At 32.2% G+C, this 144,179-nt stretch overlaps 9 protein-coding genes, 1 long non-coding RNA gene, 1 other non-coding gene and 1 pseudogene across 17 annotated transcripts; 7 read left to right on the forward strand and 5 right to left on the reverse strand.

Moving 5' to 3' along the window:
* Positions 1 to 3,491: 3,491 nt before the first annotated feature.
* On the forward strand, positions 3,492 to 6,443 carry LOC123702975 (spindle pole body component 110-like). 2 transcript variants are annotated; one of them, XM_045650841.1, is made up of 4 exons: positions 3,492 to 3,617; positions 4,898 to 5,041; positions 5,457 to 5,666; positions 6,196 to 6,443. In XM_045650841.1, exons 1-4 carry the CDS (start codon positions 3,531 to 3,533, stop codon positions 6,439 to 6,441), a joined length of 687 nt encoding a protein of 228 aa, XP_045506797.1. In that variant the 5' UTR covers positions 3,492 to 3,530; the 3' UTR covers positions 6,442 to 6,443. The 2 variants fall into 2 exon arrangements, with proteins under 2 accessions (XP_045506797.1, XP_045506798.1); XM_045650842.1 differs by having other exon boundaries at positions 5,502 to 5,666.
* A 9,247-nt stretch (positions 6,444 to 15,690) lies between these two features.
* LOC123702811 (zinc finger protein 79-like) lies at positions 15,691 to 24,773 on the reverse strand. 2 transcript variants are annotated; one of them, XM_045650615.1, is made up of 12 exons: positions 24,559 to 24,773; positions 24,190 to 24,373; positions 23,765 to 23,962; positions 22,938 to 23,078; positions 22,303 to 22,376; positions 21,846 to 22,039; positions 21,013 to 21,108; positions 18,898 to 19,032; positions 18,149 to 18,259; positions 17,200 to 17,402; positions 16,720 to 16,811; positions 15,691 to 16,164 (listed from the first exon to the last, which is right to left on the reverse strand). In XM_045650615.1, exons 1-12 carry the CDS (start codon positions 24,676 to 24,678, stop codon positions 16,111 to 16,113), a joined length of 1,602 nt encoding a protein of 533 aa, XP_045506571.1. In that variant the 5' UTR covers positions 24,679 to 24,773; the 3' UTR covers positions 15,691 to 16,110. The 2 variants fall into 2 exon arrangements, with proteins under 2 accessions (XP_045506571.1, XP_045506570.1); XM_045650614.1 differs by lacking the exon at positions 18,898 to 19,032 and adding an exon at positions 19,594 to 19,728.
* Positions 24,774 to 26,469: 1,696 nt separating this feature from the next.
* On the forward strand, positions 26,470 to 45,213 carry LOC123702766 (phosphatidylinositide phosphatase SAC2). Of its 4 annotated transcripts, none has more exons than XM_045650552.1 (19): positions 26,470 to 26,623; positions 26,772 to 27,157; positions 27,310 to 27,594; positions 28,191 to 28,375; positions 29,484 to 29,595; positions 31,449 to 31,521; positions 32,170 to 32,362; positions 32,781 to 32,946; positions 33,186 to 33,341; positions 33,645 to 33,715; positions 35,575 to 35,817; positions 36,662 to 36,800; positions 37,445 to 37,575; positions 37,824 to 37,992; positions 38,337 to 38,499; positions 38,871 to 38,977; positions 39,409 to 39,532; positions 40,797 to 41,572; positions 41,883 to 45,213. In XM_045650552.1, exons 1-19 carry the CDS (start codon positions 26,527 to 26,529, stop codon positions 41,982 to 41,984), a joined length of 3,678 nt encoding a protein of 1,225 aa, XP_045506508.1. In that variant the 5' UTR covers positions 26,470 to 26,526; the 3' UTR covers positions 41,985 to 45,213. The 4 variants fall into 4 exon arrangements, with proteins under 4 accessions (XP_045506508.1, XP_045506510.1, XP_045506511.1 ...); XM_045650554.1 differs by having other exon boundaries at positions 36,662 to 36,785; XM_045650555.1 differs by lacking the exon at positions 35,575 to 35,817.
* Positions 27,665 to 27,755, reverse strand: LOC123702982 (annotated as a pseudogene).
* Positions 45,214 to 48,221: 3,008 nt separating the features above from the next.
* Positions 48,222 to 49,555, forward strand: LOC123702803. The gene is made up of 3 exons (XR_006752919.1): positions 48,222 to 48,281; positions 48,725 to 48,916; positions 49,374 to 49,555. It is a non-coding gene; the product is annotated as an uncharacterized LOC123702803 (long non-coding RNA).
* Positions 49,556 to 50,102: 547 nt separating this feature from the next.
* Positions 50,103 to 51,330, forward strand: LOC123702820 (zinc finger protein 567-like). The gene has a single exon (XM_045650624.1). It carries the CDS (start codon positions 50,246 to 50,248, stop codon positions 51,266 to 51,268), a length of 1,023 nt encoding a protein of 340 aa, XP_045506580.1. The 5' UTR covers positions 50,103 to 50,245; the 3' UTR covers positions 51,269 to 51,330.
* A 2,433-nt stretch (positions 51,331 to 53,763) lies between these two features.
* LOC123702604 (equilibrative nucleoside transporter 1) lies at positions 53,764 to 101,956 on the forward strand. Its single transcript, XM_045650363.1, has 10 exons — positions 53,764 to 53,879; positions 65,565 to 65,698; positions 82,432 to 82,542; positions 89,211 to 89,451; positions 90,124 to 90,269; positions 93,621 to 93,853; positions 95,661 to 95,859; positions 96,191 to 96,306; positions 100,329 to 100,531; positions 101,339 to 101,956. The coding sequence occupies exons 2-10, from the start codon at positions 65,617 to 65,619 to the stop codon at positions 101,472 to 101,474; spliced, it is 1,467 nt and encodes a 488-aa protein (XP_045506319.1). The 5' UTR covers positions 53,764 to 53,879; positions 65,565 to 65,616; the 3' UTR covers positions 101,475 to 101,956.
* Positions 101,957 to 108,198: 6,242 nt separating this feature from the next.
* On the reverse strand, positions 108,199 to 109,684 carry LOC123702771. The gene is made up of 3 exons (XM_045650562.1): positions 109,221 to 109,684; positions 108,888 to 109,076; positions 108,199 to 108,604 (listed from the first exon to the last, which is right to left on the reverse strand). Exons 1-3 carry the CDS (start codon positions 109,612 to 109,614, stop codon positions 108,315 to 108,317), a joined length of 873 nt encoding a protein of 290 aa, XP_045506518.1. The 5' UTR covers positions 109,615 to 109,684; the 3' UTR covers positions 108,199 to 108,314.
* Positions 109,685 to 112,301: 2,617 nt separating this feature from the next.
* LOC123702981 lies at positions 112,302 to 112,463 on the reverse strand. The gene has a single exon (XR_006752946.1). It is a non-coding gene; the product is annotated as a U1 spliceosomal RNA (small nuclear RNA).
* A 4,809-nt stretch (positions 112,464 to 117,272) lies between these two features.
* On the reverse strand, positions 117,273 to 118,664 carry LOC123702767. 2 transcript variants are annotated; one of them, XM_045650558.1, is made up of 3 exons: positions 118,391 to 118,664; positions 117,859 to 118,269; positions 117,273 to 117,652 (listed from the first exon to the last, which is right to left on the reverse strand). In XM_045650558.1, exons 1-3 carry the CDS (start codon positions 118,601 to 118,603, stop codon positions 117,518 to 117,520), a joined length of 759 nt encoding a protein of 252 aa, XP_045506514.1. In that variant the 5' UTR covers positions 118,604 to 118,664; the 3' UTR covers positions 117,273 to 117,517. The 2 variants fall into 2 exon arrangements, with proteins under 2 accessions (XP_045506514.1, XP_045506513.1); XM_045650557.1 differs by having other exon boundaries at positions 117,273 to 117,661.
* Positions 118,665 to 121,671: 3,007 nt separating this feature from the next.
* On the forward strand, positions 121,672 to 122,865 carry LOC123702753. Its single transcript, XM_045650538.1, has one exon. It carries the CDS (start codon positions 122,026 to 122,028, stop codon positions 122,779 to 122,781), a length of 756 nt encoding a protein of 251 aa, XP_045506494.1. The 5' UTR covers positions 121,672 to 122,025; the 3' UTR covers positions 122,782 to 122,865.
* Positions 122,866 to 123,640: 775 nt separating this feature from the next.
* LOC123702718 (leucine-rich repeat-containing protein 15-like) lies at positions 123,641 to 125,277 on the forward strand. Its single transcript, XM_045650502.1, has one exon. It carries the CDS (start codon positions 123,641 to 123,643, stop codon positions 124,901 to 124,903), a length of 1,263 nt encoding a protein of 420 aa, XP_045506458.1. The 3' UTR covers positions 124,904 to 125,277.
* Positions 125,278 to 144,179: the final 18,902 nt, after the last annotated feature.

The raw sequence follows: 144,179 nt of genomic DNA on the forward strand, positions 1-144,179 counted from the left end.
GGCCGGGTATTGTTGTCGGTTTACTGCGTGGTTATCTCTGGTGGCTGCCGGTGTTTAGCGAAGCTTCGTCTGATGAATAGGAATATTGCTATGACGTGTTATGTCTCCACAGGGACTTGACACTTTAACAACATGCAACCAATTTTGAGAAATTGTATCGGATTTATTTATTAGATAGCTATCTTAATGATGATTATGATTTTAATCTTAGTTGCAATTTAGATAATTTATGTCAGCTGCTAGCATAATAATGAAATGAATGTATTAGAAAATAGACTTTTAATATTTATTCATTTGGTAAAATAGGCTGTTCTAGAGCACCTGACAATAATTATTTTCACTTATTTTGTTATATTTAAATAACTAGATTTCCGCCCGCGGCTTCGCCCACGTTTGCAAAGGAAAACCCGCATAGTTCCCGTTCCCGTGGGATTTCCGGGATAAAAACTATCCTATGTGCTAATCCAAGTAACCCTCTATATGCGTGCTAAATTTCATTGTAATCGGTTTAGTAGTATTTACGTGAAAGAGTAACAAACATCCATACAAACTTTCGCATTTATAATATTAGTAGGATTATTAATCTCGTACTTCTTGCATTTCAAATTAGGTACCTACTACCAATTTCGCTTGGAATATATTATCTTAATAATTATTAAACTTTTTTTCTTGAAATTGGTTTATAAAATTAAATCATTAATTATTAACCATAAAAAGTTGCATTAAAAGTATTCGATTTCACGACTTTATCAACATCGAAATTTAGTAATCTGTATTTAAACGGAGTATCCGAACGTCGGTTGTTTGTCAAAATTACGCGGGAATCGTTAAGCCGCATAATTTTTGGCGCGGGTTGGCGCTCTAATTGGGTACCGCGGCGGCCAGATAAAGCTCGGTTTACACAGCGCTTTAATTAATAGAGATCGTCCGGCGACAGGGTTGCCAACGTTTATCGTTATTATAGTCATAAATATTAAAATTATTCGCATGAGTTTCTGTAGTCTGGTGGTAAATAAAGTTAAATTAGTATAAATTTTGGTGATAATATGGTACTTAGGTACTTAAAAAAAATATAAAAAAAGTATTTATTTTCTTACTGAATTCAAAATATAAATGCTGATGGATATGAACATTGAAAGCATAATAATTGTAAACGTTTAGTGACAAATCGCTTTATCTAATTAAAAAATAACGATAGGTAACTATGTCTAACGATAAAATAAAAAATTTAAACAAAATAATTCCGAACGCAGCCCGATGTGTCAAACGCGGCGCGCAAACTTTTGGCGGGAGCGACGCAATAAAAACCTTATAAAATTTCTAATGGGAAAACGTACGAAGAGTTTCCGTAGTGAATTATGAATGGTAACGAGCTCGCTCCCCTTTGTGTCGAACGAGAACCGAAGTTTGGACTTGTTTCTTTTGTATATTGTTGCGGTTCCGAGTTGCAATATACAATATCTACTGTTATACAAGCCAGTCGTTTATATAAAACGATAAATTTATCTGCGGATATCATGTTTCTATTTTTAAACGGAATGAATAAAAATTTTTAGTTATATTTTCAGTACGATGACTTCTTCTTTCTTACATTTTCTTATTCTTAAAATAATAATCTTATAACTTAGAGTTCATTCTTTTCAATAAGCGATTACTTTCATATCTGCAAATGCAAACAGAAAGCACGAAAAAGCCTGGCTTTCATTTTTAAACACTGTCCAGACCGTCAATTATAAAAGACAGAGGTAAAGGGATTTAAAAATGAGTCCCTCCTCAAAAATCCATTATACGCCGTTACGAATACGAAAAAAATGTTAGAACAAGGGACTCAAATCATTGACTATGATAATAATGGTTGTATCCTCCTCTTTTATCATATAAGTGAACGAGAGAACAATAGTAAAGTTTTATTCGATATAAGGGTGTAAGCGTGTGAAAATGTGCAGTTTTTCGAGACTTAAAGGTCCCTTTTTTCGTAGCCGCGGGCTGAGTGGGGCCGGGTATTAAAACTTGTATATCGGATTAGATGAAATTACTAAGTGCTGGATAGAGTTAAGAGGGTATTAAATCAGTTCGTATGTGTGCGGAGGCCAGATTAATTCGACTCGGATCTCTGCGAGAATAAAGAATTGTGAACATAAAACTGTGTCAATGTAAAGCAATTTACTTACAAGCGGATATAGACTGCAGTTGTAATTACATATTTTTTGATAAAGTGAAATTTATTATAACTAAGGTAAAAATCTTTAATTAAATGGTTCAATAATTCATTTAAGGAACATAATATTATAATTTAAATAATCTATCAGTTTTGACCAGAGGTTTTGAGAAACAAAGAAGGACGAAAGTGATGCTTTCTATACCTACATACCTACCTACTTACCTATTAAATTCTAAATACGCGCTGTAAAAAGCTTTTATAATCAAAAGTAGACAACAAGAAAGTTGTCTAGATTGTAGGACTGTAGGTAGTCTGTAATCATGAAAACTATATTATATAGGTAGGTAGGTATCTATCTAATACTTACCTACGTTTTACAAGCATGATAATTTACGTGAAACAGTATCCTCAACTAAGAGATTTTGATCAAATGTTAATTCGCTACACATAACACAAACGTCGCGTCTTATCACAATAAATTATTAAACAGTTGTGAGCGAGTAAACTGCGCCATTACGATAATACTTTACAAACCGCATCGCACGTCGCAGGCGCCATCTTGCGCAGTTGAATAAAACATTCCCGCCGCGTGTCTCTAATGCACTCATCAATTATTACAAGATCCCGCACGAAATTCAGCTATCATAACAGCTTTGGGATTTTAGATTTCAGATAATGGACGACGGATCGCTTTGAGATGACAGTTTTAAATTTGGTTTGAGGTTATGTTTGCAGTGTTCTTTTGAGGGAATTTATTTGTTTGATGGTTGCCTTATTATTATATAGGTATACATACAGTGTTTTTTTAGGTTAATTTATCTACACTTCATACTTAGGTTATCTTTTGCCAAAAGTGATCCTTTTTTTTCAATAAAGGGCACTTATTTTACTTTTATGATAGAATAATTTACCAAGCGCAATTTAATCCTTTAAAATCATGGAAAATAAGAAAGAAAAACATCCACAATCCGGATAGGTAATAGGCATAGTATGGCTTGTGTCCAAGTCTCCAAATCGTTGAAAAAAATCGTCGAAAATCGAAATAGTTACTTACTCTAGTTTTTTTTTTTTTTTCAGGACTTAAATTTCTATTACTTGCAGCATCGGCATTAGCTCGTTCCGATAGAATGGATTCCTATTAACGAAAACAAAGTAACAGTCTTCAAATGTCGGCTGTTGTATTCCAGTACCTATAACCCTAAGCTATTTAACCTATTTCTGAAAATGTTAAGTAGGTACGTATAGAACCTTTAATCACACCCAAACCTATTTCAATCATGAAAATTATATTTTACACAGACGCTAAACGTCAGTGTCACATAGAAATATGTTTGTATTATCAAGCAATTCTTTAAAATGGTAATAAATAATGAACGAAGTCATTTTAGCGGCTCTCTTTGGGGCGACAATCATTCTGCTACTTTTGGTGGTACGCTGGAAATGGAGAAGTAGCAAGGTGAGATAATTTTAGTATTATAAGCTAGTGTCTCTTCCTCATACGGAATAGGTACCTACTATGCCTTTCTTACGCTTAAAAGCTCTTGTTTTTCTTCCTTATACCTACTGTGGAAATGATGAAGTACCAAATTAAAGAGATCTTCGTTTAAGTATTTTACTTAATAGCAATGTATCATGAAGATTGAAGAATTTAATCACTACAGTATGAAACAAAGTCACTGTCGCTGAAATTTTCTACAAAGCGGGGGAATCTGCGGGAGGAAAGCGAGTAACTTGTATATTCTATAATATGCATCATATTTTTTATGACTCAGATGTAACTTGTAGGTGATGTAGGTACCTAATTATGAATAGATTGTAGAAAGTAAGAGCACAGAATATAATCTATATATATATTATATATAAATGAAACCCGTTTTCCTTGGTCACGGCATGACGCGTGAACGGGTGGACCGTTTTCTACAATTCTTTTTTCCTTGAAGTACGAGGATGGTTCTTATGTAGAAAAATCAGAAAACCACGGGCAAAGTCGGGGCGGACCGCTAGTATAATTATAATACTATACCAGATAGGTAGAGAAATATTGATAACGTTTAATTTAGAATTAAAAATTATGTACTTACATACATTCTTCAAAACACAATTCAACAAAGCCTACAAGTCACAGACGTTTGGTTATTGATTCCCACTTCAGATGCGAAAGGTCGTGAGAATCTCAAGTTTCCTAATGTTCTTGACATTGTTCATTGTCCCATTTAAGTGGAGTAGGTATTCAAGTGATAGTCTGTTAATGTTAGTTAGAATAAAAGCATTTCTTAGGTAATCTGTTAAGTATCAACCATATTAGCGTCAGCTACTATTAAATATTATGTGACGTATGTGATATAAAGTATATTTTTGTAAATTTAACATACTTACGGCTAAATGCGCTTTTACGAAAAAGCTCTTGAGAAGCAGGTGCAGACTTAAAACATATTCGCATTTTTTTTTATAAAAATCGATTAACTAGTAGGTAAGTAAAAATAGTTCAGAAAACAATAAATAACTTAGGTATAATAATTACATAATTACTTGACGTAGGTACAAATTCTGCACCGAAATAATTACCAACTAGTTAAGTAATTTAAAAAAAATACTGAAAAATATTTTTCTAAATCACCAATCAAATCAGTTATCATAATTTTATGATTCTCCAACTATATTTGGAACCTATCTAAGTACTTATTCTTTTCTGACGAGTCAAGTATCATAAATAGGTACTTATTTTCTGCTTTCTAGGATGAGCCAAACCTTCAACAAACTTCCTTGCAACTGGTACATCGCCTTTGTCCCCACAACAACGTGGTTCAAGGCATCGAGGTGGAGCAGAAGGACAGCCTTGATGAACATCTGGATGTGCTCACCAGGAAACTAGCTGACAAGGTAGGTATATAATGTGTATAAAATTGTATATAGGCTATAAACTGAGGTGCATGTTCTAGGTAATTAAAGTAGAGTTATTAGCTACTGGTGGCAACTTTTCAGTTCATATTTCATTGAAATTTTGACTGTATATTTCTATTAACAATAATATCAACAAATCATAAGATGTACTTATTAAAGAAAAATGGCTTGTTTATTTACATATTTTTATTAAAGTAATGGCTTTAATATCCTCGAAAATGAAATGTATTCGTATCCAATGAGGTTCACAATATTATATCTATTCAAGACGCTAAGCTAGAAAATATACGATACCTACTACCCCTAGTTCCTCATAATTTATTTTTCAAGGTTCTTTCAATGACAAAACCAAAAAATCAGCAATCAATAAAATGTAGTATCACCTATCAATCAGGAGGGTCGTCTCCGCCTATCTAAGTACAAAATACGTGAAACCCAGAACGAGATTGAGAACCTGCACGCGCTGGACCTCAACGTGCAACAGGAGTATCGTCAGATCATGGACATGCTGCGACAGGATCTGATGAACAACGAGAAGGAGTGCAAGAAGATACAAGAGCAGATCGAGTGGGTGTCAAGACGGCGCGCGGAGCTTAATAACGAGGTGATAGATTTGGTTGTAAAACGTAGTTCATTATGGGCGTGATGCTTTTATTAAGAATAATATAGTTTAATTACAGAAGGAAATATTTAAGAAAAGGGCTTGTGTGCCGAGCATACGTGCCAGAAGTGAAACTTCTTTGGCAAGATTCAAAGATACCTAAATCCTCGCCTTACTCCATGACGTGACGGTATTGTCATGATGCGACCTTGAAATTTTACTAAAGAAGTTTCACTTTAATTGGTGGGTTGGGGACTGTGGTGTTTGAAAATCACTCGAAAATTGCGAACTTAGCACTGATAAATAACGGATGTGATATTTCCAGCAATTAATAAATTGAGAGACCACCTTTGCTTACTAAAGTACCTACTAATTGAAATAACCAGGCAAAACCTAATTTTTATTTACGTAAGAGTGAACTCATACAAAATTCACTTTTTAGCAATTATTTATATCCAATAAAATTAAATTCTAAGATTCATACGTTTAAGTAAGTAGTCCTTTAATTTGTAAATTACCTATGTCTTTTCAGGTTCAACGAGGTCAGCTCCTCTATGGCGAGGCAGCAATGGAACTAGCCAGCAACCTATCAGAACTACAGCGCGGTCGGGGCACAGAGCATAGAATAACAGAGAAGCCCCATAGACAAGAATCGCCATCAACATTACGTCATAGAAAAGAACCGCAACTGCCCCGCGCAACACCTCTGTCATCTGTGGTCATAAAGTCTTCTCCACCAATATCAGACGAATCGTTACGCTGTGTCCATAGACATTAATGTTTTTTTTTGTGTACATTGTGATACTTTTTCGATTTTATTTATTCTGTATTAAATATTAGATACATTTATTAAGGTCTGGTTTTATTTAGTTCCTATCTTGAATTCTTGAGTTATGTTTAAGCAGATTCTATACCTTTTCGTTAACATTTCTGTGCTCAATTTTTCAATGTCAAGGCCTACCCTTGTTAGAAAGAGTTTTATGTTATAATATATCCTTAGCTCGCTGCTTTTGCTGGCATAGTATATATTACATAGTACTAATACATTACAAGTAAGATGAGCGGTAATCAAAACTTAAAAATAAAATTTTGGGCCTATAAATTTTGCCAATAAAAGCAATTAACGAGTTGACACAACAAAAGCACAATATCGTTAACCTGACATTAGTATCGTGGACGTATCACGTATCCAAAGGAGACAAAACCGCCGCCGTCCTGATCCGACCCCCTTTATATCTCGTTAATTCCGAGGGTTAAAATCCCCGAAAAAGTGAGCACTTGCCTTGTTTACAAGGTTTTAGATTTTAATTTAGATTGGGGTCGCCATACGTTTGCGCGCGAAATGACGTAAACGTCACATGAAATGGCGGGAGAAATGGTTCCTTTTTCGAAAGAGGTTAGGTTTTATAAATATCTCGAGGGGCAGTTTGGGTATATCCATTAAAATCGCATTCGTATGTGATCACCTAATACAATATCATCAAGTCCACGCCGGGGGTGCTTTGTGAATAATTTCGCGGCAATCTGCTCGCATTTGTTTAGAATTATTATTTCATAATTGATAACTTATTAGTTAAAAAAAAATTAAGTGATGGATGTTTAGTATAGCCATACATATACAATATACATAATATGAGCAACGGACGTCGTTGATTCATACATCTTAGCCACAGATCACAGAAACTAAAGGATCTTAACTATACATAGTCTTTCATATAGTCGTTGTAAGATTTAGCTAGTTTTTCCTACAAAATATAGAAATGTTCGGTGTTCCTATCATATTATGATAACTAGGTAGTAGGTAGGTATACAGGGCCGTCTTAGACTATGCCCTTGGGCACACAAGAATTGGGGGCCCTTTGAAAGTTTGGACCCAAATACGGCTAGGCCTATAATAATACGCAACGTGTGTTCGCAGTTCTACAGTACAACGTCTATGGATAAAACTGAAAAATTAAGATAAATTGTTTTTCTTCGTATTTTTCCAGGATAAAAAGTATATTGAATCGTAAACAATGGACTATTGTTAATTATTTAAAATAATAATTTAAAAAATATATTCATGAGTTTTCAATCTATAGTGGTTTAAAGTTAACTCAAAAATGGAGTATTTTCGTAAATTTTCTAAAAAATCTTAGAGAAAGTGTAAGAAATGTTATAGTATGCTATATATTCGTGATCTACTCAATAAGCTCTTTCATTTGAGGCACACGGCATGTTTTGGAAATTTTTTTTTTCTTTGTATTCCATATTTAATTACCGGGGTGGGGAGAGGGGGACCATAAATCTGGTTGGCAACATCTGTCTATAGGATATCTGGGATCTATACAATATATGTATATCAGAAGTCAGATTTAGGTCCGCTATTTTTGCAAACGAAACTCCAATGAGAGTCTGGTCTAAATAGCGGATTCTATTCTGTAGCGTTTCTGCCACTTGTCTACAGGCCCAGAGATTAAAGTTTTGTCACACGCCCTTGTATACTATTCTGTAAACTTAGACTTGTTATTAATTTTCATAATTCCGAAAATAATTCAAGTAAAAATATTCATGTAATAATATTACGTTAATAAGTAAATAAATAATTCGAGTAAATGTCTGATAAGTTAATTATAATGGTGTTCGAATCATTCGATTTATTCCTATACATACTTAGATGTTTTGATTCGAATAAATCTGAAAATGATCTGACGTTCGGGCAACGAACGGGCAACGAGAAAAGTGTATTATATTATTATTTTGAGATTTATGTGAGAAAAATTGTCTGTCATCTCCTCCAGGGGGGCCCCGAGACGATGGGGGGCCCTGGGCACTGGCCCCCTGTGCCCCTATGGTAAAGACGGTTATGTAGGTATATTTATAACTGCAGTTCTATATAATATCAGCAATAGTTCGATCTCAAATAACTTTCTCTATTGAGTCTTAAAGGATCTCTTAGAGATCTCTTATTTGAACTTTTAGCTAAAGAATCAGTCCCTAGTTTCTGATGTCTGATAAGACAAAGATTGCATTTAAGTATTTAAAACTTACCTATTAGACTGTTTTCACATCAGTTTTCAGGTTTCAAAATATGAAGTCTGAATGCCTTTGGTGTATACCTAAACATTTTCATATATGTACCTACATTCACATAATATAAAGCAACGTTCCGAAAGAATAATTCCATAAAACATGATTTTCAAATAATACCTATTTCCGCTAATTACGGTGCTCTACTTTTTTCAATTAAAGGCACTACCACAGTATTACCATATTTAATAATATTGTAATACTGTGGCACTACTATAAATAATGCTTAGTAATAACTAATAATATTGTATCTGGGTTCTTATAACATAATATTATCGTAGCATTATAGAGATAATGCCACGATAATATAAAAAGGTAGGTAACTACCTAAATTGATAGTGTGAATGAATGAATTATCAATGCGTTTCTTTCCAAAAAGGTTTTCTTACTTCATAAATCATAAGTCAAATATTTACCTAGGTATTGCATTAATTAGTTGATACTTCTTATAAGTACTAAGTTTTAATATAAATTTTGTAGTTTACACATTGTACCTAATACATTGGCCCATGCTTATACAGTCTTAGGGCGTATTCAGAAAGAAAGCTTGAAACTTATAAGCGCTTATCGGCGCTTGTCAACGCTAGTTCGTTCTACACAAAGGAAGCAGGTTGAAGCAGACCAAAACAAATTTTATATGGCGCCTGACAAGTGCCGATAGGCGCTTATATGCGCTTATAAGTTTCAAGCTTTCTTTCTGAATACGCCCTTAGGTACAATCTTCTCAATCGCGTACTAGATTGACGGACACAGAATATGTCAACAAAAAACTGCGGCCACATCTGTGCTCTTCAAACAAATCAATTCATTTGTTTGTTATGGTTAGCATTTGTTTTGCCCGAGGGTCTTGAGTTTATTTAATTGGAGCGCAAACAAAGATTTGTCAATTGGAGGGCTCTTCATACAACTATTTAAGTAGTTGTTTTTATGCTTCAATGAAAATTGAATAAAAAATGTTAACAGTGATGTAACCATTTTACATCGTTTCAACCGTTTACCTTAAATATTAATAATAACCTACCTACATATTAGGTGGCCCTTCTTGCAGAGCTTTCTGTGTCTTTTGTTTGGAAGTAAAAAAAAATTTTTTTCATCAGCCCATGAAGATTTAAAATGCTTCGTATATTAAGTAATGTAACAGTGTCATAAATTTGTAAAAGCTTCCATTTCCGTAGGTAATCATGCTCACGAAACATCGGAGTACCTACCTAAATAAGATAACTCCGCAAGTCTTTAATTGCATATACCTAAGCATAAATGAAATTTGTATTTGGATATAAAAATATTATATGTACATATTTAAAAAGTGTGAGGAATAGCCATAAATAAAGAAATGGAAATGTAAATCGTGGCCATCCACCGCGCTCGCGACCGCGCTCCGCCAAATGCTTCGCCCGTTTACGGCGCTTCTCAAATATTTGCGGACTTATGTCTAATTTACCTAATATTTTTAAATATAAATTAAAATAAATCCCTATGTATGTTATATTATTAGGTAACTGCATTTACATGATTTCAATGGAAAAATAAAGAGTAGATAGAACTCGCGCGCGTTATAAGTTTACAACTTTCCTTTTTAGTAACGTTAGAAACCTACTAAAAATAATTGCTAACCAATGCGTGGTAGATCCCGCTTAAATAACATTTAGGTATTCTTTAAAATTAAAAAAATCTTATTAAAATGAAATCTTCATTTAGTTACATCACTGTTAACTAAGGTTAACAGTGATGTACCTACCTACTTCATTGAGCGTCAATGTAGGTATCTTCCTACCTATATGATTAACTTAATTACCTAGGTAACTAGCCAGGTAGATAATATTCACACACATGAATGATCTTGAATGATCGTTATAGATGAGTTGAATATGCAGGTATATCAGTTAGGTACCTTCTAAAGATAAGGTACTCAACCTACAAGTTACAATAATTATATTATACCTAACATAACTAATTATGTTACTTACAAAAGAATTAGAGCCCACTAACGGTGCATTTAGATCAAACGAGCGAGTGCTCATTCTAACCCCTTACCCCACTATGTCAAATTATTTTAGTAGGTACTTATAAACAGGCGTCATTCTTTTGTTGTTCTTAGTGCGATCGAAAAGATTCTATGCAATGTTCTAATACTGAACAACACTGAATACGAGTTTTCGTTTACGCTAAAAGATCACGAAAGAATGCTCTAGCTCTAGTCTCGTTAGTCGTTTGGTACCGTAATGCAAATCTATTTTCATACTTATTACTTCATAGGTACCTAAATATAGCATAGAATATCCATCACATTGATTTAAAAATATAATCAGTCTCTTCTTGGCCATTTTAAATATAAATATGCAGATGTTTGAGAACACACGACTTTTCCCACTCGTAATAAGCGCATTAAGGGAGGAAAAAATTTAAAACTCGCCGCGTCCCGAAACTTTCGAGTTTTCTTTTTACATTAAGGACACGAGAAAAAATCGTCTACTTAGAAGGGTGGCGCGAGTTTTAATATTGTCATGGAAACACGAAACAATAAAAACGATTGTATGTGTTTAAAATAAATAAGATTACCTACAGTTCTTTTTTTTAGTGGTTTGAGTCTGGGAACAAAGACTTTGTTTTATAGCACTTAGGTACGGAAGGTAGATACCCTAGCTACCTAGCTACTTATCTTATGTCTAGACTAGTACCTACTAGGTACTTTAAAGTTTTAATGACAGGAACCTTAGCAAGTAATGAGTTAATTCATTGTATCGAGCGCAGTTGTTTCCAGATAACTTATACTGATAATGATAGCACAGACTAATAATAATATACACCCAAGATGTAATTTCACTTATTTCGATGACATTTTAGTTATTTTGAAATAAAAATTGCGAATGACACCTATTTTACAACGAAAAAAACGTCTTGCAATAAAAAAAATATGTCTGATGGATCTATCTAAAGGCAAAAGATTAAAAATTACGCGTTAAAAAATGACTTTAAATTAAGGATATTTTCCTGTGCAGATAAGATGCGCACTAATAAACGCAACCACTGCGGCCAGCCAGACAGCCCGGACTCTAACCGAAATAGCAAGAGAAACAGTATATCAAAAACCCAACTATACTAAAATGACTTTTTTTTAAACGTTGCTAGCTCCCGTACTACATCTCACATATTCCTTACCTTTAGCGGGTATCGAATCCACATTATTTTCTAAAAAAAAGACAATGCCTAACGAATTTAAGTAAAAGTAACATAAATAATAAAGGGAAGGGTTTTAAATAAAAGTCATATTTATCTCTTGCATATACCTAAGCATAAATGAAATTTGTATTTGGATATAAAAATATTATATGTACATATTTAAAAAGTGTGAGGAATAGCCATAAATAAAGAAATGGAAATGTAAATCGTGGCCATCCACCGCGCTCGCGACCGCGCTCCGCCAAATGCTTCGCCCGTTTACGGCGCTTCTCAAATATTTGCGGACTTATGTCTAATTTACCTAATATTTTTAAATATAAATTAAAATAAATCCCTATGTATGTTATATTATTAGGTAACTGCATTTACATGATTTCAATGGAAAAATAAAGAGTAGATAGAACTCGCGCGCGTTATAAGTTTACAACTTTCCTTTTTAGTAACGTTAGAAACCTACTAAAAATAATTGCTAACCAATGCGTGGTAGATCCCGCTTAAATAACATTTAGGTATTCTTTAAAATTAAAAAAATCTTATTAAAATGAAATCTTCATTTAGTTACATCACTGTTAACTAAGGTTAACAGTGATGTACCTACCTACTTCATTGAGCGTCAATGTAGGTATCTTCCTACCTATATGATTAACTTAATTACCTAGGTAACTAGCCAGGTAGATAATATTCACACACATGAATGATCTTGAATGATCGTTATAGATGAGTTGAATATGCAGGTATATCAGTTAGGTACCTTCTAAAGATAAGGTACTCAACCTACAAGTTACAATAATTATATTATACCTAACATAACTAATTATGTTACTTACAAAAGAATTAGAGCCCACTAACGGTGCATTTAGATCAAACGAGCGAGTGCTCATTCTAACCCCTTACCCCACTATGTCAAATTATTTTAGTAGGTACTTATAAACAGGCGTCATTCTTTTGTTGTTCTTAGTGCGATCGAAAAGATTCTATGCAATGTTCTAATACTGAACAACACTGAATACGAGTTTTCGTTTACGCTAAAAGATCACGAAAGAATGCTCTAGCTCTAGTCTCGTTAGTCGTTTGGTACCGTAATGCAAATCTATTTTCATACTTATTACTTCATAGGTACCTAAATATAGCATAGAATATCCATCACATTGATTTAAAAATATAATCAGTCTCTTCTTGGCCATTTTAAATATAAATATGCAGATGTTTGAGAACACACGACTTTTCCCACTCGTAATAAGCGCATTAAGGGAGGAAAAAATTTAAAACTCGCCGCGTCCCGAAACTTTCGAGTTTTCTTTTTACATTAAGGACACGAGAAAAAATCGTCTACTTAGAAGGGTGGCGCGAGTTTTAATATTGTCATGGAAACACGAAACAATAAAAACGATTGTATGTGTTTAAAATAAATAAGATTACCTACAGTTCTTTTTTTTAGTGGTTTGAGTCTGGGAACAAAGACTTTGTTTTATAGCACTTAGGTACGGAAGGTAGATACCCTAGCTACCTAGCTACTTATCTTATGTCTAGACTAGTACCTACTAGGTACTTTAAAGTTTTAATGACAGGAACCTTAGCAAGTAATGAGTTAATTCATTGTATCGAGCGCAGTTGTTTCCAGATAACTTATACTGATAATGATAGCACAGACTAATAATAATATACACCCAAGATGTAATTTCACTTATTTCGATGACATTTTAGTTATTTTGAAATAAAAATTGCGAATGACACCTATTTTACAACGAAAAAAACGTCTTGCAATAAAAAAAATATGTCTGATGGATCTATCTAAAGGCAAAAGATTAAAAATTACGCGTTAAAAAATGACTTTAAATTAAGGATATTTTCCTGTGCAGATAAGATGCGCACTAATAAACGCAACCACTGCGGCCAGCCAGACAGCCCGGACTCTAACCGAAATAGCAAGAGAAACAGTATATCAAAAACCCAACTATACTAAAATGACTTTTTTTTAAACGTTGCTAGCTCCCGTACTACATCTCACATATTCCTTACCTTTAGCGGGTATCGAATCCACATTATTTTCTAAAAAAAAGACAATGCCTAACGAATTTAAGTAAAAGTAACATAAATAATAAAGGGAAGGGTTTTAAATAAAAGTCATATTTATCTCTTGCATATACCTAAGCATAAATGAAATTTGTATTTGGATATAAAAATATTATATGTACATATTTAAAAAGTGTGAGGAATAGCCATAAATAAAGAAATGGAAATGTAAATCGTGGCCATCCACCGCGCTCGCGACCGCGCTCCGCCAAATGCTTCGCCCGTTTACGGCGCTTCTCAAATATTTGCGGACTTATGTCTAATTTACCTAATATTTTTAAATATAAATTAAAATAAATCCCTATGTATGTTATATTATTAGGTAACTGCATTTACATGATTTCAATGGAAAAATAAAGAGTAGATAGAACTCGCGCGCGTTATAAGTTTACAACTTTCCTTTTTAGTAACGTTAGAAACCTACTAAAAATAATTGCTAACCAATGCGTGGTAGATCCCGCTTAAATAACATTTAGGTATTCTTTAAAATTAAAAAAATCTTATTAAAATGAAATCTTCATTTAGTTACTTTACAAAATGACTTTTTTTTAAACGTTGCTAGCTCCCGTACTACATCTCACATATTCCTTACCTTTAGCGGGTATCGAATCCACATTATTTTCTAAAAAAAAGACAATGCCTAACGAATTTAAGTAAAAGTAACATAAATAATAAAGGGAAGGGTTTTAAATAAAAGTCATATTTATCTCTATGTACCGTATATTTAACAAAAACAACTACGTTTAACATACATGTCAACTATACACCAGTAATTGCTTACTTTCAAACATGTTTAAAATTGAACCTATTTATATTTCTTTACCAACAAATTATATTTCAAACTATAAATTACTTTCATACTAAATTTAATACAATTCGGTTCAGTAGTTTTCGAGTGTTTAATAGACAGATATTTAACTCTATACAACAATATTATGTATTTTAAGATTTCTACATTACAAAAATGTATAATTATACTTTATAATATTTACTACTAAAATTGATCTCAAGCATGTGCAAACTTGCATGAATCATGCTTATATGCTCCGTGTGTCTGTAACATTACGAATTTATAAAAATGCAAAAATTACATGTGCCATATGAATAAAAACTAAAAAATAGTGACATGTTACAATTAAAAATGACATTGATTTAGTACACATTAATCTATTCTCAATTTTAAATAGCGCCAATTTTTCAATCGTCAATTTAGGAGACAAAAAACTCTTTTACATAATGAATAGAAAGAGATGGCAATATCTCAATTTTATTTGGATATTGAAAAATTAACTCTTAACAATAAAATTAAACACCTATATACATACAATAAGGCAGAATTTGCATTATAAATATTTTGATACAAAGATGATCTAAAAATTACTTTTACATATAGGTATTGTTTAAGTAGCAAAAAAAGTTAAAACATTAGATTAAGATCATAGTTTGAACATTTATTTTATGATAACATTTTGTTTTGTGACACACGACTCAAACAAAACACAGTTGTAACATGAGATTTTTTTTATTTAGAGTAACCAAGAAGCTTATATTATCTAATACACTGGAGATTGCACTATGACCATTAACTTGTGGCAAGTTAGGTGTGAAAGGGATAAAAAAACATACAGGCGTCATTCAACGTCATATTTTCTTGTTACAAGTTAATGGTCATAGTGCAATCTCCAGTGTATTAGATATAAGCTTCTTGAGAGTAACTAATACAAATAAAAAGGAATCTTGAAAAAAGATGTAGTTGTATTAAATAAGTGATTTTCTTTGAAAAACTAACAACTACACTTTACTGTTTATTCGTTTATATGTTGTGAACTAAAATAAAAGATTCCCACTTTCTTTTTGTCATAACAACACATGTTCCAAAAACGTTAATAAGTGAAACTATTTCACAGGCAAATTTTATTTCGATCTATTAACATTTACTAGAAATCTATAAAAAGTGCATAATAACAATAATGTTTTTATTTAAAGTGCCATATAGACCTATTTAAAATGGAAGAAACGGTTTCGTACATTGATTTTATATCTACAATTGATTTGCAAACATTGTTATGTTACCATTTATTTTGTGTTCATTAAAAACTAATGATTATGATTATTTATATGAGCATCAGTGTTCCTTGCTATCATCGTCGTCCATTGCAAATTCAGAGTCTAAAACCACCTGTAAAAATAAATTTTACATATTGTAAGATGAGCAAAAATAATCAATAATATGTCTTAACAGTTGTGATATAAGGTCTAATTTTAATCTTATATATAAAAATGAATCACAAAATGTGTTGGTAAGCGCATAACTCGAGAACGGCTGAACCGATTTCGATAATTCTTTTTTTATTATATACCTTGAAGTACGAGGATGGTTTTTATGTAGAGAAAACGTAAATATGTACCACGGGCGAAGCCGGGGCGGACCGCTAGTTTATAATATAGTTGAGATAACATTTCGTAATATGTATTACTTAGTACTAATATAATTAAAAATTACAAATGTGAGAGTAACTCTCTTTGTCTGTGTCTGTTCTTCGTCTCCACCAGGAATCGAACCCAGGACTCCTCGGTTCTACGCTCACGCGTCAACGTCAGTGTACCAAGGAGGCGGATTAAGGACATAGTACAGGTTTAATCCCGGAAATTCCACGGCAACAGGATAATACGCGGATTTTCCTTTTACTACGCGGATGGAACCCTAGTATAATAATTATAATTTGATACATACCGCCTGCATATCGGCGACTGCTCGATCGGTTTCCTTCTGTTCACTGTCTTCATGATCTTCGACCACTTGCATGTGCGTTTCGTGCTCACCGTCTAAAATAAATACTTTTTAGTAACTTCTAAATATAAGAACGAAAATGGAAAGAAATTGGATAACTCTGAGATTGTGTTTTGAGAATTACATAATATTTAATTTAATAAGTATTATAAGGATATTTTAAAGACACCAATATAATGGTTACTATAAAATACATATTAATTATTTTTGCCGTGTGTCAATCACGTAATCGGGTAATATTTGACAAAATGTTACATGGTTGTAACTTATAGGCTACATCTTATTTGAAAATCATACTTTCAGGGGAAAATCAATACATTATGACTGGAGGAATACAAAATAAACAATAAAGAAACAATTTTGTAGTCCGCCCTCAATCATCAAGGCTAAAAGTTAATACATATAAAATAAGAAACACAATACCTTCAGAAGTATGTATCAACTGTAGCGTGCCGTCCACAATCTGCCCTGATATCACACCCGTCAGGTTATTCACGTTAATCTGTTGTCTAATCTTCTTGGCCTCTTGTTCTATTTGCTGTTGCAAGTAAAGTTCCTTGTGATGCACCTTATTGTGGTACTTGAGGTGGTGCGCTTTTGTGAATTTCTTGTTGCATGGACCGCAGCTGAAAATTTTGAATAAAAATGAATGTGATGGAGAAAAATGATGAGAGTGAATTTTTACGATGCGCGCGCACACCGACACCTAAATTTAACAGCATGAAGTTAGTTCTAGGTGGTATGAAAATTGATAACTATGTTCAAGTTGTATATTCTAGTATTTTTATACGCCATACGCCATAGTAGTATAACTTCTAACGCGTGTACATAAGTACACACACTTTTTTTTTAAGTAAAACTTCTGTAGGCGTGTTGAGAGTAAAATTTCATGGTCGCGTCATGGCAATACCGTTTCGTCATGGAGAAAGGCGACGATTTTGGTATTTTTAGATTTTTGTCTAAGAAGTTTCACTTCTGACGTGTGCTCGGTATACACTGTTTTTTCGATACGTTGAATGATAGAGTACAATTATTGTGGAATTGATTTTTATAGATTTGAAAAGGTATTTTAAAATGATTCATAAATATGTTGTAAAGGTTGTTAAAATTTTTTTAATAATAAATCTGTTTGTTGTTATGATATTTACCTTAAATCGCAATATTGGTTTTAATAATTTTACCTTAAATCGCAATATTGGTTTTAATAATCATGGTATGTATTCTTTTCAAATAAACATTTATATAAATAGTCTATATATTTTATTACAAGACTTTTTACAAGTATAAATTTAGCAGATGTAGGACTAACAAGAATAACCATGAATAAAAAAGCGTAGAAAATATAGTTTTTTTATAATAATAAACAACTTACGAATATTTCTTCTCGCCAGTATGTGTGAGCATATGGTTCGCTAGCACGTACGAATATGTAAACGCCTTGCCGCAGAGCGAACATTGATACGGCCGGATGCCCATGTGCAATCTGTTAGTGGAAATAATATTTTAACTAAATATAACAATATAGGTTAGTATGTTTTTATGTTATAATAGTTTAGATTTATAGTGGTGTACATTAATCCAATTATCATATCATATCAATCAATTATCATAATGCAATAAAGGCGAAAATTCGGATGCATATAAAAATGTTTGCTACTCGATCACTGAATGTATTTTAATGAGACTTGGCATAGATAAACATTATAGTGTCTAATTTTTACTAAAATACAAAGTGAGTGTAACCACTAGCACTAGTTAGTTTAAATAAGACAATAGGAAATTTAAAAACTGACCAATTTCTTCTCTTATTTACTTAAATCGACATAACAGAAAACAATAAACAATTTTTATTCATTTTTTATTTGCATGATTATAGTTCAAAGAAACTACGCTAGCATAAGCTAGCTTAAAGGAGAAACCAACGTGTATTATAAATACAACAAGAGTCAAACTTCCAACTATTACCTTGACTTGAGAGAGGTATATAATACTATACCGTTTGTCTTCTTAGGCAATAAACCATCAAATTGTTCTGCTCCATTTCCATGCTTAATGCGTATATCTAAACTTTAGACCTAAAAATTCACTTAAAAAGACCTAATTAAACTAGTTTTAACTCACCGTTCATGTTTCTGCCTACTGCCGCAATCTGCAAATCTTCTGTGACAGTGTTTGCAGGCGTACGGCTTCTGGCCCGTATGTTTCAACATGTGACGTTTCAACGATTCCTTGGCGACCGTGGAAAATCCGCACACACTAATATTGAGCATTTTTTGATATACTTGTCTTTATAAAAAGATTTTTTACCTTTCCGAAGGCCGTGTTTTGTACCGTACATCGTTGCAGGAATTGTATCTTTAGTGAGATTATCAAGTACAATTAGGGTGCATATTTGCATAGAGGCCAGCTAGTGCGAAGTAGTGACGCGATAACATGAAATCTAAGCCAAAACTAAGCTTAAATATTAAAAAACGATTGAAAATTTCACAATCTTGACACTTGCTCTGTATTTCCAGTTAAAATAGCAAATAATCTATGTCATAAAGTGTAACATAGGCTATCAGCATGCTCACTGCTTTCAACTTCCAATTGCATAGTCGTATTAATCGACATCCACTATAAAACCTTAAGAGGCTGACAACACCAAATTGAAGTTATTTGAGCAGTTTTTTTAAGAAAATCAATCACTGATAAATTTGCTCTTGTCAGCCCCTTAATACATTCATTTCATGTTATCGCGAACTAGCAACACCACCAAATGTTCCTGTACCAACACCAAAGAATGCAATTTTTATTTCGTTTTTATTCATCACTCGCCTCTCGTGCTTTTGCCGGCTGCCAAAGTCCCCAAAGCGTCGGTCGCACACCCGACACTTGTACGGGCGCACGCCCGTGTGCCGGAACATGTGCCGGCGGAGCTCCATGTTCATCACGCACGCGTACCCGCATATACTACGCAAAATTTTGTGTGCCAGTTTGAAAAAAAAATTTAGTGTGCAAGTTTGAAAAAAGAAGTTTTTTTTTTTTTCTTTTTTTGGTGGCACAGATGTTGTACGAATATACTACGCAAAATTTAGTATGCCAGTTTGAAAAAAGAAGCTTTTTTTTCTTTTTTGGTGGCACAGATTTGTTATACTACGCAAAATGGTGTGTGTGAGAAGATAGTTTTTTTTTGTAATTGTCTAGTGGCACAGGTTTGTTGTGTTACGTAAAAGAGGTGTGTAGTAGAGTGAGAATTTTTTTTTTCGGTATAGAGGCACAGATTTGTTGTATGTAGTAGGCAATAGAGGTGTGTGGGAGTGTGTGAATTTTTACGTTTTTGTATAGATTGATATGGCAGGCAAAAGACTTGTGTGTACAGATTATAGAAGAAAACATTTTTTATGGTACAGAAATTGTACAAAGTTTGTTTTTTATGTTGCAATATATAAAAGAGGTTTGTTGCAAATATTATAAAATGGTTGTGTTAGGTGTGAACAGATTATTGAAGATATTTTAATAATATTGTCTCAGAATTATTAGCTGTACATATTAATTAAAATTCGTGATAGTAAAATACTTTATAGTTTGTACAGAGAAATCACTGTATTTTTGAAAAGTATTTTGTATTTACTGTGTTATAAACAAATTTCTTTATTTTTCAGTGTAATATATAGGTTGCTGTAATCATTGGCATATAATGGACTTGGAAAAAACATAATTCTTAAGGGAATTTGTAGCTATACAAATAAGTTAAAATTATTGTAAAATTGCATTGTTGCATGATACTGTAATATTGTTAATATTATGTCTATAATTAATATCGAAATTTATTAATTTAATTAATTTAAATTATTAAAAAAAAATTATCGAAAATTATAAGGCGAAGAACGGGTGCGGGTGCGGGTGCGTGTTGAACATATATTTTTAGATATGTACGGTACAAAAACCTGCCTCTATGGGCGCAGGGGATAAACTTGAAAATGTATGATATCAAATTTTATCAAAAACTATTAAATTTTTCCAAATTTCTAATCAATCTAATCCACCCGCACCCATGCCTTCGGAACGGTTATTTATCTTAATAAATAACAAAAAAAAATAACAATTAAATAACTGATGCAAAAAAAAAATATTTTGACATTTTCACATTCAATAAATTTGACAGAAAATATCAATGAGACATTAATTAAGAAAGTAAGTATGAAACATTGAACAAAAAATTTCATAAAACATATAAAAAATAAAAATAAATACCTGCATACAAACGGTTTGATGCCCAAATGTCTTCTAATGTGGGCTTGAAGCGACGCATTGGACGTGAATGAAGCGCCACAAGTCTCACAGACATGTCTAAAATAAAATTACATATTTATTATATAAACATATTCATATACGTATTATATTTATATAGGACTAGGTTTCCGCCCGCGGCTTCGCCCGCGCAGTCAGAGAAAAACCCGCATAGTTCCCGTTCCCGTGGGATTTCAGAAACACACTTTTTTTTTTAATTTTTAATATATAACAAACATTAATTAAATAATAATATGGATTTTCATTTGGTTAACTTTTGTAAGAGAAGAAACGAGAAAAAGGATTTCCGGGGTTGCATCATTTTCCCGGGATAAAAAGTAGCCTATGTCCTTTCTCGGGTATCAAAATATCTCCATACCAAATTTCATGAAAATTGGTTCTGTAGTTTAGGCGTGATTGAGTAACAGACAGACAGACAGACAGAGTTATTTTCGCATTTATAATATTAGTATGGATTTACCCAAGTAGAGAGTTCATAAAAATGGTTCTAAACCACTTCTGAATATTATCTGTCTTTGAGTATGTATTATGTATTTTATCCAAAGAAAAAATGCCCGCGGCTTTGCCTAGAACCTAATAAATTATATAAAAAACTGCATCAAAATCCGTTGTGTAGTTTTAAAGCTTTAAGCGTATATTAGGGTTATAGGGACAGAGAAAGCAAATTTGTTTTATACTAGGTAGTGATTACTTACAACTAACTAAAAATCAATAATCCACAATGAAAGTAATATTTTTTCTCACCCACTACGGGTAAAAACATTTTTATAACTTACGTTTTAGCGTACACATATTTCTTCTTGGTCGGCGGCTTCTTCTTCTTCGGCTTAGGGTTCAGCACACTATCGGAGATCGGTTCCGAGAACGCGAGTATAGTTTCCTTGAGCAACATGTCTTCGTCCTCCACTTTGACCTTGACTTCCTTCGGCTGTTTGAGCTTCCTCGGTCTGCCACGCTTTTTCGGTTCTTCCTGTTGAATAAATTATTATTTAGATATTTCATTACGGATATGGTGATATTTTTAGAAAATTACATATTCATTTTCTCTTACCGATACTATACTATTTAACCACGGATTCGCCCACTTTGTCTAAAATCTAAAAAATTATATATGTACTACCTTCCTCGAGAATCATTCTATCTGCTAAAAAAAACCACATCAAAACCCATAGCGTGGTTTTAAAGATTAAGCATACAGGGTGATGAAAAGATATAAAACACAAAACCACTTACATTGATTATGTCCTGGTCTTCTACAGCCTCATCACCATCACCTTCAGGCTCAAAGTCGGGGTCAGAGTCCACTCCTGGTGAAATTTAATACATACTTTATTAGAATGACAACTGAAGAGAAATAATTCAATTTGTACTTACTATTTATTTTATACAACAGAACAATATAAATACATAGATTAATTATGATTTTTTATGAAACTTATATCAGAATATTCTTCAAATAGATGATAATCAATAAAGATAGAAAAAAAGATGCTTAAACTCATGCAATTTTTTAATCATTGTATTGCCACCAATCCTTGACAAATAATCAAAGATTAAATCAAATCCATTAATTTAAAGTAGGTCAAAACTGAGTATTAGGCTGGTTGCAGAGCTTGACCGACCATCAGTGCGTACGTCAGTCGTCCTTGTCATATGTATGGAAATTCATAAAACTGTTCATAGCTAGACCAACCATACGCACGCGTATTGTCATGCGCATTAGTGTCATAGTCATACAATTGATGATGCGTATCGTCAGGACCGACGGTACGCACTGACGGTCGGTCAAGCTCTGCAACCAGCCTAAAGGATATCTGCTATACATATGAACATACAAGAATGCAAAGGTGAAGCTGTTAATCACAAACCTTCCAATTCAAAAAGCCCTTCATCATTCTCATCATCAGGCTCCTGCTTCAGTTCCAGAGTACCAGATGCCAGGAGAGTTGTCAGCGCTTCTGGTTCTTTTGTTTCTTCTTTCGGCTTTTTACGTTGGTATGGCGATACATCTATGGAAATTTGTAAATTAGTAAAAGTGCAGTATGAGATATTATAGAAAGATAGTCTGTCAAAGAATAATGGGATATAATTATATAGATGTTTCAAATATTGTTTTTGCACATAGATGAAATTGAATTAGGTACATTATAATGTAGAATTAACTAGAAGGATATTTACTTATGTATTTTGGAAAGTGTTGTATATTACACTCATATGTCATATGAGCTAGGTATATAGCTTCACTATCACTAAATAGTATAAAACAAAGTCGCATTCTCTGGCCCTATGTCTCTTTGTATGCTTAAATCTTTAAAACTACGCAACGGATATTGATGCAGTTTTTTTAAGAGTGAAGTTATATATAGTTGAAGTTCAAGATCAAGAGGAAGGTTTTAGTATATAATTTATTAGGTTTTAGACAAAGCGGGCGCAGCCGCGGGCTGTAAGCTAGTGTATGATAAAATCATCCCCAGATATTTAAAAAGCAACTATTAATTTATTACAAGTCTCTATAAAGTGAACCTGATTATTCCCTCAGCCCCCGGAATCACAGACACAATAGAAAACCTATTGCGTCGTGGTCTCATTGGGATGCTCGGTGGTCAAGGGGTTATAAAGACCATAAAATTAGTATTAAAAATGTTGTTACACTGCTGAACATTTTGTAGATATATTTCAACCAAAAAAGTCATACCAATCTGGCCTTGTTGATTTGGATATTTCCTCGGCCGTCCCCTCTTCTTGGGCCCAGGTGCCTTGATGACCACAGCATTATCCTGGGTTTTGATGAGTCGTCTGGTCCATTGGGTCTGCGCGTCATGTTCCACTGGGAGCTCATATTGTAATAAGAGCCCATTCTCTTGTTTGATTGTTATAGTTTCAGTATCAGCGTCTGTGACAGTATAAACTTGCAATAAAATACTCGAAATAGAAATTACGTACGAACTAAATTAATGCGCCGGCTAACCCGTAAAATACGAAACTCAAACTCAAACATTCATTTATTCAATTAGACTACTATTTAGTAGCACTTTCGAATCGACTTTGTTATACGTTAACGATTTTGTTATACGTTATATACCTACCTACCTACTGAAATATATTGAATAATTTACATACGTGATGAACTATCTCCAACGTTACTGCTTGTTCCGGTAAGGGATGATGTCTTCAGAAATTCGTCTAAGCATTCTTTCAAAGTGCTATTTGAAGAAAGACATTGCTGCTTGAATTGGTACGCAAACGTTAAACGGTCCACACAAATTAAACATATAAGCGTCGGTAGCGAATCGTTCTTTGTAACCTAAAAACGGAAATTAGGCTAAATAAAAAAATGAAAGAGGATTGTTTTTGATTATCAAAAATAATAGCAGGGATGTCAGCAAAAAATCAAGAAATTGCATAAAACACCAAGATATAGCAACATTATTGTACAAGATTTAGATAGGGTGGCCATCGCAACCATTTTGTAAAGTTATTTTTCCATACCTCCACGCCACAGCAATAAGTGTATTTATCACTTAATTGATCGTTGTTTTCGTCCCAATCGAACAATGAAACCATATCTCCTGATTCCAGACATACTCGACACGTTAATTGCCAATCCATTTTTCACAACGTATTGAGAAATAAGGAAAATTTTGTTCAAAAAATAAATTGCAGAGTTACATCGGGCATTATTAAAACGAGTAATACCAACATTACGACGCAATATTTGCAGCGAGAGGCGCTACGGAGAGGCGTCATCTCATCGATATTATTACATTCCGTTTCAGGCAGATGTATATTCTTAAAAAATGTCTATAAAAACATAAAATATAAACATAAAATGGTCTAATATAGACCGTTTAAAAGTGGATAAAAATTTGTACTATTTTAATGAAAACATCGTGTCAACTTCTTTCAAAAATTATTTAAATGTATTAATAAATAAATATATACTCATGTCGTATAGAATTAGGTAAAATCTAAAGTTTTATGTCTCATACATCTTTTTAAGCTATTGCATAGCTTCTATCGCGGGCCTTGAGCGCGGGGAGCGAATCGGAAAATTCCGTAACGAAAAAACCTCACGCTGCCCACTCCGACGGGCTCGGAGGTGTGGCTTGAAGGCATGCTATGCAAATGCAATAGCCACGCAATAGCTTTACCGCGGCAGTCCCCGAGTGCCACACGTCTTTTTTTTTTTTAATTTTACAACGTTATAGCGCCAGTACACATGGGGCCAAGGCGTTGGGCCAACGTGTTGGGTAAAAATGAAGGATTCAAGATTCCTGTTCACACATTGGCGTACTGATCATTCTGCATTGGCGCTTCAAAGATGGACGTAGTCACGTAGTCCGTAGAAGTTCTTGCAGCCGCGGCAATTTATTTATACAGTGCGTTTAATTATTACGTACATGTGCACCAATAACATAGAGTGTAGGTACTCTGCTGTCTATGATGATACCATTTTCCAATCTCTATTTTCCTTTTTTTATTTCTGTACAAATAAAACATTATTAAAAAAATATGTTTAGATTTATTCAAATGTTTAAAATTTGTACATTTTACATTTAATTTTAACTATAAAACGAAACTTTAAAGAGTACGGATGTATTGATTGGTGATATTTGATAATATTATTTATGTAATACCTAAAGCACAATTTGATCAAAATCATGCTCATTGTATATTGTTATTTAATTTTTAAGAACAAGTACTTAACTGTTTCATACTATTTTACTCATTTTATAAATATATTCATTTTTTATCGAAAATGTATGAAAGTGAGTTATGAAAAACATCTAGAATAATATAATAAATAGAAAATAAAACATCTAATTTATTTATGCCGTGGATTCCAAATTATTCATTCATGTCGATACAATTCTACGAATTGTAAAACCTCATTGCTTGTCCACATCGGCGCCGCTATCGCTATCGGAACATGGAAACGTAAATTTCATTGACGCGCAACGATACTGTCTCCGCTGATGAGTAACAACAAACTAAGAAGACACCAACGTGTGAACGCTGTTTGCGGAGCGCGCCAAGATCCTTTGAAGTGTGCACAAAAAACCGACAACATTCGGATGGCCTGCCAATATTGGCGCCAACTACACTAATGAAGCCAACATACCGCCAAGTAGCTCTCTACACGTTGGCCCAACCCGTTGGCCCAACACGTTGGCCCCATGTGTACTGCCACCATTACTCGTAATTACAAAATTCTTAGCAAAACTCGCAAAACTAGAGATTTAAAAGTGTAACTTGATAAGATACCTATGCCTAGAATGGAACTAAGGTACTACCAACTGCTAGAAAATTATAATCTGCCCCTTCTTTTTCATTCCAAAACGTCAATTACACAGGGAAATACTTGTTGTAGGTTAATTGCTCTTAGGGGAAATACGATAACAACAAAAACAATGAAATTTAACAGAAAAATCGACGATTATAAATAAAAAAATAAAAATGGAAGTGTTTAGATCAGAAACATTTTATATATTTGTCCGAAATGAGTCAAGTCTCTGGTGGAATCGCGTAACTGGTGCATTTTCCGTGCGATCAGGTAAGTTTTAACTGTAAAAAATATTAAGTAATAAAACGCTGATTTGAAAAAAATACCACAACACAAAACAATTTATTTGAATTTAATTATACAGAACATTTAGGCATAAAACACTTCAGTCAGTAATAAATAATAATTTTTATTTTAGCATGGGATCTATCAGACATAGAAGATATCGAGTGTTTAGGTATAACTGAAGGTATTATAGGCAAAGTAGAGCATTCAAATATCTATGAACCGAGGCTTATGATCATTAGAGAGAGTGTGCCAGTAGGCCAAATATATTTCCACCACACAATATATAAAATCAAATCAATATGTTTCCTAAATTTGGGTACTTCAAATCAAGAATTAGAACTTTGCCCCTGTACGAAACATGGCTCTTCGACCTCCATGAGTAGTACCAGTAAATCTGTTAATAGGAAAATGGGCGCAAGATTATTTGAAAATTCAGCATTTCTAAATAAAACTGTAGGTGCAGTGAAAAACGTCAGTAATACAATTAAAACTACCACACAACAAGCGGCAACTCAGGTATTTTAATTAAAAATATTAACTCGTTTAATGTTAAAAAATATTGTAGAAATAAAAAATATGATTTCTTATTAGGAAATATTTTACGCAACTTATATAATACACATAAACATACAGAACATTGTATAAATTAAACAAAATTAATTCCTTAGGTAAAACAAACAGTAAAAAAGCAACGAGAAATAAAACTGGATGAGCGGTTTGAGAAACGACTAACTGATGAACTGCATAAGATATTTGATGACTCAGATAGTTTCTACTATTGCCGAACCCTGGACATTACAAATAGTTTGCAGAGACAGTATGAAATAGAGAAGATACTTGAAACGGAAGAAGGTGCAAACAAACCAATAAGTGATTTAACAAGATGGTGGAAATATGTTGACGATAGATTCTTCTGGAACAAATATATGCTGAAAGATATTATAGCGTTAGAGGTAAAACTATAAACTAATTGTTGTCACATTTCTTCAATATTTATTTTAATGTACGTAATATAAAGGAAAGTTTATCCATACTAATATTATAAATGCGAAAGCAACTCTGTCTGTTCTCGTGAAGAGCTTACTATAGAAATGATCCTATGAAGTAAGGTCAACTCTGTCTGTCTGTCTGTTACTCAATCACGCCTAAACTACTGAACAAATTTGCATGAAATTTGGTATGGAGATATTTTAATACTCGAGAAAGGACATGGGCTACCTTTTATTGCGAAATATGTACCACGGGCGAAGCCGGGGCGGACCACCAGTAACATATAAAGGAAAAAATTGTCCCTTACATGCTCGTTCTAATTTTCTATGCAAATTAAATAATAGTTTTAACATTTAACTTGATATCAAAACATAATATAAACCCTGCATGGGATCCTGAAATCGCATATACAAACTACTAATAGACTAATAATTCTGTCATAAAACTAGGCTATATTGGTAGATCATGACTTCTTTTGAATCTATGCAATGTTCCCAAGAATGAAGAAGGTTCATAAAAATATTTATTAGCCATAATCATTATATTACCTTTCCTTTAGAGTCCCGGTTGCGATGAGTGGGTGCTACCAATAATACAAGGATACATACATTTGTCCCAAATCGCCTGCGAACCACCAGATGTGAACCCATTGAATACAGAGTCCCTATCGAGTAATAGTTCCTGTGATGAGACGTTTACCTTGGGTCTTATATCTAGACGGTCTAGGTATCAGGCTGGGACAAGGTGAGTGGTGAAATTTTGAATAATTATTAATTAAATTTTAAAATAGAAAGAAAAAGCATATATGTATTCATAAATTTCACTGACACTGTTTAAATAAAAATCGATTAATTTTAGACTGTCCACCGTTCATAATTAAAATGGTGTACATATTTACGTTTTGTCACTTTTTCATTAATTATGAATAAATTGTTTCATTTCATTCCCATTTAATCAAGTGTAGAAATGTTTTTGTGTTAAATTCATATAAAAAATTAATTATACTCGAAGTAAATGAATTTGTAAATATTTCTATATGCATCAAATTACGACACTTTTATAAACGTGTTGAAATCGGTATTTCTTATCTACACTAATATTATAAAGAGGAAAATTTTGTTTGTTTGATTGTAATGAATAGGCTCATAAACTACTGGACCTATTTTAAAATTTCTTTCACCATTCGAAAGCTACATTATCCACGAGTAATATAGGCTATATATTATCACGCTAACACCAACAGGAGCGGAGCCACGCGGGTGAAACCGCGCGGCATAGCTAGTTCTTTATACATTAATTTTTGAAGTATTGGCAATGTATAGTCTCTGGGAGCAAGGTCACACAGCATGCACTTGAAAATCGCTGACGTGCAAAAATAACGAGGCCTTTTCATCTTTCGCTACTTCAATGTATTGTATAACAATTTATTAGTAGTGAAATTGAATAGGAAGTGAAATTAAATTTTTGCATGATTTATTTGGATTTTTTAATAGATATTTAAATACGAAGTTGTTGGGATTTTTGACGAAACTGTATTTTTATAATTAATGATCTCGCTATATGGAAACGTAACAAAAGTGAATACGTTAAGATCCGGCCTTTTAATTTATTATTAATCTAAGCTTAATCTAATATGTACATACTTAAATTTCGTAAATAATAGGTATCGGAGGTATATAATAGGTATTGGAGAAGGGTCGAATTTTTTATTTACCTTCTATTATGTACTTTATATAACTTTAACTGATTTAATTTACTTTGCGAGTTGCTAGTATAATATCGTAGTTGTATAATCACATAGAATATTTTTTATATACCAAATATTTTTTTTTACATCATATTTATTTCATAGATACAACCGCAGAGGCATAGAACCAACTGGTCGTGTCGCGAACTACGTGGAAACGGAACAAATTGTATCTATTGTTTGCTCCGACAGCATTCATCGGGCTTCCTTTGTACAGGTAAGGAGGTATATGCGAACAAATATACTGAGTTGGTATGAATGGATTATATACAATGATTAAAATACTATGTTAATCACTACATTGTATAAAACAAAGTCGCTTTTTCTGTCCCTATGTCCCTTTGTATGCTTAAATCTTTAAAACTACGCAACGGATTTTGATGCGGTTCTTTTTAATAGATAAAGTGATTCTGGATGAAGGTTTTAGTATATACATAATTTATAAGGTTTTAGTCAAAGCAGGCGAAGCCGCGGGTGGAAAACTGGTTATGTATAATTATAAAATAAATACTAAGAATTGTAAGCATTTTGATTTTTGGCGCTAAATGAAACTTAGTTATTTAGTTATGTTTATCTAAATTTCACTAAGTGCTAATACATTGACCTCTAATGACCTAAATTATACCTAATTATAATCTATGTCAAGTGAGAGATTAGAACCAAAACAAAAATCTAATTCTCTAATTTTAAAAACAGGAGAATTCGTTTTTTTTTATCTAATCGTTATTTTGACGAGGACTCTATAATATTACGCTACGATCAATAGGAGCGAAGCATCAATGAAAAATGTTGCTAATTACGCGGCAAATACATCGACTCACGGACTACATTGCTAGCGAAGAATTCGCGGGAATTTTCGTACTATTGCCCGAATATTATTTCAAATGCCATAAATTATAGGTACCACGGTTTTGTTTGTCGCAAGCATTGATGTAATTTATATCAATATTTAAATGAATATGGTTGATACATATAAAATGCAGTTCATAAAAATTAAAAATGTATAAGTCATTATTATTAATTTTCTAAGAAAATTCTTCACAAATACGTAAAATAACATTATTGGTTTTCCTTCAAAGGTATTTTCGTTGTATAAAGTTTAATTTAACAGGTAAAAAATAATAAAAACAATTTACAATATAAACGTAGGTATTGTTCAGCTTCGTTGAATTTCTGAAATCGGTCGTTGACCTCGTGACGTCACTATATACAGTTGTAGTTGTTTTGATTGTCCGATAGGGTTGTCAAACATTGTAATTATATGAATAAAGTATAAAAAAATAACTACAGGATGCATTTTAATTAAACATACGGATTGTTATCAACTAAAAAAATATAATCTTTATGTCTCTAATTAGATCGAAAACGACTGAGAAAAAATAAGGAGCGGTCTAGCCATTAATTGGAAGAAATAAAAGCCCAGATGAAATTCTTAAATTGAAAATAACTGATGTGTAAAAACATGTTTCTTAATTATTACCTATCAAATAAGAAAGATAAAATGTTGCGGAAAAACATTGTTGGTAACCCTATTGTGTGTTGAGATTTAAGCACCGTTGTAGTTTATTGCCAGGAAATCAACAATTCTCATTTGAATTATGTTCACGTGAATGTTGGCAATTATGATTTTTGTCTTTCTGCTTCACTTGATTTTACAAACGATTTGGAAACAACAAATAATAAAAATAGAGAGATTCAGAGAGATTCAGATTCAAGGGCTGTTTAATAATAATTAATAATGTGGTTAAAGAAAACGCAAAGATTCAAGAGACAGTTTCAAGTGTAACAACATAATATTATTTCAGATTATTTCATGACTTAATTATTCGAAAAGATAAACGTGACAATTATTATTGAGTTTGTAGTGATAATACACTATTTTAAATTTTACATTGTATGTAGGTAGATTGTAATTACAGCACATTTATTTGCAAATAAAATACAGACCCCTTACTTTGTCTGCTTAATAAATAAATAAATAAATAATTGCAAAAAATCATTAGCCGCTATTTTGAATCTTATTTTATTTGTTATAGAAGTACATAATATATTTTTTTTTAAATTTTATAGGTGCGTGGATCAGTGCCCATATTCTGGAGTCAACCGGAATACAAATTCAGACCGCCTCCACGGTTAGATCGAAGTAAGTTCGACTTTAATGCTTAAGAGTACTATACATAAGACTGAAATTCCTTTGCACAATTACAGATCATAACTCTTTTTTTGTTTTTATTTTAAGGGACCCTGGTTCTGAATAGTTAACTATTTTAAGGTCGATACACACAATATAATCTTATCTAAAACAAAATAAAAAGATGTCACTTATCTTAAAGATAAGATCTAATGAGAAAGTGAAATTTCAATGAATTGTTCACGTTTAATTTTACATCGTAAATGTAGAAATTAGTTTTGAAATTTAGAACGTTTTTCTTATTGCATAATTTTCGAACTCCGAATAAATCTACCGTTTATAAGCATAACGAATCAAGTCTTAAAATCGTAACAATGTCTGTGTTTTTTTATTGAAAGATCAGACGCAAATCATAGATTAAAAACAGATAAGTAATAAAAGACGATTAATATTTAACCAGTTTCTAAACATTCTAAAATGCATAAGAAAATATTGGCTATGATATTTGACACAAGATAATATAATATAACTAATAATAAATATGTACTTAACACAAAAAAAATATATTGATCTCTATAAATTCGTCCTCTTCTTTTAATTTCATTATTTTTGAAGACATCTTGTTATTTTCTTTGCTTAATTTTAATATTTCGTGCACAGCCGAAGAAGAATCCCACACAGCGTTCAAAAAACACTTCGAAGAGGAGCTAAAAATATATAAACAAGTGTGTATAGTCAATTTGGTGGAACAGCAAGGGAGGGAGAGGATCATATGGGAGGCGTATGGGAACCACGTGCTCAAGTACAACAGCCCGGACATTATATACGCCACTTTTGACTTTCACGAGTATTGGTAAGATTTTTTGTCAGATTTAACATATTAAAACGTCGTCAAAATGTCCAAGCGGTTTGAGATATTCATTGAAATTAGTACATTATGTCGTGGTAGTAATGTTCAAAGTCTATTGTATCGCTCGTAAGTAAACTCTTTTGCCACGCCTGAATAAGTAAAGGCAGAGTTTTTATTCTTTATACACGTATAGGCAGAGTTTTTATTCTTCATACACGTATAGGCAGAGTTTTTATTCTTTATACACGTATAGGCAGAGTTTTTATTCTTTATACACGTATAGGCAGAGTTTTTATTCGTTATACACGTGTAGGCAGAGTTTTGCTTCGGACATATTTTGAGTGTGATAGTGAGTTTAGTTTTTAATTGATTTGCCTATATGCTTTTTTATTTATTTTATTTAAGCTAACATTCCTTTCAGTCGTGGCATGCACTACGAGAACGTCAGTATACTAATAAACGCTATAGCTGACGTCATAGACGAAATGCGTTTCTGTTGGCGGGATGATCGTGGGCTCATTTGTGGACAGAATGGCGTCTTTCGCGTGAACTGTATCGATTGCTTGGATAGGACTAATGTTGTTCAGGTGACTAATTCTCTAAAACTAATTTCCATAAATAATGAATGAACACGCTTAAGAGAAGTATTTTTTTGTTACTCGAAATTCAAGTCAAATCACTCGGTCTAGGCGGTATTCGAAGTTCTAAAATTTTTAGTATGGAACAATTGATGACAATTTAGTTTTTCTACTAACTACTACAATTTTTTTTATATCACATAATATGTACCTTAAAAACTTTTTATTTACATGTTTTATACTTTTAGACGGCAATAGCGAAACTAGTACTAGAATTGCAACTTCGTCGACTAGGCCTGGGTGGTGGGGGGCTCCCCCCTCCATTGAGACAGGCGTTTTTGGCCATGTGGGCGGATAGTGGCGATGTGATATCTAGGCAATATGCGGGTACTAAGGCGCTAAAGGTTAGTATAGATTATTATTTTCAATCCTATAAGAAAAATAACTTGTGAAAGATAATGTAACAATTTATGATTTATTTTTTCAAGTTTCAATTTATAATTTATTTATGGTTTTTAGTACCGCGAATAGCGATTCTGAAAATACGGAATATTCTCGAAGCTGTCGAATAATTTCTTTTCTGATGGCAATTTGGAAAGAAAATAGAAAACTATGGCAACATTTTTTTACGATTTTTTTTAAAGCAGTGAAATATATTTGCAGTTACATATAAATAGTTTTAGATGTGTAAATATACATATTTACAGGGTGATTACACACGAACCGGTGAAAGAAAACTAACAGGGATGATGAAAGATGGCGTCGCTTCAGCGAATAGGTAAAGTATAACACGAAAAAGAGCATAGTATAAGTAGAAACGAGATAGAAATCTTAGAACCGTAAGTGTGAAAGTGAGATGTCATGACAGACATCAACCATCGATCATTGTGTGTCATATTGATAAATACTGAATGGTAATGGAGTTACGTGTAGACATCTTTTTAATATATTATGTATTTGAATTTTTTTTTAATCATTATACTTGTACACACGTTTTATAAAAAATAAATACCTACACAATTTTCTTCTGACCTCCCTTCTCCACAACTTATCCCGAAAACTCTTCTCCATTCTATCTCTATACTTAAAAGTGTCACAATCATTCACATAGTGCAATTTGCACAGATCAAGAAGCTTATATCTAATACACTGGAGATTGCACTATGACCAATAACTTGTAACAAGAAAATATGATCTAGAATGACGTCAGTCATGTTTTTTGTCTCTTTCTGTTGAGTGACCACGCTGGTTTGTAAATTCAGGATTTTTCAAAATAGAAAAAACTAAAAATCATGGTCTATAAATAATAACGACAAAGGTATATTTTTAACAGTATTTATATTATAATATTATGGTCATACTTTATAGGTACATACAATTTTAATTGGTATAGAATGATAGTTTTAAACAACTTTTGGCTACAAAGCTTGGATATGAACCGATATATAGCATTAGCATCCTTTGTAAATAGAGGAAAGTTGTGATTTGCATCAGATGCTGTTTACCAAATTGTAAGCTACTCAGATCTTCTTTTGAAACGCGTTGCTTCGACTGGTCAATTTCAAGCCAAAATCATCAAAGAAAAACTGTTTAGCGGCCTTGCACAAATTTCAGCTAACTTTACAAAGTTTATTTTTCAAAAGGTATTTTTTTCTGGGTCGTAATCCTTAGTAACCTTGATGGGCACATATATTTCTTTTTATTTTACTTTTTGGAAAGCTGAAATACGTAAAACAAAAAAATATAAGGTAAGTTAAAAAAGTATAAATTTCAATGTAAAAACGAACAATCTTATAACTACATGTGAGTGCAATACCGATGTCGTGTGTTTCATTACTAGTAACAATCTTTAAAATGGTGTTCTAAATTTTCATCATAATATTGTTATTACAATATATTCTCCTCGCTATCCATAAAAACTCGTCATCATGGTTACCTTACTTGTTAAATTTGTTTATTGAAAACTTGTTGAAAAATGATAAAGTATTGGGGAAATAACAAATTTAACATGACTGCTTACTAAAATGATGCTAAATTAGACAATTTTTGCCATTGAAATGATTCTAAACAGGTAAATGCAGGAGTATTGAGGAATATTGTAAATAACGTAAATATACACTTGCCTGTGAAATTCTATGCCAGAATTCGGTGTCCAAACGCTTCTGCAATTTTGCACAATACAATGCATTCTTTATATTCGGAAAATATTCATTAAATAAGCAACAATATTAACTTAAATATTCGAAGCGACGCAATTTTTTTGACACACATGCCATATTGACAAAGTGAGAGTTGCTACAATTTTATTATGGTGACTACCCATAATCAGGGAGTATCGCTTTTTAATAATTGGTTCAGATACTTATTTTATTTATCATATATAATAATTGTTTCATCCAACAATGCTTCTGAATGACGTTTTTGGCAATTTATCAACAAACTCATGTACAAAAACTAACCTTTTGCATAGAATATTACAGCATACATAGTAGCCTTGGGAAAACTTCGTATTAACAGTGGCAATACCAAGTTAGGTGTGAAAGTGATAAAAAACATGAACTGGGCAATATTTTCTTGTTACACGTCAATGTTCATACCGAAATCTCCAGTGTATTAGATATAAGCTTCTTGGCACAGATTCATCATCCGCCATTTTAACGACGCCATGACACAATGCGCGATAGACATTGCGCTCGGTCAACAAATCAATATGGCCGCCATAGAGGAATTTGACAGCTTTTGGCGGGATTTAAAAACTGCGTCGTTAATGGTCGTCGAAAATGTGGATAGTGGTGCGAAATTAGAAATGATGCCAAGTTATTTTGGACACGGTTTGGCGAATGAGTTTTTGGGCGCGGAAATCGCATTTGGAGTGGGGAGGTCAGTGTTTATTGCAAGATAAATGTACGTCAATAAAGCTTTAAATAATGCGCACTTACACTTTTTCTTGAATAGATGTGTAAATAAACCCTTTTTTAATTATTCATGTTGTTCTAAGGCGAAAGAAACTTACCATCGCAGGCTTTTCTGTAGTTTTTGTCAGATTTTTTTCTAGCATTATCTGTTCTTCTAATACCTAAGATTCCACCGAAAATATATCTTTTATGATATCATCATCTATAATATGCACGTTTATAAACCATACACCTTTGTATTGAATCACTGACTATGGATGTATATAAGGATGGTCGGCACTCGGCACTTATTCTTATGTCAAGATTATGAACGTTATTATTTATTAATTAAAATCTATTTCGCAAGAATAACGGATAAACTTAAACAGTATTCTATAGATTTAAATGTTATTTTTCCATTAATGAGAAAGAAAGAAATAAATATTCATTCAAGTCAAGTCGCAGAAAGATTTGGTATATTTTGAGATACTATCTAATAGACACGCTACGCATATTCGTAGCAATAGAAAACTCTTGTTATAATTTTGTATTTTTCCACATAATAATATAATGCAAAAAGCAACATCCCATCATGTGTGATGTATTAGCCAACACATAAATTCGTATTATAATAAAAAACGACGTATGGCCTTCGGGGACTGCCGCGGTAAAGCTATTGCATGCTATGCCTTCAAGCCACACCTCCGCCCGTCGAAGTGGGGAGCGTGAGGTTTTTTTCGTTACGGAATTTCTCGATTCGGTCCCCGCGCTCAAGGCCCGTGATAGAAGCTATGCAATAGCTTAAAAAAATCTTATAATTTGTATTTCAGATACTACTTATCAACGTTCAAAGACGCGCTACGTCAAGTGGCCATAGATGTGATGACTGGGGAATCCCGTACCATCCCGGAACAACTGATGGTGCCGGACTGTGCGAAATGCACCACCGTGAAGGTGCTCGTGTTCAATGTAGGGCATGCGCTTGATTTTTTTTGTGTTTTGAAAAAAAAATAAAAAAACATTTTTTTTGCTAGAAACATGAAATTCAAAATTTATGTTTTTTTTCTAACTGGCAACTAAACATTAAAGTCATGTCGGTCTCTTATTCCTTATTCATTAATTTATGCCTTTCTTTGTTGTATAAATTATTTTTTTCAACATAATTGTTCTTTATATTATTTTGCAGTTGTAGGCAAATTGCTTATGCACATTTAGTATCTCAGATTGATCTTTATTATTCATATAATATAGTTCCGCATTTGTAACAGTATTAGTTGTATTATTTACTGGCTGTGCTCCGCGGTTTTACCCGCAGTGCTCCGCTCCTGTTAGTTATTAGCGAGATGATATACATATATATCGTATAGCCTTCCTCGATAAATGGGCTATCTAACATCGAAATAATTTTTCAAATCGGACCAGTAGTTCCTGAGATTAGCGCGCTCAAACAAACAAACAAACTCTTCAGCTTTATAATATTAGTATAGTATAGATTATAGTTCGAATTTGTAACAGTATTTTATTATTTACTTGAAAATGCTTACTAGTTACAATAACCATAAATAAAACTTAAGTTATAACTTATTACTTATTTATTATTTAATCAAATATAGCAAGAACAGCCCGCGCCGAGTACAGAAGCGATGGCTCAACACGTCAAGTCTTTAATCGACGACTGCAAGAAGTTGCTAGTCGACACTGAACCTATTTTGGGATCGTGGGGACTTATTGATGCTGATCCACAGTGAGTCTTATTCATTTATAGGAGATAAAATAATTCCAATATTTTACCGTGTACGTTGAAATGGTTCAAGGGAAAAAATATTGATTACTCTTTAAAATACAGTAAATTATACTTTTAATTTTCTTAATCACAATTTATTGTATACTGTTTCATTAAAAATGCATAGCTATTTTTAACAGAAATTTTACTTTCAATGTCTATCTAATCGAGTTGAGTATCAAAATTAAACATTTTAAATGTTTTTCTAGTACTGGCGATCCGCACGAAACGGAAATGGACAGTGTTCTAGTACTAACAAGTGAGGCGTATTACGTGACCGACTACGACGAAACGTCCGACCGCTTGTTGTCAGTACTGCGCGTGCCACTCGCTGACATAACCGGAGTGGAATTGGGCACGCTCGATACTAACTCTACTGTCAGTAATAAATATTAGCAAGCAATATAAATTATAGGAATACCGAATATATGTTAACTTTCAATTATAAAGCAAAAAAAAAATCTATATTTTTTGCAAAAATAAAATTCAAAAAAATCTATATATTTTTTGCAAAAAAATTCTAAAAGTATATTTTTGCTAATTTTAATATATAATAATAATTAATTTTCGCTATAAACTTTTGCTTTTAGCAATTGATCAATGCAAAATCATATTAAATACAAACTATGCCCAACAATAGGAAGAAAGTACCAGGCTGGTAATAGTAAAAAAATGATGTAATGAATTCCATATTCAAAAAAATTTAATTTTTTTTCTTACAGATATTCAGCGTAGGCCGTAAAAGTACATCCGAGCCTGTATATTGTATTCGTGTGAATTACCTATACAATGGGGAACCCGGGTACTTCCACATGTTTAGATCGACCACGCTGAGGTTCTTCAACAATATGGCCGTTGTTATTAATACTAAGGATGAGATGATCGGTTTGTATTGTTTTTTAACTGGTCGTTTAAATAATACTTTGATTACTGTTGCAAAAAAATGAATGCTGAAAAAATTTTAATTATGTGTTAACAAATTAATAAATGAAGTTTTTTTTCCTGAACTGTCTAAACGTTCTAAACTCTGTGAACATTCTCAAGAAATAATTCGAATTAATGGTAATAGTATTTCACATTTTCTACAGTTGTGGGCACGTAATTTGGGCACTTTTTAGCGTACTGGGGGAGGCTTGCGTATATAAAAATGTACTAAAACTTGATGCACAAACACCCCGCACTACCCTTCCTATACTATAGCCGCATAGAGTTGCATAATTATAGATAGTGCATTCATATTTTTCTTTTCTTTTTAGAATCTTTACATTCCATATGCGAGTCGATAATGGTGGCTCGGGATATAGCAAAACTCCCGCCGGTACCGTTCCATGATGGTATTAAATTGGAGAGACGAAAATCCAAGGTAAATCTAAGTATTAAATTAATTGAAATTCTAAACTCAAAACTCAAACGCTAACGCAAATGAGTTTCAATTATTAGGATGAAAACATCTCATTTTTTTATATAAATTAATGACAAGTGTTTTTATGCAATATAGATTGTTTAGAATTTAGATTAGTTTTCCGACTGCAGTTTTGCACGATGAAAGAAAATTTCCACGAAAATTATATGTTTCACTACAGCCTAAAGTAGTCTTTGCCACTCTTTAGAGTCTAGCCTATCTACAGACCCAAAAATTGGTCATAAGTCATTACGACAGATGAAAGACATACAAACAAACACAAAACGACATGTATTTTTTCCAGTCTTAAAGAAGCATATGTAGTGCATAGAAACCATAGACAAATAACAAAAAGGTCATAAGATAAAACACAAAAAAACTTATCTTTAAAGGTACATCCAATACACGCTTCAGCTGGCGGTGCAAGATCGTCATTATATTTAGATCTTTCTAGACTCCCCACATTGACTAGGAACGTCAGTGAGACGCAATTAGTCGCGGATATACGGAGCGTTGGTAAGTTATACGATTTGTTGGAAATAATTTTAATTCGACAGTTTTTTTTAAAGGATTTTATAATCTTTTGGTGTATAATCTACAACTGTATCGCTGAATTTATTGAACAGATTGTAGATTATACAGCTCGCACGATAGCTTATAATTATATGCCGGTGTGTCCCAACTTAAATGATGTACCAAGCTTAAAGCGACTTATAGCATTCGATGGTGATTCGATTTTGTTGTGAGTGCACGCACAATTGACCCCGCGCTAGTGTGCACACAGCCTGCACACACTTACTGTACCATAGACAACACTACATGTAGGATTTTTTTTAATCTTGCGAATCAAGTCTAAGGGATTTTATAATCTTATGGTCTACAACTGTATCGCTGAATAACAGATTGTAGATTATACAACTCGCACGATAGCTTATAATGTGTCCGAGTGTCCCAACTTACGGTGCACCAAGCTTAAAGCGACTTATAGCATTCGATGGTGATTCGATTTTGTTGTGAGTGCACGCACAGTCGACCCCGCGCTAGTGTGCACACACTTACTGTACCATAGACAACACTACATGTATATCGCACAGACAGCGGGTGTGCGTGCACGAGCGGCGTGCTGCGGCAGATAGTGCGGCTCGCGGGCGGGTGCACACCGTGCCGGCACATCGCTGCGGGCCCACACCGCGTTAGTGTGTACACACCCTATACATAGACAACAATACGTACTGTAGACAATAATTATAGAGTCGATATAAAAAGTGATGGCGTTGATTAATGTAGTTTGAAATTTGCTGGTTAAACGAAAATAACTTATTTATGGTTGATGTACCATAGACAAGAGCAGTCGAAATAAATAAGTTATGTTGTTGTTCGTTACGTCGTTGACAGATTAATTTTGATATTTTGTTGTTCAATTAGTAATTTTTTTGTAGTCGAAAAAATAATGTACCATAGACAATAGACAGTTGAAATAAATACGGTTTCATCGATTGAAACGTTTGATTTAATTTTTGGTAATAAAATGGGTCGAATTTTTAAACAATAGAAGAGTTGAAATAAATAAAATGTCGTTTATAAAAAATGTATACGTTGTTGGTTGGTTGGTTGATAAGTGGTAATGAATAAAACTTTTTTCATTAAGATTTATTAATATTATGTATTTGCTCATTCTGTCCATCTTTTATTCATGTTATTGATCGTTATGGAATGTCGCCATTTTCTGAAATATATTAAACAACACACAAAAAAAATTAATACATTATACTCCTTCCAGGATCCAAAGCTCTAACTAATATGTCGGAACAATTCAGCAAACTAAACAAACTGAGTCACTCGCTCAACGCCCGCGCTCGACCGAGCCTCCAACTTAAGTTCGACCAAAACGCCGCTCGAACCAAAAAGATATTTACACTCGGCCAAAACAAACAAGAAAATAAGAAAAAAGGAAGCCTATCAGATGGCATGAGTTCAGACTACTCTAGCGACGATGAAAACAGAACGAATATCTTTGAGCCTACTTTGGACAATTACGAAAACATGCAACACTATATCGGCGATCAACAGAAGAAAGACGAAACGGACTGCGAATTGATAGAAAATCCACTGTATTCTTCCAAAATAGAACCCCATGACGAAGCTCCAACCGTTTCCACACCAAGCAAACAGACATTAAAAACGCCCCTTAGTACGAAGAAAAATCCATTCGACAACGAGAATATAACACCAGAAATTCAAATAGAATCAGACTATAAGCCAACACCTCCAAACTCGCTGATATTGAACCAGAAATTATCGCAGAGTTCGAGTCATATTAACTTCGATGAGACGCAAAAGAGTCCGGAGGGGGTTAATTATCATGTTCGTTCGAATTCTCAGCACGAAATTACGCTGAATATAGCGACTTCGCACAGTGAGTCTGCGATACGGCAGTTGAAAAATATCGCCAGTCCAGTTTCTAGTGCTACTAGGGATATGGTACTTTCGCCTTTCTCTAAGTTGGCTAAAGGTGTCCAGAGTCTTGGAGCTAATTTGGATCCGAGGAAAATTAAGGTTAGTATTTTCTGTTGCTATTTGGGCATGATGAGATTTGTCTGATAAAAATCTTTTCCTAATTTTATAGAAATAATTTAGGAGTATTATTATAATATTATTATGTGCATAATTTATGATTTTTTACCTTCTTTTTAATCAAAAAGGAACAGTATTTATTTTTCAAGTAAAAGAAGAAGTAATTTAGTATCAAGGTTGCACAAAAATTATTTAACAATTTCTGCTATTAAATCGTGCTTCAAGATATTTTTCCATTTTTTTTTTCAAAGACATACACTTCCAGTAATTTAATTTTTTTTTATATTCACAGGGGTCAGCAGGCGTGAAACATATAAGCGATCAACAATACGAAGAACACAGAAAACTACAAGAGAAGTGGCAAGGTTGCAACACTAGGCTCGTTGCGCTGTAGACCATAGTGTTAGCATAAACTATGGTATAGACTGTAGAGGTACTGTCATAGAGAAATATTCCATGATGTATAAGTTTATGTATTCTTGATTTTTTTTTGTTTTTATTGTGTATTCTAGTAGGTAAAGAGTTAGAAAATATCGAAGTTAGTAAACTTAAATATTTTCTTTCAGGTGTATATGTTCGATTTATAACATCGATTTTATGTTACAAGCTCAGTGACAAAACTAGTAATTAATTTATTATTTATAGCCAATATATTGCAGGAAATATAAATTGTAAAATGCTAGACAGAAATGTTCCAGAAAATAGTATTTTTTTTTAACTTACCAATAGTACACCAATACCGGAGCCAGTGCTATTGCTTATTATAATTTTATCACTTACAATATTATTAATTATTAATTTACAAAAAAAATGATACAAATAGAACCAGCCATATTGAGTTTTTAAAGTTACCCAAAGAGCTTTACAAAAAAAAATACAAATTTCATATGAATGTAATATTTCTCTATAACAATTTAGGGCGGCCTTACACGGGCAGATCGAGCAGTTACGGCTGAGCGACGTACACGGACTGCTCGAACGGTCGTTGACTGCTCGAGCTGTCGCTACAAACCGCGCAATTGACGGTTTGAAGCGGTCGCGACTGCTCGGGCAGTCATGTGTACGGCAGTGAATGAATGTCTATAGTTCACCGCGCAGTCGCGGCTTCAAGCAGTCGGCCTCAACTGCTTGAAGCAGTCCGTATATGGCCGCTCTTATAGGTGTAAAAATGCTTAGTTCAATTATTATAACTGTAGATTCAGTTATCAATAGATATATTATGCAGGATTTAATAAGGTAAATGCTTCAATACTTGATGTTTAAAATAGTTTTTGAGGCTCATTCTAAATAAAATATGGGGTTGGTTAACTACGAAATAATCTAGTGAATTATCTGTCTAATTTTTTGTACAAAAAATGTAATATTCTATTAATTTTATTTAAAAGACATCAAATTAAATAGGTAATGATATCGGAAATACTCGAAATATAAAATAAATAAAGCTTCTCTAAAACATAATTTCATAGCAAAAGTCAATTGTTTATTGCTTTACGTGTATGTCCCGCCTAATATCCAAACTTAGTTGAATGTAGACAAAGCTTTGCTATTAAGCTAACTTGCAGGGTCCGTAGAGACGAGCTTTAGGGTCTAAAATAATAAAAACAATGCTTAGAAAAAGCTCAATTTAGATGTCATCTAGACGATGGGAAATCCATCCAATAAAAGATAAAAAAAGAACTAAAAATACTTCTTCCATGTATGGTATACTTAATTATAAATTATAATAAGAATTGAACAATAAGGTAATCGATTGGAATGTGAAAAAATATACATTGATGTTAGTATAAAATGACCTAAAGATTAAAAATATTAGTTGTCATTATGTATGCCCGTTCTATCTCTTTCTAACGCAGAGAAATATCGTTTTGTAAAGTGAGATAGACTGCTTATTGTCGTATTGTGACAGCTCGAGTAATTTAATGTTCCTTTCACTAAATTCAAATTATTTATTAGAATTCAGTTTACGACCATAGACAATTTTTTTAATAGAATATGTCTAAAGTTTAGACCCTAAAGGTAATTTAATTTAAGACCTAAATAAAATTTAGTTTTAGTTCTAACTCACGTAATACTTAAATTTCGAGTACTATCATACTTAGTAGAGTTCGAAAGTCGGCCAAACTACTTTTAAAAACATTCCTGTGTTCTTGTTTGAGTGTATTTCCCATTGAATTTGTAAAATTTGTGTTAAATGATAATAATTAAATATATTTTACTTCTATTAAGTAGCCCAGAGAAATTAAAAAAATTGTTTACCAACAAATTGGTAATTATTAAATTATAAAAACAAAAATAAATAACATAGCAAAGTGTCACAAACGAATGTATATTTTACTATATTTTAGATTGTTGATGATTCATTTAAAGCTTCAGATCATAGATAATGAATGTTATGCCTAGAACAGTTTAAAAAGATTTTTTCACAAGTTTTTGAAAATTACTTCCTAAAAGTGAGTCGATCTTAGGAATGTTTATACTCATTATAGCGTTGAAGGCTTTTTATATCAACTTTAATAATATTATACTACCTATACAAAAATCAAATGACAGTTATTAAAATAACGACTAGTAGCAGTGTAAAAACTAAAATTACAAAAAAAAGTTTTTACTTTTTTTTATCTTACTTTGCTTTAAAGTGCATCAAATAGATTTAGATTTATATTTGACCACTTATATTTGAATATACACTAAATACTTATATACATTTATGTAGGTATATTATTTTATTAATTTAAAATGCAGCACTTCATTTTAGCAGTATTATTTAGTATCATAGACTATAGAGATATTATGTACTATTGAATACAAGTTAAATTTTGAAAATAACTAAAACTATACAATATTCTTCGAAGATTTACTAAACTTAAACATTTTTAAAGCAAAATAGTTTAATTCATAGCACTGCTTAAAATACACTCCCACTCTATTCAGTATTACTCTATGTAATAAAAAAAATAGAACACGTAAATATGTATATAGAGTAGACTTTGAAATGTCAATTTATTTATGAAAAATATATTAATATTTTTTCCACGTGTCCTATCTGAATTCTATAGCCATATGCCAACGAAATATATAATATAAACCCTATTAAAGTATACACTGTTTCGAATACCTTTATAACTTTGTAACTAAAACTATTTCTACAGTATTTACAATTTGCTTAACAATGTTTATAAATATTCGACATTTAAATACGAAATAATTTTAGGCCAAGATGCTTTTGCTCCTGATTAAAAAAAAAAACTTTATACAGATTATAAATTCCTTTTTCAAACTTTAGAGCACGATTTATAAAATATTATAAGTGAAAAAGTATTAGTAAATTCTATGTATTAGTTTGTCAATTGTTTCAGATATGTTATTCATAATATTGTACCACTTGTAAACTAAAGTTTCTTAATATTAAAAGTTCAAATTATAATAGCTTTTGTTCAAAAATGCAGTGAGATATAGTATAAGAGAGTAACCTAGTACATATAAATTTATTTAAATCTATTGTAAATAGATAAATGCAAGCTTTACATAATTATGTTGTTCTTTCAATTAAGGCCTATTCCGATTAGAGCACTATTCGCTACCGCCCGTAGGTATAAGAACGCGATTAAATATCTTACGTAGTGAATTAAGGTGACTAGTAGAGCAAAACGCGAATTTGCTGCTAAATTATAATGCTTTAAATTATATGATTAACTGCAGTAAAAAATCTCAGATAAATATATGATACTCTTCAGGAGATAAAATAGTTGGATAGTGTGTTGAAAACACAATACAACTTATTTTACTCGATAGAAAAAAATCTCAAAGGTACCTCTAAAAAAATCTTTTGATGCTTAAAAACCATACTAAACTACATGCAATCATTCTGGTTTTTCGGCAAATAATTCTACAAGCAACATACTAATATAATACTGTGTTATTTTTTTAGTCCAATCAATAGATTTCGTGTAAATCGCAAATTCTTATTCCCAAACCAAAAACGTACGCATGTGTGCGTGAACGCCTGTGTACCGACACAACCGGCCGAGGCCCGTTCGTAATGATTCGCGTATGGCGATTGGCGTCGGGCTGCAGCTGTGGCGCGGCGTATGTGTGTGAGTGGAATGAAATGCTTGCTCAGGGCAGCGCCTTAAAGAGACTCTAATTACGTTTATCGATCGGTATACTCGGATAGGTATGCCATTAGAGTCTCTATAATAGTCTAGATAATAGATTTAATCGCGTGCCATCGGGATACCGCTACCCACAGCGGTAGCGACTACCACTCTTACCTGCCCCCCTAGCCAAGTGGCTTTCTGTTAGCGTAGCGTTCAATAGAATAGACTACGAATGTATGAGATTGACGTAAGCTGTAGATAAAGATTGACGTAAGCTGTAGATACGTTTATCTACAGCTTACGTCAATCTCATACATTCGTAGTCTATTCTATTGAACGCTACGCTAACAGAAAGCCACTTGGCTAGGGGGGCTGAATAGGCCTTTAGAAATGCATTAAATGTCATAGATAATTATTTGAAGTATAAAATATGTAGCCAATCAAATATTAGTTTTAGAAATTATAGTTACTACACGTATTATTATGTATTAAATGTATGGAAGTTATAAAAATTGTATGCATACTAATTTATTTATTAAGTCGTCAAATAAGGCCACATTGAAGGCTTTTTAATGTATAAAAACGGAATAAATGCCTAAATTGATAACCTGATCCTAAAACAATATTATGTGTTTATAGATATAGAATAATATTATTTAGGAAGTGCAGTATAAAAAAGTTTATCATATTATATTAATGAAAAATGTCCTTACAGTCGAGTATTTAACATGGGCATAATATTGATATAAATTAAAATTAATTTGATGTGTCTTGACTCTTAAGGTATACATAGTTCTTTTTTTACAAAACAGTTGAAGGGAAATTAGTTGTCTATGACTATCTTTATACGTCACTTATCTTTTTAACCGACTTCAAAAAAGGAGGAGTTATCAATTCGGCCGGTATGTTTTTTTTTATGTATGTACACGATTACTCCGAAGTTTCTGAACCGATTTACCTGATTCTTTTTTTGTTTGATGCGGGATGATGTCGAATTGGTCCCATGAAAATTTTATTCGGATAGGCCCAGTAGTTTTTATTTTATGAGCATTTTTGTCTGTATTTGTAGATCTTGCAAGTGCAAGTTTGAAGTCGGTTGTTTTTAACGCAGTTATCACTTGTTTTTATAAAAATAGCTATATCTATAAACATATGATAATTAAATATCAAAATAAAATATGTTGATGTTAAATTTAATTGTATTGTACTATAATATTATGACAACGATATACCCATGTATTCAAATGTTATTAGATGGTTACTGTAGAATAATTTGTATGAGTGAACTGTAATTGAAAGCTAGTATACTATTATATTATTTATATCAAATATAAGTTTTCCTTTTTTGGTAGATATACATATTTATGTAATTTTGGGTTCTTTAATTATTACGCTTGAAGTTTATCAATTCTATCCGAATAATAGTTTTAAACAGATAGGTAACTGAATTTAATAAAGGCGCGTCTTCACGTGCTTTCAAGGAAACCGTATAAAGTATTGTTGATGCTAAAAAAATGTGTTTAGGCCAGCAACCAGCATCCAAAGACCACATTATTTCGGAGTTAATAGTGTTAGATTATATAATTTATTATAATTATAATTTATTAATGTAATCCACGATTTTGTTACATTTGTTTCGTCTGTGATCATTATTTATACAAAATGTTTTTGTATTATTTTGATTAATAAATTGCTTTAGAACGTATCTTTTGTTTTATTCAATGCTATACCTACCTATATTACTGCTAAGTTTCATCAAAAGTTTTTTCCCTAAAATTCCACGGGTAGGGGAAATATTCGGGTTTTCCTTTTATAACACGGGCATAAAGCTAGTATATATATATATATATATTATATTATTATATAATGCTGTGTACATCTATAATAGGGTCAAGCATTAGAATATTCTTACTTTGTATTTATTATTAAGGAATGATGTATCTGTCGATGTACCTAAATAAATAATTTCTTGCACTTTAACGATCGATGGATAGCCAATTCGTAAATTTATGTTTTCCTTGTGTAATTGAATTCAATATCTCAAATCAAATAATTTTTCATGGATTAGCTAACAGGCGTTTCCGCAAAACGTTAACGTTTAACGGAACAGGCATATAATCACATAATATAATCTGTATTTTATTCTTTGCTGTGATGGAATCAATGACTAAGGAATCTTATGGACAGGGCATATTGTTCTATACAAACAACTGATTATACAAATATCATGCATTTCGATACCGAAATAATAAAACTAATACTGTCTCTTTCTAACTAATGAATATTCTGATATGTGAAAAAATATGGCTATACGTCAGTCAGTGCTAATTCTATACCGCTTGACATTTGAAGTTAGCTCAAATACCTACTGTGGCCGGTCGCCATTTTATGTTCTCGTTATTACGATGTACATGCTCTGTCATTGCTCCGTAGTAAACATTGAAAAATATTGAATATTTTTGTGATTGTGACAAACATTTGTGTCTAAAACATATAGAGTGGTCAAGGACAAATAGTGGCATAATGCCAAAGCGCAGTATTGTGGGATGTGGCTCCGGAAAGAATGAAAACCAGAAAAGTTTGTCTTTGCACCGGTATGTATACGTTTTGACTGAAATATTAGTTATTTATTTGCTGATTTAGTTATTTTCATGTATATTGAATTGAGGAGTATTCACAGACTATGTTCAGTGCAAAATTGTTACCAAATATAGCTTTATTTTGTATATTTTCGTTATAGTATTAAATAATGAATTTGGGTGCTAGTGATGGCTTATAATATCGACATTAGCAAAATGTTCGATGAAGACGTGCGTCTCCCAAGGCTGTGTCATTAATCTTAAGAATAGTTGCTTTGGTGAATACACTTCCAAATTAACAAATTAATTTTGCCAAGAGCAGCAGAAGGAAAAATAAAACACTTAAATTTACCTAATATGAATAAGATTAGTCGCTTTTATAGTACTTTAAAAATGTATTTATAAATAAGTCAGGTCAGGACTAAAATTATAATAACCTAAAAATTCATTTTTTATAGGTTACCAAGAAGTGAAAATAGAAAAGGAAAATGGTTAGAAGCAATTGAAACTGAAAATATCAAGCCAAATGTAAAGGATATATCATAGTATGTTCCCTACATTTCCCCGAAAGTGCTTTCAATAGAACAATGGATGTGATTAGTCTGCACGATGATGCTATACCAGTATGTTTGCCGCTGCATTCACACAGGGTGAGGTTTTTATCTGTAGACACATGATGTCTTCCAATTTACTTTTGGTCTTTTTATTTAGATTTAGGGCTGTCATTTATATGCTAACGTTTCTCCTATTTTGAAGAGGGCCTGTGAACAAACTGAGATGGTTTTATATGATTTTTTGAGTACAAACTTGGGTGATATTTGGTTGTTGAAATGTTATTGACTGAGGGAAAGTGCAATTTACTTTAAATACACGGGGTGTTTTAAGTTATTTTTCTATTCTTTATAAATTTATATTTATAAAGCATTTGAATGCCATAAAATAAAACCAAAAATATAAATTTAAATTCCGCTATTGCAAGCCCTAATGTTAATATTAATTTCAAACCGTCGCGTCAGCATTGCCCTTTTAATTAAAATGTATTGCATGTTAGTTAAAATGTAAAGTGAACAATGTTAGTTAATGTAAACTGTGACATTTCATTTCCAGGTACCGGTTGAGCCTCAAATCCCGAACTCAAAAATGAACAAAGTGAATCCGAGTGCATCACAGGCTGCACGAAATAGTTTAGTTCTATAATTTTCTCTGTTATTAAGTAATTATTGTTTTTTTTTTCTATTACCTACTGTATATTGTGTTGTTCATCGTAATAAAAAACTATTATATACCTATATTAGTATTTATTTTGTATCATTATATTACATTCCTCAAAACTGAAATTAGTTCAGCTAAAAGGTAACAAAAGGTAAAATATGTATATATAAATACTAGCGGTCCGCCCCGGCTTCGCCCGTGGTACATTTTTACGTTTTCTCTCCATAAGAACCATCCTCGTACTTCAAGAAATGTAATAAAAAAAGAATTAACGAAATCGGTTCAGTTGTTCTCGAGTTATGCGCTTACCAACACAATTTGCGATTCATTTTTATATTATAGATTATTTTTATATCGATAAACATATTAATGTTTATCGATATATTCTCGGCACTAAACACCGCCATGTTTAGTTCCATTCAATATGGCGCCGGCCACACTTTTTTTGTAGGTATGTCACTTCCATGTGATTCCTTATTCATTGGATGGAATTAGTAATTACTGTCAAGTGTCAACTGTCAACAATACGTAAACCAAGGTGTAAACTTCCCCCTATATTACTTTACTCTTTGGTGTAAACCCATTGTGTAAACCTAAGTGTAAACCTCGTAAACATTGGTGTAAACAAATAAACAAAATATTATTGTTTAAAATTTATCTTTGAACGTTAATATTTGATTGGCATGTCTTGAATTGGTGTTATTAAAATATTTTGGAGTTAACGGCAAACTGTAGGACTAATTCTGTATTCAATAGTTCTAAAAAAAATGGTTACCTCATACTACATTATGAAAATGTGTAAAGCACGAAATAATACAGAATTATCTGACCATTTTGCAAACTTACATAAAACTAGACCTAACGTGAAAACATTATCCTGTCGAATATGTCTTCAAGATGGCTGTATTTCGCTTTACGGTAAAGACAATAGCTCGGTAATAAGAGAGAGACTGCAACAGCTCTGTGATATTGAAATTGATGAAAACGACAATAATCCCAAATATCTCTGCTCTAATTGTTACAAATTTATTAAAGATAGTATATCATTTAAACAACTAGCTAAGCAGACAGAGAGTGTTTTAAAACAGTCCGTCAAACAAGAATTGAAATTAGATGATTCCCAGGACATACACGATTTTACTGACTACGAAGAAAAGGAACACAATTATATTATCCCACCAGACAACATACCTGATACCAAGCCAGTTAGAAGTAAAAATAATGTTGGCCTTAAAGTACAATGTAATATTTGCAATAAAATTGTTAACAAGTCATATTATAAAGAGCACATGACAATGCACGATCCAAATCATTTTAAATATGTTTGTGATGTCTGTGGGAAGTCATTTAGACTCCGCTGTGCATATCATAACCACAGTTTACGTCACAGAACAGATTTCCCATACAAATGTCAATTCTGCCCATACAAGGGACGATATGCAGAGCTTTTGAAGAATCATATGAAAGTTCATATTGGGGACTATCGATACATGTGTACAGAGTGTCCTGCACGATTTTTATTCAAGAGCAATCTTAATCGACATATGTTAAGGCACAAGGAACCGCAGCATAGTTGTGAAACTTGTAAAAGGTCATTTCACACAAAACTATATCTGCAAAGGCATTATGAAGCTGACCATTTGGGCATCAGGAATCATGTGTGTGGTTTGTGTGGCAAGGCCTTTGGCTACAGAAATGCTATGATGAAACATCAAAGAAATGTCCATAAGAGAGAAAAATTGATGTTTTCAAGAATGCCTTCATATTTGTTGGGAGAAAGTCATGGATAAGATTATACAATTTCGTGTAGTTGTGTACACTATTTAATTAATTGTTTTATTTATTTATGTATTCCACATTTTGAGGAAAAATAAAAAATAATAATTTATTGTACATATGTATATTTATTTGAACAAGAAGAGACTAGAATAGTTCACATTTATAAATATTGTATTTTATCAAACACACATTGCACATAAAAAAAAATCCTTTATAATTTAATAAATACTACATAGCAGATTATATAGATTATTAAAACAATAAAAACAGTACCAAGGTGTATAAAAAAATGTTTTTGTAATAATAAGTTACCTTATCAAGTCACTACTGTATAATTAGTTATTATTTTGGTATTACATAGTTTCGAAATTATATTCTTTCTAAATAGGCAGCTAATAAACAACAATATATAAAATGTTAGCCAATATAATATTTGGTATTAAAACGTTAATACTATAGGTATAGTGTAAAACATTAACTCTTGATAAAATACATGGTGTATACTTTTATATATAAAGGCCACACATGGTATCACTTTATACCTTTAATATATGAAATCTCATAATACATGACTAGCTAAGATTCCTAACATGGATAAAACATGGATAAAATTCTATAATACACCATGCCTTCACTGTTTAACATCTGTCAGTGTAAATATTTCATACCAATAAAAGGCATAATAATTTATAGTCTTGCATATCTTAATATTATTAAGTACACTTAATATATAAGGGTCCATAAAAATGGAAGACACCAAGATGTATATGGTTTTGTAATTTTGTGCAGTTTTAAATATATTATAAAACTTAGTGCAATATAAAAGTTAATAAAATCACACTGTTCTTATTTCACATCTAATTCAATCCTATTTTGGTATAAGACAAAATTACAGTCAAGAATACTAAATACTGGAGGGAGTATCCATAAAACAGGTAATGTTATATATTTTATAAATGGTTAAACAGAGTATAAAATTCTAATGTATATAGAAAGCTTTGTATGCACACAAAATATATATATATATATAGGTCTATTACATCTAGAATAATTATTTTTATCCACACATTAAATGAGAAATATTTTTTCTTTGGTTTAAGCATTGTATAAGAACAATGTCACATTAAGTACAATTTTATGCCTCAAGGTATGGTGTCTTTGGCCTTAAACAATTTAAAAATACATAATTAATAATGATGAAGGTAGCTGAATTATGTATAGACTTGCCCTGTTTAAATAATTAATTAACTCTTTACAATGTTGCAATGCAAACCACACCTTTTTCTAAGTACTTTATGATGACTGCTCTATTCAATAGTTAATCATACTATTTGGTGTTTATAGACAAAATTAAAATGATTGCATCTTTCACTGTGGTCTATTAATACATTTGTAACAGTGGCATAGCTAAGGAGCATCTTATGTGACACTATTCTCATATGAAATAACAAATATACCTCACACCCCTTAATCATATGAAGGGCCCCTACACATAGTAACTATAAACATGGACGCAAATATAAATTCAAGAGATTGTAACGACAACATTAGAGTACACCAAATATACTCAATTCTAAGTACAACAACTTGCCATCTCAATAAATATGTTACTCCTATAATTGATGGCACTGTGAGAAGTACGGAGAACATAACAGGTACATCTGTAAAGAAGTGGAGTAATGTAGAACCTATAAATAGAACGGAAGATAGAACTCAATCAATTGGTGATATAAATACTAACCTCTTTCACTAAGACTTCCTTTTCTTCCTAAAACCAGCCTGGCTGCCTCGATAATGAACAGGGCTACCATAACGCCGTAATCCTGACCAAGGCTTGTTCGATTTTTTTCGCTATCGTCATATTTTCCACCAATCAATACAGATTTCAGGATCAATGTGCCCAGTTCGCAAGTGGCGAATAGACCGAAATAAAAGGAATTTATGTATAAAAGAATTTCATACGCCAAACTAGAATTTACCATTGTGCCTTAGAAAATTTTAACTTTGTAATTTAAAAATAATTAGAAAGAAATTTGCTTGTAAAAGGTATTTCTCACGTATTTCTAAAATCCAGCTGTGAAGTGTGAATTTAAAATCCGTCAAATCAGTGTCAACGTCAAACGTGGTGTCAACTGTCAACTGGCAGGTTGAGAAAATAAATTCGAGTTGCCTGATTACACAATTATTGTTAAATCGTATACCTACCTAAAATTTAACGAATGAATTGCTTTATTATGTATTTTCTTGTCTTTTTTTAAAAGAATTATGATATTATGGAACATTAGGATACCATATAACTTCGGTTGGGAAAACGTATATATTTTAATTTCGAAGTTAGCTAATGTAGCTATGTCAAGCATAGGGCAATACTTATTTCTTGAATAAAAAAAATCTAGTTATAATTTTTATCTGTGAACAACTCCAATGAACAATGATAAGTTGTGAGTAGATGCGTGTAGTGCATAGAGGAAGGATGGTGTAGTGAGCACGTGTTCACTAATCTGTGGTGTTCACTGTTCAGGCAAATAAAAGAAATAACTAAATAATGAAAAGTATGTTATAAAAAATGGTTCATCAGCTATTATTTGCCTAAAATTATTGAAAATGTGGACAGTCTAACTGGTAAGATTTTTCACATTATTACTATTTTTATGACCACGCGCTCCGCGCTACTCGAGCACATTTTAAATTCAACTTTTGTTATTTAAAAATAATATTAACTATGGAGTATTTTGTTTCATTTTATTTTACTAAGTTTACGTTAAAATTTAAAATTATTTAATTTATAAATCTATAATCATTATTATAGTTGTAGCCTGTAGGTACTGGGCACAGAGTACTTTTATATATATAGGTATAGAGGCTTTACTCGGCGGGTTCAGGAGGAAAGTGATTGACAGCGCCATCTGTATCTACAAACTTGCAACTTTCCTGCGATGTATATAACTATAGATCTACTATCATTCCTGCTTTGAGCCTTGTTTGTACTAAGTTTTGTTAATTTATTTATTAATCCCGTAATTTACTCATAGTCAATGGAGAATACGTTTACTAAATTGACTGAGTAAATTACCTAACGGATTAATAAATAAATTAACAAAACTCAACTGTATTCAAATTAGGATGCAGAAAATAAAACCATATATTATGATAATCAAAATAGTTTATTTCTCACCACAAACAGTTACATGATTAAAACTAATTAAAAATTTTGGATACAATTTTGGTCATACATTAATCTTATGTTTTATCTTGCCAACTTAACTTAGAATGATAAGTTGACATGGGACGAATACTAGCGTCCTATGTCAACTCATCATAGAATATTAATTAAGACTCCGAAAAATTCTCCCACCTTTGAAATTTAGCATTTATGATGAAATTAGGTGCAGATTACAAGAAGTTAGTAGTAAAAAAAGATCACACTGAAACACGTTCTGTTTAAATTATGTACGAATGTATCATTTCGAAAGGAATCTCACAATTTTTCGATTTCAGAGAAACTTCCAAATTTCATTTATGCGTTATTACTTTTACTGAACAATAAGGTCTGCTAATTATTGTTATTAATTGTATTTTAATATCCTGATTACATAGCTTTGTTTATTATTAATGCATTCTTGATAATTCTCTTTTATATAAAATAAGACTGATAGTTCAGTAGAAGTTACAGCGTGAAAGTGAAATTAGAATTTCATTGTCTACAATTTAAAAGAGTTGGATTCATATAAATAACTATACTAAGTAGGTAGTACATTCGTATATAATTATACAGAAAGTATAATTATATACGAATCACTGTGAGGATTTTTCAACAATCAGTAACAAACAACTTAAAAAATAACTAACAACTAATAAAGAAATGGTAATAATATCCCCTAATTTTATCAATGCCAAATTACATAGGCGGGAGGGTTTTGGTAACTTAAGCCCCGTTGATTGGACTATTTAGGCTGGTTTTAGAGTCATGCTGATGGTCCACAGTGACAAGCCAGTACGCTCAGCGCTGGCGACCGATCGATGTCATTCTCAAATATTCAAAGCCATAGCTCTATACATGTATGTCGGAGAGGCCACCGGATGGCGAGTGGTTATCTCGACCATGGAGATGATCTAGTACAAATCCCCCTCATATCAACTGAATTAACTCCAAGTGGACTTTGTCGATGATACGGAAATTGAAGCAACTCATGGGATGCGAACAGATGGTAATGCGTTTGCTTGAAAGGTACCTTAATTATGTTTTTTATTACATATACTGGCCGTTTACACACTAGCGAAGGAAAACAAAGAGTTGTGTTCAAAATTGGTAAGTTCACTTGAGGTTGATACGAGGGAGATCCGTACCATTACAAAATCTACATTACTACTCGCCAACCTGTTCAAGTGTTCATGTGCCATAGCTTTAACTAAAGCGCTTCATAAGCTACCATACATATTGACTTGTCAACGCAGACCGTCAGCACACTGTAAAACCAGCCATAAAATTAGATTTTCTAATACATAACCAGAAAGGAGAATGCTCACGCATCATTGAAAAAAAAACCCAGCTTCGGCAGAAAGGAGTTGTATTTCAAATTAACAATAATGTAGTGTGATAAAATAATAACCGGTTACGATCGTGATCCTTACTGGCAAACATAAAAAAATGCAATTTTGTTGTCTATTTTAAAAGTAGTATGTTCCCCGATTTCTCAAAGACGCCTGGACTGATGAGGAAAATTCGTTTTGTCTGAAAGGGTATACTTTCCAGGTGGTCTCATTATTAAAAAATATCCTTTTTTTTTGGAGGCATTGGGTCATTTCTCAAATACGCCTGGACCGATGTTGAATTTCTTTTTTCTGACCTGTTTATTAAGAAAAGTATACCCCTTCAAAATAAAAAAAGGAATTAGGAAAGTTCTTTGAATAATAGGGGAACATACTACTACTACGAAATACTTTTTTTATGGACAACTGGATAACAAAATTGGAAATTTTTATATGTTTGCCAGGAATCACGATCATACCCGGTTATTATTTTATTACACAATATTATTATTAATCTATAGTACAATTCGTTTCTGCCAAAGTTGATTTTTTTTTGAGCACCCTCCTTTGACATTATTCTAATAATTGCATTACATTGTTGGTACAATGCATTATTATAATAATGTCAAATTTTCCTCTTAAAACATCTTTTAAAATATTTTTGTGCTTTGCACTGCATTGCATCCTCATCGCTGTCTATATTTTTTTTGCCCGTTAAAATTTTATTTATATTTTTACAATATGTAAATAAAAAAAATCGACTAACTAAATTAATTAAAAAGTCTATTAATTTTTCTTTGTGTTCAGAGCATGTCATAAAATTAAAGTCTAAAAATAAAAGAATTATCGTTTTTATATTTTCCCTTAGAAATTTTTGGTTTAAATTAGTAGATATTATTGTATTTATTATATCTTGCATGTTGGATATTGATTCCAAAAATGCTGGGCTTGGGGTGGAAAGCCAACGACGATTGGCAAATTCTTTTCTTTGTATAAAATCATTTTCAATTTCACTATAGAGATTACCCTTACAAACCTCACAAGACCTAAATATTTTATTTTTCGTCTTTTTTAAAAAATATCCCGATACATACTGTAGAGGCCCCATTATTTGGGGCTGACTTTTTTCCTCTAAAGGTGTAAGGGTAATCTCGTTAACAATGTCTAAAGACATATCACCAGTAGTCGTAGGTTCCTTATTTTTAGTAACGATGAGGGCATGTAGTGCATTGCATTGATCTTCTTCACAATTTGCTCCAGGGGCATGGACACTGGATAGGTTATTGACTAATAACGTTGTTAATGCTGATTGAAATCTTTCAGGTGTTGGATTTGTGTTACGGCACCCATGGCTTCTTATAGCCCCAAAGAAATTTTCGATTGGGTCTTGGTTTAGGTGCCGCATCCATATAGATGTAACATTGTAGTCAATGGCTAACATTTTAACTAATGTTTCTATGCCTTCCAGTGTCCATACCCAATTATTAATGGTAGGTACATTAGCAATTATGTTTTCATCTGTGATAAATTTCATGGATTTTAAAACTTTTTTTGCTTCTCTCCAAAATTCGTGATGTTTGGAATTGGGTGTTACAGGTCCTAGGAGTGGTTTTGCATACCTATTTTTGACAAAGCTGCCATTCACAGAGTCAAAAAGATTATCAAAAAAAAGTAGTACATCTGCAGTCTCCTTACATTCGTCTGGAAGGATTCCGTTATCTGTAAAACAATAACAATTCAATATTAGAATTTAGATCATTTATGCTTTAAAATGTCTGTGCACCTAATGTACATGTTATGTGTATGCTTTGGGATATGTGTTTGCATAGTGGTGTACCATTAAACCTACATTTTAATTTAAAGAGTAACTGAACCCAGGTAATTGCAATAACCAATATTTTGAAATATAATGGAAATATTTAAATTCCGGCAGATATTTAATCTAATATTGTTGCACTAAGTTTAGTTGGCCATTACAAAAAAAACATCTCTTGATCTTACCTGCAAGGTATCCCATAGTAGAAGAGACAGATCTACTGAACACTTGACTGGCGTATTTCACTTTCATCTTCGTCCTAGTCGGATCAACGTGGCTATCAGTTAACTTAGGCACTAATCGTATTCCTTTATATGCAGGATTTTCTTGATGTAGTTTTATAATGTGATCCCACTTAGCCGTCTTTTCTTTATCTGTTTTATACCTTAAATTTTTCTGTAATAGGTTGTTCCTTATTCCTTTTAATAAATGCGGGGGATCATACAGTGGAACAATTTTTTTATCATTAATTATAATTATTTTTGTTTCTTCTCTGACTTCTTTTCCACTTCTCAGCATATGTACCCTGCTTTCATGTAAAAGAAGATTTAAGGCATGTCTATTATTAGTGCCTTGGTCACACACTGTAGCCACTACGTTGAACCCAGTTTCTTGTAGACTCTGGGCCTTTAGTGGCCGCCTGTGCAAATGTATAAGCAACAGGTTGCTTATACTTTCTTATCAGACCCCTGATCATAAAAACCTGTGCATGGTCTGCGAATTCTTGTTTTGTCTCGCGTCCATTGTTCACAAAACCTATCACCAAATCTTTTCTCTCATTATAAGTTAAATTAGGCTTCAGAGACATTTCATCGAACATTAGTATGCAGAGTCTGTCTGCTGGTTTCATTTTATTTGCTCTTTTTTTCAGCTGTTCAAATATATTATTATTGATACCAGGCTTTATATTGGCTTGGTTCAAAAATGTATTTAGTATTTGCTGTGAAGGCAAAACCAACATTCTTCGCAGAAATCGATAGCCTTTGGGGCTTTGCTTCAGCATTGCCAAAGCCAATATTTTTTCTTCAGTAGAAAATCTTCTGCCTTTTTCTTTTTTTTTAGACTCTCTAAACTGCAACATGGTTAAAAGTTTAGCAGCACTTGGCATATTGTTAATAGTAGCTATAAAGTTGCTATTCTTCATAAAATTTTTGGCTGCTTTTAATTGCAGGGATTGTTTCTGTGCTCTGTTCCGACACTTCGATAACTTAATCCTAATGTTTACCAATTTTTGGTATAAGGATCGCTCATTTTTGGTCATTTTCTTATGAGTCACTACTTTTTTAGCAGTGTTTGGACCTGCAAATAAAATTAAGCTTTTAAAAACATGCTACCTTAGCTATTATTATATTAAAGAAATTATTTAAACAGAAGTACTGTCCAGCAGATCAAATGTATAAACACTGCTGTGCCCCATGGCTTCAACCATTAAGAGTTGTAGAGTGAAAGATAAAGGCAGTGGAAATGAACATAGTACTCTATCTTTAGGTTTCTATTTCTTTTTTCTTTAAAATTTAAGTAAGGGCCACTCACCATATTTATCCTCCAATTTGTATTCTTGTATTTCAAGATTCTCAACAACTGTATCAGGTTCAACAGTAGCTGGAAAACGAAAGTTATAATTAAGTAAGTTTATAGTTTTAAAACTATATAATTATGTACTTTTATAATATTTTTGCATAATGTGTTTTTGCTGCTGAACTGTTATATGTATAGTAAAACCTAAAATTTGCAATTAGCTAAATAGTAAGAAAAATTTGGATTATATTTAGATACCAACCTGGTGCTGGTGCTTCATTTTCTTTTAATGGTTTTTGGGAATCTTGAAGTGATAGTGGTCCTGAAACAAACACAATAGGAAAATTGTTATAAATGAATTTTATGTTGCTGCTTGCTGTTGCATGAAATAAATTTGCATTAAATTAAATATATATCTGCTCTTAAAATAATTCTTAGAGCAGTTTGAAAATTAAAAATGCTTTCCTGTAAACATCAACTTTTCTGTCAGTTTGTGTGTAGGGACCGATATATATATAACAGGCATTTATCCTTTAAATGCCAATTTATAGAAAAACTTATTCAGATAGTTACTTTAAATCAAAATTGAAGTGTATGGCTAAGAAATACATATTTTTTTGCATGTATTGCTTTTGCTTGGCTAACTAGGTAGCCAGGAACTGATAGCATGGGCTTAAACCAAGTTATTACCAGCTGGGTTAAAAGTTGTAGAGGTTATAGTAAAACAAAACATGCAAAAATAATATATGCACTTACGAATACATAGTATTACTTTGGCTGAGCATTATTTCAGTCACTGTAGCAGTTCTGGTCAAATTACAAGTGTAAAATAGACATGCTAAGTAACATTATCTCCTTAAATCTTCTTGAAGTGTTGACACATCAGTTATAATGTTATAAAACATTGTGTAACATGACAATATTTTGTTACAATTTACATACTTTTGAAGATTTTCTCACAAAACAACTTGAAACTTTCAGACAACAAGTGTTATGAAACATTCTATAAGATTATAGAATGTTTCATTTTCATTACACAACTGCTGTGTTAGCACCTTTATGTGAAGTTTAGGTGTAGGTACTGACCTTTTGAAGTAGAAGGTAAATTTTCAACTTCCCTCAATGGTTTTCTATCAGTGCAGATAAATTTTGATAAAGGTCCTGCAAAAATAATATAGACAATTTTAATAAGTTCAAAATCTCGTTTTGTTTCTACCAAAGTGTAGAAACGAAAGAAACAACCTCTCTGTTGTAAAAAATAATGTTGAATAACACATTGAATTAATTCAAGAACAAACTGAATAATATCTCTAAATCCTAAGGGTAATAAATATTATCTTCCATTCCAAATTCTAATTCAAATTTCCTGAAATGAACAGGTTAATTCTGATGAAACTTTCTAAATTATAGTAATGTTTTACTAGATACAATACATGCAACATTTATTTTCAATTTAATGTTATATTATGACAATAACATAAGGTGCCATAATTATTATGACACATTAAAAGCCTATAGCTACTAAAATATATACTTAGCTACTATAGATTTAATAGACAATTATATAGCTACATAGTTTACCAACCTGGCATATGTAATGTTGGAACAGCTATGTTAGAAATTTTGTTGTAACGGCAACAATATTTCTCTTCGAAATGAGCATGACAAACTCGACGAAGTTTATAAATATTTTCATTGCTCAGACTCAAAATTTCTCCTCCAATAGCATGAACCCATGTTCGGAAACGAGCAATGTCCTTATCAGGGTTTGGAAACCAATGAAGAACTCTGTAAGAGCCTGCAAAAAAGGAGTTTAAGCATTACATTTATAGAAAAAAAACTTGTGACAGACCTATGATATAGAATTACTTCAATTATTATTTTTAAGAGCATCTTCTCCATTATATTTATCTTTAAGACAGTTTAAATGCATAGAGACTATTTGTGTACTTTTCATTATATTATGTTGCAGGCATATTTCTATGTACATACCCCACTTTCTTAATAAACCCCCTTTCTTAATAAAAAATAATGACGTCCAGAGAAGTTTCAAGCTCATGTAATGCAAAAATAATAATACATGAGCTTGAAACAAATATTTATAAGAGCCCTTGGTCAGTGGGTTGTTATGCTCGTCAGGGCCACACCTCATGTTCACATTGTGGAATGCAATAAATGTATTGAGTATTGAAATAAGCCTGTCTGTACGCGCATTACTTTCAAAAGGCCATGTTTTACTTTCAAATTGCACCAGTGCAAAGACAGGGCGTATGAACTGGTTTGGTATCAGGTTTGAAACAGTCTGGTTACGTACCTTCGACTTCCACACACTGAGGAACACAACAACGTTTACTAGACATGGTAATGTCACTTAGAAGCACTATAGTCTCAGAGTCTCTATCTCGAAAAATACTAGAACAAACACTCGACGCTAATCGTGAGGAGCAAGGGCTCAACTCAACGAATTCACGGAGAAGCACTAGTTTGATGAAAACACTCGACGTAAACCCAAGGAGCAGTGGCTCAACTTGAAGAATTACGGAGATTCGGAGAAGCACTAGGTTATAAATTGATGAATTTATCAACAAAAACAACCGGCACTAACGACAGACAGACCGCCATTGATTGTTGACAGCTGTGGTTGACAGCTTGTTTCATTACTGCAAGTAAAAAGTACAAAATAACTACTACGACGCGAATTTTGTTAATTATTTAGATCAAGTTTTTACTGTTTTAAATTAAATTAAAATTATGGCAGTTTTTATAATTTATTTGTTTAAACTATATCTCAAAATATATACAATGATGATAACATAAAACTACTAAAATTTTTTTTTTTTTTGAATGGTAACATTTAGCATCCACCATACGGATTATAATGATTCAAGATTAAAATGGTCACTTCGTCACTACAGCTGTAATGAACTAAAACCGTACTTTCAACTTAGTCGGCTAACAGCAACAAGCGCCATCTGTATCTACAAACCGGAAATACATGGTTTTATAATACAACAAAATTAAAAAGGCATTCACTGTAGGACTTGTCACTAGATGACGGTGCTCTTTCAATTTGGTATCATTACTTTCGCCCAGTTGCACGGTAAAATGTTCTAAGATTGCACAGCCTGGTACTGGGTAACCACTAACCGCGAAGAAGACGTGTTGTAGGAAGAATCGTGCGTAGGTATATTATTCAAAGTAAAACATTTGAAAATATTACGTACATATTATTATCACTAGAGATACTGATTCACTAATGATTACATCTGTGTATATTTAATTTCGACACAATTACAGGTCCTTAACTTATTATTTCACTACTTTATATAAAAGTAATTATGGAGCTTACCTGTTTTATTTATTTTAATTTGCTTAACAATATTTTATTTATGTTACTTATGGTTAAGAAAACCCATGTCCTCAACTTTGGCTTATTTTCGTGTTAATTTACACTCATGTTTTGTTGTAAAGCATTAACAGTATTAATCTGTACTTCTCTATCCTTGATACAAAATTTTTAATGATTTTAGTATGTAACCTATACTATGGTATTTATTCAGTTATTTTCGTGGTATCTCTGCATCAATATAAATGTTACATCAATGCAAATATTATCTTTAAGCCAATAGATACTGTGATCTAAGATAATGTGATATTTTCATGGCCGTAAAATTGAATATCACACTGACTAAGCACACTGAAATGAAATATTTTACAGTGCACAGGTTTTTTTTCACATTATGTGAGGTTGTCACAAATAAACAATGTTATTTTCAACCGGTTGTCTATTTAAGATTATAATCTGTCTATGCTAAATAATATTTAGTAGGTAGGATCAGCAAATCTTTTACAAATCAATCTTGAGTATGCAAAATATTGATATTAAGTTTATTCTAATATTATACTTACACTAGCTGTTGCCCGCAGCTTCGCTTGCGTGGAAATGATAAATTTTCATGGTATAAGTTTTCATCCCCTATTTTACCCCTTTAGGGGATGAATTTTCTAAATTCCTTAGGTGACACCTATGTTATAACATCTACCTGCACGCCAAATTTCAGCCCGATACGTCCAGTGGTTTGGGCTGTGCGTTGATAGATCACTATATCAGTCACCTTTGAGTTTTACATATATTATATATAGATAGTTAGATATCTATTGTCAATTTGAACAGTTATGTATGATATCAATTACCATATTGAGCAGGAAATTACTAAATAGCTTCAGATACAGACATGAGACTAACGGCTTTAGAAATGCCATTCATCACATATCCTGTCCATTGTGAGCGTTGCTTCATGAGTCATAGTGATTATGTCTTGCTTCCAGTTTGTTGACACTGCTGTTAATGCTTAATAGCCTAAGTATGATAATCATGAGCTTTATGAGCTATCTGCAAATATTAGATTTAAGTTATGTTTTGTCAATAGTGATTTAATTTACCAGTTTGTGCCGACAATTAATGAAATAATATACGTACTAATAAACATTAAAATAATGAATTAAAGTGTTCATTGGAATTTGTATGCCAAAAAAAAACTTTTAAACAATAATATGTATTTATAAGTATTTGTTTTTTTACATGGCTCGCTCGCTAGCCTTGCTTATTAAAGGCCATATCTTGACATTCAATTTAAGAGTTTAAAATGACGGAGCAGTTATAACGAAAATTCCTTATTTTCAAGGGCTCAATATGCAATATGATATTCCGAAGTTACAAAGACAATAAATCAGTTAATTGACTGCATGTGCAATGTACGGGTCAAAACAATTGAAGATAATTTAATAAAGATGCTTGTTCTATTTAAGATTTAATATTGCTAATGGCTCTTGTTAACACTATTTATAACAGTACTAATTGACAGCAGTTAATACATTAAATTATGTGCTATTGTTTTAATTATTTAACATAATTGAGTTATTATAATGATGAAAACTGATGTTCATTTTTACTATTACTTATTAATTGGATTTATTTTTGTATTATTCTCTTGTCATGAATATCTATAAATCAATTCAATCTATAAATCAATAATTTTTTATTTCAAATATTACACGGAAAATTTAATTATATTTTAAATGTAATAATTGAGTGTGCAATGTTTGTTTAATTTCGATTAATATAACGGGAAAAAAGACCAAATTTTTCATAAAAAAAATCCGAATTTGATAAGAATTTTGATAGCAATTTATTTATCATGCAACAAGTTTTATATAAATGTTGAATTTATTTATGTAACGTACATTTAATACAATACAAAGTCACAATTTTATCTACATCCAAAAAGATATATAAAACAATTTAAATATCTAGAATTAGCTACCATCATATTTTATTACTAGAATTAATTTATTACTTGCACCAACAATTCAATATTTTATTTTCGTATATTATGTTAATGATGTTTCGAAGATCAAACCAAATTATCGTGACCCTAATAATTACAAATGCTCGGTCATATGGGCGTTTACATTCGTGATATCACAACATATGGATAGCCATTAGCCATATCTCATAACAAAAACTATCTAGGTATACTTACTTTTATCTGAAAACTAAAACTTCGAATTATCAGAATAAAAAAAAGAATAATGAAAATCTTTTCGCACAGTAGAAACTTTAAAAACAATATAGTCTAACAAATAACCTCCTCCTTTTTTATTAGTCGATTGAAAACTGTCTTCAGCCTGCGGTTCCTCTCGCATTCTATCAGGATTTAAAGCACATGAGCGATTCCAGGCTAATCTGTCTCTGCTCCAAATTTTATCTAGATAGATTCAGCCAATCTAGCGTGTCGGTAACATACATCCATCAAAATATCTAACCATCCATTTTCACAATTTCACGTTTAAAATAGTAGATTAGTCGAAAATAATAGGAGTAAAAGTTCAATAAGAGTAAACAATTTATAACAATGTAATTTAAAATCGTTTATTTTTTATCTGTTTCTCAATTTACGTAGGTTATTTAAGAGGTTATCTTAACGACAATGGACAATTTAACAATCGTCAGTCGTTGACTCATTGCAGTGTCGAATGTAATGATAAAAAGTTATTGAAAAAAAAAAAAAAACTATACATTCGTAACGTTATTTAGAAGTTGTTCTATGTATTTTCTTGTTTATTTTACGCGAGTGTCATTAACATTTAACTGATTTTAAAGTATTTGTTAATGAATAAACATTATTTAGTTTAGGTGATGACCTACTTTCATCTTACGTTTGTCCCTTACCACGCTTTCTATAAAGTGTTCAAAATAATGGACTTAACTTGCGTTCAGTTTTTGATTTATTTATTTGTATTTATTTGTAGCTTATTCTTCTTACGTTTTTCTGCCATCTAAATTATGTATTAGCTACGAATAAATAAATCCCAACATTTTTATGTAGGTTTATAGGCATAGCCACGATTATCCAATTATTAATAATTGATATTTGTTACAGACGCAACACACATGTCAGCATCGGTTTTATGATACCGGCGCTCCAGTGAGGTATGGAAATGTCCCACCAGGGAGGGGCGGAGGCCGAGAGCCTGCTACGGACAGATAGGAGCACAATCATGCCGCAGAATAAACGTGAGTGATTGATTTGATTTTTTCCTGGTATAGGGAAATATTTATTTTTTAGCAAGAAATTTTCTGTAATGTGGAAATATTTGATCGTTTTTCCAAGAAGATGTATTTTTGTTTTGGGGTTGAAGCTTTTATATATTGTGACTTGTGTACGAGTAATAAGGATGTTTTTGACTTGGTATTGATTTCTATTATTAAAGATTGCTATCGGAATCGGAAATACCTAATTAATAATTATATTTAAATGCTCTGACTAAATTTGAGTTAAAGGTATCTTCATTATTTTATAAAAACTATTGTTATTGTTTATTTTATACAAAAACGCATAAACTACCTACGCATTCTAATTCCGGGTCTCAGCCACACTCAGCTTTGATCAAATATTTTAAAAGATAAGGAGATTAAAAACTACGATATTAGCCGATGACATACCGCGGATTACATCATACGAATGGACTGCGTAATTGTATGAACACACCTTTAGAAGGCTAAGTTTTGACCGTGAGAGTTAGGTAATATTCTTAATGCTATATTTAGATGCATTCGTATCGAGTATCTAAATCTATCGCAGATGTTTTTGATTGTTGGAGATAAAGGAACTTGTTTCAGATAGAGAAAGATTATACCTGATGATATTAATTAATGTGTTTAGAATTCTTATGCAATAGGTACATATATTGTACATATGTGGTATTGGACGACAATATCGTAAGATATCCAGTTGAATACCTATATACTAATATTATAAAGCTGAATAGTTTGTTTGTTTGTTTTAACGCGCTAATCTCAGGAATGGTCTGATATGAACAATTCTTTCGGTGTTAGATAGCCCATTTATCGAGAAAGGCTTATGGGCCATATTATATCATTACGCTAAGACCAACAGGAGCGAAGCAATGCGGGTAAAACAGCGGGGCACAGCTAGTTACATAGACAAAGTTGATACGATTCTTTATATTAAAGACCCGAAAACAATGTAAGATAACACAAAATACAAACATAGTATAAACAAATGTCAGATAATTGAGTTAAACAAAAACAAAGTGCGATTGAGGAACATTAAATTGAAATGATTAATATTCCAGTTATCTGTTTGAGTTTGGTCGTCTGGTTGACGTTATCTCGCTATGCATGAACGGTTTCGCCCAAATAGTTTTACGGTGTACCGATTTTCGATGAAAGCCAATGTCCAATGTGGTTTTATTTCTTACCAGCTTTCCGCCCGCGGCTTCGCCCGCGTAATAAAAAACGCGGATAGTTCTCGTTAGTGTGGGATTTCCCGGGTAAAACCTTCCCGTCATCGATAACACGTAATAGATTTAGAAAAAGAAAGACAATTTTCAGAAATACAAGGTTTTCATGTCTGTCTAATAAATGCTCTACTAATCAGTAATCTCGGTAGTTATTAGGGCATCAGTAAAAGTATACCTATTACCTTAAACATCAATATTTAAACGCAATTCCTCACGAATGCTTATAAATTATGCATAAGAGAATGTCATGCAAACCTTTTAATAATGTCACGACTAAAGGCAAACAAATTAGTTTTTTTTTTGTGCAAATTGCCCCTATTATAAACCTGCCCTACATTGCACGTTAAATAAACGGGGAAACACAAAGGCTTAATATGTTTGCCAAAATACTCATTTTAATGCTGCAGTATTTCACGGCGGAGCGTGGAAGGAGTTTTAATATTCTAAAATTGGTTTTAAGCGAGTACACGATGCAATAAGTGCGATATTAACTTTTTTATGGAATATATTTAATACTATGTTAATTACTCGCAAGCGCTTATCCTAGTTGCGAGTAATTAGGCTAGTAGAGGTAGCCTATACGTGAGATTTTTTTTTAATCTGCAATCATATCTATTTGAAATCTAATTTTAATCAAGATTTAAACGTTTATTTTAGACTAATTATTCTCCTTTTACGTTTTTGTTGTTAACTGTACTACAAATGCAAGTTTCAGTAACTAGAATAGAAGAATATATACATTTATTTTATGTATTAGCAAAGCTTTAGAGTCATTAGCCGTAAAGAAAATAACAATAGAGAACATTGACACGTGTAGGCGAAACAACATTCTTTAACAAGCCTCGTTTATTGTCTCGAAAGTTACCAAAGTAATGAGTCATACTATGCAAAAATAGAATTCGTTTCGAAGGCAGTTGCATCAAAAAGTAAAAGCAAGTACGTGCTAAAACGTACTAAAAGTACGTAAGTAAATAAATCCTGTAGAGTGTAGATTAAAGAAGGGAGTGTTGATGAAAAACTACTGCAAGGACTGAGTCTTTAGTAAAATAACTTCGTATAAATGCACCTTAATTTATTCATTGCATTTTTTCTCGAGGTCTTTCTGATTTTTATTAAACATGGACTATAAGTACCTTTGTTCAAAGATAGTATAGGTATGCCCAATCTTTTAGTATGTAATGTGTAGGTTTTCTTCTATCGACAAGGGTTTAAATTTAATCATTGCTCATGCCCCTATTGTACTATCCACTGCACTTACCCTTCTTCTGACCTCCTAAGTCTTAACGATGGAAGCCTTATAGCATTTGCAAAAATAACGTAGATTCGTATAAACTTTCGCGTCAACAATACTGCTATGATACATTCAGTTTATTCTGATATAAAATAAGTTATAAAATTTATAATGAGGAATAAAATGAATCCGCAACCGGAATGAGGGCACAATACCTCGCTGCCACAATCCGGGGGAGATGAATTGGCTAACGTTTAAAACTATTAACCAAGCTGGATTTTAACAGCTTTATAAAAATACTCCATTATACTAATAAAGGTGCATTTTTTAAAATTTGCAAGGCAATATAAGACTTATTTCCAATTTATTGTATAATTATTTTTTTTGCCTCATGGAACTATTTTCCCTAATCGATCTATCAAAAAATACTCTATCAACACTAAGTAAATATTTGGTCGAAACAAACACAGTCCATTTAATGGCACAGGCAGGGAAGTTAAATAATGAAAAAGTGAGTTTTGTATTTGAGGAAAGTTTTAAAATGCGTTGCGGTTAAAAGACTTTAGGAGGTCTCTTTGGTCATTGTCTGAAGTTAGAGTTTGACTGCTTTTTTGGTAGATAATAATTAATTAGACAGTGGAGGTAAATTGTGTAGGTACCTACTTCTTGCTAAGTGTCCTCTCGGGTTTTCTGTAATAATAATTCGTAGTTGAAAGGCATTCTGGACATAATCTAAACTTGACTATATTATGGTTGACTAAACGAGAAAGTTGAGAGTGTGTGCAAGTGTCCGTATGCCGCATGGATTAGTTTAATCCTTAGTTTTCTCGAAAGTACTAAGTTGCAATATGTGTTCATATTCATAACTTCATAAAACTATTTGTTGCCAGTACAATTTTCACAGCTGTTGTTTTGCATGCGAGCATAATATAATCTCCCAATGTTACATACTATTTCTCCTAACTATCGTCATTATAAATTTTTTCTTTGCAAATACGTATAAGTAGCAACTTAGCTTGTTTAGATTTAGTTGTCTCTGAAGTATTTTCTTTAGTAAATATTGCTGTTGTTTATTTGTTTTAATATAATTCATACTAATATTATAAATGCGAAAGTAACTCTGTCTGTCTGTCTGTTACTCAATCATCAATATTATAAATGAGAAAGTAACTCTGTCTGTCTGTCTGTTACTCAATCACGCCTAAACTACTGAACCAATTTTCATGAAATTTGGTATGGAGATATTTTGATACCCGAGAAAGGACATAGGCTACTTTTTATCCCAGGAAAATGACGCAATCCCGGAAATCCCACGGGAACGGGAACTATGCGGGTTTTTCTTTGACTGCGCGGGCGAAGCCGCGGGCGGAAACCTAGTAAAATATATAATCATATGCATAACTGGAGCCGTACTTATTTACACGCCTACGTTCCCATTCAATATTTAAATGCAAAGAACCGATATGTACATAATATGTATGTACGTTTACGATTTACGATACGGCTACTAATTTATTGTGCATCAATTAAATGCTTTTTATATGCGGTACAGTCTAATACAGAGTTTCATTTAAACATTATTTTAACTTGTTTTGTCAAATTTCATTAAATAACAATTTTCAACACGTATTTCTTTTTGAGTTTTTTATACAAACCAATAAAAACGTATTCTATCTGTAGTTTTTTTACTTAAGGTGATTGCTACGATCTGTTCCCAGCCAATGTCCCGCTAGATGGCGCTGAATTCTACATTTCTAGTTTATTTGAGTTTTTGCGTAATTGGAAAAGATTAAGGTCGTAGGAATAGTCATGGCGATTACTGAATATTATATTTTATTTAAATATGTCATATCATTGCCTTAAAATCCACCCAATTCGGTAAAACCATGCGTTTTAACATCTGTCATTGCATACAGGGTCGTTTACACACACAGACGTATACAAAAATGATAAAGATTGAACTCTAGATGGCGTGAATGTAAAACAAGTTTGGCGTGTATGTATTTGAGTAGTTAGTAGCATATTATATTCTGAATTTCTGATCCATGCCTATTCACTCAAAACTACCTAATAACACTAATGATTTGTAACAGTAAATTATTTCAATAGGTAGGTATTTGAACATTTCCCAACAAGACGTAAGAATAATTATTCGTAGGTATACAAGATACAATAACAAATCTAATACACTATTTATTATTTTATTATTTACTAGCGGTCCGCCCCGGCTTCGCCCGTGGTACATGTTTACGTTTTCTCTCCATAAGAAGTAAGAACCATCCTCGTACTTCAAGGAATATAATAAAAAAAGAATTATCGAAATCGGTTCAGCCGTTCTCGAGTTATGCGCTTACCAACACATTTTGCGATTCATTTTTATATTAGACTAGCGGTCCGCCCCGGCTTCGCCCGTGGTACATGTTTACGTTTTCTTTACATAAGAACCATCCTCGTACTTCAAGGAATATAATAAAAAAAGAATTATCGAAATCGGTTCAGCCGTTCTCGAGTTATGCGCTTACCAACACATTTTGCGATTCATTTATATATATATAAGGTTATGTGAAAATAACCAGGAAGGTGAAAAACATATTTACGAAAACATAGTAACATATGGCTGCCGCTACAATAATTATATTTCAATTTTATCTTTTTATACCTAGTAGAACTGGCCGACGAATAAAAAAAATAGTATTAGAATACAATATATTACGGAACAAAAAAAGGATTGTAACTGAATTAGGTAGGTATGTTTGTTTCTGGGCGCACCGTTTTCGACGACGCGACGCGACGCGCGACGTAAGCGTATAGGTATAGGTACCTACTTTGCTAAAACAAACTAATAAAATTGTGTGTCTGCCTGAAAATTCGGAAAAGCATATTTTGCAAGTTTGTGATTACTTTGATAGTTTACCGATTTATAATAATTGTAATTGTAATTGTATAATATATAATTTGCAATGTGGTGAAATTTCATAAAAATCACGGGCCAATTTTTTGTTTTGAATCCCACCGAAAATATAATTGCGTTATTAGAATAATTAATTACTATACCTACCCACGATCAATTATTACAATATAGTCTCAAATGCATAGAAATATTGCAATTTGATTCAATTAAAATGCATAGCATACAAAAATAAATTCACAACACAAGAAATTCCGCGCGCAAATCATAGCGCGTGTCAATGAAATCAAGAATGTTTTATATCAAGCCGACGCGACGCCGAACAAAAGTACCTACGACCGCGACGGACGACCACGCTTCGAGTTGCCAAACACACAGCCAAACAACAATAATGAGTAATAAATTGTTTACAAAAAAAACAAGTTATCCATTTTTCTGTATGAGTAGACAGAACTTCAAAACACCACCTGCTACGGTTTATATTATGAACGATGGTTATAAAAATAAAAGTTATATTTGTTGGTGTAAACTATTTTATTGATCAATAATTTTGGAATTTAAAACTGTCAACATTGATTACAATAAAACGCAGTTTTATTTTATTACACTATTGTTTTTTTATCAAAACATGTATTTGAAGTACCATATAATATTATGCTGATCCAAGCATTTTCACTCAAAACTAATATCACTAATGATTTGTAAAAGTAAATTATTTCAATATACATTTCATAACCAACAAGTAAGAATAATTATTATTATTCCTACCTACAACAACAAACCTAAAACACTATTTACTATGGGAAAATAACCAGGAAGGTGAAAAACATTATATTATTATTTACGATTTCGACGCACTCGACTTTTAGTAAAATACATATAGTAGGTAAACATAATATTATGGTTTTGATTTTTGCTACTAGTATAAGAAAACTGCGTGTTCAAACTACTTGTTTGTCTGTCTGAAAATTCGGAAGTACTTTGGTAGTTTACCGATTTATAATAATATTGTATATATCGTTGTTTAAAAAATATTCAAACACAATAAAATATGATATACTGATTTATCACTGGTTTCAGTGATGAACTGATGAGTCAATGTTAGCCACTATACTTTCGTCATACGTGTGTTATGTGTATGATTGATGTGATTTGCAACGTGGTGATATTTCAGAAAAATCACGGGTCAAATTGTCCCACCGAAAATATAACTGCGTTATAAGAATAACTATACCTACGATAAATTATACATAATACAATATAGTCTCAAATGCATACTAGTGAAATATTTTATTTGATCAATAAAATAAAAAAAAAATAAAAAATAATAATAATACAAAAATAAATTCACAACACAAGAAAATCCGCGCGCAAATCATAGCGCGTGACAATGAAATCAAGAACTTTCGAGCCGACGCGACGCGGACGACGAAGGAGCCTAACAAAAGTACCTACAATCATAGGCGGCTCGTGACAAAATTGTATGGCCGTGTTCACTTGAAATAAAACAACGAAAATAGGTACCTACAATAGCGTTAGCAGTACAAAAAAAATGAGCACCACATTATAAATGTCTATTTAATATTTATAAACTAAAAATTATAGAGTATTTCAAAACGAATTCAATTATTATTTAGCAATAATTAGAAAATCCCCGAATTTGCATTCGTGATCGTATTCATAGTGTTTGTCTACACTAATATTATAAAGAGGAAAACTTTGTTTGTTTGTTTGATTGTAATGAATAGGCTCATAAACTACTGGACATTTTACCAATGTTTGCAAGTTTGTGATTACTTTTATAGTTTACCGATTTATAATAATTGTATACTTATATCATTGTTTAAAAATATTCAAACACAATAATATGATATAGGTACTGATTTATCACTGGTTTCAGTGATGAACTGATGAGTCAATGTTAGCCACAATACTAATCACTTTCGTCATACATGTGTATGAACTATGATTGATGTGATTTGCAATGTGGTGAAATTTCATAAAAATCACGGGCCAATTTTTTGTTTTGAATCCCACCGAAAATACATATATTACTAATTGCGTTATTAGAATAATTAATTACTATACCCACGATCAATTATTACAATTTACAATATAGTCTCAAATGCATACTAGAGAAACATTGCAATTTGAATCAATTAAAATGCATAGCATACAAAAATAAATTCACAACACAAGAAATTCCGCGCGCAAATCATAGCGCGTGTCAATGAAATCAAGAATGTAATTTATATCAAGCCGACAACGACGCCGAACTAAAGTACCTACAGTACCATTTACCTTCAGTGTACAATACAGTTTACAGACCTACGACGGACGAACAATAATGAGTAATAAATTGTTTACAAAAAAAAACATAGTTTCTAAGGTCATTAGTTTTATTTTATTTTATTGTTATTTTCTTTGAACGATTGGAAATGAAATTACTCAATTTTTACACAGAACTTTGATTTATTAGAATTATGCTCATTATGTATAAGATAACGAACGCGAATGCACGACATCTAGCGCGTCTTATGTCTAAACATCGCCTTTCGTTTAGACATTGACGCGCTAGATCTGTAATAAGTATATAGTCTATGCGCTAGATGTCGTGCTTTATGTCGTGTTTCGCTTGGCAAAAGTCACGCACACTACTGTAGAAGTGTCAAATTTTTCCGGTATTTTACTGTTGTTTTTCTAAGTAAATATTGTAAATTATTGATTAAAAAGGTCGAACGCGCACACATTTCATTATAGAGAAGTGATAAAATGATTAGTTTTAAAGAAATAGTGTCTGTGTTAAGTGTTTAGAGGTAATCAAAAATGTATGGAGGGACGGTCGGAACATCCACCTTAACAAAAAATGTGAAAACGTTAATATTTTTATTGGAATACTAGCTTCCGCCCGCGACTCCGTCCGCGCAGATGTCGGTTTTCGCGTGGATGGTTTATTTCTCCATTTTGAGTACCTCTGACAATAACATCTTATAAATATCTATTGCACCCAATTCCCAAATACGGCTAGGCCTATAATAATACGCAACGTGTGTTCGCGATTCTACGGAACAACGTCTATGGATAAAACTGAAAAATTAAGATTAATTTTTTTCTACGTATTTTTCCAGGATAAAAATTAAAAAGTATCCTATTTTACGCCCAGGATAATAAGGTTTAATTATACCAAGTTTCACCGAAATCGAACCGCTAGTTTTCACGTGATGCCTTCACATAAAGACAGACAGACAGACAGACAGACAAAATTTTTTTTAATCACATATTTGGGTTTGGTATCGATCCAGTAACACCCCCTGGTATTCATTTTTTCAATATTTTCAATGTACAGAATTGACCCTTCTACAGATTTATTATATGTATAGATGAGACCAAAGTTCAGATTTGGATGCATCATAAAATGAAGATATCTACCTAATCAATGCGGAGGAAGTTATCACGTCATATCAGATAAACTGACGTCATTGCAAGCCATATAAATGTGTGTTTGTAATACGGGCATAATTAGCAATGTGTTGGATATCTGTTATTATCACGAAGCTAACAAAGAAGATATCGTAATTTTTCGACTGCATGACGGAATTGGGCCGTGATGGCCAGTTAACTGCATGACGGAATTGGACCATGATGGCCAATTTCAACTAAATACTATGTACTGAAGGGATAGTGCATAAGAGTACAATATAGAGATGCAATATTGCGTTACCCTCTATTGATAGTATTCTTCGTAATCTATAATATAAAAATGAATCGCAAAATGTGTTGGTAAGCGCATAACTCGAGAACAACTGAACTGATTTCGTTAATTCTTTTTTTATTACATTTCTTGAAGTACGAGGATGGTTCTTATGTAGAGAAAACGTAAAAATGTACCACTGGCGAAGCCGGGGCGGACCGCTAGTGTTATTTAAAATGAAGGTTTATCAAGAATAGGTAAAATTTTAACCAATGTTTTCTATTACCGCGAGGCAGTAACGAATAAATTTTATATTTAACGAGTTAGAGATTTTATATTAATCCTGCTAATAACCAGCATTTGCAGGACAATTCGCATCCCAAGTACATCCTTGACATACAAAATCAATGGGAACTAAATCAATTGTAGTGGAAACGAAGTTATATATTATAGGACATAGAGCATAATATTCGAGTACTGTACTGAAAGTACATGGCTTTCCTGCTAACACATTAATTGCAGTTCCACTTGAAGGAAATTCGGTATGGACATTAAGTGCTCCTGCAGCGTTTAATTAAAAAGCTTAGGATTTTTTGGATGTGTTTCGTTTTGACTGTTTTGAAAAGTGCTAGAAGCAGGGATCGTACGAATGTTATAAACGATTTTATATATAACTAGCGGTCCGCCCAGGCTTCGCCCGTGGCACATATTTACGTTTTCTCTACATAAGAACCATCTTCTTCTTACCAGTAAGCTTCTTTTAAGCTTTCTTAGCAGTTCTACTTCAAGGAATATAATAAAAAAAGAATTATCGAAATCGGTCCACCCGTTCACACGTGATGCCGTGACAACGCGAAACGGGTTTCATTTATGTATAGGTACATATATAGATTTTAGAAGATCATAAGTACGAATATACGATGAATTGCACATAATAATAATTTGTAATAACTGAAAGTAACGCAATTCAATCTATCAAGGCATCATTATTAGCCACATGAATATAATCTTGTGTCGGTATTCGCGGTAAATAAATTAACTGTCAATCTGTGGATATACAGTTTTGCCAATGTGTTTTAAGGGGCCCTTTACCCTTTACATCAAATACAGTAATTGAAAACGAATGACTTTAAAACCATGCGATAAGGAAACGCTCAGTTAGATTCTTTTAAAAGAGACATTGTATGAACATTTAATGTAAGCATAATGGTATACAGTAAAGATGATTCATCAGTAAACTGCAGTGTCTGTATGTGCCTTTGTTTAAAGTTTACATTGTTGGCATCAGAAATCGCTTAGCTTACTCTAAAGTCTAAACAATGTGTCGTTTTACTAATTACTGGGATGGAGAATTTTGAGATAGTTGCTTCGATAACGTGGTTATGTAATGTACGCTATGTATCTTCAAGATATTATAAGTGTAAATGTTACAAGGTTTTGAAATAATAATAAATTAATGATTATACAGTTCTGCGTTTTGATTTTTATCGCAAAAATATCATTGTCTAATTTGTGCCCACTGTAAGGCTACGTTTTATGAAAGTTTTGGGATTCATACAATGCGATTAAGTTATAGAAGGCTTATCGAATATCACATATTATCATCAAACGTGTTGATTAATTGCCGAATCAAATTATTCGCTACCAATTGCTGATAGCGTTTTATCTCAGATTTAATATAAAGATTCAGACCATTCGTAATTAATTGGATAAATAATTAAATAATTTCACCTAATTTCTATATACTATTTCCTATTACATTATCATTATTACGTAATATTGTAAACAATTCTCTTATCATGCACGTGTATGAGATAATCTATCAACTTCCAAATTAGATTGATTATGGTATTTTACTGCATATTATAATTAGATTAAGTAAATATAACGAATTATTGCATAGCTATATTAACTAATAACTAGCTGTGTCCTGTCCGATTAGGGCCCTTCAGGCCTCCTCCACTCAAGCGACAGCCCAAGCCGAGGTTCGAGATCCCCGTCAAGGGGGGCTCTTGTGCATGTCGCTACCAGGGTGAACCTTCAGTTCACCCCCGCGTCCGCGTTAAAATGTAGAAGCCCTTCTGGCTAACATTGAGAGACACCACACAAAAAAAAAAAAAAAAAAAACTGTGTCCTCGCTGTTTTACCCGCAGTGCTCCGCTCCTGTTGGTCTTAGCGTGATCATATATCTATATGCTATAGGCTATAGGCCATATGGCCCTAACATTCTTCGATAAATGGGCTATCTAACATAGCAATTTTTCAAATCGGACCAGTAGTTTCTGAGATAAGCGCGTTCAAACAAACGAACAATTATTAGTATAGATTATTGCATAGTTGTGGGTTAAATATAGAGCAGTGCATTTTAATATCATTGAATATTGAGTTATCGAATTACACCCAACCTTGCATTGGTTTTAGATAAAAACGTAACGATATGCATTATTAATAATACATAATCTATTTTATTGGATTTCATTTTGGTAATTTAATGTTGTTTTGAGAATTATGGAATTTATATTCTTGAGATACTGCAAAAACTCAATGCAATGCAAGAATTAAATTATACAAATTCTATGAATGCGAAAGTAACTCTGTCTGTTACGCTTTCCCGCTTAAACCTCTCAACCGATTTTGATGAAATTTGGCACAGACAAACTTTAGACCCTGAGAAAGAACATAGGCTACCTTTTATTGCGAAATATGTACCACGGGCGAAGCGGGGCCGACCGCTAGTATGAAATATTTTATATTTAAAATTAATTCATATTCCTATTACAATAATCGATGATCTTGCTTGTCTAGAGAATTTCTCAGCAATGTCGTGTACCAGGCTTAGTATAGTAGATACAAGTATGCTTTGAGCCACGTTCAAACTACAAATATTTAGGTCGGTATGATCTTCTGTCAGAGAACTTGAGATTCTTGAATTTGAATTCAATATAATGCGTAAATATAGCATAATTTTATTGCTATTGTAGTATACGTATATAGTATAGCAGTATAAGTAAGTTATTGCTAAACTTTTAACGACTTTTACCATATGGTAGGCAAAGTTCGAGATTGTGGACACGCCGTCCATAATCTTAGCAAAGAGTTGGGATGTGTCGTCAAATACAAAGGAATTTGGTGATTCTTGTATAAGGCGTAAGGAATTTTACCCTATTCATTCACAAAACAACTTGTAGCGTCGACAAGCCAATTTATGAGTTATCGAATTTCAAGTGTAACGCTAAGAAAGTTCACACGGTAACTCATATTATATAAACAGTTCGTGCGCTATGCACAGACAGTCACGGGCTTGTCGGGACGCGGGTGGGTCACATTAGGTCGAATATTAATTACATAAATGTTGCAGTTAACTATTTTAGAAAGATGTTATAACTTCTCAATGATGTCCGTTTATCAATAATATCCAGTTTAATATCCTTTAGCGAATATTATTTTATTTTAGCTGTGATATAGCTTTTATATTCTACTCGTAATGCAAAGAATAACAACCTCGTTTAAAACTCGTGCGAATACATTTAAAAAAAATTACACATCTTACGCCTCACACCTATGTGCATTTTATATCGTTCTCACAATGTTGCTAAAGTACAGCCCGTGTGCTACAAATGACGTTTTAAGTTGAAGAGTCAGTGAGGATCATGCAGTGGAAAAGGCGCTCCTTTAAGAGTGAAAAGAGCTTGAACCATTATGCGCGTCTATTGTTCTTGTCTCTATAGAAACGGCAGCGAGAGGGCTAGTTCCTTAATGGGTCACGATGTTTATGCGCTTAGTCGGGCCCTGCAAATTACTTGAGATGGAATTGATTTAGTGGCTGTGATGTGAATTCGAGGCTAGTTGGGAATTTCGATTGTATACATTTCTAGTAGTTCTGTTGTTTTGGATAAAGATAATAAATAAATGTCGAATCTTGAAATGTGTAAACAATATGGGTAACAACATTCTGTCGTGATACGGAAAAATTGTTTGATTTTCTACTTTATTATTTCTTAATGACTTATTGAATAGATAAATAGTTTAAATAAATGATGTGATAATATAATAGTAATGTAAACTTTATGTTGTTTTATAACAAGCTTATCTAAAACAAAGGTTTTAAGTCAATTACGAAGTAGCTGCTGTGTACAGAACCCAGATAAACGGCAACGATAATTATCAAGATAATGATGTCTTCCGTTTATTACAACTTCTCTTTGTTAGAGTTTCAGATGATAAATCGTCTCTCACTTCGCAAAGAACTAAGTGTGACACTGATTTCGATTATTGTTCTTTTGTTTATTATAGAATTATGTAAACACATAAAGTACTAATACAATCGTATTCATTAACATTAGACGTTAATAAATTAATGGAGAGTCTTTGGTAAAGATGGAGCTACCTAATGGTAAAAGAATTTTTAAAATCAGCCGAGTTTTATTTAGTTACAATGTAACAAAAAAGCAAACATAAAATCAGACGCTACATCTTTCGTTAGATATGTAAAATATGTACGTCCAATCAGGTTATTTCAATCTGCACTAAATGTCCACTTTGAATAATCCCAATATTGTTCAGAGTTACTGCGAATGTGGTGCTAAATTAAACGTGTTGTCATGGCGTTCCAGGCGCATTGTTTATAGTGCGATTGGGTGCAGTGATCACACGACAATCAAATAATATATGTTAAACTAAAAAAAGAGCGTGCGTGTCGAGCACACGTGTCAGAAGTGAAACCTTACCAAAGAATGGTAAGATTTAAAGAAGTTTCAACGCAAAAAAATCTGTAAATAAGGCATGAAATAAAAATAAGGGCAGGTATCGAAAATTGTTCTTGAACGAAAGTTTTGTAAACCCTAGTTTAATAGGTAATTAATTAGAAACCTATACTATCCAGATTGATATATTGTATCAACTACTTAATTATTCATCTGGTTGAGCTTATAGCACTTGGGGTACATTAGGAAATAGGAATGGAAATGCTAAGCGTCAATCAGTTAAAGAATTTTAAATGTGATTTCATCAGGTTAGTGCTGGCGACCTAGATACAAAAATTTATTTCTATTTCCGTCAATAAATTCTCTATTTTCAGGAATATTTCGTAGATAATATCATCGCTATTTGCACAAAAATGCTAAATTTTTACTACGTATCTTAATTAAACTTTGTATTGTTACACGAAACGAGAACCAAGTTATTCCGTCAGAAATAGAACTGGTAATGAATGTTTCCTATAGAAATAAAAATCACTAATAAAATGGCTTCATTCAATTAAGACACTCTCAGCCTTTCTCGGCGGAAGATTGAAAGAGCCTGTATTGCATTACTTTGGTATAGGTATATTTTCAACTAGCTGTGCTTCACGTTTTTACTTGAATTGCTCCTTTTTTTGGTATTAGCGTGATTATAATTGAAAACCCTAAGGCCTTCCTTGATAAATGGGCTATCTAACAGTGAAGGAATTTTACAAATCGGACCCGTGGTTACTGAGTTTAGCGCGTTCAAACAAACAAACTCTTCAGCTTTATAATATTGGTATAGATTCTTATAAGTAATGTTACCATATTGAACTTTGAATTCTTTATCGTTCATTGATCTTTGGTCGAATGGGATGACACATGCGTATCATTTATATTCCACTGATTCTTTAATGGTGTCTGCTTGAATGAATACATTGGTAGTATTATTATGCGGGTCCCTTTAGCATTTGCTTAGTTTTATGTTTTGTTTTTTGTGTCTCTTAGTATTAGGTCCTAAATGTTAGGTATGATAAATTGTTATTAGACATAAGAGATTGCTTTTGCTCGTTTTCTTCGTCAATAATATGTGTCAGCTATCCTCTTATCAACGAAAAGACAATACCTTCGTGAGATGTATTAAATGTTTGTTGTTACTTTGTAAAATAAACACGTAGTGATAGACGTAGCAACATACCTCTATTCTCGTTTTAATTTCTTATGCTAAGAATATTTAAAAATGAAAAATTACAATTGAGTCTCGATTCTCGAAATTGTTTTAAAGAAAATAGAGCCTTAGAAATGTGTATGCAAGATTTATAATTGAACTATCATCATCATCAGTCCATACGTTCCCACTGCTGGGACACGGGCCTCCTATGAGGGTACAGGCCATAATCCACCACGCTGGCCAAGTGAGGATTTGTGGACGAATTGAACTAATTTCTTTATTTGTTTTAAGGCTAATGAGAAATAGATTGAAATAATACGTTAGTAAATTTATTCATATCATTTGAACCCGCAGCCTCAACCTCCAATATAAATAATACCGCATCTCGACCCTAAACTACTTTTATGCCCGACTGTAGTAATTTATTGGCGATAAATGTAAAAGCTTTACGAACGAGACCGCGATAACGCCCATTGTTACTTTGATTGCTCGAGTATTGAAACCTTAGTGCGTGAAATAACCGTTCGGAAATATTCGCTTTCTTTGGTTTTTAGCTGAATGTTTGTTTCGTAAGTGCAGTATACTCGTAGATGAATATTTTGGTGAAAGTAAGGAATTATCACGCTTACTGATGAGCCCAGAGTAGACTGTAGAACCAACTTTATCCTAAAAAAAAAATCAATTTTAATTATGCCTATTATAAAGAAATCATATACCACAATCTTCTTCTTAAGGTTTTGGTGGGATTTCGCAGTATGTGATAATAATTCACTGATTTTCAAGAACTATTCAAAGTTTTGGGATTTCAAGTTTGTTGATAATGTCTGTTTAAACACGGTCTTTAACCTAGTCTTTAGGCTAAGAAATTTGTCACAAAAGTTAAATTGTAATGTGAAATAACATTTAGTCATTAGTACAGAAATAAATTATTTGCTGTGTTTGCCTAATGTGTTGTAGGCACAATTTTTTTATCGAATTTCGTATACGATTACATATTTAATTATAATTGGAACTATTTTTCGTTAATTGGAAAAAAAGTGTACACTTTTTGCAACATCGTAAAGGAAATGTATGTTTTGTAAATGAATACTAAATAAAATAATATGTACCACGTTATCTACTACTTGTAAAGTATAATGTAACTAGCTGCTGCGCGCGGTTTCACCCTCGTGGCTCCACCCCTGTTGGTCGTAGCATAGCGTGATGACACATAGCCTATAACCTTCCTCGATAAATGGGCTATATAACAGCGAAAGAATTTTTCAAATCCGACCAGTAGTTCCCGAGATTGGCGCGTTCAAACAAACAAACAAACAAACTCTTCAGCTTTATAATAATAGTATAGATTAATGTATGTTTTCGGAAGAAAATTTATTCGCTTCATACATTTTAAAATTTTGATCAAATATTCAGGGTTGGATTTAAGGAAAAACGGGTGCAATTCTCATCATATCTTTAAAGATATGTAATTGTTTTTGAAAGGTGTTTTGTTTGTGTGTATTTTATTTTTATAAAATGTTCGTCTCTTAAAGATTTTAAACCAGGTTATGTTATTATAAATTATTATAAATAAAATAAAATTGCTCATTGTTTTCTATATAAATCTTTTATTAGATGAATTGAATTCATCGTTTTCAGAAAGTACTAGCAGATCGTCTATAATGGTTTGATATCGCAAATTCGTCAACTTTATTCCCTTTCGTCACTAGGTCTATAATAAATTCCTTCCACATGTATAATAAGCAATTGCAATTGTTCCAGGTTGGGACGCCAGCGAGGGCGAAAAGGCGCCCTTCCTGCGCAATGAACCGGTTAAGTTGACACCCGCGTGGGAGGGCTCCAACCTGCCCAATGACACGCTCAATTTGAAAGGTAATTTCCTTAGATAAGCTTGCTGTTACTGTATTATTATTTTGTGCCGCGGACATGTCCTCGAGAATTAGCAACTATTTCTTTAAAACTCAGAGGTTTATAGTTTATACAATATTACGTATATTGTATAAACTATAAACCTTAATATTTCTTTTATTACATTCAACAAGACTTCCCCAGAATCGCTTTTGAATGGTCAAGATTTGATATTTATGTTTGGGAAACAGTTTCATCAAAAAGACAGTTCAACAGTAGCTTATGTGTTATTCTGGTAAAAAATCACCATAAAGTATCCTCAAAGTTCGTTACGTGATTTTCACGTGAAAAAGTAACAAACATACCTAAGTCTAAATAAATTCTTAAAATCTTCTCGTTTACAATAATAGTAGAATTAATTATAATGTACAAGAAAAGAACTTGAGTTTGATATTTTAGTAAAAGATAATGTGTAATAATAGATTGTAGTAGCCATAATATAGGTCAGTTAGCCAGTCAATGAAGTTTAATTCAGTTAACTTGTACCATATGGACTAAGTGAGTTAAATTAAAGAGTAGGTCTATTAACGAGTTTCTTGTAAATGCTCCTAAAAGCGACATTCAGAATAGGTCTTTTAAAATTCTAACTACATAGGTGGATTTTAGCAGCGCACAAACTGTATGTTTTCAAAATAATGTTCAAACGAATCATAATTGAATTTAAGTGAACAATCCAAGGTTTGCTATCAATGAAAATAGTTTGTTTTTAATTTAGGCACGCTCTGAGATTGTATTGAGAAAATCAAAGAGTTTATTTTGTTATTGTTTGTTTTATGGTGATGGGTATTTTTTATTTTATTTATTATATTAATATAATATGGTCGGTTTCTCAATTGTGTACACACTGTACAGTGTACTCTATATCAAGAGTAAAGATAGTATCGTATCAAACTCAAATATTTTTAAGTTTTACATAATATGAAAAATTGAAAACGTTAGAAAGGTCCAATGAATAATTACTTACGAATTTGTAAAAACTTATTTATAAATCTCAAAAAGTGAGCTATAAGTTTTAGTTTTATGTTATTTGTATAACTAGCATAGTAAAGTGTCATAAATAAAATAAAATAAAGTGAAGTCCCATGTCCACTAGTGGGGTAAGGGGCATTATACAATCTATACATCGACTTTATTTACTTATACGTTTCACTGATCGATTTTCTTTAGGTACAAGTAGGTGATCAGCCTTCTGTGTCCTACCAGATCGAGAGGCCTATAAAATGCATTTATTGCCAATGAATCTCCAAAACGCTCATCGTATTCAATACAATAACGACAATAAACTACATACGAATGCGGGTTCAGTCGATATCTCCCACGCGTTCTCTATTTAGAACACTAACGTTGGCTGGACTCTTTAGATGATTTATATCTTATCTATATATATATATATATATATATATATATAAAAGAAAGTCTGTATGTTCCAATACTTACAACTCGAGATCTGCTGAACCAATTTTCATGGTTTTGGATTCGTTGGATTTGTCACCGCCCAGAATAGAAGAATAAATCATAAAAACAACAAAAACTAGACGAATAAATATTTTCCCAAAATTTTGATTTTCGTACATGTCAATCATTAGTTGTCAATCCTGTCAAATACGGAAAATAATGTTTGACATTCATGCGTTCAAAAATGTGTAAAATAATTAAAAAGTAAAAAGGGTGAATAAATATTGTTTGTATTTATTTTAAAATCAATTATTAAAAAGTGCAATAAAAGCAGATACATAAAAATTCCTTATATGTTTGTGTTTACGCGTGTTTTCCGTGTTTTCAGAAATTAATAAGGTATTTTTGGTGGGGAAACTAACCAAGAAGGTTAGTTCGATTAATTATTGAAAAAATTCTATAAAAATGTAAAAATTCTGACAATTATTTGTTGCGATTTCGTCGACTGCGTCAACAATATAAACAAGCTAAATTGCGTTTTGAAGATTGCATCCATTTATGCAATGCAATTTTACCGGCGACATACACAGGTAGCCCAAGTGAATATGCACAAGATGCAATGACATAATAATATGTTCGTCATTATGGTCGGCCAGATTTATTCATTATATTTTCATTACATGAAATGGATGGAAATTGTTCAACTGTTGCTTCCCGGACAAATATCAAGTGATCGGCACGACATCACCACACGTGTTTTCAAGCAAAAAATCCGATCACTGATGAGTTACATTAATGGAACACATCTTTGGGATTATTCAATGATGGATGTTTTCAATCGAATGACAACAATCTGACTTGCAGCATGCACACATTTTAATTTGGTTAGTCGAAAGGATTCGGGCAGATAAAATATATGAGTGTGCGGGGATTGCTAATCCTGAAACCGATCCAGACCGACATGACGTTGTTATCATGGTCCGTGTGAAACAATCAACCACCAAACACCATGCATGGTTGACAGCGAGTGTACCAAAAGGTATCCACGAAAATTGATGGCAGAGACCATCACAGGCAACGATGGTTACCCACTGTACCTATCAGCGTCGATCGCCCAATGATAATGGTATAATTACCACAAGTAAAGTGAAACGAATCGTTGGCGTGGTCGATAACAGTTTAATAATGAAAAGAGTTAATCCATGCTGCACAACTTATTAAAATTCAATCATTTTTCTCTGAGACGTGTTTGAAGTAATAAAATAAAATACTATTACCTATCAACACATATAAATATTTATTTCGTATCATTGTATTACGTTCATCAAAGCCTTAATTAGTTCAGTAACACAACATTCATTGACAAGGCGCGGGCGGTACAAAGTTCGCCGGGACAGCTAGTAGCTTAATAATATTTTAGTAATAAAGACATTACCAAATATGGTTAATTGATACAGCTTTCTATGTAAACCGGTTTAGATGTGCAACAAAAGTTCTATTCTTGATCCATATTTAAAAGTATAAGGCGTTTGTTTTATTTATTTATTAATAATTTTTTTGCACCGAGAATGTTACAATATAACATAATCATATTTAAACAATTTACGGTCTTATCGCTATTTCTTCCAGATAACCAAATGTATGGAGAGATATTAAAATAAAGGATTTTTTTTATTATTTTGGCTAGGTTAAGACATATTTAGTGAAATTTTAGTAATATGTTACGCAACGTTAATGCAGTTCAATTTTTGGAAACATTTCCTTGGTTAAGCTCGGAAAATGGTTCAGATGGTTGTAATAGTAAATAGAAATAGATTTTATCAGAAAATATATCTCATGCGCTACTACTTGGTTACAATTGTTAATACGCTATACATAATGCGTAATGATCGATAATTTTGTATGCTCATTGTTAAAAATCATAATGTAATCTTGAATTATACATACCATCAGTTTTGTGCAAGTTAGCGGCTTGTTTCAACGTTTTGTACAATGGGTAACTATTTTTATTTAGCTATTTAATTAACAGAATTTAGGTTATCTATTCAAAATTGTCTTGGTCTATTTTCGAGAAGCTTTTAGAGCGGGTAATAAAACGGTACATTTATCTCTAGAATGTTTAATTAGACGTTTGTATTGATTGTTGTATCGACATTTATTTTGGTGCACTAAAATGTGTATATTACTGGGTACATAAAATTACGTTTTTTAGAGTTACTATCGATATAATGGGAAATTACTATGGGTACACATAATATGTCGATACAGACGATATGCAATTACTTTGCTAGGCTTCCATGAAAATGGAGTTACTACGACGGTCTTTAGCTATTCCTTCTTTATTCGCAGCAAAAACATTTTATTAGTTTAACGTAATATGTTCAGAAATTGTCTTAATGTTTTTCATTCTACAGCTACAAGTTGATTTGAGATAAATAGAAAATCGTTATTTTGAAGTCAATAAGTTACTTGATTCTCGAATAGGGAAATCGATAGTAAGACATTCGAAACCCACTTCCAACGCAGTGACTTTAGTTGTTATAACTTTTGTCACTATACTTCAGTGGGTAGAGAAACGCTTTATTAAAACACACGCAGGTTTTCTTGATAAGCCTGTGTGCACCTAAATATTGCGACACTTTTCTTAACATTCATAATATAATAATTAAAATTGTGTTTGTTTGTCACGTTAGGTACTTACTTATTATACTCTAAAGACCTTAAAAGAGCGATGAAAGATTTCCTGTAGTTTTGAATGCGGGTAAATCCGCGGGGCACTGGCACTGCTAGCTCAAATTCTATGTACTTGGATTACGTTGAATAAATTGAACACATGCCGTGTGTGTATGCCATTATTTTCTAAAATTTGATATGTTTAATTAAATACTAGGAATTACTAGCTGTGCCCCGCGGTTTTACCTGCATTGCTCCTCTCCTGTTGGTCTTAGCGTGATGATATATTATGGCGCATAGCCTTCCTCGATAAATGGACTATCTAACACAGAAAGAATTTTTCAAATGGGACCATTAGTTCCTGAGATTAGCGCATTTGAACAAACAAACTCTTCAGCTTTATAATATTAGTATAGATTTAAAGTATACTATAAAATTATATGATTGTAGGTACTCACAATCTGCGACGTAGCTCACGCATCTGAATAGAATATTGATTGTTAAAATAGCGTCTCTATTCCAATTACGATGTTATGTCGCATCGTGTTATTTTGCTAGGTTTCTTCCGTGACGTTGCTTGATGTAAAGACAATTTAGGGAGAAATGTTGAAGTCTAATAAATTCTATATTGAAATCAACATTCGTCGATACTTATTGAGTTACTTTTTTTAAACCAAATATGTGTTTTTCGTAACTACTACATGTTTATCCCAAATTATATATCAAAACTCTGGGATAGAATCAGCATGGACGACGAAAAAAAATTACTTTTGATTTTATTTTCAAATGAAAAGTTTTATAAATAAAGTCTCAACTAAAACGGTATCAAATCGGTACTGCACAGATTCAGCTTCATATTAAGTCTAATCGATATCCTGCACTTTAATTTGCATCCAGTTGAATATTTATAACGTCCTCTATGATTTGACTTTGAGACGTGCTAATGATACACCCTTTGATCATTAATTATCCTTATAAAGTTTTAAAATTTAAATGTATATGGAAATTGTGCAATTACGGTATTTTCCAGAGCTAAAATTATAAAAAAATAAATATAAAAAATATTTAATTTAAAATGACGAATAAGTAATACGGAGCGTAGGTACATAAACTACGTTTTGTTTATGTAATTTATTTCAATTAATTATAAGATAAAGATTAGTTCTAGTTACTTACAAATATACGGTTTTCATTATTATTTCGACATTTAACGTAAACTTTAGAATAATTTCTTCAAACTCTGATCAAGCTAAGCGGTCATTGAACTGAAAATATAAGAAAAATTACTCCGCAAATGAAACATCTTGATACTTATGTATTTCCTTTTTACAAAAGCTCTTGTTATGTATGCGAATTCACGATACGCGCTCTCAAAGTAGCTTACAGTTTTATAAATAGACGTAAGGTATATCATCAATCTGTGTTTATGTAAATTGTTTTTGTATGTATCGTCTTATTCCTTTGCGATTTTATTATAGGGCTTAGAATAATACAATGGAACAGTAATAGTCTTTAGCTGAGAGGAAATGGCTTCAAGATTTAGGAGAATATGAAAGAAAGAAGTTTACCTTTAATATAGATTAGTAGAGTTTATTGCTATAGATTAATACAATATTTATTTAACTTTGAACAGAAAAAAATTTATAGCAGTTCTTCACTTATATCACTTACTAGCGGTCCGCCCCGGCTTCGCCCGTGGTACATATTTCGCAATAAAAGGTAGCCTATGTTCTTCCTCAGGGTCTAAAGATTGTCTGTGCCAAATTTCATCAAAATCGGTCCAGTAGTTTATGCGTGAAAACCATACATACATACATAATTATTACAAACATTTCTTATTTATAATATTAGTATAGATGTAGAACGATCTGTTTGTGTTCTAAACGTACTAATTACTAGCTAGTTGATATTTTAACCTATATTTTATTTAACTTCAATCTACTTTAGTTTGTATGTCACCATGAAATTTAGTACTGAAATTGTAGCAAATATCGCCTATAAAATTCACCGAAAACTAGGCCATAATTCAGAGCTGGAGTATTTCGCGCGGCGCGGGTGCTAATCGTGAAAACCTTTTTACGTTTACTCCAAATTCATTCGCATTTCGCACGTGATGTGCAATTTAAACATTTACATAGCATTTTACACATTTTATATGATTTTAAACTCGCATTCGAGACCTAGCCTTACGAGAGACGTTCCTCTCTTCGTATCCTGTAGGTTTTAGCAAAGATTTTGAATTTCGCAACGCTTAACATTATAATAGAATTCAACACGAATTCAAGATCTTTAGGTTGTAGATTGTTGTAGAGAGTATTTTTGGATACGATGTGTACGAAGCTTTATTGCCATCTATTTCAATATTATTTGATAGAACTGACACTGCCAATGTTTATCTTTCACGACATCTATCACAACATCATATAGCGAGCCAAAGATTTTGAATTTCGCTAATTTTTAATTGATAGTCTTTTAAGAGAACAATAGTTCTATAACCTCCACATAAAAAGGTTCAGTACAAACTATCACAATGTACGAATACATCAGGAGCATATTTTTTCCAGGTATAGCTATGGACCTAGTGCCGCCAAAGGACAAATGGAACCTCATATACTTCACGCTGATGCTGCACGGTCTTGGCACGTTGACCGCGTGGAACATGTTCATAACGGCCAAGGACTATTTCGTGGACTATAAACTCGTGAATGCACCGGGATATGCGACGGATTTCATGACTTACGTAGGGTGGGCGGCGCAAGTGCCGAATTTGTTGTTCAGCTGGTTCAACATTTTTGTTAAGACTGGGTGAGTTGTTGTTTTTAGGTTATAATGTGGAGTAATATAATAGGTATGGTAGGAACTGTAATGTTACTTTCTGAAACGAAGAGCGTGGATGCCGAGCACTCGTGTCAGAAGTGAAACCTCTTTGGCAAGATTCAAATATACCAAAATCGTCGCCGAAGTCGTCGTCGTCGCCGAAGTTTCACTTCAAAAACAATGTAGCCTTGTAAATCGTAAAAAAAACAACTTAAATTTGCAAATAATTTTATTGATATTAAGAAATATGTACATAGTAGATTTGCCCACTTCCAACGCAGTGATTTATCAGTATGTCTGTCTCTCACATTTTTTAAAGTGGGTATAATAAATGCGTCACTAAAACACTCGCAAGTTTTTTTTCAATAAATTTGTGAGCACCTAAGTTTCGCTACAATTTTCATATATGTAGATAAATGATATAATATTGTTAAACAAAATTGTTCTATTAAATTTTGTGACATTAAATACTTACGAACTGATATCGCGTAATCGACTCTGCTCTGAAACGGCTGGACCGATTCTTATGAAATTTGAGAATGAGAATGAGAATCGGCTAATATCTTTTTTTCATAATTCCCTAACTGATAAGAATAAGGCAGAACAACGTTTGCCGGGACACCTAGTAATATATAATATGTCATCAAAACATAATTTCAGCGGTAACCTAACAACACGAATCGTGTGGTCACTCTGCATGGAGGTGCTTGTATTCGTGGTGACGGTTGTATTGGCGATGTTGGACAGCACCGAGTGGCCAGAAGTGTTCTTTTGGCTCACTATGGTGTCGGTGTTCTTTTTAAATGGTGAGTTACTTATAATAATAATGATTAGCACACGTAACTGAACACTGTAAGGATATAGCTTCTTAAGAACGTGCAAAATACTTACCTATTTTGGTAAGGTTGTTTACAAATTATTAATTTACTTACCTATTTTAATTCTTTTGATGATTTTTGTAGTATTATTAATATACACAATGCAATAAACAAACGGTCTTACTAATAAAATGTTACCCATTCGCTATGCAATGGATTAGTTATTGTGTTATTGCAATAACATGTCTTGTTTTTATGATTGACGTTTCATGTGAGCAAGAGCAGGACACAGCTATGGTAGAAAATGGTAGAAATGTATCCATTGTTTAACTTTTTATTAGTAAGGCCGAAAGATTATTATTAATAATAAAATACCATGTTTTTCCATAAATATATATAACTTGAATGTATAATGAAAGATGTCAATAATAATAGTTGCATTTCCTGCACTAAAACGAGTAAAATGTTATACAATATCGCTAATGAGGCTTCCATAGAAAAGTTTATAAAATTATGCTTTGTAAAGAAATAATTGAAACATATCTAATTGCCCACTTTCCAACGCAGTGTCTATATATAAATATTATAGAGGCACATTTTCACAGTGGGTAAAGTAATGCTTCACTAAAACACACGCAGGTTTTCTCAATAAACTTGTGTGCACCTAAGTTTAGCTACATTCTTTAATTATAATAAGGCATTGAATATGTAGATTATTAGATCTTTACTTCCAAAAGTGTGAATACCTACTTATAAATTAATTTTGAAACTTGTTTGGATGTTTTGCAATCTACTTTTCTCTCTTTACATCTATACTAATATTATAAAGCTGAAGAGTTTGTTTGTTTGTTTGAACGCGCTTATCTCGGGAACTACTGGTCCAATTTGAAAAATTCTTTCAGTGTTAGATAGCCCATTTATCTAGTTAAATATACGGCACCAAACAACTTCCTACTCTTTGCCTTAAAAAGCAAATTCATGTTATTCTTTCTTCACCTAACAATAACGAATACATAAAAAAAGAACTGTCATAATTCTGTGCCTCCAGTGAATAAGGGAGTAAGACGAGTTATTCCCTTTGGTTTTTATTGAACCATTGGATTCAGCTCGTCAAAATACACAACATATCAAAAGGTCATATCTCTAGCTGCATCCTAACCCATTTTTTCGAATGACCCAAACGGTATAAGTAGGGTGTGATAAACGGTATAAGTTACCTTATCCATCATTTTAGGCAATCGCAAAGGAACTATTCGTCTCGAGTCAAAATAACCCACTAACACAAGGACGTATGTGTAGTTATACTTTTTGACTAAAGACTTAATTCATTTTGTTCCATCCGTGCTAACACTATTTTAGTATAAACGCATTTGTGTCATTTTTCTAACATGAGCATAAAGGAACAACTCGTAGTGTCATTGGTTCAAGTGACGACATGAGACAGTTTCGCATTAATGCCGTGTTACTATTGGTCTATTTGAATACTGCACGGAAACAACAGACACTATTCATTTTTGCTTAATAATATTTTTCAATCGTTTTTTCAATAAATATGCAACAATCAATCTTTATATTTAAAAAAAAGGTATTTATCAGTCAACTTGGGATACTAATAATATTTCTATGGAAATTAACTATTTTTTGCAATAGATAAAAATACAGTTTTAATTAACACATTAAGTGCATTTAATGATATTATACTCTTTGTTTACCTCTATATAAATACAGAACGATAATTGAATTATCTAAAAAAGCCAACAAAAATGTTTAACTTATATTTTCTTCTTATAATTGGGTAAGTTTTATAAAAAATAACTAGTTTTTAATCTTTTTTTAAATGTAATCTAACCAATAATAGGTACTATAATAATTATAGACGCATAGAAAAAAAAAATTATAACCAGTCTTGACAATTATGAATGTGTTCTCTCTCATATAGCGTTTTAGCCACTGTAATTTGCCTTTTTTGTAGCAAAAAAAATCCGCAATATCGATACTATTTTGGTCCTGCATTATCGTAAACATATTATTATGGATACTCTGGTACCACATATTTTGAAAAAAATTGGCATATTGTCACGTAGAGTCTCTTCAAGTCGTATTTGCATCCAAGGCACCTTCAAATCTGTGCTTAATTTTTTCATAAAATCTCTGCGGCTCATTGTTTTTTCTTTATTTATTTATATTATTTTGATATTATAAGATATAGAAATTGTTAAAATTTCATATCATGCCGTAAAATATTGCCACAGACCAAGGTAACTGAACATACAGGAATATGGTTTTCGAGCTTCTCTTATCTCTTTATAGTGCTTGTATCCTCAATGTATAACCACCATGACATATTCGGTTTTTCTCCAGACAATATCTCAGCCACCCCATCCTCTTGCTTGGAGTCCAAATCCAGCGGAGGACAATAATCGTCATTTACTAAAATTGAAGGTTTTTCGTCCTAGTGTTAAAGTTTTCTGGATCCTATTTTATACTCACATGTAAAACGTGACTTGGAAAAAAAATATTCAAATAAATCACAAATTTTTTTTTAAACAATCGTAAAAGTTACGAAAAGCCCAATTATATGTCAAAATGACGTACAACATCCTCTTTACTACAAAATGGCGGAATTTACCGGGAAGAGCCAACTATGTACTGCTAGGTCTCGACGGCTAATGAGTTGTTTCTGGATTTTGAAGCGATTCGATGGTAAATATAGAAAGGACAAAGATATTTCGCCGCGGTGTACATCAAATTTATGTAGATTGGACTTCTAGGGTTAAATGCATAAACACCTAAATGTTGTTTTTTAAAAAATCCGTTGATTTTATTCGTTTTTCAAGCCACGTGCATGGTTGTTCCACTAAAAGGCCTCAATTGAGTCATAAAGTACACAAATTTCAAGCATAATAAGTCGCATCATTTCTATAAAACCAAAACTGGCAATAATATAAGTCGTGTTATGCGACTATGAACATAGTGCATTAGGGCATAAGTCGTTATATTGCAAAGAGCAAAAAAAAATTATGTGAATACATTGAGTTATTCCATGAAGTACTCGTTCATAAGGCCACAACTACAAAAAAACACAAAAAAAGTATATTTATGGGGTTGTTACAATATCTGTTCATATGTAAAACTAAAGTCTAACATCATATCTTACCCATACAAGCTTAAAAGTTTGAAGTTATAAAGATTTAGTGTTGATATATAGTTTTTTGTCTCTCCTGAAAAGTGCTGTTTTTGAGTTATTCCCTTATTCACTGGAGGCACAGAATTGGTCCAGTTTTTAATTGTGATGCCATGACAAAAAGATTAATATTAATATGTATAAATTATTTCCAGGTTTCAACGCAGTGTTCCAAAACTCTGTATTTGGTGTGGCTGCTCGATTACCCCCTCAATACACAGGAGCAGTGATACTAGGGTCCAATATAGCTGGGACCCTCATAGTGTTTCTAAATTGGGGCTCCGATGCGTTTACAAAGAGCCCCCGGACCTCGGCTATATACTACTTCATATGTGGAATGTTTGTGCTGCTCATTTGTTTTGATACATATTTCGCTCTGCCCTTGAATGTGAGTAGATTTTTTTATTTGATAGGCAACTTAGGGCCGATTTTTCAATGCTTGGATGAAACTTATTCGTCGAATAATGTATAAAACTACCATTTTAAAAACGTATTCTAATTGCCCGTATTTGACAGTTTACGTGATATTTTAATATTATCGTGTAATACATTATTGGACGGATGAGTTTTATCTAAGCATTGAAAAATCGGCACTTAGTTGAGGATATGGTGTTTAAAAATGGTTGGAAAGTAAAATGTGATAACATTTTAATTATGATATAAATTGTTTTTGAATCTACAGTGTACAATCATAATCAAAGTGAAACTCTTTTAACCAAGTAAGCTTAAAAGTGCTAATAAATAGTTTTTAAACTACCACCATTATTTACATACTAGATTTCCGCCTGCGGCTTCGCCCGCGTTTTCAAAGGAAAACCCGCATAGTTCCCATTCCCGTGGGATTTCCGGGATAAACCTATCCTATGTGTTAATCCAAGTTACCTGTTTGGATATATATGTTGGATATAATATATATATGTGTGCTAAATTTCATTGTAATCGGTTCAGTAGTTTATGCGTGAAAACCATATATACATACAAACCTTTCCTCTTTATAATATTAGTATAGACTAAGGAATAAAAAGAAAGCACATGATATTGTACACTGTGCATGTATAATTATAATTAATATTAATAATGTAAATGTTAGAAAGCCATATCACATCTTTTATATTCAAATCGCACTTGAGACAGACAATATTTAAATACAATAAAGCGACGTGACTACTTAACATACCTATAATAAAATAATTATTTTCTATGAAAGTTATATGTGTAGGTAATTTTTCATGATAGCTATTTTATTTTGTAAGACATCCTGCTTATATTCTAAATACGAAAGTTTTGTTTGTTTGTACGGATATTTATAACTCTTTCACGCAAATAATATTGAACCGATTAAACATTTTAATTTGGCCACACGCAGAGTGTAACTTGGATTAACACATAGGATAGGTTTTATCCCAGAAATCCCGAAGGAACGGGAACTATGCGGGTTTTTCTTTGAAAACGCGTGCAAAGCCGCAGGCGTAAAGCTAGTAAAGTATAAAATAGTAAAGCCCACTTCCAACCCTGTGTCCTCATACAACATGATAAGGTCACATTTCACAGTGGGTAAAGTAATGCTTCACTAAAACACACGCAAGTTTTATCAATAAACTTGTGTGCACCTAAGTTTAGCTACATTGAAATGTTTTTTTAAATTACATATTTTTTCAACAAAGATATTATGTGTACAAGCTGTTTGAATCGATTGAGGCCACCATGGATCCCCCAGCCCGATCCCCCAGGGGATCCTAGTGAACTCATCGGTTCATCAGAATCCCCTCATAATAAAATGAAGTAAAGATGTTATCACACTGCTTAAAAATATTTTATTTAACAATATCTAAAAAAAGACCTACGCTTATGTCGCTGCTTATTAATTCCACACAAATGTGTTTCTTGTATAAACTTATCAGTTGCTATTTGATCTACCTTACGTATTTTTTTTTGGTTGCCTTTGCTTTTGTTCAGAATCTCTTTTTAATGCATTAAATAACTGTAGAATGTTAGGGCGTTTTCGACCAATCATTTTTAATAAACCCGAGTTCCAACTTTCGCAACAATTATTGATGCGATGTCTTTCTCTGAAAACTGACCTTTTATTGCGAAATATGTACCACGGGCGAAGCCGGGGCGGACCGCTAGTTTATTTAAATAAATAAACGATTCATTTATTTAACAATATTAAAACCTTCTTACGAATATTTCAGAGATTCTACCGTTACCACGAAACATTACAAGAGAGAACGCTACGAGTCAACCCAACTTTAGCGTCAACGAACCAAAACGCTGGTCCCGTTAAGAATAAGATCCCATATGGAATTATATTCAGACAAGCGTTTTTACAATTGTACAATGTGTTTATTGTGTTCTTCGTGACTCTGACTGTCTTCCCCGCTGTACATTCTGGTGAGAAAGTTTTTTTTTTATATAATAATGTTTTGTATAACTTGAGATGGAATTTTTAATGTTCAAGCGCATATACAAGCCATCTCTATGTATTATTATTGGAATAAAATATGAGAAGCTTTCTGCTCAGTAAATTTTATTAATATATAAATGTTTTGTTAGATCATTCTTTTCTCATTTATAACATCCATTTAAAACACTGAATCATCTGTCAACCAATCGCTAGCTAGTTAGAATTTTTTTGCATATGCATATGTTTTATTTCTTTCACACATTATCTGCTAGTTCCAAAAATACAAATAAATATATATACTTTATTTACTTTTTCCAGACATTAAACCAATGACGCCAGGTTTCCTCGGCAATAACTTTGTTCGATTGACATGTTTCTTGACGTTCAATGTTACCGCTATGATTGGAAGTGCAACGGCCAGTCTTTTCCAATTTGTAAGTATATCTTATTCTTTTATTACCTATTATTAAAATGTACTAATGACATACATGATCGTCAGGACCGATGGTACGCACTGACGGTCGGTCAAGCTCTGCAACCAGCCAGGCAGGAAAATTGAAATAAATATACCGTTTTAACTTTAAGACCTTGATTAGTGTTGCAACAGAACTCTGCTTCCGCTTCCGCAACTGCAGAAGTTCCGCATGTTTTTTCACTTCCGTTTCTGCTTCTGGTTCCGCAAACTTTATAACAGAACTCTGAACGGAAGCGGGGAGAAAGCGATGAGGAGACAGACGCTACGTCGGCACGGCGCGGGCGGTTGCGTCAAGGTTGCGTGGGCCGCGCGTGGACGAATGACACGAGCGTCGAGCGTCCAGGCGCGCGTGCTGCCGATAATTGCCGAATCCCTTCCGCATATTTTGGGAGGGAGGGGCGCGGGGTAAACAATTAACAAACGACAAACGTAGTCACAACGAGTTCGTTCGTTTATTTAATTATTGTTTTTACTTTTTAGTTCACTAACCGCATCTCCGCGCCCAGTGACTTTGAGTACCTAGTGACATTTTCAGTTGTTTTTTATTCTGTTATTGTTTGCTTGATACCTAGTTGTATTTAGTGCAATAAGAGTGCAATTATGAAACCAAAAACAAGTCCCATTTGGAACTATTTTGATGAAATCGACGACTCGAGTGCCAAATGCAAACTTTGTGGAAAAGTGTATTCGCGAAAAGGCCGCACAACTACAGCTTTAAAGAGTCACCTAAAATCAATTCATGCCGAACGGTTTGCAGAGTTTGAGAAGTTAAATGATGCTGTCAAACTTTCATCGGAAACGAAAAAACAAATGGTCAGTTAATATTTATTTATTTATTACTTACTTTACCAACTTTGATTTAGTGAGGTCGTGCGTGGCCTAGTGGTCGAATATTAGTATGGATACGTGTTTTATTTCGTGAAGTAATCGTAACCAATTTATGTTGTTGTAATTGTAGGTTACGTTAACTCCAGCCGAAAACGCTAAAAGACAATTAACATTACAACAAAGTCTACAAGTAAAGGATTATTGGGATTCATCGCATCACAAATCTCAAGAAATGGATCGTACGATTGCTGAAATGATCGCCCTCCAAAACTTACCCTTTCATTTTGTTGAAGGTACAGGATTTCGTAGAGTAATGCAAGCTGCTCTTCCAAAGTACAAGTTAAGAGGCCGTGATTTTTTTTCTTCCTACGTGTGCGACAATTTGTACAATAAGTTAGCAAAGAAAACCAAAGATTTACTTGAAGAATTTGACAAGTTATCTTTTACAAGCGACATATGGTCGGAACTTCATTCTGCTGTTTCATTGCTTAGTTTAACTGCTCATGGGATCTCAAAAGATTTTCGCAAAAAGACTATAATTTTGAAATGTGAAGTCATGGATGACCGTCATACGGGCACCATAATATCAACAAAGTTTCAAACGATTCTTGAAGAATGGGGCATTGATCGCCAAAAAGTTCACTGCATGGTTCGTGATCGTGGATCCAACATGGTTAGAGCAATGCAGTTGTCAGGCTTTGAAGATATCAGTTGCGCAATACACCAAATTCAGCTGTGCATACGAGCAGGTGTTGAATCTCAAGAGTGGCTCCTACAACTTATTGCTAAATTGAAAAAAATTGCCACCCATTTCAATCATTCCTTGGTCGCACAGGCAGAGCTTACAAAAATTCAAAAGGAACGCCTTAATCAGTCTCCTCTTTCTGTCATTCAGGATTGTCCTACAAGGTAAATATAAATACCTATTAATACCTAGTATAAATTACTAATAAGCAAATGTTTTTATGAGTTATAGGAGTTTTTTGATTGTACTTATAAATAAATATATTTTTAAGATTAGGTAATTGAATTTGGATTTATATTTTGAAAAGAACTAATATTTTGACATTTTATTTTGTATAAATTTTTGCAAGCCATCATTAGGTGAAATATCTAACATTTTATTTTCTGTGACCATCTATTTATTGATCATATTTCTAGCAAGTAAAATTGATTTGATTTTATTTGATTTCAGATGGAACAGCACATTCTACATGATGGAAAGGTTTTCAAAACTTAAAGATTCGCTTGTCTTGTACCTAAGCGCAAATCCAATCGCGATGATATCCCCCGAAGACTGGATGAATATTAAAAAATTTGTGCAATTAATGCAGCCATTTGAAGAAATAACTAAAAATCTAAGTAGTTCTAGTAGTAGCATTTCATCGGTCATACCGTTAGTTCAAGTTGTTCTGAGGACATTACAACAAGAAGAGACAGTAACTACTTCAGAACAATTCATAAATTTTATTACAAAATTACGCGATGAATTGAATTCAAGTGTAAGATTTGGAAACTTAGTCGAAGACGACAAATACACTATTGCGACGTATTTGGATCCGCGATACAAATCGCATTTTTTCACCAGCGTCATTGCAGAGCAGGTTGAATCTAAAGTACTTAATATGACGATTAACACTATTAGAACCAGACAATCCAATTCCATCCAAAATGATGACTGCGAACCTTCCCCCAAAAGAAGCCGAACTCAAATTGCAATTGAAGACATTGCAGTGCAGCCTTCTACTTCCAAATCATCAGCATCATTGCAAATATTGGAATCGATGTTAAGTGTAAATGAAGACCAGGAGGGGGACTCTTCTACAGCTGACGATGGTGACAATTTACTTTTAAAGATACAGTCACACCTTCGGGAGTACAAGAAAGAAAAAAGACTACCTCTTCATGAGGATCCCCTTATGTGGTGGAATGGAAATGCGCATAAATACCCCCATATTTTGCCAATAGTTCGCCAATACCTATCAGCTCCCCCCAGCAGTGTAGCCAGCGAGCAATTATTTAGCGGAGCTGGTTTAATTTATGAAGAGCACCGAAATAGGCTGAAAGGTGAAAAAGCGGCCAAGCTACTTTTTATTAAATATAACCTGCCGCTATTTAATTTTGATTACTAAAAATTAAAATACAAATTTAATAAAAAAAGTTTTAAATGTACAATTGTGCTTTTTTTTCATAGTGTTAACGCTTCTGTTTCCGCTTCCGTTTCCGTTTTCGCTTCCGTTAAGATTTACTTTTGACATCTGTTTCCGTTTCTGCTTCCGTTATGCCAGTTCCGTTGCATCACTAACCTTGATAGATAGATTTCTAATGAATCCATACTAATATTATAAATGCAAAAGAAACTCTGTCTGTTACTCAATCACACCTAAACTACTGAACCAATTTTCATGAAATTTGGTATGGAGATAATATTTTGATACCCGAGAAAGGATATAGACTACTTTTTATCCCGGGAAAATGACGCAATTCTGGAAATCCCACGGGAACGGGAACTATACGGGATTTTCTTTATCTGCGCGGGCGAAGCCGCGGCGGGAACCTAGTTTTTAATAAAATATTTGTCAAAAACAGGTATAAAATAGTATTGTAATGCCCACTTCCAACCCTGTGTCCTCATACAACATGATAAGGTCACATTTCACAGTGGGTAAAGTAACGCTTCACTAAAACACACGCAAGTTTTATCAATAAACTTGTGTGCACCTAAGTTTAGCTACAGTGATTTAATTCTTTTATCGGCGTAAGTTAATAAAAATCTGATACTTTAACGACAGACTAAAAATATGTACAATGACATATTTCATAGATATCAACACACATTCTGACATGTTACATGTGACAGTTAATAAAATCTCTTTACATACACACATTAAAACCCAATAAACTTTTTCCAGCACAACGAAATGTCAATATTTGTCTAATTACTTATAATTTCACACACACACACACACACACACACACATTCACTCTCACACACACACACATTCATGTGCGCATATATTTGAAAACTTTAGTTGAGGCAGAGCGGGTCCTCCTGAGACAGGTTTTTGTAAACTTACTAGAAAGACCCATCAATTTTCTGTCATTGAAAAATTGTGTGTATGAAATAAATATATTTTTCATTTTTAATTTCAGCCTGGTCCTCGCTGGCTTTCAGTATTCACAACGCTACGTATCCTATTCATACCCCTATTCCTACTATGTAACTACCATCCGCTGGGCAGAACGAGGACGCTGCCAGTTATGGTGAACAACGATTGGGTGTATTGGTTGCTCGCTGTGCTATTAGGATGGAGTTCAGGTCATGGTAGCTCGCTGGGCATGATGTATGTTAGCGGGTAAGTGTTGTTGTTTTATTATCAAATCAAATTATCTTTATTTGCGGAATGTAGTTACAAAAATTTTAAGTAGGTACTAATTATATGGAGTCTTATACATTCTGCTCGTAGTTGAGCGTGCATTATGTCACACAATACTAAATTACAAAATTATAGTAAATTAGGGTAGTTAATTAGAGGCAGTGATTGAAAATGTATGGAGATTGTTGATTATCTTGGTAGATTTAATACATTTATTATAAGAAAGATAGAAAAAAAATTAGCGAGATAGCGTGACACAGAACGTTGGCAATAACAAGAAAATACACACAAAAAACACTTAACACATTTTATTTCAATTCAAATAAAAGCTTTCCGAATCGGTGGTAAATGTTAAAAATATGTTATGACGATTCAAAAGTGCTTATATAAGAAGTCTAATTGAATAAATGAATGTTCTAAGTTTAAAAGAACTTTTGAATTAAATGAAATAAAAATTATTGGTTATTATGAAGTTCCCACTTTCCAACGCAGTGTCTATATATAAACATTATACAGGCACATTTTCACAGTGGGTAAAGTAATGCTTCACTAAAACACACGCAGGTTTCCTCAATAAACTTGTGTGCACCTAAGTTTAGCTATAAATAAATTAAAACAATACTACTTAGTGCAGTAATTCCTTTATTAGGAAAATACAAAGATATTCCTAATTACTAAAAAGTTACTGTAATGTACCAAATATTCTCTTATTCTCATTGAAAAAATAACTCTTCATACATCAGATGAAGGAAAACAAATAAACTAATAATATGAATGATTTTCCAGCACGGTAGCACCAGAACACGCGCCAACAGCTGGCATGTTGGGCGGGGCCATGCTAATTACTGGCATTGTAGCTGGTATCACATTTTCACGGTTCTGCCCCGCTATTGTTTCCCTAGCCATGTGGAACAACATGTAGCGCTTACTCCCGTACTTTCGAACATTCTGGAATGTTCTCACCCACAACTGATGTGTGAAGTGATCTGTGAAATGTAACAGTGATTGTGAAGTGACAGTGATAAGTAACAGTGAAATAGCAGAGTAGCAGTGATATTTGTGCTACGAAGGTATGTGGATTGTTGAAGTAGTGTTGTGTAGAGATAGATGTTATTGTTGATTGATTGATACAGGTTATAATAGTTTATGGGTTAAATGATGACACTAAATTATTAAAAAGGATTGTTACTGTGTTTGCAAAACCTGTTTTTAATGTTGTTTTCTTATTTTGAAATATATGAGTTGCGTATGTGCACGCAAAAGGTATATAGGTTTTGCATGCAGAGTAATGGTAACAAGTTAAAAATTAAGATTTTTAATGACATAGTAATACCTAGTTAGTATGATCATAATTAATTTGATTGTTTCAATTGACAATGTATTAATTATAATTTGAATTGACTATGTTATTTTGACTAATTATGAAATTAGATTTTATATAATATATAACGAAATTGACATAAGATAATGCCTTTGAATAAGAATAATGAAATTGTGTTTTGTTTATGAGGCTATACATAATATTGAAGGTATTATTTTTTTTGCATATCAGTTATCATGTTAAAAATTGTTACATTTTATCAAAAGAGTATTATATGGTAGCTAGGACATACTGTTGAAATATTTAGCCACTGAGATTAAAAGAATAAACAAATAAATTTAAAATTATTTACAGCATACATTGAAATAGATTTGTTTCAATTCCAATATATCAACATTAGCGAGGAAAACATTTTTACAGATAAATCACTGTTACAGTTTAGTTTTGACTCGATATCCTATAGTTTTAAGGGTAATGTTATGAGGATCCAAAGTAATACAACTATAAATTTAATAAGCAATAAGAATCGATTTAATTTATGATTTTAATATGAATAATTAGCAGGAAAGTTTTATTGAGTACAAACATTTTATAATTTTGTGATTTCAAAACATTTTTGTTTTTATTATCTGTACTTTTTTTGTGTCTTAAATAATCATATTTTTCCTTACTGAAGTATAGTACAACATAAAATATATTTTCATGTAATAAATTAGCGATACCAAGTTGTATCTTTTCTTTTAACTGTTTTAAAAATGTTACCAGTTCGGAATAACCTTTATGGTTTTTGTATATCATTTTCATGACTGGTGCTAATCTTTGAACTGGAATTGCAAAAAATACAAAATATAAATGTACGCAAGCACAAAATTAATGTAACAAATGTATGGTTAAGATAGAATAATTAATTTATGTACTAAAAACCTAACCCAATTTTATTTTTGACTGACTTATACTAACATGTACAAATTACGTGAGTAGGTACTGTAGATGTTGATTTATATTAAGCAGGGCTGTAGTTGTGTTAAACAATATACCAAAGGATTGTGTGGACAATGTTTTATTAATAATCATAAGCAATATATTGAGTACAAACCTTTTTTGTGGTTAGAATGTTCAAAAATTTAAATGTTTGATTTGTTTAATACCATTTGTATGAAAATGTGTGATTTTAAAAAGGTTTGTGCGAACAAACCAATTAAAGTTCCTTGATAACACAATGCTACTTTTTCAAGTCAATATTTTCCTAATTAATCATATAACTGATAAGGTTTCTTACCATATTCAGTTTGAAAAGATGAAGTAATAGGATAATATTAATCATGCAAGAAAATATTTGCTAAAACTAGCATAAAGTAGATTACTCTACTTTCTGGTAGATTTGAAATGTCATAAATTATGCCAAGCCAAGTACTGTATGTACTACAATATCTTTTATTTGCATAAGAGATTTACATATAATATTGTAATTTATCCAAATTTACTCATAATTTTTGACAAATTGCAATAGAAAACTTGAGCATCATAAAATGAGTTAAGACGCAACAAAATTCTCAACACTCATGTCTTTTATCTACGATGTAGACTTGATGGAACAAACCATTCATAGTTACATTATAGTTGTAGGCAAATGTGTACAGTACAATCGTATTATTTACCATAGATAATATAGAGCTAAAACAGGTAGCTGTGCAAAATGCCTTATGAAGTATTGTTACAGATAATTTTTTTACCATAGATTAATGTTAAATGACCTGAATTATGTTTTAAGATATATTCAGATCAGAGTCATATCCGCTACCGTCGTCGGTAGCGGTATCCCGATGGCAAGCGATATAAATCTCTTGCGTAGTATAATATAGAGACTAATCGGTTACCGTTCGGTATACTTGGATAGATACGCAATTAGAGTCTCTATGTATAATGCGTAAGAGATTTAATCGCGTGTCATCGGGATACCGATACCCACGGCAGTAGCGCATACCGCTCTTATCTGAATAGGCCTTTTTACTTTCAATTGGGAATGAATTTGTAATCACTGACTTTTGTTTTTAATTATATAGATATGGATTGATATTAAGTGATTATTTAAAAAAACCAAATAATATACTTACAACTTAGATTACAAAATAAAAGACAGATGGAGCGTTGCCGAACTAAACCGAATAATTTATCGTCATTTTCAATAAAGCTATGTGTGCTGTCATTTCGCCGCTGCACTGTACGTACACCGTGCTTCTGTGTGCGTGTAATGTTGCCAGATATTGAAAAATTTCCCAAATTTTCATTTTCACCGACTACGGAAAAAAGAGGGTTATGTTTTTCGAGTTTATGGATGTATGTATAATATTTCTTTGACACGCCCTGCAGTATAAACCGTTGGACCGATTTTGAGTTGTAAGGTTTCATTGCAATGATCTGAATTATTATGTTAGTGGCGGTAGTGACGTAGGCTATATACATAAATGAGAAGTCAAGTTTTAATTTTTACTTAAATTCTTTTATTACATAAAGTACCTGCCTACTAAAGTTATATATGGACAAAATAATTGTATTCAATTTTTTATTAAATAAATTACATAAAAAAAGTCTCAATATTAACTATAATAATTATATTATTTTTTATTTTTCATAATATATGAATACGAATAGCGGTAGTTTTTAGTCCAGAATACGGGACATTTTATTTTCATCATATCCATCATGGAGTTCACATAAATTAAATTGCTAGCGAAAACGACTATGACGTTTTTAAGCTTTATAAAAGTAACAAAATAGTGTATTATGCTTATTTAAATAATCTAATAATTATCATGAACCTTTAGTGCACTATACAAATAATCACATTCACGATCGAAAAATCCAACAGCATTACCCTGAGGATCTTGTAACCATTTTACCGTTTTACCAATAAAAATGGCAAATTTTACCAATAAAAATGGCAAATTCATTTTCAAAATACTGGCAACATACGTTGAAGTTTTGTATTCCTTCATATCTGTAAAATTATTATTCGTATTAAAGAAATAAATCAGCCAAATAATCTACAGAAAACCTGTGAAACGATGTTTTATCTTTTTTTTTGTTTTCGGGAACAAATTTTACAGCGTTTTATTATCACAAGACGGCACTTTTTTACTAAAATTGCAAACCCTTTTTGACGTATTGCATGACACTTTATGCGCTATAGCACTGGTGCAGCGACGTATTTGTTTTTGATTTCGTATTTTCTTTGACAAGGGCGACGGGCGGTTGTCATGCTCCATCTGTACTTTATTTTGTAATCTAAGACTTACAAGATGTATGAACAATTTTTGTTTGTCATGTAACGCTAGCCATTGTTATTTTAATTTATTGCCTAGTAAAGTTTTCTTTTTAATTTTTTTGTCTTTTATTTTTTCCTTTCTTTTCTTTAGTACTGAAATGATACCATTTCAAGATTAAATCATAATAAGATTTAAAAATATTTATATGATTTATTCAGTTATGTATGATACACATATTTTCATTTGTTGTTGTAGGTTTATACATGTAAGTTTTATATTATTACGATGTAAAGATGAATGATTATAGTTATGTAAATATAAGAAATAGGAGTAATGTGTGTGTTTGTTGACAGATTTGGAATATATGGCTTAAATATAATAGGACAATATGCGCGTTTAATATTGCTATTGAATGGAGAAAACAGTTGTAAATAGCTAAAGAAAATTGTTGAAAGTTTTTAATATAAGATATAAATTATTTTAAATATTATTTATAACTTCACTGCCATAGTCAAGACAGTTGATAGTAAATATATATTACTCTTATTTATCCAACATGGCTCATTGTCATAAATAATTGTCCAATCCTTTAAAAAAATTGATGTTTTTGTATGAAATGATGAGGAAGAATCAATATTAAAAATAAGAAGGTAAACTAAATGATAAATCGCACATGTAGAGAAATGCAATTACTACTACAGTATTATGTACAATTTCCTAGCTGCTTTAATTGCATTGTCTTTAATAATTTATATGGATATGGACAAAATGATGGAGCCATGACACAATGCAAGCAAACTAAATTTTAACATAATTTATGTATTATATTTGCCAAAGACAGTAGCAAAAAATTCAAAATAATGTAAATAATACGAAAACAATTATTATATAATAATACATACTATAATCGTTAGATTGAAACCTAATTGAATCATGTGGCTTTTATTATATTTATACGAACAATATACTTATATATACACATAATATAATATAGTATCTAATAATTTCTACTTGCATTTAGATATATTATAGTCAATGCTATCACTATGTGAATAAAGCACTCCTTTTAGAGTACAAGGCTGTGAGATAATAGCTTTAACCTTTCCACTGTAGTTATCACAATTCTATCTCACTCATCTGTTTAACCCATTGATCCCCGAGCGTCCCGATCTGACCACGAGTCACGACACAATAGATTTTCTATTGTGTCTGTGATTCCGGGGGCTGAGTTATTAAAAAGTTAAATAATATACATATTATATTGAGCGGCAATAACCATTTTATATTGACATTTATCGATTACGATTTCCCAAAATTAAGATATTTTTTTCAACATATTTTCCTGTTATGAATAAAAAAGTGGAGTCCTGTCATTAGCTTCTATGTAGGTATATAAGTATTCTGTGGTCCTGTCTTGATTTTGGCGCCTAAATTTACAAAGACATTCATTGCTTAAAATGTTACTACATAAAAAATGTTTTTTTTTCCAGCAAGGCGCAAGCATCAATAAACCTATTATTGTCAATAAGTAAACTATTGACCGTTAAAATATGTTAAAATAAAAATAAAAAAATAGCTTGATACCATAATGTTATTATATTATTTATCAGATTAGATAATATGTACCTGGTTAGATCAGGATGAATATTGTTACCTATACAATATATTGTCGATGCTTTGGTTATTGCTATTCAAGATAAAGATGATTTAATTCAGTTCATATTTATTAAAAACCTAGTTAGCACTTCGGGTAGGTACCTAATTAACTATATTCCTTCGTATTAAAATATCTTCATATAACTATCAAAAGACTTCAATATAACTTGTTAGGAACATTTTATCTACTTACTGTTAGGATTCCTATGTACCTGTATTATCGAATTAAGTAAAATATTACAAATACGAATAGGCGCGATTTTAACTGCAATCTATGGACAGAATGAATTTTATTGACGCCTTTATGTAGAAACTAGAAATTAAAATATACTAATTAATACAGCCTATTTGAAAAGAACCGGTAAGTATAGAATGGGTTTATGGTTGGTAGCGTTTCTTTATACTATTAAATACAAGCATGTTTTTGATTTATGTAGTATTTTACTTTATAATTACAAAAAAAATATCATAGGTACTTAACGCATTTATTTCACATAGGTACCTATAAACCCATTACCCCAGTATCATCATTCGTAAAGGATATTTACCTAGTAGGTACCAACATTATACAGGTAGGTACTTTTACATTTCTTAAAGATTCAATGATTGTATAATAAATAATACGCAAGAAAATAATTATTATAAACGTAAACGTATAAAAGTTAAACTCGATTCAAACCTAAGATTCAAACTATCATACTAATGACAAAAAAAAATTGTGAAAATTTCGTAGGAATTAAAAATGTCCTTACACGCCAAGTCTGCGAACGAAAAAATCTAGTTAGGTATCCCATTGCTGACTAAAAATATAAATCTATTTGTCCAGGATAATAATTGTTTTATTGCGTATACCATCCATAATGATAACTTATAAAATTTGTAATAGTTTAGTTAAATTGAACATTGTGACAATAATAGCAACCCTTACATCCGATTGTATCCGTATTTTTCCACTTTTACACAATATTGTATCCGATAAACACTAATCTTTTGCTGTTCTTCTCATATATTAAATACCTATACATATTACAACTGTTGTTTTATTTAATAATCCTTGTTGTTTTAACTATCTTATAATTTTTGAAGCAAGAAGGTTTTAGTATATAATTTATTAGGTTTTAGACGAAGCGGGCGAAGCCGCGGGCGGTAAGCTAGTATTTAATATACTTTTTCATACTGCGATTTATTTAATGCAATCATCGTCAGCCTTTGAAAGGTTCTGTCCTTATAAATTGGTAATACGTTGCTCAGGTATTTTACACTTTCATTCCTTACTAATCATGTATTCCATTCATGCCTCCACACATACTCAATATCCAATAACTCGATAGGTATTTTATTATTAGTCACCAATACACTTACACCCGCGACCCAGTGACCCATAGAGGAATGAAATAAACAGATCAAAAACAGTCGTTTTATTGTGTACAATAAATAATAAATAGTCAATAAATAAACTATCTAAACTCTACCATTTCGTTCGTGAGCGTTATATACAAGAGTAATGAGGTAATCAGGTTTAGTAGGTGGCTGATGATGATGATGATCCTGATGAGATGGAAGCCACGCTAGAGTAGCTTGGTGATTGATTGGAGGCGGACGAGCTTTCACCAGGGAAGTAGGAGCTGTAGGCGAGTTGGCTCGGGTCCCAGACTCTGGAGTACGGGCCAGAGGAGGAGGGCTCCCATTGTGGGCCGTAGGAGTCGGAGGGAGGGGCGGGGGTGGAAGGAGGGCCGTATTGCGAGGCTGGTGGGCCGTACTGCGCAGCTGGTGGGCCTTCGGTGGCGGGAGCCATCATCATGGGCATAGCTGAAACAAAAAGAAGTCAATAATCATAACTTTATATCAGGCCACCTTAATTAGGTAAATTACAATTTTCTTCCATGTGCCATTCATATAATTTTTTATCATTCATAGTTATTTAGCATGTAGATAAGTGATGTTACTGTGAATGCTTTCGGAAATTTATATGGATCTAATAGCTGATGTTTATTTATTGCAGATTTTGTTTTTATTTATTTGAAATAGATTTTTAGTTTGAAATGTTTGATTATGTTTATTTGTTACAAATTGTATTGCTTCTTTTACTCACCTCCTTTCTTCATAATAAGATTGTAAACCAAGAATCCAACGACCAGGGTGATAGCAAGTTTGCTGAGGATCAGAGCCTTTACTGCCTTGATGCCGACGATGGTGACCAGGATGGGCATCAGAGCCTTCATCTTTAGTTTCAGTAAGAGAAGAACTGGCAAGAGAAGTTTCTTCTTCAGGATGCCACGGGCTGAAAAAATACATTAGGATAAATAATTAATTATTGTACTGATGAACTATATCTGACTATGTCACTTTGATGAATTATGTAATCCTATGTAGCTTTTAATTTAGGGGATTATTTAGACTAAAGATTTATTTAGGGGTGCTCTACCTTCACCATTTTCCGATGATTCAGGGAAATCGACGTCTAATCCTCTGTCAGCGCGGTATGAAACTTCAGCGCTTTCGAATAAGAATTCAGGCAACTGGAACCTGAATTCGTTTGTGCTCAGTATGCGTCCAACGCGGTCGAATATCACTTTGTCGATGTTCTTCTCATCCAGAGCCCTCGCAGACTCCCCAGTCACACCAAGCTTCGTGTCCAAGAACGACAGGACTTTCACTTTGAGACATGACATCGGCGAATCGGCTGAGAAACAATCACTAACAACACTATTCAAGAGATCATCACTTGTCTGTAACCGAGACGTCTGAATTTCATTGTCCCTGATCGAGTAACCGTGCACAAGGGCCGCAGAAGCCAGGAGGAGGCAAAGACACTTCATTTTCGCGACTTATCACTTATCATTAGTTTGGATTAATTAAACGTTCGGCCCGGCCGGTTAATGGAGTAACAATGATTTAATTTTTCAATGGGCTTGGTATTTATATGTGATCCTTTGGGCGGCAAGGCACGCGGCGCTTGCGCGTGTCGGGAATATGAATCGCTTTCATACTTGGCAAAGTATTTAATTTCATTTAAGAAAGTCCTGGTGGTGAGAGTGGGGACATATTTGGCGATAATTTAATTATATTCATATTTTAGTGTTAGTCCAGGCTATTACTGAATACAATCAAAATTCGAGTTCAGTTCCGAAATAATAACAAATGGTTTACGACTGCAGTGAGCTAAGTAGGTATGCTAACAGAATAACAAATGGAGTTTCGAATTTAAAGCAATTGTATAGAACTATAGAAGGATATTTCTAAAGAAACAAATCTCATTTAGTACCTAATAATTAATTTATTATAAAGTACTTCGCACCTGTTGTGTCGTAAATCAAAGATAGTTTAATATTCAGTCAAGTGAAACTCTCACCGATTGCCTGTACATACCAATTAATCAAATTCTTTCGATTTTGTAATATAAAAATGTGTTGTGATTGTACTCCATTGTTGCAAAGTTTATATAACGTTACGTTTAGTAGGTGACTTGGATATACTAGTAGAATGTTTAAGTACCTACCTACTTGGAAAAAAAGTTTTGCTTACTTGCGCGATAGAAAAATTATTTATCCTCAACAGTGAACAGACCCGTAAATCATAATTTTTTATTGAGTTCACATATTATGTAGTTAATTTAATATTACTATTACTTTTAGTCTTCACTTAGAAAGCTTATTAAATGCATTCTTAATCTGCTAAAGTGCAGCTGAACTAGGTATCAGCTTACAGCAAGTTTGTAATAAATTATTTACTTTTCATAATATCTTTATCCACTATAAACCTTTGTACAGGATTTAACTACAATGTATAAGGATATTTCATAATTTTATTCGACTATGATGCTATTTTAAATTCCAACCCTTTCTGTTTATAAAGCCCTGGGTACTTTGTCCAAAAAGACGTTACCCATTTCGTTATGTTTTTTATTTTAATTATTTTCATCTGTTCGTTATGCCGGAGCTATCTGTGTTCAACAGATTCAGATGTAAAATAAAGGCAGGTCTGGACTCTGGGTGTGTTGCTTTAAAAGTACTTAATGGTACCTATTTGATACATCGGAATCATTAATTGTTTCATGTACCTTCATGTACCTTATTCGTAATGATCTAACGATTGAAATCATTTATTCGCGTAAACATGTAGGCTTGGTATACAATTTTAACTCCTATATATGTATAATTTTGAAACGAAGGTAATCGTAGGTACCGTGCGACCATAGCGTGCGACGTTAGATACTATGTAAACAGTTGTTGTTACCTACTTGTTAGCTGCAGTTTCAATAGTTTTTCTTGGGCACGTTGGCTCGCTCTACGAGGAAACGTTAATGGCTTATTGAATTGATGTCTTCACATTCAGCATTCAGCATATTAGAAATGTGTTATCAAATTGGCCATTTCACTCGGTAAAGATGTAGGATTTCTGATGGTAAAATTATCTTTAAAAACGAGTGGTTTTTGAATTTACCAATTTTTTTTTTAATTAAAAATTCAATGTTGTTGTTTATCAGCAAATTCTAGGAAAGTGAAACTTGACTTAGCAAAAAGCTTGCATTACCCAATCTACATTATGCAATAAGGGATGCACGCCATTTTGTATGCGCCAAACGTACGCCATTTACATCTGCGTCCATGGTCCGCTTGTGAAATTACTATTTCACTTCCGTTTTGCGGTCATCGATCACTTTTCGTAGTTTATTAAGTATGGCGCTTGTGGACATGCTATACCTATAAATGCTAATTCGGTAAAACACCTAAAGTAGGTAGGTAAAATCGCTTTTACGAATCCAAACGAATCCTCTGTCTCATATTTTGTAGATATGTACTTGAATGACGAAAACATATTTTATTATAACTCAGCACAAAGAATGGCAATGGCATATTATTATTATTGAAAAGGAGCTTATACTTACTGAGAATTTGCTGAAAGTGATGTATTTTAATTAAGGTAATCTGTATATCAATTTACAGCTTTAACACCTACCTAATTGAATTATAAGTAACGCAAATTATTCCATTTTAATAGATGTTATGTAAGTAGGTACATATTTAAAGTTTAATTTTACACTAGCATCAATAATTATTTTTCCTCATAGCAGAAACATCCTAACTTATTCTGGACCAAATCTCTCTCCCTCTAAAGTTAGATGAAGGTCGCACATACTAAATGTTATACAATGCTAGAAATGTACGATGTTTGCTCTACTTGAGTTAATGTTACACATAATAATGAGCGGTATCATCAAGAACATCCAGTTTCTTTGGTGATTTATCACTTAGTGAACAAGATGTTTATAGATGACGAGAAAACTGAAGAGAGGCTGTAAAGTTACGTAGATTATATTACCACTATTGTAATACTGTGATATTACTGAGTAAAGTGATTTTATTCGGTCTAAACTAACTCTTTAACTTTTATAAAAGCTATGAGAGGAAAAATATAATACTATAATATTATGACGATTACTATTTACTATACTTTATTATTATTTTACACATATGAATTACCTATGTTAGGATTAGTTTAAATGGGGGGACGGCGCGTACGCAGTCCCCACTACCAAAAATTACGCGTCCGAGTTATCCACATTAGGGATAATCGCAGAGGTCAACCCCGCCGCAGTGCAATGGCGGGGCCTCGCTCTGGGGGAACCGCCTTCCTGATCACGGTGTCCCCTACGCCAGGTAAGTATGATTTCGCCAAGTTCCCCGGACTATTTACGTTTTGAGAAAAACATTTCAATAGCGCGACTTAAAAGACAACTAGCGCCATCTATTATTAAATTAACAAAGATATGAACATGGCAGAATCTCTCGCTAGGTACGCAGCTGGCAATAAAATGATATGTATGTATTTAATTTTGTTTGTTAATAAAGAGACTATTTAAATACGATTATTTTTTTAAATATTTATAAGACTACATCAATTATTATCTTAACGTAAAACGCTCACTATCGAATACCATTATGTAAATAATGTAACAATATTAAAAAGTCTTCAACGCACCGAATTCACCTCAAAATCAAATCCAACTAGACTTTGTAACATCTGCATCGTAATTTATAATTAATCATAAATATAATGCGTAATTAATCAATTTGCTAGAAAAAATAATTTATCGTTTGATGGTATTTTTATGAGGAATAATTTGAAATCTGTATGTATATGTATATTGTATATCTATAGTTCTAAACGTATTTATAAATATATAGATAAGTGTAAAATATGTAACAAGAAACATTCATTTTATTATAAATTTTGCTGTATAATGGCTAAATCAATTTCGTAGCACGCCTACAGCTACGAGGCTACGAAGTGTAGTTCTTAATAAACCTATTACTTATTAATTATTATTTTTATAGCTGTTAGTTATTTAATATTCAATTATGTTAATAGAATGAATATTATTTGTTACAGAATTCTGTTAAAATATAAGAGGGATAAGATTTTAGATTCACCAATAGTATTATCATGAAAAATCGTTGATTTATGTATTTTTAATGCTAAAACAAATAAGCCATTCAAAAATATACTTTTGGATTAGATTATCAATTAATAACACACTAGAATTCCAAACGATGTCATTTCGAGCCTATAAGTCCAGTAGGTCAGGAGGCTACGGAAGCGAAGCATGGACATCCTAACATACGACCTGAATTTTAACGATATATTTATGGTGTGAGCCCTTTTTCATTTCTATGATACACACATGTTTGATACTATCGCAAAAATATTTGGGTGCTTTCTTTTAAATTCAATCTCTCGTCTTCTATTTTGATGGTAAATATTGTGAGAAAAATTGTCATACTATTAGAACTAGCTTCAGCCCGCCGATTCAAGTGGCACTTATAATATTATTAGGTTTCCGCCCGCGGCTTCGCCCGCGCAGTAAAAGAAAAATCCGCATAGTTCCCGTTCCCGTGGGATTTCCGGGATTGCGTCATTTTCCCGGGATAAAAAGTAGCCTATGTCCTTTCTCGTGTATCAAAATATCTCCATACCAAATTTCATGAAAATCGGTTCAGTAGTTTAGGCGTGATTGAGTAACAGACAGACAGACAGACAGAGTTACTTTCGCATTTATAATATTAGTAAGGATATGCATTTCCAGACTATAATATACCAATCAGATTCGACTATCCTACTTCCTACTAATATTATAAAATATGCGAAAGTTTGTATGGATGTATATGGATGTTTGTTACTCTTTCACGCAAAAACTACTGAACCGATTACAATGAAATTTAGCACACATATAGAGGGTAACTTGGATTAACACATAGGATAGTTTTTATTCCGGAAATCCCACGGGAACGGGAACTATGCGGGTTTTCCTTTGCAAACGCGGGCGAAGCCGCGGGCGGAAATCTAGTCCTTTATAACAGGCTTATATTAGCTTTATATTAGGTTATATTATGTTTGTAAGTTAGTATGGATTCGTCGTGTATGGATTTTGACCCATTTCAAAGCTTAAATGGACAGTTTTAATTCAAACTTCGTACACTTTAATCAAGGATCGGTGACAATACAATTATTTCACAAGAGTTAAAGGAATAAGCGAATAATTAATATAAGAAATACATAATATATTATATCTATCAAGCATTCCTTTCATTTTAGCGTTATGTAGGAAATTAAAAAATGTCAAGTAGGTACCTACATTAGCTTATACATAATCATCACAATCATACCAATAAAAATGTGTATACTAATTACCTATGAACTACTAAACTATGGCAGAGCTTCCAGGTCTCATATAAAGTGTTTATCAACGCCCATAAACACTTTCAACACTGGATATCTACAAATGCATAACTTGCTAAAGCTGTCTATTCAGATTGGACATGAACATCTATTTATCAATTGAACAGCAGGCTTATAGAGTGGAAGATTGTTGGAAACAATTGTTTACTGAAATAAAATTTTGAAGCAAATAAATATAGTTGTTTTAATTATTCTTTCCTATGAACTTCGTCATTCAAAGTCTAAAATTGTGTGTTGTTTTAGAAAAAAAAACATAGAGTGGCGCCATATTGTGTAAATCTCATGCGGCAGGGAGCGTAGTAATTTGACACAGTACATATATACATAATCTGAATGAAGACGACAAAAATGCCGCAATTTCATGTTTATTACAATTAGATTTATTAGGTTAGATTAGATTTTTTTATATTAAAAATGTTGCACTTAAAACACTTGAGAAAAAAAATGTATGATAGGTAAGCAATAAGCATATAATACACAACCTCGGATCTATGAAGTAAAAATTTGTAATTAATCCATTGCATCCATTTGTAAAAAAATTAATTAAGTGGTTACTGCAAGCATTTTATTTGGTACGTATAGTACTGGTTAATTATACAAAATAATATTTTCAGTTTGAAAATAGATGTGTTGAAAATGGCTGTTATATTGCTCTACCTCATCACTACCTACATAATATTATAAAACAAAGTCGCTTCCTCTGTCCCTATGTCCCTTTGTATGCTTAAATCTTCAAAACTACAACAACGGATTTTGATGCGGTTTTTTATAATAGATAGAGTGATTCAAGAGGAAGGTTTTAGTATATTATTTATTCAGTTTTAGACAAAGCGGGCGAAGCTAGTTGTTATTAATATGTAGATGATATTAATAACAACTAGCCGGACAACTAGGATGCCGTAGAAATTAATATAATCTTCATTAGCTACTTTCCAATTTTTTTGACCAAAATTTAAATTCCTACGTAGTATAGGTCTACCAGAATCTGATGGCATATTTATATTTAAGAAATAAAAGATTTTCATGTGGCAACTTATTTGACAACTATCAAATTGGTTGTCAAATTATTTGTCTTTTTTGCAGTTGTTAAATAATTTTTAGGATTTTGTCTAAAAAATCTTCGAAAATGTCGAAAAAGCCGCTGTGATCACAAGCAAGAGGTGTTGTTTATAATGTGTATACAAAAATATTTGATGAAGAAGGGTCAAACACATCACAATTTTCAATTTAGAAGATTTTATTGGTAAATTGGACTTACCCGCTTTGATACTTTTAATTAAAAAATATTATATGCAGGTAACTATAATATTGTTTGTTGATTGGAATATAATTTTATGAAAACTTATTACAGGAGTTTCCAATACGGCTATTCGTCAAGTCCAAGCTGTCCAAGTCAATTTTATAATGTGTGTATCTGTTAATACTTACGAAAATAAACATAGTTTTATTTAACTTTTATTTTATTTTATAAAAAATTATAAGCAGTCTAGTTTTCTATCGATATAACATCGATATTTTCACATGGCATAATGATAATGAACATACAAATATAGGTATGTGTAAATAATAATATGTATTACCTGTGTAAAAGTAATATGTATATTATACATGTAAGTATGTACCTACATAATATAAAGTGGATATCTCATTATTAAGTACAGTATTGTCCACTTATGTAATGTGACTAATGATATTGAGAACAAACTAAAAAATAAGCAGTATCAAGATCGTTCAGTCCATTTTCCCCAGGGTTGCACACTCAAAATTTTGATTTCCCTAATTGCCATCAGATTCTGGTTTACCTATACCACCGCGGACCGCAGATAATATATTGTAATACGTAGACGTAGTACGTACGTAGCATTCGTAAATGCTCTTTGCAATGATTTTTCTTACCGCATCTATTACTGGCAGCTGTATTTTTTTATTGATTTTTAGGTTAGATTTTACAAACATTTTTCTATAACAGCCTTCGATTATATCATGTACACATATGTAGGTATTAAACAATTACTTTAGTGTGTGGGTTTGATTTCTTTCCACAGAGACCTTTACAGTTATGGAATTTCTATATCGTTAAATACGATACATAATTAATTATTTTTCAGGTATTAAAAGCTAGTAAGACTTTTTATATAGACTTTTTATTGACATTACGGCGAGTAAACGACAAGTGACTGTTGACTCTACCTACATAAAATTCTTATAAAACAAGGATTCTATAAGAGAGAACGCTATTTATTTTTAACAACGCAGGATATTTTTTATTTTCATTAATTATAAGTAGTATTCTACGATCTATCGTAATATTCATTAGAAGGTGTGGGTTTTACTTATTTTATTTTTATTTTATTTGAAGTACAAGGATGTAATAATTATTCTGTTCTGTATTTTGTGTGGCTAACTAGAACAAGTTTACAAGTAGGTATATTAAGTATGGTTTTGTATTTTAGTTATACGAGGAATATGTTGCAAAATATACTCTAATATAATGTATCATGCATCTTACAGAATTTAAAAAAATGTTAAGGATAAATTTTAAGTTTAAAGGTAGGTACTAAATATAAATAAAAGATGCACAACTAAACACGAATGGAATCATTAAATAAGAAATAGTCGCAAACTTTCTATTGTTTTATTTTATCATTCATGTGTCGTAGCACACAACACTTTAGTTTCTAATGAAAGTCATCATGCTTTATAAATACCAACAGCAAGGGTAATAAAATAACAGCAGTTTAATCAATGATTTATTATAACAATAAATAACACTCACTCATCGCAATCACGCACACAATTAAATAAATAAATTACACAGTATTTACACTCGTGGTTTTTCAACCTATTTGGTTTGAATCCGTTATTCTAGAACCTAGACGCAACGGGAAACTGGTACATATTCGGTATCAGGTCGGTGGTGGAAAGCAGTGCTTGTCGTAGAGGTAATGAGGTAGACAAGGTCCCGCTTTCCATGCTCGGTGTTTAGTGGTAGGCGTTGTAAGCGAGTTCTTGAGCGAGTTCTTGGGGTTCGGCTTCCCTCCTGTGGCGGGTGGCGGCGTAAGCGGCGTCCCACGGGCCGTGAGCGGCGATCTGGGGGTGGGAGTTGTCGGCCGCAATCTGGGTAAACTACAATGTTAATCGATGATAGATTTACTAAGAAGGTTAGTCAGCGATAAAATATAAGTATAGATAAGTGCATGTGTAAAGGGTGCATTGCAGTTGATATATCATTGTGCTGAGTGCATTGAATTGTGCTAAAAGTATTGCAATTGAGATTGAAATTTTACTGGGATTTAATAAATAAACGGTTGTGATAAACTCACCTTCTTGCAGAGCTGGAAGATGGCCAAAGCGACGGACACGACGAAAGAGAAGAAGGACAGTTGCAGGGCGTTCCAGGCCTTCAATCCGAGGACTCCGATGGCGAGAGGGATGAGGGTCATGGCCTTGAGGAGGACGAACACTAGGATGGGCACGATGATCTTCTTGAGCTTGGCTTTGCGGGCTTCACCGACGGCGCGGGCTCCCTCCTTGTTGAACTTAATGTTCAGGCTGAGTTCGTCATTGTCGAGGTTCCTTGGGCTCACGGTGATCTTGGTGTCAGCGATGGGCAGTTGGAAGGTGACGTCGTGGGATTGGATGTAGTTTTCAACGGTGTCAAGGAAATCGCCGTTAGAGCGAGCAGTTTCGTCGTTGCCGGCTCCATTCTTTGTTACTTCTACGGCTTCGGAGATCTGTAAAAGTTGACATAGTTAACATTTCAATTGTTTACTTTGGTATCGCACAGCTGAATTATAATATATTGCAAAAGATATGAACAAGATTGAATGCTAAAAGTTTGTTAAAAGTTCTTACCTGGAAAGTGTCTTTCTTGAAGATGCTATCCAACAAGGACATGACCTTGTATTTGATGCAAGCGGCGGGGTCGGATCCTTCTGCGCAGCCAGATCTCATTTCCTCAACCATGTCATCCATGGGCGTTCCCTTCCAGAAGCCATGCTTCGAAGGCTGAGCGATCGCACTCCCGAACAAGGCGATAACTATGCACACCACTTTCAGGGAAGCCATTTTGCTAAATTCCTAGTGTTCACTGGACGACGGTTGATGAGATTGTGATGGTTTCGACAAGGACCCAGCTGTTTTTATACAGCTATTTCAAATTCAGCACAGAGCATGTAGTTCCGGTACGTATTGTCATGCCGGGTATCAGTCAATTGCGCACTTACGCTCTTTTGGCACGTGCAGGATCGAAGTGTAAGGGAAAGCTATTTGATACGAATCCTCTTTGATTAGTCAGTTTTGAAACGGCTTAAGTTGTAACGCGTTTGTTTTGGTCGATGTCGTTTTAGAAGTGGATGAATCAAAGCGCCTTTTCTGTTGTTTGTGACACCGTACCCTGATTTGGTGGATACTTGATCCAATTCTTTTGTCCTTGTCTGGCATGTGGGCTTTTCTTCGAGTGAAAGCGAGAGAGGTTGTATGTGGTGGTAAGGTGTTTGTTATGGAGGTGCGGACGCTTGCCGGGCGCGGGTTGCATGCGTAATAGCGCAGAGCTATCATTGAACTTGTCACTTTGGAGATAATATCACTGATAATGCTGTTCATCCCAGATGTACACGAGTTGATTTATTTTTGGTGATTTTATATAGTTTGTGAACAGTGTGTTTTAAGCTTCAGTGGAACGAAATTTTATCCCTGCTAATATTACCTATAAATGCGAAAGTAACTCTGTCTGTTACGCTTTCCCGCTTAAACCTCTCAACCGATTTTGATGAAATTTGGCACAGACAATCTTTAGACCTTGAGAAAGAACATGGGCTACCTTTTATTGCGAAATATGTACCACGGGCGAAGCTGGGGCGGACCGCTAGTTTGTAATAGACCTTTCACATTTCCACACATTGACATTTCCTTGACAGCGCCGCAGGATAATATTATGAAAATTGAAAAAGCTCAAATCTTTTAATTTATTAATTATCAAAGCTTTTAGATAGAATAGAAACAATACGATAACAAGGGACCGATAAACATTTATTGTTGTTTCTCGTTAAACCGTCTTTCAAATTTAAGATTACGTATTTTCATTTTGGGCTATTTATTTCTATTATTTATACAAAGTTTCAGCTACGTGGATGCTACCAATCTCTTGGGTCATTGTATTAAGAACAACACTTTTCATAGTGGTAACTAGGATGTACTAGTAAAAATAAACTTAAGACCGAATAAATAGATTGAATAAATTCTTAGTAAATACTAACTAGATACCCTATCAATTATGTCTTTATGCTGTTCAATTTTTTTAAGGAAATTGACAAAAGATCATTCTACATTAGTTTATTGGACATATTTTCTTAGGGACATTTATATCAGAATCAACTTTAATCTTTAATTTGTTTAAAAAAAATCCCAGATAATATAAGGACCAAATAAAAAAATCTAAAAATTATATCAAAAATATCTATTCCCAAACTATTAAGCCTAATTAACGATGGGAATTGTAATGTCACTTTCACCTATGCGGAACCATTGAACAACATTAGTATGCATTGTGTAAGACAGCTATGTATCAGAATTATTTTATCGGCCTATCGAACATAATATTTAGGTCATAAGCCACTGTTAATTATGCTAAACTATTCGGCGTTCTAGACATTTATAGTGAGTAAAAATTGTTTAATGATATATCTATACTAATACTAATATTATAAAGCTGAAGTGTTTGTTTGTTTGAACGCGCTAATCTCAGGAACTACTGGTCCGATTTGAAAAATACTTTCGGTGTTAGATAGCTCATTTATCAAAGAAGGCTATATAATAGGCTATACATATATCATCACGCTAAGACCCACAAGAGCGGAGCAATACGGGTGAAACTGCGGAGCACAGCTAGTAGTTAACACATCGTAAATAGGGGGTTGTTCAAACGTGTTAGTATTTGAAAAAACTGTTTCGAATAAATCTTGTAAATGCTATTTTTGTTTTGTACTTACAATAAAAATACTACAACTAATTGAATTTCAGCAAATTTTCAATACAGAAGTTTTTATATCATTCGTAAGTTGAAAAGTAGCTCTACAATTTTCCGCTACATTTCAGCGGTAGAGATTTGGTTTAATTAACATCTTTAGTAGTAGGTAGTAGTTTGAATGCCATAAAACCAAAAATATCAAATTTAGAAGGTAAGTTTTTCATTTGGTTTTTAGTGAATTTAATTTTTGTAAGAAATGACTTTCAAGTAGAGTAAAATTAAAAAAGTTGATTAAATTTATTTAATATACTTACTAGCTCTATTTTTTGTTTGGTCGTTAACCGATCTATTAAAATTATCATTCGTTTCTTAGTTGTTGGTCATTGTGTTGAACGTAAATAAAAAATATCTTTATTTTGGTCTACTCTACTGGACTACGGTCATGTAGAAATCTTGCCCAGTAGGTAATTTATGGTTTCAAAGTTATATAAGTTTACTAATATAAAACACAATGATTATGATGATGGTCAAAATTATAATGTTTACAGGTATTCGTCTTTTTCTGAAATATAACGACTTCCATATTTCTACAAACATTCTGCATTCAACCTTATTAATGTGACTGGTAGATAGGTTCCTTAACAGTCTGAAATCTGAATTAGTGTAGTCCATCATGTTCATGTTACCAATAGTCATTTTACGAGTACCTATATGTAGTGTCTTCACACAATCCCCTCTTACTACCGGTCCTTCATATTTAACATTGTAACAAGAATAAATTGTGCATTGATGGCGCCAACCGCCAACCAGTCATATACAATGGTGATACGCTAGAAGTATATCATCAATTATATGTGCTGGTTGTAAATTATTGGTACTAATTCTATTATTTTTATGGGACTCTTTCATTTTGGCTGTGCGCTGATTTGCTTGTATGTAGTTTCATGTGTTTATTATGTTTGTTCTTCATGTAGATTGTCATCAGTTTATAATAAAAGTTAATTCGTATTTTATTTTGCCTGACATTAGCGGAACAAATGAGAGGAGAAGCAATTTTCTAGTCCTTATCATTTAATTTTGATAATTAAATAATAAATATATAACATTTTTACTAAAAACATTAATTTGAATAAATTATTACAAAAAATAACATGCCTAATTCGAAGACTAATCACGTTCGTTTAAGATTAAATGATAAATGATTACATCATCGCATAATATCTCAGAACATTTGCTAAGCAAACATTGACTAAATACCTCACGACGTCAACAAAATTCAATGCAAACTGCATTGAAGCCTACGCAAACCCGAGGCTCCGTAATCATAAATTCATTGCCACGCCTAGGAAGCGCACACAATCCAAAACTAAGGAGCGAAACCTTTACTCATATGGCGACGCTGCCGTCGTTTAACATGAACCGTTCAGTCTTCAACCATCATACTGCGTGGTCAGAGTTATGTCAGTGTCTTAAAAATTAGTCCAGTGCTTTCTATACTTTCATACCCTTAAAAGGCAACGAAATGTCCAAGTTATCTGTCACCAACTTCAGTAAAAGGACTGGCAGCCCTTTTAAACATGATAAAGACGAAAAGAAGGTGGTGCACGAAGATGTACTACAGAAAACCAATTATGAGAAGCAGAAAGAAAAAAGTGAGGAGCTGACGCAAAAAGTGAACAAAAAAGCAGCAGAATATCAGTCGAATAAACCTTGTTCTGGGGTGTTTACCGAAGTAGTTTCACACGGCGCGTTTACAACAAAGAAAATTGAAAAGGAAAAACCGAAAGAAGAAAATGTTACATCGAGTAAAAACAATAACGGCAATGGATCCAAACTTTTAGGATTTCCTTCATCAGCAAATGATCTAGCGCTTGATGCAAAATCTGATTTGGAATCTGATCCTAACATCTCCAAAGAAGTTAAAGAAAAAGTAATTGAAAAATTGTTTGCATTAGTCTCCATGGTACAACATACATACGAGTCCAAGGTAAGAATCATGAGTGAATTTGAAAAATATAAAGACACACATTTGAGGAATGAATTAAGACGCGAAAAGGAACACTCGGAACAATTGTACAAGCTACATATAAATTTTCAAAGTGAAGTTATACAATCGATACAGCAATTGAGAAGTGAATTAGATTTAACAAGAAATTTGACAAATAACACCGAAGAAGCTACAAATTTAATGAGTCTTCGAGACAATAGCATAAGGTATACGCCCAATGATGAACATTCTATTGATACAGTGGATAATAAAAGTGACATCACAAATTAAATATGGTTTTATAAAAATATGTCGTAATTAAAATGAGTTTAATTTTGTTTACATATTTTAATAGAATTCTTTTATTTCATGACAAAGTTATGAGTTATGACTTCACCACAGCGGAAAGTTCAATATTTACAAGTTCAGATAACATAATTTTATTTTAATAATATTTCTGCTATAGATTTTATTAAAATCCGTCCTTCATTCTTATTTCTTAGATACCTTATTTATAATTATAATGTTTACATATTTTGTTATTCAAGGATTTTGTAATTATGTAGGCAATAAGAACGTTGGCGTGAGTGGGTGATTTCATTGGTTTTAAATTTATAATTGTTTTTATTGTTGATGTAATACCATTTCTTATATTGTATCTTATAATTCCTATTTATTAAAAACAAATGTTTCCCATAAACTGCTTGTAATTAAGTAGAAATAATGTGATATATTCAATGATGATATAATAATAAAATATTGAAAATTGTTTTAAGTGTAGTTTTATTTATTGCTTGCAAAAGTTTGTACCTAATTTTATGTAAGTTATGTTCACTACAGTATACTAGTTAGTAATACTACTATCAATGACGAAAATAAAATCGAGACAGATATTTTAAATCAAGGAAAAACCGGCTTTGTATGAGCGCATGTTACATCCTTTAGTCGTAAGGAACACACGATACAAACTACTAGTTATTAGTGTTTTCAATGTAAATAAGAATAATTTCAAAGAATGATTATTTAAATTATAGAATAAATCATTATAGAGACAGTGAATTCCAAAATTGGTACGTATTTATATGCCATAGCAAATAAAATAAGCATCTTTATCTAACTGGATGTAATTATAAGTTCTCGTGTTCCAGATATGGCAGTCCCATTTTATACGTTCAGCGTATTATCAGTTTTATTGTATTATGTCCAAGCTTCGCCAATATGTCACAATCCTGGATTAGAGGTCAGCAAACTCGTATGCTCTCCTGGTAATTACAGCGAGTTTATACTCACACGGGGTATTGTATCAGACAATAATATAACAACGTCTATAATTCTAAGCAATTGTAGGATAAGTGACATTGATTTTGAATCATTCGAGCGACTCCCAGCGCTCAGGCATCTCGATCTATCTAAAAATAAGATCACTAGATTGCAACTAGGTGTATTAGATGGTTTCAGAGCACTGACGCATTTAAATCTATCTAACAATTATTTAACAACATTCCCACTAGGCTTGTTTGATGAAAAACCCAATTTAATTAATCTAGATGCAAGTTTCAATAGAATAGACACCTTAGTATTGGGAGTTTTTGATCCTTTAAGGAAATTGGAACATCTGGACCTCTCAAGCAATTCTTTGATGGGAAACAATGTTGATCCATATCTCTTTGATCGCAGCCGGAAAATAAAATATTTAAGCTTTTCTAGAAACAATATGAATAATGCCCAAGATATTTTGCTGCATGCAGTTAGTGAATTACAAACACTTGAATTGGAAGAATGTGAACTTGAAGATATCCCAGACTTTTTCGTTGTAAGGAGTTTTAAAGCACTGAAAAATCTTAATTTGTGCAATAATGCTTTGAAGGAAGTAAAAAATTCGCACTTTAGTAATACATCAACATTGTGGACACTCGATTTAAGTGATAATGTAATAGAGAATATCGAAGAAAATGCCTTTAAATCATTGACCAAATTAAGAATTATCAATTTACGAAATAATCTTCTAAAGGTAATTCCGGAGACCTTATTTCAAAATATACCAGCACTTGCGAATATTGATATGTCACACAATTTAATAGAATATGTTCCTGTTAATGCATTTAGAGGGACTAAGCTGAAAAATTTGAACTTATCAAAGAATAAAATCACATATCTACAAGACAATTTCTGTTTGGAATTAAGGAATTCGGGTGCAATATTGACAAAGTTTTATTTCAATGATAATCCCTGGCAATGTTCTTGCTTGAGAGATATTATAAACGAAGTGAAAAAGTTTGAAATTATCTACAACAGTGCAAAATATGATGGAAAGCATCCAGTATGTGTGGTATCGGATACAAATAATTGTCATAGACACATTGAAAATAATGAACAGTTCCTCGACTTATATGATAGTATAATAAACAATTAGCATATATTATTTTTTATGGCACGCCTTGTTATGTAGAAGTTGTTATATATATTGTATTTTAAGTACATTTTTTTAATATAAGCGTCATCTATGGGTAAGTGATGGAACTTCTATGTGAATATTTTGAACTTTGATGAAATAGAATTCTGTGCGAAAACAGTGACATCTATTGTATAGATCTTTCAAATTTTACTTCTAGTTCTTAAAACTACCGATAGGTGTCGGTACCGATTTTTATTTGTAAGATCTGTATTGTTAAGTTTTTTTTTGTATACATCTTTTTATAATGTATGGTTTATACTCCAAACACACATAATAAATATTAATACTGAATACCTTGACTTTATATGTCAATAAATTGGTTCAAAAACAAATTTTATTTCATTTTATTTCCCTACCTCCTGCACTATTTTTCTATCGGTATAGGACAATTAATTTCTTGTACATGGGTTTAATACTTTTTCGTCTGTTTCACAACGATTAAACTAATTTAAATTTATATTACATACTAGCTGCTTGCCCCGGCTTTGCTCGAGTTGAACCTGAGTAAAAAAAAATAGTATGTAGCTTCTTGGCGTCCGCGTCGAGCTTTCGCGGCCAGTGATGAAACTTGGATAATATTTTAAAAGCGCAATATATTGCGTATACATCGTTAGAATACTTAAATAAATAATGAATGAATAAATACTTTGAATTAATGAATGAATGAATAAATAAATACCTTATTGCACCAGAAACAAAATAATAACAAAAAACAAAGACAATAGAAATACGTACAAAAAGGCAGCCTTATCGCTAATACAGCGATCTCTTCCAGGCAACGAAATACATTTCGAGATTTATGTCCGTACCATTTGCTCACAATATATTGTTCTTTTAAAATATCCAAGTTCCTTCTACTGGCTGCGAATGTTCATCACGACGCGACGCGTACTTTACCCAAACCCCTATGTTTATAAGTACACAAATATCTAGATTTTTTTTTAAGAACAGTTTTTTCCTGTTTCCATTTTTATTCATGCAAGGTAATCTTTAGCGTATTTTTAAGGTTTTAATTAAAATATAGAATAATAGTTAATTGGACAAGTTTCAAAAACACGAATGAATCAAAATTTATGATTTCGCAAGTATTCCAGGAATTCATCAGGTAGGTGACCTGTCACGTCCCTTCTTACGTAAAAAGGAGCGACATGTGTGGCATCAATTATCAATGGCTATATTGAATATCACCAAAATACGGAATACTTGTTTACATTTTTTAAAATAAATAATTTTATTATTTAATTTTATATTCAACGTAGGATATTCTTTAGTTTTTTATATTTCAATTCGGTTTAACAAGAAGAAAACGTAGTTAGGTACTAGTTAGATCTTATGTCATATTGTAGGTTATACACTACCGTACTTATTGTCACGAAGATAAGCAAATAAAAGGTGAGAGTCACCATATTTTTTGAAGAATTAGACTAGGACATAATGTTTCCTGCAGTAGGTATAAAAATCACTAGGTATACATATTTAAATTACTTTATTATTAGGAAGTTTCTTTCCCTAATTCAATAAACTTATTAACTTATACGTACAAAAGGCATGTCATATAAATTTCCGAAAATAATATCCGCACATTTATTATTTATATTCGGACATATTTTTTAAAAATACAACAGAAATGTTTCTGCCAAATGGTCTGGAAGAGGCTCGGTGGGATAAAAAACTGCGATCTCGTGCCAGATAATTAAGGCTTTTGAGGAATCATTTTATTAGAAAAAAGTTTCGCTTTACCTGAGATATCAAAACTCTACATTTGTACAGGATGTTCTAAAATATGAAGGTTTTTTTTGGAAAAGACTCTCCTGAGATTGTTTCGTAAGTTTTTTTGAAACAATTGACTAGTAATTTAGATAAATTACAAAATATCTATCAAATCCTTAATATCGTTAGCTCTTTTAAAATAAATTCATATTATGGCGTATCTCTCGATACGTCGATTTTCTTTAGGCCTAGTAAGACCTAGTAAAAATAGGGTAAACGCAGGTATTAACGACCCCTCTAAGGCAATTTCAAAATCAACCATATTTTTTAAGTATACTGGTTCTTCTAAAGATTTATAATTTCATTTTATATGCTAGTGTTATGTATAAAAAATGTATTTATTGAAGCAAATACATTCTAATAAAGGATTATCTTGTAAAAAATAATTTACAATGTGACTTAGTCGATTGTTGCTATTACCGACCCATAAAAACGGCTGTGAAGCTATTAACGATTTTTATGCAGCTATTCCCGATCGTATGTGAGAGGAAGCCTTTTTCCAGCAATGGAATGTATAGAAGCTAGTGATGATGATGATTACCGATCTTAATAAAATGAAATAAAAATGCAAATATATTCGTATTTTTTTATTGTAGTTATTTTTAATAAAACAAATGAGTACTTTTTAGTAATGAACTAAATAATTACAAACTTTTAAATTAATCAACATAATACTATTAATATATTATGTACATATATTAAATTAAGGATTTCAAACTCTAGGATATTTCGTTATGCTATTTGATTGATTGCTTCGGCGAGTTGTGTTTTACTGTATACTTTTCGCCGCTTTCGTGGCTCCATATTTCTGGAAAAAATATACCTAATTATATGTTTTATGTTAATTGAACCTAAAAAAAATATAATTTTTAATAGGCACCTATTATGTCATAAAAGTAATAAAAATATATTTGCACGCTCAATTACGAGCGGAATGTTTAAGGATCAATATTATCTGTATATACAAACATCTTTATTCTACATTCTGCAAATAAAGCAATTTGAATTTGAATTTGTAGATGAGAAACTAAACAATCTATATTCGATCGGTAATAGCTTCCTATAGTTGCTATTGCCGACCCACATGGGTCGGTATTAAAGTATGTAAGTATAAACCTAAATTGTATTACCGACCCATAAAAAAATGGTTATTTTAATTCATTTGACCATCAGACTATAAAATAGATTATAATTGATTAATGTCATACAAAATATGAACAAATGCATATTGTTTAAACAAAAAAAAAACAATGATTTACTACTGTAACTATTCGATAGGGATCCTCGAAAATATCATAACTTTGTATAAATTGACAACGCTAAAAGATACAACACTAGACAAAAAAGTTTAGTCGCTAATAGATTTTTATGAAGACTCATAGCTTAGATTTAAACTGGTCCATAAGACCACTTGTGTTAGTGTGATATAATAACATAAAAGAAAATAAAACAAAAAGTTACGTTGCTGCCATTGCCGACTTACGGGTCGTTGATACCTGCCACGACTTAAACTGGTGAAGCTAACACCGTCCCATTTTAATTTTAAGTTTTATCGTTTCAAATTACTTTTTATTAATAAAATGTTGTAAGAAATGAAAAGTTGACACTTAAATGCATTGACATTTAGTAATATAAATTAAAGTATAGATGTCATTTGTTTGTAAATGTCTTAAAAAGATACTCACAGTACTTACCCGAAGGAACAACGGAACAGTACGACACGTCCTGCTTCCACGCTACCCCGCAGCAACTTACGCATTTTAACTCTTTTTTGCTCAGTTACTCACTCTAACGTTAAAGTATACGATGCTCAATTAATACATTCGTGTATAACTTTGCCTACCTATAGCTAGAATAGTTCTGGAAACGTTTAAATTTCGAATTACTTTTATAGGTCGGTAATACCTTCAGATTTTCGATGGGTCGTTGATAGCTGCGTTTACCTTAATAAATAATACCATAAGTATAATCGGGATCAATATTTTAATAAAAATACATAAAATTATAAAAAAAAATTTATTTTATTCCTTTCCCAGCATCCTATAGAATCCAATTCTACATAACTGCGTACGCGTACGGAAACTCGGCGATATGCGATCTCTCAAAAAACCACCCCAAGTTTTTTAAACGCAAAAGAAATTCTCGTAAAAAACATCGATTTCGCAGATGTTGATTTTATAAATTTCATGCACGTGTTGAATATTTTTTTTTTGATGGCCAGTGCGGTCTCATATTGGTTATAAAATTGTCTAAGTTTTGTGTAAAACTAATTAGGATAAATGGCGGTAGAATTTTTATGTTGCAGCTGTTGGATCTAAGTTGTTATAGTTAGCATCTTCTTCTAAGTACATATATCTAATTTATTTTATACATAAATAAAGTAAATGGTAGTTATTATCACAGTATTACCATAGGAAAATAATATTGTAATACTGTGTTATTATCATATAATATCTATAGGTTCGAAAGGCAACAGTGATAACTGAAGCAAACCTAGAAGTCTATATGGAAAATAGGACCATCCTAAATTTATTCAATATTGATGGTAAAATCACTAGTATTTTTTTAGAAACACACAAATATTTATGAGAAAAGATGAAATAATATTTACAGACATTTAGTAAAAACTAGCTTTCCACCCGCGGCATCGCCTGCGCAGTTTAAGAAAAAACCCGCATAGTTCCCGTTCCCGAGGGATTTCCGGGATAAAACCTATCCTATTTCCTTTCTCGGGTATAAAAATATCTCTATACCAAATTTCATGCAAATTAGTTCAGTAGTTAAGGCGTGATTGAGTACACAGACACAGACAGACAGACAGAGTTACTTTCGCATTAATTTATAATATGATTGAGTTTGAGTTTGAAATAAATATTTTTATATACGGAAACGTAAATTCAAACAATAATTATTTTGAGTGGAACAATGACATACTACAATCTTTATACTACTAATATTATAAATGTGAATGTTTGTGAGGACGGATGGATGGATGTTTGTTTGTTACTCTTTCACGCAAATACTACTGAACCAATTACAGTGAAATTTTGTATGTAGCTGAAGACTCAGAATAAGACATATTATGCTACTTTTTATCCCAGATATCCCGCAGGAACGGGAACTATGCGAGATTTTCTTTGAAAACGCGGGAAAAGCCGCGGGAGTAAATCTAGTTGTAATATATGTATAACTTACAACAATAATTGTTCAATTATTGATCTTTTCCTTGACTTTATTTTTAAATGAGATATAAAATCAACATTAAATAATTCAGAATATAAAGCTTAATCTAGAAGCTTTTGAGTATTAACTCAAAAGCTAATCTAGAAGCTTTTGAATATTAACTCAAAAGCTAATCTAGAAGCTTTTGAATATTAACTCAAAAGCTAATCTAGAAGCTTTTGAGTATTAACTCAAAAGCTAATCTAGAAGCTTTTGAATATTAACTCAAAAGCTAATCTAGAAGCTTTTGAATATTAACTCAAAAGCTAATCTAGAAGCTTTTGAGTATTAACTCAAAAGCTAATCTAGAAGCTTTTGAATATTAACTCAAAAGCTAATCTAGAAGCTTTTGAATATTAACTCAAAAGCTAATCTAGAAGCTTTTGAGTATTAACTCAAAAGCTTCTAGATTAAGCTTTTTATTAAGTGCGAATTAGCATATTAGAAGAAAGCAATACCGAATTGGTTACTTCGTCATTTTTATCCAATTTTTTAAGTTAATTTTAGACTACAAATTATGTAAAATATATGATTATGTAAGCAGATTTATTTTTATATAATACTAGCTGTCCCGGCAAATGTTGTTCTGCCTTACTCTTATCAATTAGAGGTGTGAAAAATAGATGTTGGCCGATTCTCAGACCTACCCTATATGCACAGAAAATTTCATGGTCCAGCCGTTTCGGAGGAGTATGGTAACTAACATTGTGACACGAGAATTTTATATATTAGAGGTAGGCTTGACTTTGACCTTTTTTAGTATCTCGAATATTATTATATTATTCATAACCATACCTAATCAAATAGTTATAATACATGTCTGTGTATAATACATTTTAAATTCTATTCTGTATTTGTGTGTTTCTATTTTTTATGAGGAGAGTTAAAAAAATGAATGTTACATTATGCAATTATTTCAACAAATAAAAAAATAAATAAACGAGTCATGAAAAGATGTATAACAACGAAAAAAATATCTGAAAAATTAATTTTTAATGAATTTATAATCTGTAAATTGAAAGAAAAAAAGACTTGATTCGCCACAGATAAAAGCAAAAGTTGGTATCACAGCCGGCAGCTGACATTGGCACGAGCTATACGTTCTTATCCTAATTGTATGTGAAAAAATTTAAAAAACTTCGCTCAATTTGGCAAAAAGGTAAAAGACAGGAAGAGGCGGCGTACTGTGGGCACTTCCGTGGTCGAAATAGGACGACATGTTATGGATAAGACATTACCTAATATATAATAAAATAGTGTTTTGCCTTTTGACTCTCATGAAACTATATTCTAATTTTTAAATATTTAATAAATTTATATTCTCATGAATCATTTATGTAGGAATGTGTCTGTTTGCAAAGTTATGATATACATAACACACAAAGTAATTTGGTGTTTTTGGATATTTATTATTCGTTTCACTTTTATAATCAACAACGTTGTTACAAAGATATATGTTTGTACTGAATTGAGAATGTTAATTAGTAATTTGCATAATAATTACAAAATGCAGAATTAACTTGAATAAAGACAATTAAGTATTCTCGTTTGAAGTAATTGAAACAAAAGTAATCGCTCAGTAGATAAATAAACTGGAATGGTGACAAAAATTATCATCTGATGTAAATGTGATGAGAACAACACGTTTAATTAACATTAACAAGTATTTACAATTCTTCGTTACAATGAAAACATCTTGATATATCTATTAATTATTCGGAATATCCGCACGTTTCTCACGTACCGAAATACTTTTTCTTAATTTGATCCACATTTGATCAATTGTTCATAGTTCATACTTTTTTGAGATGGAAAGGAGATGAAAAAATTGGCTCGTGCTACGACTCTCATTTTTACGGAAACATTTTTTATCCAGTGAAATGAAGCATGTGGCTAATGACAATGGAACAGATGTAATGATGTTTCTTTATGTGCTTTCGCGTGAGGTCACCTGCTTTTACAATATTGCGTATTTAGTAAAGAATATAGACAGATGGGGTCTTCTCAATCAAAAGTAAAACAATTGATGCGTGCGCTTATTATGCTATTTATTGGTAGAGCGAGTATGGTCTGGATTGTCTATGGGTGGGCTAAATCTTTAGATTGATTACAGATCATTCAAATGAATTTGTAAATAAAACAACTATTACTTATTCTTAAACTCTACTGTAGCACTACATATGTGGACATTATCTATACTATTATTTGAAAGCTGAAGAGTTTGTTTGCCTGAACGCACTAATCTCAGGAACTACTGATCGGATATGAAAAATTATTTCAGTGTAGTTTATTGAGGAAGGCTTATAGGCTATAATGTCATCACGCTAAGACCTATAAGAGCATAGCTATGGGGGTAAATCCGCGGGACACAGGTAGTTGTAAATATAATGCCTTTACAGAGATCGTTGGTAGAGTTAGAACTTAATAGAACAATGTGGAAAAAGAGTAAAAAAAAATCTTGAAGAAGACAAGACACTTGACGGAATTGCAGAGATGCGTGGAAAGCTCTATAGGTGATTTACACATCTGAAACAAAAGTATATTATTATAGACATACGAATTCAATATGAAAGTGAAACACTTGATTGATTAACTGTTTTTGTAAAGGTTACACAATACAACTTACAAAATTGGAAGAGTTCTTTTATTTATATTTCTTTGCCTCTTTCGTTGTATAATGCAGATAACATAGCGCTGTTATAAAAATATAAGTTATAACTATGTATTAAACTTATATAACTTTTTAAATCGAGCTTATATAAAATATACATTTAATGATACTTCAGGACACAATTTATTAATGTAAAAAAAACAAACATTATGTTGATCCGTAGATTTTTTAAACGGAAGTTTGGCACATGCCGCCTTACCAAAAAACCGCTGCAGTGTTGTTAGCTGTAAAAAACTATTTAAACTGCGTTTTAGCAAGTTTTTTATATTATCTGCATAGGCAATGTTTTTATACTGACCAGATGTTGTATGCAGATGACATTTTTTTACGTGCAATTTTTAGTAGTTTATCTTTGAACAGTTTTTGGGACAGCTGCTTTGTTGTTTATGTAGGTATCGAATTAACGGTTTAATACGAATATTGTTATAGGTTTTAATTGATAAAGACTATTAATGTATTGGTTTTGATTTTGGGATCTTTTAAATTTTAAAGTTTAACTAAAGTTTAATTAAAGTTTAACTTTTACATCAATTATTAAACAATTATTATTAGGTAAGGCAATTTAATAAACAGCAGCTAGTTTTATTTCGTTACTCAGTAGCAAGAAATTTTAAAACTATTCAAAAAATTCAAATATAATCGCTACTTCCCAATAAATTAAATCAAAAACAAAGAATATCCCATTTAATAATCACATAATTTCACAAAAGTTGCATGCGGCTCAACCTAAATATATTAAAAGCATCGTTTAGTATTAGTTAGAGATTCTGAGACGAATTTCGGGGAAGCATTAGGAATTTTGAAGGAATCATGCAAGGGAATTGTTTTAATAAAATAAAATATAATTGCTATTCAAAAACAAATAATTCGTGGGCCCGCGGCCAAGGGCACAATCAAAAGCTTTTCGATTTGAATAAATCAATCCTGTATAGAAATGCATCGGTATACAGGGTGTTGTTGGTGAGACAGGTGGTTCTGTGGATTTTATATTTTAATGGAATTTGGACGTTATTAAATTGATTATTTTTTGGAGCAGCAAGTTTTTGGGAATGATTGAGTTATATAATAATTAATAAACTCTAAGAGATATTGATGAACATTCTGTTTTTAGGTGTATCGATGTTTGCATACCTATTCAATAATAATCTACTACTACATTAATATTATCTTTATTGAAACTTATATATTATTATGTCAGTTTGTTTTTAAATTAAAAATTCACTTGACTGGTGTTAGATGAATCATCAGACATCAGGTACTTATTAATTTTCCATATGGAAGCATTAAGATGACATTACTCCCATGGGCACTTGAAAGCTCCAGTATTTCATAACATCCTGTACTCGTGCACTTTTTCGAAACATTTAGAGGTCGACTTTTTGAAGGGTTTTTTCTTGCGCTGAGCCAATTATGCACATTTTTGCCGACGCGGTTCGTTTGGCGGTTTCTCGCGATCGAGGACTGCTCTCATACTTATGAGGACGGATTCCTTCAAATAAAAATCGAGTGGAACACTTTTTGTGACGGTTTTTGTCGGGATATTGATGAACCTCCGGTTTTGAAGGAATTCCTTCGGTTTACAGGCGACTGAGCTATGTGCACCACCGAAACTTATATCTGTCTTTGTATTCTTAATTTTATATTAATAATGTATGTGGAATTTCAAGATTCTTGGGAGCAGTATAGAGAGTATAGAATGTAGAGCGGCGTATTGATGTTTCTAAACATAGCGTAAAAAGATCGTTATTATTTATATAAATGTAGGATGGGAGTTTAAACCTAATACCATATCTGAAATGGTTAAAAATTCGCTATAAATTCAGCTTTTTCATATGCTCTATATCATATACATATTACATGTATTATACTTTGGAAGTTGTAGAATGTTGAAAATTAATAAATCTGTTCGATTTTATGGACGTGATATGAAAAATATGACACTTTTTACCAATCGAATCAACCCAGAGAACACGTAGAACTGTTGAACCTGTGCCTAGTCCCATCTGGTCCTTATGTCCTTCCGTCATATCAGACTATTGGAGTGATCGAATAGGGTAAGTATATTATATACTTACTTATAAGTTATCTGCTTATGTTAACACACATATTATCGCGTTGTTATGTATCTTCAACGGAAATGGAACTTAGTTATTCTTCGGGTGGGGTGGAAATTCCGGAATGTTCGCAAAGATAACCATAGCCTTCCTAAATCGTCCAACATAAATGTGCTACGTAATTGCAAACAGGTTCCTTATAAATAGATAAAACAAAGCGTGCTCGAAACGACTCAGCTGTCAAAACGAGATAAATATGTCGACACAGGTGAATACACACCTGACGCACGCTCTCTAGGCCAGAATACATATGCAAAAAACAAAATTTGAGAATGCACTCGCAATTAGAATTAATGAGTTGCTAGGTATTGTTATACATGTTCTTGTCAATATTATATAAGGACAGCGCGTGTATAGCAAGCTTTTTCTGTAAATTCGTGTATCTCTTCCACGTATTTTTGAAATTATTTATTAAAATAGCATTGAATTGTTGGACATTATTAAGGGAAGATATTTCACTTTTCTCCGTAACTCGCCAAGGTTGTGACGTAAAAACTATTTATTTTATCTCGATTCATGAGAAAAATATGAAAAAATGTCAGATGTCCCAGAGCCATATGCCACGTTTTTGTGTTTTTAAATAAGATAACTAATTATTTACAATAATTAACCTATATTATATGAACTGAAGGAATTTTAACATCACTGAAAGTGAAGTGTCCTTGTACAGAGCACAAGTCCTTTTCCTGGAAAAATATCCAACTATAATGCTTACACAATAACAAAAATATAATACTTAAGTACTACCTTATTTATTTATTTCACACCTTGCCCCCTATATGGAATAATTATCAATAAATTACATATATAACTATAGTGTTTCAAGTATTCGTTGCAACTAAGTATTAAATATGATAAATTCTCTAAATTTATAGGATTATCGGTACCTATTAGAACATAAAACAATAGCAATGTAACAATGGATGGATTACATATTATAGAGATAAAAAAATATTTTTATATATGTACTAGCTAGCCGCCCGCGGCTTCGCCCGCTTTGTCTAAAACCTAATAAATTATATTATATGTACTAGCTAACCGTCCGCGGCTTCGCCCGCTTTGTCTAAAACCTAATAAATTATATATACTAAAACCTTCCTCTTGAATCACTTTATCTATTAAAAAAACCGCATCAAAATCCTTTGCGTAGTTTTAAAGATACAAAGGGACATAGGGACAGATATAGCGACTTTGTTTTATACTATGTAGTGATGTTTGTTTAACAAACGATTGTTAAAATATGAAATAATTTAGGAGAATTAAGTATAGTTTAGTAGAAGATAATGTTGAATTGAAACCTTACAACACAGTCACTTATCCAAGCGCTGACTGGGTTAAATATAGATATGACCTATTTTTGAATACTAGAAATATTATAAGTTACATCGATAGTTAAAATCTAATTTGAGCCATCACGCGTCCGCCATTACAATTAATTATCATTCCTCAAGATTATTATAAAAGGATTTTATTTACATAAACGAAAAACAGTTTCCACGGTTTAGATTATAGCTATATAAACGATGTGTTACATTTGTTTGTTTATAAGTTAATATGATTACGTTTTAACATTGAAGAAATATTTACTTATACCAAATTTACGAAAAAAAATTGTTAAGAATAATAATTGTGAAATTAATAGATTAATAAATTCCAATAATAACAACAGTGAAGCAACACCGGGCGTGATAAATAAAAAATTAGGACAACAAAGTCAAAACACTTAATAAGACATTATCATAATCGTAAAAATATTAGGATCAATCAATGCAAGGAAACAATGAAAACATAACTAGTACTGACTAAGTTAATATGAAAACCTCGACCTAACAAGCTAGGCGTGTCTGCAAACTAGATAATGCTGAGAAATCTAACGAGTTAATTAAACTATTTGTCATTGAGAATCACATTAAGAATTATGGGTTAGGTTAATAGTCTCATGCGATTTTTAATCTATGGTATTTTTGTTATCTGTATACATAATTTTATTTAAGAGCATAAACACAATACAAACAATGTTTATCGTCACTCATGCAGTGATTTTTTTAATACTCATCGACTGTATAAAATAACAAAAATGAAACTGAATACTGCTATAAGATAAAAAAAAATTAAAAGGTGCATCGAAAGGTCCTGTCAACCCTTCAATAGATTATTAAATCTCACAAGTACCTAGAAAGGGCTCGTGCTGTTTTTTTTAACACGGAAGACGCAGCGAAAGCAAATACATTTGTCAGCCACAAAGACTGGCACACTCCACTCAAGAACTATCGTGTTTCTTAAAAAAAAAACAAAAAAGGATAGCACATGCCGAAATCTGATTACACGCCGCCATGTTTAATCAAAGGGTTGCCGTTTACTAAACATTGCAGATCCCATAAAAACGTAGACGTACCTTTTTGCACCCGCAGTTTTTTGTACTAAAAAATGCGAAATCGATTTCGGCAGATGTCCACAAATAGAAAGGGTTTGATAGGATTTTTAATAAAAAATGGACGCGTCTTTTGTAAACAATGGCTTAGAACCGTTATAGATTGACTGTCAAAATTTGCTAAATAGCTTCAGTATTTTATGATTAATGCGGGACGTAAATGGTTGGTCAGACATGTGCCTTTTCCGGATATTAGTGTTTTTCCTTGATACAAATGGCTCTATCAGCGAAAGATGTAGCATATTGTAGATTTCTGCTTCCTCAGATTAACAAGTTTTGAGTCATTAATCTTTTCATGCTCTATTTTGACGTCAGATCATAAAGGTATTAAAAAGTAATCATGTATTTTTTGTATCGAGTAGCGAATTATTTTTTCGTTAATTGAGAGTCGGAGATTCGTTCTGCATGGAAGAAAAAGTTATTAGAATAGTAACTACTTGAAGGCAAGAATTTTATATACTTAATATTTGGACAATTTGTTTAGTTTCTTTTATTACTTTGCTCCTTGAAATTCCTCAAGTTAAAGAGGGCCGTAAATAATTCTATTGTATTAAAGCTGTGACGAGATTGAATCAAATTCCGAATCGATCGATCCGAAAATAATCGATAAGAATTCTGGATCATTCCTTATTTAGACAGAGCTTAGACAGGGTCAAAAGGGACGCTGGGTTAACGCCTTCGTAATCTTGAAAATGCTTCCATGGAATGATGCGATTTTCCGAGAACTTTCCATATACACCTACTTATTATATATTACGTGGTAAGTTTGTCAAGATAAAAAAATGATAAGAAATGTCCGAATCGTAAATGTCAAAGTACTCAATTGCAAAAATGCCACATTTTTAGTGGCATTTTTTCCATACAGCTACAGAACCTTTTATTAATTGTATTATTAATATGTTTTCTATCATTATGTAATGAAATACAGTTAAAAAATAAAACATATAACTTAGTAATCTGTATTCAAAGCATAATTTGACAATATAACTTTTTATATAAAAATTAAAATGCTCTACCTCCGATGCTCTAATGCCAATATAGGAAAATTTAGTTAGAGATATCCTGTATGATTTTTCGTTGGAGATGGTACAATAATGCATAGAACTTTCCTACACAAGTTTAATAAATACTTAAGTCCTACAAAAAATCCCTAGATCGTATAAAATGCATACACAGCCCGGACGAAGCACATACATAAATAGATAGATACAAGGCGTTAGTATACATTTAGAATAGAATATAATTATATTAAATACACAGTATAGAAATAGAGATAGATAACGCAGTAACACGGGCTATTATAGGATTAAGTAAATCTCCATTTGTGACAGCATTGATAACGATAGCTTGTTCTCCTTCATGGTGAATACGAGTTTACGGAAAAGTCAAGGTATTTAATAAAGGTTTATGTAATTGGTGCTGAGTTGTGATTTAATTTTTGTAGGTATGCCTTTTGAACCACTGTGTGTTAATTGCACAAGGGTTAAAGGTCAGATTCTTGAAGTAGTTAAAAATTTGGTAGGATATGTAATGTTTTTTATATATTTACTAGTAGCTCAATAGTAGAGCGGATATAGAGTTAGGTGTTAATGGAATAGATAATTTGTTGTTAAACCTATATAATGTAGTTGTCTTGTGTGTTATTTGGTTTGTTTATGTGCTTTAACTCTGTATACAATGAAAAGTGAATAAATAAACACTTTTAAACAATTTCTTTGAGGTAACTTTAACCCATTGAGCCCCGAGCGGCCCGATCGGACCACGACACAATAGATTTTCTATTGTGTCTGTCTCTGTGATTCCGGGGGCTGAGTTATTAATGAAAGAAAAGTTAGGAGAATTTGTGTATGCCATACCGTACTGAAAATTATAGTAATGGGCACATTATTATTCTTAAAACTTTAAGAGTACAGGGCTTTTATTTTCAATACATTTCTTATCAAAACGAGTGCTCTGATACCTTCAACTTCGCTGTGCAATATTCTGATGGTTAGCATTGACTTGTCCGATTTAAATTCGTGTTTCCTTCTGTGTACAGTCGCGAATAAAATAAGATCTTCTTGTTTAATTTACCTACTAATAGTATTGTGTGGTAGATATAGATATTAACGGCTCGTTTCTTTCCCTATTTTAATCTTTTAATACTAGATCACAAACAAATAAGAAAAAGCTTATTACTAGAACTTTTGCGACACATGCCTACATCAGCTAACATAATGCCAAGACTATTCAATACATATTTAATAGTCTTGGCACAATATAACCACATGTTATGTTTAGGAACAATATAACCACATGGTTATATTGTTCCTTTCCACTAGTTATTAAATTAAACATGAAATAATTTTAATAAACCACATTAATTCAACAATAATAAGAACACAATTTTGACAGGTGAATCAGATTAAAACACGTGTCGAAACATGAAAATATTTTATTCAAAAATCCAATTCTACACTCGACAGTACGAATGTATTTATTGATGCATTCAAGTTGCATTTTGTCATAAACAGAATAATCACAGCAACAAAATGTCACGGCCGCTTGTCGATATTTTTTAAAATGCCGATGCAATGAGTCTCGTACTTACTTCGATTAGATAAATCACTAATCAAATAAGGTTGGACTGGCGAGTAGAGAAGTTCTAATGTATTCTTATTTTTAGGAGGATTTTTATGTATTGTCTGTAACTGTTTGTATTCAAGGGCTTGTCTGCTGTCTTTTTTAAACTTTAATCTAAATAAAATTTTAACACTCCTTGATTTTATGTATTAGCTTAGGCTTTTGACAAAAGTTGCCTATAACTTTCTTCGAGGTTCATCTAAATAAAATAATACAATCATAAAATCTCATTTCACAAATCTGCATTTCTCACAAATTCCATGTAACTAATAGTGTATTAAAAATATTTTAGTAACACTGAAACGAATCAACCAACAGTTTATGAAATTAAAATGAAATTGTAAGAAATAGTGATTGTACAAAAATGTAGTTGAATCATCCAACTAAAGTTACTACTATGATTTTGCATAGGTAGTAGGTACCTAAGTGCAATGTTTGATTATTTATTTTTTATTTATTTATTATGGCTCATTAGCAGTTGTACATCGATGAATTCACATAAAAAATACACAAAAAATATAGAACATGATCTACAACCAATAACAATTAATGAGCACTGCATGCACTAAAAAAATACGTTACATCACATTCAATACATTCCAAAATAATCAGTTAATAAATTATAAACAAGTAAAAATTAATTCATATTATCCTCAATCTTAATTCATAAAAAATAATTTCGATTAAAGTTCGGTGCATTACATTTAGACCGAAATATTATAATATACATACTCTAATAAATATCTAATTCAATAGCATTGTTCTAATAGTTGTATCGAGAGCTGAAACTACTGACATTTTGTTTTAGAAGTCCTTTCTGAAATAAATAAAATATTACAAACACAAGTGAGATTTTGGTCGTATTTTAGCAATTATAGTGTTTTTTAGCAATAGTTTTACACGTTTTTACATCGTACATGTTTTCATACTTGCACCTAGGCAATAATTACTCCTGTTTAGTGCAGTATATTCCAACAACAACTTCCTATGAACCATTTTTTCATATTGCAACCATATTTTATAACAATATTATATCACTTTAATCTTAAATGTAAACTGTACATCACTCCGCCAATTTGCGTGATGTAAATTGAACTATCAATTATAATGATACATAAATAGAACCAGGTGTTTCTGCATATATTATCTAGACAATTTTATAACAATGTGTAGGGTGTCCTAAGCGTTGAGGTGTAGATGTCATAGTTCTTAATGTTTTTTGCAATTGATTATTGTAATGATGCAAGCAAAGTAGAGAGAAATCTAAACCATAGTATAAAGAGAAAAAGTAAGTTATCTTCTTCTTCTAGTTACACAACTTGCACCTTTTTAGTTTATACTATGTCCAAACTATTCGTCTAATATTGAACAGTTAGGGGAATTGTTTTAAGTAGGTACTTATTAAAGACTAGCTGCGCTCCGAGGATTCGCTTCTGTTGGTCTTAGCGTGATGATAAATGGGCTATCAAACACCGAAATAATTTTTCAAATCGGACCAGTAGTTCTTGAAATTTGCGCGTTCAAACAAACAAACAAACTCTTCAGCTTTATAATATTAAGTATAGATTCTATTGTAACAAATTATATATGAAAACTTTATTAAAAAGTATTTGAATAAACGGAGACCTCATTGTATTGGAAGGCTTTTGTTAATTAACCACGTTATAGTCTTATGACATTAATGATATGCAACTAATAGCAGTATGGTAATATTATGAAGATACATATAGATCTCTTTCATTTAAACCGACTTACTGCGCTCCCTAACACACCTTGCGGTTACATAAACATTTTAATTACAAAATAAATGAATTAATATTGTAAAGAAGCCTATGTCACACAGAGAGGATTTGAAGGAAGTGTGAAATTATAGATATAATATGTATAAAAAGTTATTAACGAACATTGTCTTTGTGCACATAAAATTTATAAAATTAAGATCGAGAACTTAAACTACATATTAAGCAAAAATAAATAGTAATTAGACAAATAAATTACACTATTGAAAAGAAGATAGTTTACTCATTCTTCTTGATGATCTTGAGAATGATGATATCGTGAATAATAATGTTAGCATGTGGTACCTACCCTCCTCAACGCGTATGACCTAATTCCTATTGATAAAAGTCTTATTTCCGCGATAATATTTGCGTTTATTTATATTTTATCATCTTCTCATATATGTATTTATATCTCAATAGTTTTCCGCACGCGGAAATTTTTACAATCTTTTAAATGACAATGTGCATTTGCTTACCCCATTGTATAAATAATATGTACACAAAAAGATAAGGCATACAACTCGTAATTAATATTGGTCTGTTTGAAGAACAGTCATTACGATTACACACATCAATTCATGTACATTTATAAATTCTTAATATATCCTCTTAGGACATAATTGGAATAGGTACAGGTGATCGACTATGTTTAAAATAAAAGCTTTTTTTATGAACAGGTGACAATCGGACGGCCGTGTGTCCAGCGTATAGGGTTGAAATTTATTGTCAATGATGAAAAAATGTAACAGATCCGTAGCACATGTTAGTACGGCTCTTGGTAATTATTTAGCGCATACTGTAAGTTGGCACGCGCGGTGGAAACGAGTGGAGATGACTGGACTTTATTCATATTTTATGTATTATTAGAATTTTGAAACTATGTTATTTTATTACACTTTATTGTACGTACAATCATAAAAAATATAATCCGACAAGACGTAGAATTAAGGTCGTGCCAATGGATATGACTGTATAGCATCCAGTTAGGCAAAAAGTAGAGCATTTTGCGCTGGAAAAAGGCGAGTTGCCTAGGCTATGCAATAGGGCTCAAATTATCTAATAATAATTATTATGCAATTAATTATTTCACTTTTGGAATATGAACTTGTCATGCAATTTTACGTGTTGTTTTCATAATATTAACGATATTTAACTTGGGTGCAAAAATTGCATAATATATTAACAACACTATAATATAGTTAAAATAATTCATTTTTGGCATATAATAAGGTTCTTGTTATATCTTAATAAGTTCCATTAGGAAACGATTAATGAGCAATATAATAGTTTAACTCAGTCTTTCGTCAGACGTAACTTGAAACACGCTGTAAGCGGCACTAAATTATACATAAAGTATAAAATATTAACTATAAAACGTTGTAAGTGCGAATTCTTTTACGAAATTACCTGGTATGAAAATATTTCAAGATATTTGCATCATATTAACATCTTTATGTATAAGTATTTGTTTCAAATTGCAATGTAGAGTTATTTCAAATAATTCAAATAAACAAATTACCTATGTATAGGTAACCTAATCTTAAAATAATAAATATAATGTTTCTCCTAGTTGTCTTTCCAAAAAATTTTATTCATAGTTTACTCCTTTAAATCCTTCTGTTTTATAATAAAAAGAAAACTCTTACGAATTATTTTCATATTAATATCATATTATTAAACATATACTTCATTTCATATAAGATGCTAGGTATATAATTTTTTAATACAAAAGTCGTCTCCACACCTTCCCCTGTCCAGCTAGTCACTTGTCCCGTCAAAATCAGTCTATTCTTCCTTTTCTCTACCTTTGTTAAAGCCTGTTCACTGTATACACCTGTTAAATACCTCTTTTTTGTATGCTACTTATTCGCAACTCTTTTTCTTTTTAATTATTATCATAGTTACGAATTTGCATACAAATAATTTGTATTCGATGTATTGAAAAATTTAGTTTGAAGTTTGTTCGAAGATAATATTAGACTAGTAGGGTCTTCGCATAAATTTATTGATTTTACGAGATCATTACGTTATTTTATATTCTGAAATTATTCGATACAGGTAATAATAACTTATTTAAAATATATATATGATAATTTACGGCATATTTATATTATAAAAGTACCTGTTTAATAAAAGCACTTTACACTACAAAATGATAATAATTTTACGTTTTAAAAGCCATTTATCAAACCATACTTCCTCCTCATAAACCATTATATAATTACATGTGATAAATACATCAACCTGAACATAAACAGTTCTAATACAAAACACACGCATGACATAATATTTTAGCGTGCACCACAAATATTTATTGCCATATAAAATCACATAAAATGATGTCAAATGACGTAGACAGAATATTAAGGAGTTGCCTAGTGATTTACTATACAGATAAGAAATGTCGGTTTGTGTGGCAAACGATGGAACTTATTAGAACACAAGTTGCATATTTATATTCTCACGATTCAAACACACGTGAAATGCAAAAAATACACCGCTATATACGGAAACGAGGTGGGCGGAGAGCTGGGGAAGAATAAGTGATCATTTAAACATTATCTTAAAAAAACAGAATATGTCATTCTGTTTAACTTTTACGCAAAAAGATTTAAAAAAAATC

Source organism: Colias croceus, chromosome 24 (assembly GCF_905220415.1).
Source record: "Colias croceus chromosome 24, ilColCroc2.1".
Taxonomy (NCBI): domain Eukaryota; kingdom Metazoa; phylum Arthropoda; class Insecta; order Lepidoptera; family Pieridae; genus Colias; species Colias croceus.

Coding starts and splice junctions, on each gene's coding strand:
- LOC123702975 (XM_045650841.1), top strand. CDS start 3,531: ATGAACGAAGTCATTTTAGCGGCTCTCTTTGGGGCGACAATCATTCTG. Junction 5,042..5,456: donor CCAGGAAACTAGCTGACAAG/GTAGGTATATAA, acceptor CCTATCAATCAG/GAGGGTCGTCTCCGCCTATC. Junction 5,667..6,195: donor GCGCGGAGCTTAATAACGAG/GTGATAGATTTG, acceptor ATGTCTTTTCAG/GTTCAACGAGGTCAGCTCCT.
- LOC123702811 (XM_045650615.1), bottom strand. CDS start 24,678: ATGGATTGGCAATTAACGTGTCGAGTATGTCTGGAATCAGGAGATATG. Junction 23,963..24,189: donor CGTTGGAGATAGTTCATCAC/GTATGTAAATTA, acceptor ATACTGTCACAG/ACGCTGATACTGAAACTATA. Junction 17,403..18,148: donor ACTGGCGAGAAGAAATATTC/GTAAGTTGTTTA, acceptor CAAAATTTTCAG/CTGCGGTCCATGCAACAAGA.
- LOC123702766 (XM_045650552.1), top strand. CDS start 26,527: ATGGAAGTGTTTAGATCAGAAACATTTTATATATTTGTCCGAAATGAG. Junction 27,595..28,190: donor AAGATATTATAGCGTTAGAG/GTAAAACTATAA, acceptor CCTTTCCTTTAG/AGTCCCGGTTGCGATGAGTG. Junction 31,522..32,169: donor GCCTCCACGGTTAGATCGAA/GTAAGTTCGACT, acceptor TTTCGTGCACAG/CCGAAGAAGAATCCCACACA.
- LOC123702820 (XM_045650624.1), top strand. CDS start 50,246: ATGGTTACCTCATACTACATTATGAAAATGTGTAAAGCACGAAATAAT.
- LOC123702604 (XM_045650363.1), top strand. CDS start 65,617: ATGGAAATGTCCCACCAGGGAGGGGCGGAGGCCGAGAGCCTGCTACGG. Junction 65,699..82,431: donor AATCATGCCGCAGAATAAAC/GTGAGTGATTGA, acceptor CAATTGTTCCAG/GTTGGGACGCCAGCGAGGGC. Junction 89,452..90,123: donor AACATTTTTGTTAAGACTGG/GTGAGTTGTTGT, acceptor ACATAATTTCAG/CGGTAACCTAACAACACGAA.
- LOC123702771 (XM_045650562.1), bottom strand. CDS start 109,614: ATGAAGTGTCTTTGCCTCCTCCTGGCTTCTGCGGCCCTTGTGCACGGT. Junction 109,077..109,220: donor ATCATCGGAAAATGGTGAAG/GTAGAGCACCCC, acceptor GTATTTTTTCAG/CCCGTGGCATCCTGAAGAAG. Junction 108,605..108,887: donor TCTTATTATGAAGAAAGGAG/GTGAGTAAAAGA, acceptor TTTTTGTTTCAG/CTATGCCCATGATGATGGCT.
- LOC123702767 (XM_045650557.1), bottom strand. CDS start 118,603: ATGGCTTCCCTGAAAGTGGTGTGCATAGTTATCGCCTTGTTCGGGAGT. Junction 118,270..118,390: donor TCAAGAAAGACACTTTCCAG/GTAAGAACTTTT, acceptor CAACTTTTACAG/ATCTCCGAAGCCGTAGAAGT. Junction 117,662..117,858: donor TCTTCCAGCTCTGCAAGAAG/GTGAGTTTATCA, acceptor TTAACATTGTAG/TTTACCCAGATTGCGGCCGA.
- LOC123702753 (XM_045650538.1), top strand. CDS start 122,026: ATGTCCAAGTTATCTGTCACCAACTTCAGTAAAAGGACTGGCAGCCCT.
- LOC123702718 (XM_045650502.1), top strand. CDS start 123,641: ATGGCAGTCCCATTTTATACGTTCAGCGTATTATCAGTTTTATTGTAT.